Below are 141,321 nucleotides of genomic sequence, written 5' to 3'. Positions count from 1 at the left end.
TTAAAGAAAGAGTAAGCTTAAAAAAAAAAGAATGACAAATAGAAGAGTTAAGAGATGCTATGTGAGTTTATAAGAGAGGAAGCTGATCTAGGCTGAGGGTTTGGATGGTACATGTGACCAGGAGGGCAGGATTAGTGGTTTCTGAGGCAGAGATGGATTTGGAGCCCCTCTGATGCACGCAAGCAACCTTTAAGATGCACATATGGAAAAATAGGACTAATATTTATTTCAGTGGGAGGTTCTTTGCTGAGCATTCAGAGTGAGTTCTAGACCTCATTTTCCTTTTAGGGAATGAGAGAGGAACAGTTACTAATCTTAGTATGAGCTTTTTCTACTATTTCAATGTCTTTGATATCTAATCAGTAATTTATAAACTCCATAAATCTCCCTAAATGGTTTCTAGTTAATAGACATCTGATTAATCATGTTAACCTTAAAAATTATACTTTGGAAAGGTTTATACCATCAACATTCTTTGTGTTCTGTTGTCCCTGGTGGGGCATATAATTCCTAAAATTATAACTAGTTACTCTGTAGAATCCATAGGATAGACCCAGACTCAAAGGGACAACCTGCCAGGTTTACAAAATTACAGAGCTGTCACTCTATAGGATTGTCCCTCAATCGTTAGTTCTCTGTGCAATAAGTTCTGAGCATGAGTCTCGATCTAATAAATAGCATTAGAAACCAGCAGGTTTTGGGTTAACCATTGACTTTTAACTATTCCAACTAATAACAATATTGTACAGAGTATTCTAAGACTTGGCATACCCTTGACTCCTCCATAGATGAGAGCCAGCTGTGGGCAAAGCCACATGGTTATACTGTGGTATCAAATCCTTTGACCCTCCTTCAGAGCCTTTATTCTACTGACTCCGGAAAAGTGTTACCTCCTAACAGAGCAAACTGCCCTATTAATTGGCGTAAAATAGGGTGATTTTTTTTCTTCTATGCTTTTAAACACACATAAATAGTATTGGCATTTGTTTTAAAAGTGCATGCCTGCTCTCATGCTGTAGCAGAAGGACAACCCCCTCACCCCCTCCATCCTGTGAGTACAACATAATCCTAGTGACAGGTTAAAGTAGTGGCCTCGAGAAACAGTTAAGCCCATGATTATTCCTGAGTTCTCCCATGAGGGAAACTGCCTCATTCATAATATGCAAACAAAATAGTGATTTAAGGGCAAGCCCAAGTTAAGAGAGATTTTAGTGTACATTGTTCCTAAAAGGTTAAATTTAAATTGTCCTTTAGCAGGCTAATGATGTGAATATCCAAGGAAGAGTTGAGTTTAGCATTTCTGAAACTTATTTGATAAGTGATATTGAGGGAACAGAAAATTTGAAAACTCTCCCACTACAAAAACCAGAAATGTTGGCTAAAATACAACTGACATCTTTTAAAGGCAAAGCTAACTACATAAGAAAGAAAAATTCACACGGGCCAAAAATCATGAAGTAAATAAACATGACCTGGTACTGAGACTGCCCCAGTGGGAGTGATGGTGGTGGGGGTGATGGTGGTTGTGGAAGCTGCTGTCCTAGGTAACAAGAGGGTGTGGGTTTTTTTGACCACATAGTTACAGGGTACAATGTCTTGACATTGGGTGGGAAGTTGGGATCAAAAACGGCATAAAATTCCCAGCCACATCCTCAGTGAAATGAAAAGTCTGCTCACTAGCACGTGGGGAAAGCTTATCTGTCTTGGCCTGGTCTGTGTGTTGAAAACAGTAGTCTTCCCTGGGAAATCATAACCACAGGCCTGACCTTTACAAACTGAAGTTTGAATTTACACAAGCTTCATAGTCTCAAAAGGCCCCAAATCAAGAAATTCTCATAAAAAGTGGGTCAGGAGGGTATACTAGCAAAAGTGAGCACAAAACGAAGTACTCTTGAAAACACCTTCAACCTGGCATAAAGATTCCCATAGATGAAGCCCACTTAAGATGCACTCACAATTCAAAATTACAAAATACACAAGAAAACTATTCATCAGACAGCAGGATTAGATTTGCCCTAATCCTTGAGATAATAATATCAGATAAAAACTTCAAACTTTTAAGAATTATTAAAAGGATAGAAGGAATATAAAACACAAAAGGAGAGCATTTTTTCCCCTTAGAATAATGTTTTAGATTCATCCATGCTGCATGTATCAGCAGTTCAATCCTTTTTATTGGTGTGTAGACTTCATTGTGTGAATATACAACACATTGTTTATTTTTCTGTTAATAGACATGCAGAGTATTTCTAGTTCTCGGCTGGTCCATGTTATCTTCTGAGTATGACACATTCCTGAACTACTTTACTAATAATCTGTGGTAGAAATATTGGAATGAATGTTAGAAATATATCCTAAGGATTTTCCAAGATGTGTTCTTATGTCACCAAAAAGCAATGCATTTCACCCTTGCAGGGAGCAGATGCTTGAGAAAACATATACTGGAGCAAGTCTTCCTGGGGGTGAACCATTTGCCAGTGGTGTGAACTTGAGCAAGTTATCTAACTTCTCTGTGCCTCATCTTTACAGTGGGCATAGTAAGGGACTTCCACATCCATTAATGACATTCTAGACAATTCTAACCAACCCTCCTAATGAGGACAGCTAGAAAAGCTACTTTATATATATACATGTATATGTATGTATATATATATATTGATATTTATGTATATAAATGTTAAAATGGTAATATATTATAAATTTTACATACACACACATCTTGCTTAAGAGCATCAGAGTTTATAAGATAATGAAGGATTACCAGGTCAGGGGAGATGGAAAGGTCAGGAATGTGATCCTGGTGTTAGGGTCAGCTTTTCTACTGAGGACACTTGCTATTTCTAGATGTGGGGGTGGTGAGTGTAGTGAAAGGCTGAGTGATGTTTTTGAGAACATTGTGTCATTGAGGAGACAAGGATTGGCTAAGGGTGGGATGGCCTGTGAAACCCCCTGGTTTGGATTAGATCTCTGAAAGGGCTCATGCTAGGAATGAGGAGGAACCAGAAGTAGGCACAACCTTGGTCTATCCAGTTCCTGAAAGCAGGATAAGGTGATCCTGGAAGTAAATGCAGATGCTGGGAGGAAGAAATTGGTAATAACTGGGTTCTTAAGTTGAGTGGTGGATTCTCTTAACATTTTTCACTTTGCTATGAGGTAGGATTTCATGTTTTAAATAAATCCTGGGGCTAATATAGCCCTGTCTTTGTGGATTATTGAATTCAAAGGACCATAATCTAGCAATCAAAAGTAAATATTGGAGAAGGCGGAAGATGGCGGAAGAGTAAGACGCGGAGATCACCTTCCTCCCCACAGATACACCAGAAATACATCTACACGTGGAACAACTCCTACAGAACACCTACTGAAGGCTGGCAGAAGACCTCAGACCTCCCAAAAGGCAAGAAACTCCCCACGTACCTGGGTCGGGCAAAAGAAAAAACAGAGACAAAAGAATAGGGACGGCACCTGCACCAGTGGGAGGGAGCTGTGAAGGAGGAAAAGTTTCCACACACTAGGAAGCCCCTTCGCGGGTGGAGACTGCGGGAGGCGGAGGGGGGAGCTTCGAAGCTGCGGAGGAGTGCACAGCAACGGGTGCGGAGGGCAAAGCGGGGAGATTCCCGCACAGAGGATCGGTGCCGACCGGCACTCACCAGCCCGAGAGGCTTGTCTGCTCACCCGCCGGGGCGGGCGGGGCTGCGAGCTGAGGCCGGAGCGCAAGGAGAGCACTGGGGTTGGCGGCTTGAACATAGCCTGAAGGGGTTAGTGCACCACAGCTAGCCGGGAGGGAGTCCGGGGAAAAGCCTGCACCTGCCGAAGAGGCAGGAGACTTTTCCTTCCCTCTTTGTTTCCTGGGGCGTGAGGAGAGGGGTTTAAGAACGCTGCTTAAAGGAACTCCAGAGACGGGCGCGAGCCGCGGCTAAAAGCGCGAACCCCAGAGACGCGCGCAAGCCGCGGCTGAAAGCGCGGACCCCAGAGACGGGCGCGAGCCGCGGCTGAAAGCGCGGAATCCAGAGACGGGCGCGAGCCGCGGCTGAAAGCGCGGAATCCAGAGACGGGCGCAAGCCGCGGCTAAAAGCGCGGACCCCAGAGGCGGGCGGGAGACGTTAAGGCTGCTGCTGCCGCCACCGAGGGGCCTGTGTGCGAGCACAGGTCACTCTCCACACCCCTCTTCCGCGGAGCCTGTGCAGCCCGCCACTGCCAGGTTCCCGGGATCCAGGGACAACTTCCCCGGGAGAGCGCACAGCGCGCCTCAGGCTGGTGCAAAGTCACGCCGGCCTTTGCCACCGCAGGCCCGCCCCGCACTCTGTGCCCCTCCGTCCCCGCCGGCCTGAGTGCGCCAGAGCCCCCAATCAGCGGCTCTTTTTACCCCATCCTGTCTGGGCAAAAAACAGACGCCCTCCAGCGATCTACACGCAGTGGCAGGGCCAAATCCAAAGCTTAGCCCTGGGAGCTGTGAGAACAAAGAAGAGAAAGGGAAATCTCTTCCAGCAGCCTCAGAAGCAACGGATTAAAGCTCCACAATCAACTTGATATACCCTGCATCTGTGGAATACCTGAATAGACAACCAATCATCCCAAATTAAGGAAGTGGACTTTAGGAGCAAGATCTACGATTTTTTCCCCTTTCCTCTTTTTGTGAATGTGTATGTGTATGCTTCTGTGTGAGATCTTGTCTGTATAGTCTTGCTTCCACCATTTGTCCTAGGGTTCTATCCGTCCGTGTTTTTTTTTTAATTTTTTTTCTTAATAATTAATTTTAATAACGTTATTATACTTTACCTTCATTCTTTCTTTCTTTCTTTCTTTCTTTCTTTCCATCCTTCCTTCCCTCCTTTAGACAACGAATCATCCCAAATTGAGGAGGTGGTCTCTGACAGCAAGATTTAGGATTTTTCCCCATTTACCTCTTTTAGTGAGGGTGTATGTGTATGCTTCTATGTAAGATTTTGTCTGTATAGCTTTGCTTCCAACATTTGTCCTAAGGTTCTTTCCATCCCTTTTTTTTTTTTTCTAAATAAGAATTTTTTAATTCAATAACTTTATTATACTTTATTTTATTTTTACTGTATCTTCTTTCTTTCTGTCTTTTTTCCTTCTTTCCCTCCTTCCTTCCTTCCTCCCTCCCTCCCTCCCTCCTTTCTTTCCTTCTTGCCTTCTTTCCTTCTTTGCTTCTTTCTTTCTTTCTTCCTTCCTTCCTACCCTCCTCTTCTTCTTTCTTTCCTCATACTTCTACTAATTCTGTATACTTTTTCTCCCTTTTATCCTGAGCCGTGTGGATGAAAAGCTTTTGGTGCTCCAGCCAGGAGTCAGGGCTCTGCCTCTGAGTAGGAGAGCCAACTTCAGGACACTGATCAACAAGAGACCTCCCAGCTCCACATAATATCAAACGGCGAAAATCTCCCAGAGACCTCCATCTTAACACCAGCACCCAGCTTCACTCAACGACCAGCAAGCCACAGTGCTGGAAAACCTATGCCAAACAACTAGCAAAACAGGAACACAACCCCACCCATTAGCAGAGAGGCTGCCTAAAATCATAATAAGGCCACAGACACCCCCAAACACACCACCAGACGTGAACCTGCCCACTAGAGAGACAAGATCCAGCCTCATCCACCACAACACAGGCACTAGTCCCCTCCACCAGGAAGCCTACACAACCCACTGAACCAACCTTAGCCACTGGAGACAGACATCAAAAACAGGAGGAACTACGAACCTGCAGCCTGCAAAAAGGAGACCCCAAACACAGTAAGATAAGCAAAATGAGAAGACAGAAAAACACACAGCAGATAAAGGAGCAAGATAAAAATGCACCAGACCTAACAAATGAAGAGGAAATAGGCAGTCTACCTGAAAGAGAATTCAGAATAATGATAGTAAGGTTGATCCGAAATCTTGGAGATAGAATGGACAATAGATTGGACAAAATGCAAGAATCAGTTAACAAGGACCTAGAAGAACTAAAGAGGAAACAAGCAACGATGAACAACACAATAAATGAAATTAAAAGTACTCTAGATGGGATCAATAGCAGAATAACTGAGGCAGAAGAACGGATAAGTGACCTGGAAGATAAAATAGTGGAAATAACTACTGCAGAGCAGAATAAAGAAAAAAGAATGAAAAGAACTGAGGACAGTCTCAGAGACCTCTGGGACAACATTAAACGCACCAACATTCGAATTATAGGGGTTCCAGAAGAAGAAGAGAAAAAGAAAGGGACTGAGAAAATATTTGAAGAGATTATAGTTGAAAACTTCCCTAATATGGGAAAGGAAATAGTTAATCAAGTCCAGGAAGCACAGAGAGTCCCATACAGGATAAATCCAAGGAGAAATACGCCAAGACACATATTAATCAAACTGTCAAAAATTAAATACAAAGAAAGCATATTAAAAGCAGCAAGGGAAAAACAACAAATAACACATAAGGGAATCCCCATAAGGTTAACAGCTGATCTCTCAGCAGAAACCCTACAAGCCAGAAGGGAGTGGCAGGACATACTGAAAGTGATGAAGGAGAAAAACCTGCAGCCAAGACTACTCTACCCAGCAAGGATCTCATTCAGATTTGATGGAGAAATTAAAACCTTTACAGACAAGCAAAAGCTGAGAGAGTTCAGCACCACCAAACCAGCTTTACAACAAATGCTAAAGGATCTTCTCTAGGCAAGAAACACAAGAGAAGGAAAAGACCTATAATAACGAACCCAAAACAATTTAGAAAATGGGAATAGGAACATACATATCGATAATTACCTTAAATGTAAATGGACTAAATGCTCCCACCAAAAGACACAGATTAGCTGAATGGATACAAAAACAAGACCCTTATATATGCTGTCTACAAGAGACCCACTTCAGACCTAGAGACACATACAGACTGAAAGTAAGGGGATGGAAAAAGATATTCCATGCAAATGGAAGCCAAAAGAAAGCTGGAGTAGCAATTCTCATATCAGACAAAATAGACTTTAAAATAAGGACTATTAAAAGAGACAAAGAAGGACACTACATAATGATCAAGGGATCGATCCAAGAAGAAGATATAACAATTGTAAATATTTATGCACCCAACATAGGAGCACCTCAATACATAAGGCAAATACTAACAGCCATAAAAGGGGAAATCGACAGTAACACATTCATAGTAGGGGACTTAAACACCCCACTTTCACCCATGGACAGATCATCCAAAATGAAAATAAATAAGGAAACACAAGCTTTAAATGATACATTAAACAAGATGGAGTTAATTGATATTTATAGGACATTCCATCCAAAAACAACAGAATACACATTTTTCTCAAGTGCTCATGGAACATTCTCCAGGATAGATCATATCTTGGGGCACAAATCAAGCCTTGGTAAATTTAAGAAAATTGAAATTGTATCAAGTATCTTTTCTGACCACAACGCCATGAGACTAGATATCAATTACAGGAAAAGATCTGTAAAAAATACAAACACATGGAGGCTAAACAATACACTACTTAATAATGAAGAGATCACTGAAGAAATCAAAGAGGAAATCAAAAAATACCTAGAAACAAATGACAATGGAGACACAACGACCCAAAACCTGTGGGATGCAGCAAAAGCAGTTCTAAGGGGGAAGTTTATAGCAATACAAGCCCACCTTAAGAAGCAGGAAACATCTCGAATAAACAACCTAACCTTGCACCTCAAGCAATTAGAGAAAGAAGAACAAAAAAACCCCAAAGCTAGCAGAAGGAAAGAAATCATAAAAATCAGATCAGAAATAAATGAAAAAGAAATGAAGGAAACAATAGCAAAGATCAATAAAACTAAAAGCTGGTTCTTTGAGAAGATAAACAAAATAGATAAACCACTAGCCAGACTCATCAAGAAAAAAAGGGAGAAGACTCAAATCAATAGAATTAGAAATGAAAAAGGAGAGGTAACAACTGACACTGCAGAGATAAAAGAGATCATGAGAGATTACTACAAGCAACTCTATGACAATAAAATGGACAATCTGGAAGAAATGGACAAATTCTTAGAAATGCACAACCTGCCAAGACTGAATCAGGAAGAAATAGAAAATATGAACAGACCAATCACAAGCACTGAAATTGAAACTGTGATTAAAAATCTTCCAACAAAGAAAAGCCCAGGACCAGATGGCTTCACAGGCGAATTCTATCAAACATTTAGAGAAGAGCTAACACCTATCCTTCTCAAACTCTTCCAAAATATAGCAGAGGGAGGACCACTCCCAAACTCCTTCTACGAGGCCACCATCACCTTGATACCAAAACCAGACAAGGATGTCACAAAGAAAGAAAACTACAGGCCAATATCACTGATGAACATAGATGCAAAAATCCTCAACAAAATACTAGCAAACAGAATCCAACAGCACATTAAAAGGATCATACACCATGATCAAGTGGGGTTTATTCCAGGAATGCAAGGATTCTTCAATATACGCAAATCTATCAATGTGATAAACCATATTAACAAATTGAAGGAGAAAAACCATATGATCATCTCAATAGATGCAGAGAAAGCTTTTGACAAAATTCAACACCCATTTATGATAAAAACCCTGCAGAAATTAGGCATAGAGGGAACTTTCCTCAACATAATAAAGGCCATATATGACAAGCCCACAGCCAACATCGTCCTCAATGGTGAAAAACTGAAAGCATTTCCACTAAGATCAGGAATAAGACAAGGTTGCCCACTCTCACCACTATTATTCAACATTGTTTTGGAACTTTTAGCCACAGCAATCAGAGAAGAAAAGGAAATAAAAGGAATCCAAATCGGAAAAGAAGAAGTAAAGCTGTCACTGTTTGCAGATGACATGATCCTATACATAGAGAATCCTAAAGATGCTACCAGAAAACTACTAGAGCTAATCAATGAATTTGGTAAAGTGACAGGATACAAAATTAATGCACAGAAATCTCTGGCATTCCTATATACTAATGATGAAAAATCTGAAAGTGAAATCAAGAAAACACTCCCATTTACCATTGCAACAAAAAGAATAAAATATCTAGGAATAAACCTACCTAAGGAGACAAAAGACCTGTATGCAGAAAATTATAAGACACTGATGAAAGAAATTAAAGATGATACAAATAGATGGAGAGATATACCATGTTCTTGGATTGGAAGAATCAACATTGTGAAAATGACTCTACTACCCAAAGCAATCTATAGATTCAATGCAATCCCTATCAAACTACCACTGGCATTTTTCACAGAACTAGAACAAAAAATTTCACAATTTGTATGGAAACACAAAAGACCCCGAATAGCCAAAGCAATCTTGAGAACGAAAGAAGGAACTGGAGGAATCAGGCTCCCTGACTTCAGACTATACTACAAAGCTACAGTCATCAAGACGGTATGGTACTGGCACAAAAACAGAAAGATAGATAAATGGAACAGGATAGAAAGCCCAGAGATAAACCCATGCACATATGGACACCTTATCTTTGATAAAGGTGGCAGTAATGTACAATGGAGAAAGGACAGCCTCTTCAATAAGTGGTGCTGGGAAAACTGGACAGGTACATGTAAAAGTATGAGATTAGATCACTCCCTAACACCATACACAAAAATAAGCTCAAAATGGATTAAAGACCTAAATGTAAGGCCAGAAACTATCAAACTCTTAGAGGAAAACATAGGCAGAACACTCTATGACATAAATCACAGCAAGATCCTTTCTGACCCACCTCCTAGAGTAATGGAAATAAAAACAAAAATAAACAAATGGGACCTAATGAAACTTCAAAGCTTTTGCACAGCAAAGGAAACCATAAACAAGACCAAAAGACAACCCTCAGAATGGGAGAAAATATTTGCAAATGAAGCAAGAGACAAAGGATTAATCTCCAAAATTTACAAGCAGCTCATGCAGCTCAATAACAAGAAAACAAACAACCCAATCCAAAAATGGGCAGAAGACCTAAATAGACATTTCTCCAAAGAAGATATACAGACTGCCAACAAACACATGAAAGAATGCTCAACATCATTAATCATTAGAGAAATGCAAATCAAAACTACAATGAGATATCATCTCACACCAGTCAGAATGGCCATCATCAAAAAATCTAGAAACAATAAATGCTGGAGAGGGTGTGGAGAAAAGGGAACCCTCTTGCACTGCTGGTGGGAATGTGAATTGGTTCAGCCACTATGGAGAACAGTATGGAGGTTCCTTAAAAAACTAAAAATAGAACTACCATATGACCCAGCAATCCCACTACTGGGCATATACCCTGAGAAAACCAAAATTCAAAAAGAGTCATGTACCAAAATGTTCATTGCAGCTCTATTTACAATAGCCCGGAGATGGAAACAACCTAAGTGCCCGTCATCGGATGAATGGATAAAGAATATTCCATATATACAATGGAATATTACTCAGCCATAAAAAGAAACGAAATTGAGCTATTGGTAATGAGGTGGATAGACCTAGAGTCTGTCATACACAGTGAAGTAAGTCAGAAAGAAAAAGACAAATACCGTATGCTAACACATATATATGGAATTTAAGAAAAAAAATGTCATGAAGAACCTAGGGGTAAAGCAGGAATAAAGACGCAGACCTCCAAGAGAACGGACTTGAGGTTATGGGGAGGGGGAAGGGTGAGCTGTGACAGGGCGAGAGAGAGTCATGGACATATACACACTAACAAACGTAGTAAGGTAGATAGCTAGTGGGAAGCAGCCGCATGGCACAGGGATATTGGCTCGGTGCTATGTGACAGCCTGGAGGGGTGGGATAGGGAGGGTGGGAGGGAGGGAGACGCAACAGGGAAGACATATGGGAACATATGTTTATGTATGACTGATTCGCTTTGTTATAAAGCAGAAGCTAACACACCATTGTAAAGCAATTATACCCCAATAAAGATGTTAAAAAAAAAAAAAGTAAATATTGATTTTCTTATATTCCTTTCCTTTTCTGCCTCCTTTAGTCCCCAAAGCGATCAACCCCCTTCCCTGAGCCAGCACTATTCCCTCCTTTTATTCTCTAATCTATTCCTGAAAAATTCTCTCTGGTGTCCCCAGTGTGAACATTCACTGGTCTCTCTTCACCTCCATTTTCCTCTCACCTACTACCTCTCTATTTTTACCCTTTCTGGAGAAAGACCCTTTCTCCACAGATCCTTTCTGATATAGATACCCTATCTTAGTTCCTAAGTTTCCTTCACTGTACAATAAGCCACAGAGCTCCAGAAAAATAGTAAATACAAAAATGACATTGCCAGAATTCTCTTTGATTGGGAGGGGAGATGGGGGAGAGGCCATGAATGCCCATATGTCAAAAGTAACTGTGCCTATTACACTTTCCATCTGCTACTCCCCAAATTCTCTAGTTTATTCCAGGTAGATAAAAGTCCCTGTCAGGGGTCTCTGTCAGGAGAAACTATCAGGCTCAGCAGCTTCTGCCAAAATTCACTATTGTCCTTTCCAGAAACTTTGGAAGCAGAGAATGGGAAAATTCGCTAATGGAGTTTCTAGAAATATATCAGATCTAGTAAATAATACCCCTGCCTCCCCAGAGAATCTCAAGCCCTCTGCTCCAGTCTCTGCTCCTCAAATAAGGAAAGATGATTGATCTGAAAAGCCCCCTCGAGGCGGAGGCCACCACTAGACCCCCCTCTTCTCCAAGGCAGATGGGGACAGTGGCCATGCCCAGCCTTCTAGGTCCAACCACACAGGCCGAGGGTGAGCCCTGCATGGACTCACCCCTGCAGGTTTTTTTCAAATCTCCACTCATCATAGGAAAACCACCTGCACTGGAAGCAAATTAGTGCCCAACCTGCAAGAAGAGCTGTCTTTTGGGGTCCCTGACTGGGATTTGGGTCCTATTTATGACCCCCTGAGGAGACTTCAATAAGAGGGAATATCCCTGCTGTAATTTCCAGTTCCCTAGATGTGCTCAAGGTCTCTGACATGAACCCCATTAGGTGATGATCCTGAAGGCCATTAATATCCATTCTTTATCCTCCTCAGCCTAGGTCTACTTCACCAATAGTGAGAATTCATGAGGCTCTTGCTTCAAGATTAACATCCAGCAAATCGTGACCCCCCTCACCTAATTGCACCAACAAGTCAGTTTGCCAAGCCTCATTCCATCACCCCTGGCAGATGGTCCACCTTGGGAATTCTTTCTGCCACTTACTTCTCATGGGCACATCCTCTCAAAACCATGCATAACATTAATGGCAGCTTTTCTAGCTTTGACTTCATAAATCACCCCTGGTGGAGGATGTTAGATGCTAGCATCTCGTTATTTCTGTGTCTGTGCATCTTTGTATCATTTTGGTGGAATGGTCAAATCACAACTCAAGTTTTTTTATTTGGCCCTTCCTTGGCATGGTATTTCCCACAGATTTCTCAAGTTTCTGGGAGCTATTATTTTGTTTTGGTGGTTCCAAAGTCTGCTTGAAGTCGACTTCCACGGCAGCAGCCAGATCGCCCTGGAATAAATGTGTTCACCACCAGTGGAGCAAGGCAGCATATTTTGTGTGCTCCAAGCAGGATTGACATAGGCCTTCTTTCTCTGTTGAGAAGGGAATACAATTCCTTAAGAATTTAAGTGGCCATTGAAGCTGCCTTAAAACAAATGTCCAGTTTGCAATTTCACAAGAGAAGTTTTCCTTTTAAAGACAATCTCAATTTCATTCATTATATTTGCTTCATAAATCTGATATCCAAATTGGAACTACTTTTCCTTCTTCCTCTCCCAATTACAGTTTCCATTTCAGCAAAGCCTCAACCACGTTGCTCTGGCTTTCTAGAATTATTTTAAGACCACACTCCTCAGTTCCCACTTTATTTCATTGTTCCAAAAGTCTGGCCTTCATACCAAAATGCACTTTTGACTCAGGTGATAATTTAATTCAAAGCACAGTTGGATGTCACATCACAAATCCAAAGACTTGGAGATTCACTCCCAAAGTGTAACCCATCTAAATTTAGTGAGTCTACATGGTTCAGTATTTCCAGCCAACACAGCTAAACCCAGGAACATGAATACTTAATTTTATCTCTGGAAAAGTACTAAGGAGAGTCCAATTCATTATCCAGACTAACAGTGCTCAAAATCTCCAACTCATTTCTTTTATTCTTCTACCATCTCATACGAGGGTGCATGGGCTACCCTTCAACCTCAACCTCTTTCTCACGTTCCATTCTTTTCCCCACAAATGTTCCCCTGGACTCTTTTTGCATAAGCTCTTGATTTTCCCTCCTCCTTCCATGTCTCATTTTTTCCTGATTTCATAAATAAACCTCACCCTTTTCTTCTAAAAATCTTTTAATCTTTTATTTTCCTTTGTTCCCCTGCTCCACTGATTGCTCTGAATTTGTGTAATAAAGTCTAGGGGGTAGAAGAAGGAAAAAAGAATAAATGAGAGACACCTATGCTATTGCCTTCTGGGGGAAATCATCAAATACTCATAGGTTAATATACTATCCCTGTCACATTACAAGGAAATAAGGATAAATTACAGCTGATATAATTTGTTGCCTCTCTGGACCATATTTTTGCCCATCACCTTCCTCCCCGCTCCCATCTTTTTTCTCTCTCTTTGACACCTTGAGCATTCAGCCTAAAACTAGAAAGAAAACAATAGTTCTTCCTTCCCCAACATTTACGTATAGCAAATTTCAAATCTGAGTGAAAGATGTTACAGTGAGTTCCCAAGTTAGTGATATTAATTCCAGTCAGTGTTTTCTGTTTGCCTGGAAGTAAATTAGCCTTGAGGGTGTAGAAAAAGAAAATCTCACACCTGCTGCTCCGGCATAAGAAGAATTTTCCCTCTGTCTTTCCTTCCTTCCATGGCTCCACCATAAGTTCCCAACAAAGTGTGCAATGATCACAGCAAGATCTTTTTTTTTTTTTTTTTTTTTTTTTGCGTTATGCGGGCCTCTCACTGTTGTGGCCTCTCCCGTTGAGGAGCACAGGCTCCAGACGCGCAGGCCCAGCGGCCATGGCTCACAGGCCCAGCCGCTCCGCGGCTTGTGGGATCTTCCCTAACCGGGGCACAAACCCGTGTCCCCTGCATCGGCAGGCGGACTCTCAACCACTGTGCCACCAGGGAAGCCCAGCAAGATCATTTTTGACCCACCTCCTAGACAAATGGAAATAAAAACAAAAATAAAAACAATGGGACCTAATGAAACTTAAAAGCTTTTGCACAGCAAAGGAAACCATAAACAAGATGCAAAAACAACCCTCAGAATGGGAGAAAATATTTGCAAGTGAAGCAACTGACAAAGGATTAATCTCCAAAACATACAAGCAACTCATGCAGCTCAATATCAAAAAAACAAACACCCCAATCCAAAAATGGCAGAAGACCTAAATAGACATTTCTCCAAAGAAGATATACAGATTGCTAACAAACACATGAAAGAATGCTCAACATCATTAATCACTAGAGAAATGCAAATCAAAACTACAATGAAATATCATCTCACACCAGTCAGAATGGCCATCATCAAAATATCTAGAAACAATAAATGCTGGAGGGGGTGTGGAGAAAAGGGAACCCTCTTGCACTGTTGGTAGAAATGTAAATTGATACAGCCACTATGGAGAACAGTATGGAGGTTCCTTAAAAAACTAAAAATAGAACTACCATATGACCCAGCAATCTCACTACTGGGCATATACCCTGAGAAAACCATAAATCAAAAAGAGTCATGTACCAAAATGTTCATTGCAGCTCTATTTACAATAGCCCGGAGATGGAAACAACCTAAGTGCCCATCATCGGATGAATGGATAAAGAAGATGTGGCACATATATACAATGGAATATTACTCAGCCATAAAAAGGAACGAAACTGAGTTATTTGTAGTGAGGTGAATGGACCTAGAGACTGTCCTACAGAGTGAAGTAAGTTAGAAAAACAAATACCGTATGCTAACACATATATATGGAATCTGAAAAGAAAAAGAAAAATAGGAAAATGGTCAGAAGAACCTAGGGGCAAGACGGGAATAAAGATGCAGACCTACTAGAGAATGAACTTGAGGACATGGGGAGGGGGAAGGGTAAGCTGGGACAAAGTGAGAGAGTGGCCTAGACATATATACACTACCAAACATAACATAGATAGCTAATGGGAAGCAGCCATATAGCACAGGGAGATCAGCTTGGTGCTTTGTGACCACTTAGAGGGGTGGGATAGAGAGGGTGGGAGGGAGGGAGATGCAAGAGAGAAGAGATATGGGGACATATGTATATGTATAGCTGATTCACTTTGTTATAAAGCAGAAACTGACACACCATTGTAAAGCAATTATACTCTAATAAAGATGTTAAAAAATTTTTAAAAATAATAAAATAAAATAATTTTTTAAAGAAAGAGTGTGCAATGGCTGATGATGCTTGTGTGTTTGCTTTTCTGTATGGAATTTAATTTTATATGTAAAACTGTCTCCAGAGGGTTATACAAGTCCTCTCAGCATTACACCATTGGCAACCCAAGGAAACAATCTCTTCATCAAAGAAAGCATCATTAATTAGTTCTCTTTAGAAAAATAGCTAATGCCAATAGGAAATTAAACAGAATTTATTGTAAAAGTCTGCAAAAATATGGGCTTATTTTTCAGAAAAACAACTTAGTTTAGGAAAAATTCAATAAAGACTTCTTTTCTTGGTGTAACTCAGTGAACCCAGAAAGATGGGGATTTCTTGTAAAAGTTTCTAAAACATACATTGCTGCATTATTTGAAAAAATGAAAAAACTTAGACTGAAAGATTGAGATGTGTTTCAATTTACAGTAACAGCCATGAAATAGTAATTTGTGAAGCCTTCTCAAATCTGATTACTGAACCAACTCAAGTATTTTCAGAAACAAACTTAAGTATAAGATGCACAGATATATTACATATGTGGCATAACAATTTTAAAATCCTCAAATTTACCTTTGGATTTGAAACTATTATCTTTTTAATGATGAAAAAGTAATCCTTTGAACTTTTCTATTATAAAATCCAATCATACTTTACTCTTACAATTTTCTGGAAGTTTAATACCTATTGTGAATACTGTCTTTGAAATACCATTTGTGAGAACTCTGAGTGTAGCCTGAGAGATTTTAATTAGATGGCTATACAACCTATGGTTCTATAGAAGCAGCCTGTAAGGTGGTATAAACACTATCTTCAGAATCAGAAACTTTAGTGTCTAGCCTGACTCACCCACTACTTGAGTGATACTGTGCCAATCACTTAACATTTCTGGGGGAAATTCCAGACTGTCTGCACAACTTATTATATATATTAACATTATTGTATTATTCCATTGTCTTCATCAATTTAACTTTACTATTCCTGGAAACACTTACACAGGACTTTAAAAGTTACAGATAACTTTTAAATAAGGTATTTCCAGAAGCTTTCTAAAAGGCCCAGCACACTCTTCAACAGAAGGCATCAAATGGTAGTTTATAAGTCTTTTCCGCTTTACTGTGTTCACTGATCCTAAACTATTGTTTCCTGATTCTTACCCAGTCCTAACCAAGCCTGTCCTTACTTGTGAGAAAAACAAAACAAGCAAAAATTTAAAAAACATAAACCTTAAAGGAGACTTGCAAATTTCAATCTATATCACAATTTTGTCTCTCCCTCTCTTAGATGTTTCTGGAGTGTTGAGGTAGTGCTCATCTCTCTGCCTTACCAGAGTGAGCAGTAAACTCAACTTTATCTTAACAACAGGCTGTTTTAGTGATGCTCTGGAGAGGCAGCACAGGACATAGGTCTCAGCATTTTTGACTTATTAAATGATAATTTTGGACTATATCAGAGGTTCTCAATTATGGCTTTATACTAGAATAACTTGACTTAAATATCACAGATACCAGAACACCACCCTAGATAAATTTTCAGAACCTTTGCACAAGGTAGGTTGCATGGGGATGCAGCTTGTGCAGTGGTACAGGGCCTCATACTTAGAAGGGCTGAAAGCTCAGTTTAAATGCTATGCTGTTGCTATTTTGAAATTCTTAATAACTTATGAATAAGGGGCTCCGTATATTATGTAGCTGACCCTGTCTTTGGGAGATAAACATGAGCATTTTAAACCTCTTCAAGCGATTTTAGTATACAACCATGGGTTAAGGAACATAAGACTTAACCATGGGTTAAGGAACATAAGACTAGGACTTATCTTTGGACTAAAAATAATAATAACTGACATTTACTGAGTGATTGTATTGAGTGCTTTGCACATACTATCTCATTAATCTAACAGATTAGATTTGAATTCAAGAAAGTCTTAGTTTAGGGCTTCCCGGGTGGTGCAGTGGTTGAGAGTCCGCCTGCCGATGCGGAGGACACGGGTTCGTGCCCCGGTCCGGGAAGATCACACATGCCACAGAGCGACTGGGCCTGTGAGCCATGGCCTCTGAGCCTGCACGTCCGGAGCCTGTGCTCCGCAACGGTAGAGGCCACAACAGTGAGAGGCCCGCATACCGCAAAAAAAAAAAAAAAAAAAAGTCTTAGTTTATAGCTGTGCTCTCAATCATTGATTATATTGCCTCTATAAGGAATTTAATCATTAAGCAAATATCTGTTAAATCCATCTATATTAGTTTCCTATTGCTGCTGTAACAAATTACTACAAATGTAGGGGCTTAAAACAATGCAATATGTTCTCTTACAGTTCCAGAGATCAGAAGCTCAAGATGGGTCTCAGGGGGCTAAAATCAAGGTGCAGGGCTGTTTCCATCTGGAGGCTCCAGGGGAGAATCAGTTTCCCTGCCTCTTCCAGCTTCAAGAAGTTGCCAGCATTCTTTGGCTTCTGGCCATATCACTCTAATCTCTACTTTTGTCCTCACCTCCCCACCTTCTCCCCTATTGACCTCTCATAAAAACCTTTGTGATTACATGTAGGGCCCACTGGGATGATCTGGGATAGTCTCCTCCATTTTAAGATCCTTAATTTAACCACATCTGTAAAGTCCCTTTGCTGTTCAAGGTAATATATTCACAGGTTCCAGAGAATAGAATGTGGACACCTTGAGGGATGAGGGGGGAAGTTATTGAGCTGACCATAGCATCCTATAGGACACACTCCAAGGTCCAGTTCTGGACACTGGAGATTCAACCGTGAAAAAGAGAGATGAAACTGTGATTTCAGATAGTTTACATTCTAGTAGGGGGGCACCAATACTTTTAAAAAAATGGTAAAAAGTTTAGTTTCAGATTTTCATAAGTGATGTGAAGAAAATAAAGCAGGATAAGGGGCAGGGTTAGGGAAGGAGGATGCAGTAGGGCTGTCAAGGGAGCCCTCTCTGAAAAGATGTCATTTGAACAGTTTTTTGCATAAGGATCCAGCTATAGAAAAATCTAGAAGGTAAGGGTTTCTTGGAGAAGAAAGAGCAATTATAAAGTCTCTGGGGCTAGAATAAGTCTGATATCTTCAAGCAAAAATAAGAGAATTGTTGGAGATGAAGCACAGAGTGTGTGTGGTAGGATGAGCAGATTAGTAACACCTTGAAAGCCACCTGGTAAGAAGTACAGATTTTATTGAAAGTGTGATGGCAAGTCACTGGAGGGTTGAAAGCAGAGGACTAACATGATCTGACTTGTTTTAAAGTTCATCTTGTGATCATCAGTTCAAGTGAATGAGGATGGTGGCTTAGACCACAGTGGTTGAAATAAAAGTGTTGATTAGTGAGGAGAATTGGGATATAATTTAGTATTAAGCCAGTAGGAATTGCTACTGGATTGGATGTGGAGGTCAAAGGGAAAGAGAAGATTTAGTAATATTTCCTAGATTTGGGCCTGAGCATCTGGGTGAATGATACACGAAAGATAAAATTATTGGATTAAGCTATTCTTCTGGACCGATTGTGTCCCCCTAAAACTCATATGTTGAAGCCATAACCCCCAAAGTGTTTGGAGATAAGGCCTGTAATGTGATAAAGTTAAATGAAGTCATAAGCATGGGGCACCAACCTGATAGGTCTGGTTGCCTTTATAAGATGAAGAGATATCAGAACGTGTTCCTCTCTCTCCCTCTCTCTCTCTTTCGTGTGAGGACACACTAAATAGGTGGTCATTTCAAAGCCAGGAAGTGAACTCTCCCCAGGGACCAAAGCAGCTGACACCTTGATCTTGGGATCCCCAACCTCCAGAACTGGGAAAAAAATTAAACTTTGTTGTTTAATCCACTCATCTGTGGTATTTTGTTATAGCAGCCTGAACTAAGAGAGCTTCCAACCATTAACAGTGAAGACAATTCCAGCTTTTGATTCCAGAGTGCTTCCTAATGGCTTGTATGTTAGAGGCACCTCTAAAGATTTGAAATGAATGTCTCTTATGTTCATGACATTGTAGAAATGTTCAGACTCTTATTTCAGTGATTGCTTGTGCATCTGAGGTATAGTCATTTTATAGGACTTCTTGAAGTAGATCAATAGTGAAGCAGTAGCTCATCTTAGGAAAGCTGACACCTAAAAATCTAGAAACACGAACACATTAATGGGAGGTTCTCAGTCAAAATTATTTACTGCTCATTTTCTTAAAGTAGTAGTTCATTGTGGCACATTTGAACAAGGGTTTGGTTTCTAAAATTTCAGACCAAGTTCAGTGTTTCAGAAGTGTAGCCACTGCATAAAAGCAAGATATCCCCAAAGACATATTTTCAAACAGTGCAGCAGAGATGGATGGGGTCTTAGGAATTTGGTCTCTCTTTGCCAAAGAAGTGCCATTTAGAGCCAGTAGATGACTTGTCAATAGATTACAGTTTGAAAAGTAATTGAATTATTTCATGATTTAAAGGAATTTTTGTTCAATTTCAAGTGTGATAATGGTATTATGGCTATATATTTTTTTAAAAAGAGACTTTATCTTTTAGAGATATGCAAAATGATATTATATCTAGAATTTACTTCAACATAACCCCACAGGAAGCTGTGGGGAGAGGATAGAAGAAATAAGCTTGACCATGAGTTGGCAAATGCAAAAGCTGGCTCATGGTTAAATGGAGGGAAGCTCATTTTACTGTTCTTTCTGCTTTGGAATCTGCTTGAAATTTTCCATAATACAGAGTTAAGCAATAGTCATCCTATTGTTAATAGAAGTCTGGAAGAGACTCAGGCCACCAAGTCTCAGCTCAGTGCCCTGTCCTCTATACCCAAACTTTCCCCAAACTTGTATTATTAAAAAATATATATACATGTTAAAAGATCATTTTTATACAGGGGTAAAATGACTCTCACACAGATATAAAAATGAATATACGTTAACAATTTCATTTAACTCATAATCAGTGAGAGAACCAGACAGAAAACATTGACAGACATATTTCTAGATCAGGAGCATGAGATGAATGTGCAAACGGAAGTAATACTGGTGTTTCTACAAGATGGTGAGGGAAGTCTATTGATTTCCTATGGACATGACTGAATTTTCTGTCTATAATCAAGAATTATTTTGCATTTCCTTCAGTTGTTTACAACCTACATGGTTGTAAAATTGTTCAATGATGGTGAGACACTATAATCAGATAACCTGGAAGGTTGTCATCTAAACAATCATAATTTTTTATTGAAGCAATATTTTTTCCGTATATATTTCTATCAAGGAATATATTAGTGATCCATGGAACCCACTTTGGGAAATGACTTTAGAATCAGCTGCCTTTCTGTGAGTATGCCAATCACAGGAAATGAAAAATGGCAGATACAAAATAGATTATGTGCCTCATTAGTTGAACTTGAATTCCGGGTACCACTCTTTTATATTTATCCAAACATTTTGAGAGCTTACATATCCTCTGTGGGCAGGAATTATTTAACGTTATCAAATATTGATTTTTGGAGCAATAGGTAATGACTCCAGACTGGGGGGGAAAAAAAAAAACAACACATTTATTTCTGCTGAGAAATATTGGCCCAAAATAAATAATCTGCCCACATGACCATAGTTTTAAGTGTATCATTTTATATTTCCTGTGTTTTTTGAACTTGGCTATCCTTTGAAAAATTGTTTCCTGCATATTGAAAATGATGCCATCTCCTTTCTGGAAAATGTAGTTGTCTATCAATATTGAAATCTCATTACCAGACACTTTCCTGGTACTGAAAGCTGAAGGGGCAGACTAATTTGTATGCTCCATATCCACATGATTTCTGGAAAATCCTATTAAGATAAAAGGGCTCAGAATTATAGAGCTGGCCTGGTTCCCAATATTCTCTAACTGAACTGAAGAGATGAATGTGGCTACTAAGAGAAGAAAAAGGTAGATGAGGATGTGCTGAGGACTTGTGGAAAAGCATCAGAGGCTAATTTATTATTGTTTTCAGAAGTGATCTAAGAGCTCAAAGGGGACAATTTTTGAAAGCCACTTGATGTGGGGAAGGTTAAGATAGATTTTTCCAATTGTCATTCTGCTGCGAATTCATCATGTTTTTTTCAACAATTCCTATCTTTGTTTTTGTAATTTTCTCCGTGTTAGACAAGGCCTACATACAATAGGCTTTTTAAACACATGTGTATTTAATTTTTAGAAGTTAATTCACAGTGGATAAAGCATGGCTTAGAAAAGAAAAGGGCTACAATGTTTCATTACAACTTTATCTCATTCTAGCATAGAAAGAAGGACAGCCATGAAAAAAATACTCTGATTTGTCTTTTCACTCAAGGTGCTGGGGCTTAACAGAGATGCAAATAATTGAACACCTGAAAAATCATCTGCTTTTATTTTCTGTAATGAGCTGACTGGTAAACTTCACTCAGGTGCTGCACAGAAGTTGAAAAGAGCCTTTGTTTTCCCGATTGTAATGAGGTTATTGGCAGGAGGTAAATTTATAATAACCTACAGAAGCTTGGGAACATTCTGTTGTTGTTTATTATTGAGGAGAGAGCTGGGATAGTAAAGGTCTCATTTAATAGATTGAGAGCCTTTCTTTGAGCCTGACAGATGCTGGATGGGTTCATTAAGAGGCAAGAGACATCACTCAGGCCAAAATCCCATTAGTGCTACCCTGCCTCAGCAGTGAGGGGTAATGTCCATCTGGGGTGCTGGTGTTCACAACCAGAATATATGTATTTTATATATTTTTGTATACAGAGCAGAACTTTTCTTCTGTTGAAATTTCAATAAGCAGAGTGACTGACTTAGTCGTTGATTACATATTTTATCTGGTTGCAATCTAAGAAACTAAGAGGTCCTCCAGTTTGGGGGCATATAGCTTAAAAACAGTATTGATAGTTTATAAAGAAACTGGAGAGGAATTAATCAGTCTACTCTTGTGGCATCAGAAACTACAGTTAGGCACTATGAATATTCTTGTAGTTTCTGTCCTGCCCTCATTGATAGTGTTTGAATAGACTGGGAAATTTCAGTTGATAAGAACCAAAACAGAATTTCCAAATGGAAATTTTTTTTAATGTTCAGTGTCAAAATCACAGAACACACACACCCATGCACACCCCCATATTCATCCCAATAAATTTGTAGGAAGAAAACAAAACAACTGGAAGTAATATTTTAATGAATGCTTCTGGGATTGTACTGAGACTAATCTCAATGAATTCTAACTATCTCTATTCTATAGATTTTTTATTAAGCTACATTTAATTCTTAGTTAATTAAAACTGCAATTTCATCTATCTATATACATAAAAAATTGTATGTACATATGTAACATAGGTATGTATATGTGTATATATAATATGTTATATACCTTATTACCTTATTAAATTCTTTCCTGGGCATTCCAATGAATTGAGGTCTGGGTCAATTAGGAACTGTGTTTGGATGCTAGTGAAAGATGCCCCAAATATAAAGAACTTAAATAAGATAAAGTGTTATACTCCATTATATGAAAGAAGTTGGGAGGCAGGTGGTTTGGAGTTGGTAAGGTGGTTTTGTGAGCCTCAGGACCCAGGCTCTTTGTCTCTTTGTCTCACCATCTTTAGCTCTGACTCCCATCCTTGTCTTATAATTGCTGGAGCTTACTGCATGTCAGGAAGAAAGAGGGAAAAGGTTGGGAAAGGCAAAGAATGGAACTGTCGGCTGAGTCATCCTCCATAGAAGGGTATTTAGAGGGGAGGGCCATGGGGAAGGTGAGAGGTGAAGGGTAAAGTTTTTCTTTTAACACATAAAACATACCGTTTTGGCAGCAGAGGTTACCAACATGAAATTTAACCATTGTTTCTTTTTCCTATGACCTGACAATGTAAAATTTGGTAAGAAAGAGACAAATACTTGAAAGAGTCTTGTGGTACCTGTATGTAATATCAATTTAGAAAATACTACTTGGTAATACAGTAGTATTGAAATTACCAGTGGAAGATGTTGCTGAAGCACTCTCTGTACAGACCAAGGTGGTTGGTAGTTCTGGTTTTGCACTACACATTCAAGAAAGGGGACCTCAGCAGTGCCAAGACCTGGCACTAACCACCAGCGAGCCAGCGTCAGCTCTGGGACACCCTAGGCCAAGCAGCTGGTTATGTGGGTTCATAGCTTCATCCGCCAGCAGCTGGCACCAGTCCTGGGCTCCCCTAGCAACTGCAGCCAGCCACACCAGGACCTGGCCCCCACTAGTGGGCCAGCACCCCTGGGCCCTACCACCCACTCCACTGGCACTGGCACTGCCCACCAGCAGGCCAGGGCCAGCCCAGGACTTTCAAGGCCAAGGCCCTGTCCATTAGTGAGCTGACACCAGCCCCAGGTTCCCCTGGGCCATGCAGCCAGCCACACCAAGACCCAGCCTTGCCCAGCAGTGGTCAGCAGTTTCTGTACAAGACAGGGCTGGCAGTCAACCAGGCCAGGGGCCAGCACCACCAACCAGTGCACCCACAGTATTTGGCCCCATTAAAAGAGAAGGGCCCACTAAGCCAACACAGGGGACACCCCTAGATAACATATCTCTGGTGACCAGAGGGGAGTGTGCTGCTGGGCCCCATATGATGTCTCCTATAAAAAGCTACTTCTCCAAGATTGAGAAAAGTAATCAATCTACCTGATATGTACAATGCCCCCTGCCAGAGAATTAGGCAAAATGAAGTAACAAAAGAATATGTTCCAACGAGAGGAAGATAAAACCATAGAACAAAACAAAGTACCCAAAAAGAGTTCAAGGTAAAGATCATAAAGATGCTCAAAGAACTCAGGGGAAGAATGGATAAATACAGTGAGAAGTTTAACACAGAGACAGAATATATAAATAAGAATCAAACAGAGATGAAGAATACAATAGCTAAAATAAAAAATTCACTAGAAGGAATCAACAGTAGATTAGATGATTCAAAGGAACACATCAGTGAACTGGAAGACAGAATAGTGAAATCACCCAAGCTAAACAGAAAAAAAGAATTTTAAAAAATGAGGACAGTTTAAGAGACCTCTGGGACAACATCAAGCCTACTAACATTTGCATTATAGAGGTTCCAGAAGGAGAAAAGAGAAAGAAAGGGGCAGAGAACTTATTTGAAGCAATAATAGTTAAAAACTTCCCCAGCCTGGGAAATGAAACAGATATCTAGGTCTAGGAAGCACAGAGAATCCCAAACAAGATGAACTCAAGAGGTCCACATCAAGACACATTACAATTAAAATGGCAAAAATTAAAGCTAAAGAGAGAATATTAAAGGCAGCAAGGGAAAAACAGCTAGTCATGCAAAAGAGAACTCCCATAAAAACATGAGCTGATTTTTCAGCAAGAATTTTGCAGACCAGAAGGAAATGTCATATTTTTTAACTGATGGAAGGAATAATTCTACAACCAAGAATACTCTATTTAGCAAGACTATAACCCAGATTTGAAGGAGAGATAAAGAGTTTTACAGACAAGCAAAAGTTAAAAGAGTTCAGCACCACTAAACCAACTTCAAAAGGAAATGAAAGGAACTTCTCTAAGTGCAGAAGAAAAGACCACAACTAGACGTGTGAAAATTATGAATGAAAACCTCTCACTGGTAGTAATGGTAGTAGATCAACCACTTATAAAGCTAGTAGAAATGTTAAAAGACAAAAGAATTAAAATCTTCTACATCAACCATAAGTAGTTAAGGAATACACAAAACAAAAAGATGTGAAATATGATGTCAAAAATATTAAATGTTGGTGGGGGAGTAAAAATGCATGGCTGTTAGAATGTGTTTGAGCCTAAGAGATCATAAACCTAAATATATATATATATATTGCTACATATAAACCTCATGGAAACCACAAACCAAAATTCTATAATAGGTACAAACACAAAAAAGAGAGGAATTCAAATACAACACTAAAGATAGTCATCAAATGACAAGGGAAAAGAGCAAATGCTGCAGAAAGGAACAAGAAAGGACTGCAAAACACCCTGAAAACAATTGACAAAATGGTAAAAATTACATATCTATCAATAATTACTTTAAATGTTAATGGCCTAAATACTCTCATCAAAAGACATAGAGTGGCTGAATGGATTAAAAAATAAAACTGCCTAAAAGAGAGTCACTTCAGTCTAAAAACATACACAGAGTGAAAGTAAGGAGATGGAAAAAGGTATTACATGCAAATGAAAATGTAAAGAAAAGTGGAGTAGCAATACTTATATCAGACAAAATAGACTTTAAAACAAAGACTGTAACAAGAGACAAAGAAGGACATTACATAATGATAAAGGGATCAATCAAATAAGAAGATATAACCATTTTAAATATATATGTCCCAAACATAGAAGCACATAAATACCTACAGCAAATATTAACAAACGTAAAGGGAGAAACTGATAGTAATACAATCATAGTAGGGGATTTGAACATCCCACTTACAACAATGGGCCAATAATCCAGACAGAAAAATCAATAAGGGAACCCTGGCCTTAAATGAAACATTAGATCAGATAGAATATATTTATAAAATTCCATTCTAAAAAGGCAGAATACACATTCTTTTCAAGCACACAAGAAACATCCTCCAGAATAGATCACATGCTAGGCCACAAAACAAATCTCAATAAATTTAGGAAGATTGAAATCATATCAAGCCTCATTTCTGACCACAGTACTGTGGTACTGTGAGACTACAAATCAACTATAAGAAAAAGTCTGTAAAAAATAAAAACACGTGGAAGCTAAACAGTATGTTACTAAACAACCAGTGGGTCACTGAAGAAATAAGAAAGGAGATCAAAACTGTATCTATTGGCAAATGAAAATGGAAACTACAACAATTCAAAAATCTATGGGACATGGCAAAAACAGTTCTAAGAGGAAAGTTTATAGAGATACAAGCCTACCTCAGGAAACAAGAAAAATCTCAAATAAATAACCTAAAACTATGCCTAAAGTAACTAAAAAAAGACAGACAAACACAAAGTTAGTAGGAGGAAAGAAACAATAAAGATCAAAGCAGCAATTATGAAATAGGCTAAAATATTAGAAAACATCATGAAACTAAGAGCTGGTTCTTTGAAAAGATAAACAAAATTTGTAAACCTTTAGCTAGAATCATCAAGGAAAAAAAAAAAGACAGATGATCCAAATAAATAAAATCAGAAATGAAAAAGGAAAACTCATGAACAACACATAAATTAAAAAATATCATAAAAAATTTCTACAAAAATTATATGCCAATAAAATGGACAATACAGAGGAAATGGATAAATTCCTAGAAACATTCAATTTCCCAAACTGAATTAGGAATAAATACAAAATATGAAGAGGCCAATTACTAGTAATGATACTGAATCAGTAATAAATAACTCTCAACAAACAAAAGTCTAGGACCAGATGGCCTCACAAGTAAATTCTACCAAACATTTACAGGAGAGTTAACACCATTCCTTTTCAAATCTTTCCAAAAAGTTGAAGAGGAAGAAACACTTCCAAATTCATTCTATGAGGCTAGTATCACCCTGATACCAAAATCAGACAAAGATATCACACAAAAAAGAAAATTATAGGGTGATATCACTGATAAAAATAGATGCATAAAACCTTAAAATACTAGTAAACAGAATTCAACAACACATTAAAAGGATCATACACCATGGACTTATCCCAGGGATGCAAGGTGGATGGTTCAATATCTAAAAACCAATCAACATGATACAACACATTAACAAATTGAAGAATAAAAATCATATGATCGTCTCAATAAATGTGGGGAAAAAAATGACAAAATCCAACCTCCATTTATGATAAAAACTCTCAGCAAACTGGGTATAGAAGGAATATAACTTAACATAATAAAAGTTGTATATGAAAAGCTCACATCTAACATCATACTCAACTGTAGCTTTTCCTCTAAGATCAGGAAAAAAGCAAGCATGTCTACTCTCACCACTTTTTTATTCAGCATGGTATTGGAAGTCCTAGCCTCAATCAGATGAGAAAAAGAAATAGAAGAAATCCGAATTGGAGAGGAAGTCATGTTTGCAGATGACATGATGCTATACATAGAAAATCCTAAAGATGCCATCAGCAAAATACTAAAGCTCATCAGTGAATTGGTAAAGTTGCACAATAAAAATTAATATAGATAAATCTATTGCTGTACAGTAAAAGTGAACTATCAGTAAGAGAAATTAAGAAAATAATCCCATTTACAACCACATCAAAAAAAGAATAAAATACATATGAATAAATCTAACTAAGGGGGTAAAAAACCTGTACTCAGAAAACTATAAAACACTGATGAAAGAAATTGAAGACGATACAAACAGATGGAACAATATCCTGTTTTCATAGATTGGAAGAATTAATATTGCTAAAATGACCATACTACCCAAGGCAATTTACAGATTCAATGAAGTTCCTATCAAAATACCACTGGCATTTTTTTCAGAATTAGAACAAATAATTCTAAAATGTGTATGGAAACACAAAAGACTCCTTATAGCCAAAACAATCTTGAGAAAGAAGAACATTCTGAAGGCATCATGCTCCCTGAAATCAAACCATAATACAAAGTTACAGTCATCAAAACAGTATGGTACTGGCATAAAAACAGACCCATAGATCAATGGAATAGAATAGAGAGCCTGAAACGAATCCACACTTATATGGTCAATTATCTACAACAAAAGATGCAAGAATATACAGTGGAGAAAACACAGCCTCTTCAATAAGTGGTGCTTGGAAAACTGGACAGCTACATGTAGAAGAATGAAATTAGAACTCTTAACACCATACTTAAAAGTAAACTCAAAATGGAATAAAGACCTAAATGTAAGGCCAGACACTGTAAAACTCTTAGAGGAAAACATAGGCAGAACACTCTATGCCATAAAGCTGTCTTCCTTTTCTTCTGAGCTGAGTGGCTGGCAGGGTCTTGGTACTCCGGCTGGCTGTCAGGCCTGAGCCTCTGAGATGGGAGGGCTGAGTCCAAGACTTTGGACCACCAGAAACCTACCAGTCCCACGTAATATCAATCGGCGAGAGCTCTCCCAGAGATCTTCGTCTCAACACTAAGACCCAGATCCACCCAATGGCCAGCAAGCTCCAGTGCAAGATGCCCCATGCCAAACAGCTAGCAACACAGGACCACAACCCCACCCATTATCAGAGAGGCTGCCTAAAGTCATACTAAGTTCACAGACGCTCCAAAACACACCACTGGATATGGCTCTGCCCAGCAGAAGGACAAGATACAGCCCCACTCACCAGACCACAGGCACCAGTCCTCTCCACCAGGAAACCTACACAAGCCACTGAATCAACCTCACCTACTAGGGGCACACACACACAAAAAAAACAGGAACTACGAACCTGCAGCCTGTGAAAAGGAGACCCCAAACACAGTAAGTTAAGCAAAATGAGAAAACAGAGAAGTATGCAGCAGATGAAGTAGCAAGGTAAAAACCCACCAGAGCAAAAAAAAAAAAAAAAAAAAAAAAAAAAGAAGAGGAAATAGGCAGTCTACCTGAAAACTAATTCAGAGTAATGATAATAAAGGTGATCAAATTCTCAGAAATAGAATGGAGGAAATACGAGAAACATTTAACAAAGTCCTAGAATTAAAGAGCAAACAAACAGTGATGAACAACACAGTAAATGAAATTAAAAATACTCTAGAAGGAATCAAGAGCAGAATAACTGAGGAAGAAGAACGGATAAGTGACCTGGAAGACAAAATAGTGGAAATATCTGCCAAACAGAAGAATAAAGAAAAAAGAATGAACAGAATTGAGGACAGCCTCAGACACAACTGGGAAAACATTAAATGCACCAACATACGAATTACAGGGGACCCAGAAGAAGAAGAGAAAAAGAAAGTCTCTGAGAAAATATTTGAAGTGATTATAGTTGAAAACTTCACTAACATGGGAAAGGAAATAGTCAACTCTAGGAAGAACAGAGAGGCCCATACAGGATAAATCCAAGGAGAAACATTCCAAGACACATATTAATCAAACTATGAAAAATTAACTACAAAGAACAAATACTAACAGCAACAAGGGAAAGGCAACAAATAACATAAAAGGGAAATGCCATAAGGTTAAGAGCTGATCTTTCAGCAGAAACTCTGCAAGCCAAAGGGGAGTGGCAAGACATAGTTAAAGTTATGAAAGGGAAAAACCACAACCAAGATTACTCTACCCAAAAAGGATCTCATTCAGATTCGATGAAGAAGTTAAAACCTTTACAGACAAGCAAAAGTTAAGAGAATTCAGCACCACCAAACCATCTTTACAGCAAATGCTAAAGGAAATTTTCTAGGCAGAAAACACAAGAGAAGAAAAAGACCTACAATAACAAACCCAAAACAATTAAGAGAATGGTAATAAGAACATACATATTGAAAATTACCTTAAAAGTAAATGGAATAAATTCTCCAGCAAAAAGACATAGACTGGCTGAATGGACATGAAAACAAGACCCATATATATGCTGTCTACAAGAGACCCACTTCAGACCTAGGGACACATACAGACTGAAAGTGAGGGGATGGAAAAATATATTCCACGAAAATTGAAATCAAAAGAAAACTGGAGTAGCAATACACATATCAGATAAAATGGACTTTAAAATAAAGACTATTACAAGAGACAAAGAAGGACACTACAAAATGATCAAGGGATCAATCCAAGAAGAAAACGGAACAACTGTAAATATTTATGCACCCAACGTAGGAGCATCTCAATACATAAGGCAAATGCTAACAGCCATAAAAGCGGAAACTGACAGTAACACAATCATAGTAGGGGACTTTAACACCGCACTTTCACCAATGGACAGATCATCCAAAATGAAAATAAATAAGGAAACACAAGTTTTAAAAGACTCATTAGACTAGATATACTTATTTAATATTTATAGGACATTCCATCCAAAAAACAACAGAATACACTTTCTTCTCAAGTGCTCATGGAACATTCTCCAGGGTAGATCATATCTTGCATCACAAGTCAAGCCTCAGTAAATTTAAGAAAATTGAAATCATATCAAGTATCTTTTCCAACTACAATGCTATTAGACTAGATATCAATTACAGGAAAAAAACTGTAAGAAATACAAACACATGGAGGCTAAACAAAATGCTACTAAAAACCAAGAGATCACTGTACAAATCCAAAAATACCTAGAGACACATGACAATGAAAACACAACAGCCCAAAACCAATGGGATGCAGCAAAAGAAGTTCTAAGAGGGAAGTTTATAGCAATACAATCCTACCTCCAGAAACAAGAAATATCTCAAATAAACAACCTAACCTTACACCTAAAGCAATTACAGAAAGAAGAACAAAAAAACCCCAAAGTTAGCAGAAGGAAAGAAATAATAAAGATCAGATCAGAAATAAATGAAAAAGAAATAAAGGAAAAAATAGCAAAGATCAATAAAACTAAAAGCTGGTTCTTTGAGGAGATAAACAAAATTGATAAACAATTAGCCAGACTCATCAAGAAAAAGAGGGAGAAGACTCAAATCAACTGAATTAGAGATGAAAAAGGAGAAGTAACAACTGACACTGCAGAAATTCAAAGGATCATGAGAGACTACTACAAGCAACTATATGCCAGTAAAATGGACAACCTGGAAGAAATAGACAAATTCTTAGAAAAGTACAAACTTCCAAGACTGAACTAGGAAGAAAAAGAAAAAATGAACAGACAAATCACAAGCACTGAAATTGAAACTGTAATTAAAAATCTTCCAACAAACAAAAGCTCAGGACCAGATGGCTTCACAGATGATTTCTACCAAATATTTAGAGAAGAGCTAATATGTACCCTTCTCAACCTCTTCCAAAATATAGCAGAGGGAGGAACACTCCTAAATTCATTCTATGAGGCCATGATCACCCTGATACCAAAACCAGACAAAGATGTCACAACAAACAAAACTACAGACCAATATCACTGATGAACATACATGCAAAAATCCTCAACAAAATACTAGCAAACAGAATCCAACAGCACATTAAAAGGATCATACACCATGATGAAGTGGAGTTTATCCCAGGAATGCAAGGATTCTTCAATATATGCAAATCAATCAATGTGATACCCCATATTAACAAACTGAAGGGTAAAAACCATATAATAATCTCAATAGATGCAGAAAAAAACTTTTGACAAAATTCAACACCCGTTTATGAAAAAACTCTCCAGAAAGTGGGCATAGAGGAAACCTACCTCAACATAATAAAGGCCATAGATGACAAACTGACAGCCAACATCGTTCTCAATGGTGAAAAACTGAAACCATTTCCTCTAAGATCAAGAACAAGTCAAGGTTGCCCACTCTTAATGCTTTTATTCAACCTAGTTTTGGAAGTTTTACTCACAGCAATCAGAGAACAAAAAGAAATAAAAGGAATCCAAATAGGAAAAGAAGAAGTAAAACTGTCACTGTTTGCAGATGACATGATACTATACATAGATAATCCTAAAGATGCCACCAGAAAACTACGAAAGCTAATCAATGAATTTGGTAAAGTAGCAGGATACAAAATTAATGCACAGAAATGTTTTGCATTCCTATACACTAATGACTAAAAATCTGAAAGAGAAATAAAGGAAACAATCCAATTCACCATTGCAACAAAAAGAATAAAATACCTAGGAATAAACCTACCTAAGGAGAAAAAAGACCTGTATGCAGAAAACTGTAAGACACTGAAGAAAGAAATTAAAGATGATACAAACAGATGGAGAGATATACCATGTTCTTGGATTGGACAAATCAACATTTTGAAAATGATTATACTATGCAAAGCAATCTGCAGATTCAATGCAATCCCTATCAAGCTCCCAATGGCATTTTTCACAGAACTAGAACAAAAATTTTACAATTTTTATGGAAACACAAAAGACTCCGAGTACCCAAAGCAAACTTGAGAAATAAAAACGGCGATGGAGGAATCAGGCTCCCTGACTTCAGACTATACTACAAAGCTACAGTAATCAAGATAGTATGGTATTAGTACAAAAACAGAAATTTAGATCAATCGAAAGGATAGAAAGCCCAGAGATAAACCCACACATATATGGTCACCTTATCTTTGACAAAGGAGGCAAGAATATACAATGGAGAAAAGACAGCCTCTTCAATAAGTGGTGCTGGGAACACTGGACAGCTGAATGCAAAAGAATGAAGTTAGAACACTTAACACCATACACAAAAATAAGCTCAAAATGGATTAAAGACCTAAATGTAAGGCCAGAAACTATCAAACTCTTAGAGGAAAACATAGGCAGAACACTCTATGACATAAATCACAGCAAGATCCTTTTTGACCCACCTTTTAGAGAAATGGAAATAAAAACAAAAATAAACAAATGGGACCTAATGAAACTTCAAACCTTTTGCACAGCAAAGGAAACCATAAACAAGACCAAAAGACAACCCTCAGAATGGGAGAAAATATTTGCAAATGAAGCAAGTGACAAAGGATTAATCTCCAAAATTTACAAGCAGCACATGCAGCTCAATATTAAAAAAACAAGCAACCCAATCCATAAATGGGCAGAAGACCTAAATAGACATTTCTCCAAAGAAGATATACAGATTGCCAACAAACACATGAAAGGATGCCCAACATAACTAATCATTAGAGAAATACAAATCAAAACTACAGTGTGGTATCACCTCACACCAGTCAGGATGGCCATCATCAAAAAATCTACAAACAGTAAATGCTGGAGAGGGTATGGAGAAAAGGGAACACTCTTGCACTGTTGGTGGGAATGTAAATTGATACAACCATCATGTAGAACAATATGGAGTTTCCTTAAGCAACTAAAAATAGAACTACCATATGACCCAGCAATCCCACTACTGGTCATATACCATGAAGAAACCATAATTCAAAATGAGACATGTACCACAATATTTATTGCAGCACTATGTACAATAGCCAGGACTTGGAAGTATCCAAAGTGTCCATCAACAGGTGAATGGATAAAGATGTGGCACATATATACAATGGAATATTACTCAGCCATAAAAAGAAATGAAATTGGCCTATTTGTTTTGAGGTGAGTAGACCTAGAGTGTCATACAGAATGAATTAAGTCAGAAAGAGAAAAATAAATACCGTATGCTAACACATATATATGGAATCTAAAAATTAAAAAAAATGGTTCCGATGAACCTAGGGTCAAGATAGGAATACGATGCAGAGATAAAGAGAATGGACTTGAGTACACAGGGATGTGAAAGGATAAGCTGGGATGAAGTGAAAGTGTAGCATTTACATATACACACTACCATATGTAAAATAGATAGCTAGTGGGAAGCAGCTGCATAGCACAAGGAGATCAGCTTGGTGGTTTGTGACCACCTAGAGGGGTAGGATAGGGAGGGTGTGAGGCAGGTGCAAGAGAGAGGGGATATGGAGATATATGTATACATATAACTGATTCACTTTGTTATACAGCAGAAACTGGCACAGCAGTGTACAGCAATTATACTCCAATAAAGGTGTTTTTTTTAAAAAAGAAAATATAGCAATGAACAACAAGAACAACAAAAAGTTTGAGTCTCTGTCTTATACCATATATAAAAAAAAGGAGCCCAGCGACTTCCCTGGTGGTACAGTGGTAAAGAATCTGCCTTCCAATGCAGGGGACATGGATTTGATCCCTGGCCAGGGAACCAAGATCCTACAACCTGCAGGGCAACTAAGTCCATATGCTACAACTACTGAGCTCACATGCCTCAACGAGAGAGCCTGTGTGCCACAAAACTTCAGAGCCCACACACTCTGGATCCCGTGTGCCATAACTATAGAGCCCCCATACCCTGGAGACTGTGTGCCACAACTAGAAAGAGAAAACCTGCATGACACAACTAGAGAGAAGCCCATGTGCTGCAATGAAAGATTACACATTCCTCAGTGAAGATACTGCATGCTGCAACTAAGACCCAAGGCAGCCAAAAATAATAATAATAATAAAATAAAACAATGAACTCAAACTGGATTGAAGACTTAAATGTAAGCTTAAAACCATTAAACTCCTAGAAGGATACATGGGAAGTAAGCTCTCTGACATAAGTCTTAGCAATTTTTTTGGTTATGTCTCCTCAGGCAAGAAAAACAAAAGAAAAATAAACAGATGGGACCACATCGAACTAAAAAGCTTTTGCGCAGTGAAGGAAACCATCGACAAAACAAAATGGCAACCTACTGAATGGGATAAAATATTTACAAATCACATATCTAATAAGGCTTTGATATCCTTATACAAAAATATACAAGGAAATCATATAACTCAGTATCAAAAAAAATCTGATTGAAAAATAGGCAGAGGACCTGGATGGACATTTTTCCAAAGAGGACATGCAGACGGCCAACAGGTACATGAAAAGATGCTCAACGTCACTAATCATGGGGAAATGCAAATCAAAATCACAATGAGATACCACCTCACACCTGTCAGAATACCTATTATCAAAAAGACAGCAAGTAACAAGTGTTGGTGAGGATATGGAGAAAAGGGAATACTTGTGCACTGTTGGTAGGAATGCAAATTGCTACAGCCACTATAGAAAACAATATGGCGGTTCTTCAAAAAATTAAAAATAGAACAACCAGAAGGTCCAGCAATTCCACAGCTAGGTATTTATCCAAAGAGAATGAAAATGCTAATTCAAAAAGATAGTGCACCTCTATGTTCATTGCAGCATGACTTACAATAGCCAAGGTACGGAAGCAACCTAAGTGCCCATCAATGGATGGATAAGGAAGGAAGATGTGGTGTGTGTGTGTGTACAAACACACCAAGGAATACTATTCAGTCATTAAAAAATGAATGGAATCTTGCCTTTGGGACAACATAAATAGACCTAGAAGGTATTATGCTAAGTGAAATAAGTCAGACAGAAAGACAACTACTACATGATTTCACTTATTTGTGGAATCTAAAAAAACAAACACATATACCAACAGAAGAAAACAGAGACAGACTCATAGATATAGAAAAACTGGTGGTGCTAAAGGTAATGGGGGTAGGGAAATGGACAAAATAAGTAAAGGATTTTAAAAGGTACAAACTTTCAGCCATACAATAAATAAGTCATGGAAATGTAATGTACACCATAGGGAATACAATCAATAATATTGTAATAACTGTATTGTGACAGATGGTTACTGGACTTATTATGGAGATCATTTCATAATGTACATAAATGTGGAACCACTATGTTATACACCTGAAACCAATTTTGTATGTCAACTATACTTCAATTTAAATAAATAAATAAATAACTGTCAGTGATGTTAAAAAGAAAAATATATTGAATCACTATCTTGTACACCTGAAATATAATTGTAGGTCCATTAAAAAAAAAAAAAAAGAGTTGAAGTCTGTGTCTCCTTTCCTTTGAATTTGAGATGGCTTTGACCAAAAGCAGAAGAAGTGGTGCTATGTGACGTCTGAGTCTGGGTTGTAAAGAGCCATGTAGCTTATGCATTGTTTGTTAGAACATTCACTCTTTGAGTGCTAAACCATCATGTACAAAGTTCAATCACCTGAGCTACCTTGCTGTGAAGAAATCCTAGTGACATGAAGAAGCTTAATGTTATAGGTTGTCTGATTGATTGTCTCAGCTGACTCTAGCCTTTAAGACATCCCAGCCAAGGTGCCAGATATGTGAGTGATTGGCCCCTCGATGATTCTAGCCCCCATATATTCATGTCATATCATCTGAGGTAACACATCATGGAAGAGCATAAAGCCATCCCTGTTTGCCTTGTCCGGATTCCTGATGTACAGAATCTATGAGCATATCAAAACAGATCTTGCTTTGTGTCACTAAATTTGGGATGATGAAGGACTGGGTCATAACTTGGATATCTCAGCCACTCCTTTTTACTCTTTTCCCTGTCATGCTGTCCTGTTGAAAGGATTTATTGAGCATCATATTCTTATCTAGGTCTTGCTCTGAGATGGCTTACTTCATTCAGTTGTGTTAACAAGGAGTGTGAGGGATGTGCCCTAGATTTGATCCTTGCACAGAACTGAGTTTGAAATGACCTTTATCACCCAAACATCTTTTAAATTTTTATTGACAGGGTTTGGGAAGAAGTAGCATCTGCAAGCCTTTCAAATCTCCACATTTCTGGACTCTCTTTTTGGGAATCTTTTTTTCCCTGTGCATAAATCAGTCAAGTCTTTGTGAGCTTGTTTTTCTTGTAGTAATGCACCCAACACAGCTAAATAGTAGCCAACACATGCTATATATTTGCTTTCCAACTCTTTCCCTTAGGGGTTCATTAAGTAGGTGATCTGCCTTCCAAGTTATTGCTAGTGATATGAATAATAATGGTTTTGCCACTGCATGACATGAAATTTAATCCTTCTTAACTTTAATAGTTTTCCTACTACTCACCCCCTAACCAAATACCCAACATTTTTTTCTTTTTTGTTACTCTTTCTCCAATACTATTTTTAAGTCAGTCAGGGTGTACTGCAGTAGTAAAAAACTTCAAACTGTCAGTCTCTTAAAACAACAAAAGTTTATTCTTGCTCACACTCTGTAACCATTTTGTACTGGCTAGAGGCTATGCTCCATGATGCCCACATTTGGGAACTCAGGCTGCTGGTACAGCCACTATTTGGAAAATTGATGCCGAAAGCTCAGCTACTCTGTACACCAGTGCCAAATTGAATCTTGGAAACAGAGTTTTGGGTAAAGAAGAAAAGGAAAACTTTGTCACTTTCCCAGGCAAAGGGGGACACAGTGACCTCCTGCCTCAAAAAACTATGTGTCCCCACTTGGAGAGGATAGTGAGAAGTTCTATAGTAATGGTTCAAAGAGGGTGTGATCCACTCATGGACATTCTGCTGATGGGTTGATGGTGAGGTAAGTAGGAGTCAGCATCATCAACCTTCAGGTTCCAACTGGTCTGGGGACTACTTGCTTGTGGGCAGCATACCATTGTTAATCGTTAACTTTTCCCACCTGGAGGGGGTTTCAGTATCTGTAAAACAGCTCAAAGATATTGTTGTGTATATCCTTTGATGGGAAACAAGGACCTTGCCCCAAGGCTGCACTATTGTTTCTCTTGACTGTCTGTTTCTCCCCTATCTTGCATCCCCTCCCTTCCCTAATTAACAACTGCTTGAATTTGCCCCTTGGAACTCAGGGAAGGTCACGGAGGCTGAATGAAGGCTATTTCCAGTAATCAAAGAAAGGGGGGACACAGAAAACCTTTGTGCCCAGGAGCTCCACAGGGCCCTGTCCGGTATTAATACTGTTAGTTATCATGGCAGAGGAAACAACAGGCCCAGAGGGTTTCAGTTCCTATTAAATTCTCTGTCCCAGAATTGACACACTACACTTCCACCCATGATTCTTTGGCCAACAGGTTTTATGACCCAGCCATACCACATGTAAATCAGGACATGCAATACTAGGATGAGCCTGGAAGACAAGAGATCTATTTGCTGAAGAGCAATAATGAGTAACACAGTGCACAAGGCATCGGCATCTTCATAAAATAGTAAGGAATAAACAGACCAAAGTTGAATGAGAGCAAGAGCCCAGAGAGGTAAGCAGACCCACTTTTCCTCCAAGGGCATGTGCTGAACCCTTGAATTGGATTTCTATTTTAATTGCTTCATGGACCTTGGGGAACAGAAGACAAACCATATCACTTTCAAGGTGGATACTCAAAAAGATGTTAACCAGTGTAGTGGAGAAGCACAAGAAAACTCTTTGCACATCATCTCCATCTTCAGACCACTGCCAGGGACTGTTACAAAGTCCTGCCTTTTTGCACAGAATGAAAGAGGGAAACTTTCCAGAAGCTTGCAACAGTTGTGCATGCTTTCATTGCAGCTCAAAGCCAGGACCTCAAAGGGCAACACATTTAGTGGATGAACCAGAAAAAAAAAATTCACCTGGCTAGAGGCAACTTGCCCATTTAGAACTTGACTCTAATTAGAATGAGAGGGATAAAAGAGGAACAAAAGTAAGAGAATGAGGGGGATGAAGAAGAGGAAAGGGAAGAAAAAGAAGAAAAAGAAGAGAAAGAAAATGAAGTTAAAGATGAAGTCAAAGAGAAGGAAGGGGAGAGGGAGAAAGAAAAGGAGGAAAGAAGGAAGAGAAAGAAAATGGTAAATGGGAACTATCTAACCACTTGCCCTCAATCAGGCAGCTTTGAGACTGACATTGGCATTTTGTGTGTGGGAAAAATGTCAAGAACTTAGTAAAAATGTACCTTATATATGTATAACCACAAAAGATGTATCCAAAGTATATAAAGAAATTCTCTGTCAACAATAAATCTAATATAAAAATTCACCAAAGACGTGAGCAAGCATTTCACAAGTTGGGAAACATAAAAAGCCAATAAACAAACATAAAAGGATTATCAAATTCATTAATAATCAGGAAAATGTAAAGTAAAACTGTAGGCAGTTAGGGTAGGAGGGTCCCCAAAGGAAAAGACCACATTTGGCTTCTCTTTTTCTGGCATAAAAGAAGCCATTTTGGCCTGAGCCATTTTAGTGATCTAAGCATGGCTGCAATGCTTGCCCTTGAAAAGGTCTCGGTAATTAATGATCTCAAGGGAACAAAGGAATGCAGGAACAGAGAAAAGACAGTCAAACAATAGTGCAGTGATAAAGCAGAGTCCTAGTTCCTCCTCAAGGGATATATGTAATAAAGTATCTTTGAATTCTGTAGGAACTAAGCCCCCCTCCCCCCAGGTGGAGGATGGAATGATTAAGTTGACCCTCCTAACTTCAATCAACTAAAACTTGGACTCTGTCGACCTTTGCCCTAATTCTATGCTGAATTCTCTGCTCCAGCTCCTTCATGAATATACATTTACCCTTTGCTTAAAACTTCCCCAATTTTTGGGAGATTGGGATTGACATATATACACCAATATGTATAACATGGATAACTAAGAAGAACCTGCTGTATAAAAAAATAAAATAAAATTCCAAAAAAAAACTTCCCCAATTTTGCTGTTAGGGGAGACACTGCTTTGGGAAAGACCCCCTTACTTTCCACAAGTAATAATAAATCTTCCCTTACTTTCTGCAAGTAATAATAAATCCTTCCTTCTCCAGATCGTTGGCTTGATTTTGTCTATTTTATCAACACCCACCAAAAGGCAAACACAGTTTCCGGCTAACAAACTCACAATGAAATATTTTTTACCCTTATAAGAGGCATTATTCTGCTGAACATTTTATTGGGATGTTAAGAAGCGTTGACACGAATAAAGAAAGTCCAGTGTAAAAAAAAAAAAAGCAAAAAACCCCTCTATCTTTTAGCTCAAATCCAGCAGCAGAGGCCATCTCCTGGCCATTTACCATCCTGATTCCCAAACTGGGTGGTCGGCAGCAATGGGCAAGTGCAACCTTTAGCAGCTTGAACAAGCTTCTCACTTCACAGAGGCCTAGAGCGGAGTTTTACAGAATGTATTGTCTCTGAAAAAATGTGAGATATTTAAACAACGTAATTATCACAAATTAACAGAAGCAGTTCTAAACTCCACCCACTTCTTTTAGTTCTCTCCACCAAGAGATTCATGAAATGATTTGGGGACTATATTTAGTTTATCTGCAAAGATGGTTTGTACACCAAATCAGCTGCCGCTGCAATAGTACAGATGAGAGTGGAATTTTTTCTTTTTCTTTTAATTCGAGCTTCTTAAAATAAATCCTCCTTTACTCTCAATCGAGCCAGAGCAGTGGTTCTCAAACCATACTGTACATCAGAGTCACCTGGAAAGCTTGTTACAGCACAAAAGGCTGTAGAGTTTCTGATTCAGCAGGACAGGGGTGGGGCCTGAGAACTTGCATTTCTAACAAAAGTTTCCAGGTGAGGCTGACATCGCTGGTCTAGGGCCACCCTTTGGGAACCACTGGCCCTTATCTCCTTTAGTTTCTCAAGCACTTGACCTGTTTAGGGTTCATTCTAGAATGATAAATTGCCTCTGCATCAAAATTACTTTAATTGCAAGGTGTTAAAAGTTTTAATATGTCAAAGTTGCAAATAAATGAATATGTATATGTAAATAAAAGGTCTTGCTTTAATATGCAACTTTTGAATCAGTTCTCGCAGCAGGTAAGATCTCAGATCAATTTTCATAATGATTTTGTTAACTGTGCGATGGAGTTACTTCTTTTAGAACTCCCCTAACATATTAACAGAATTTCACATTCCAATAGTATTTTTAGGGTCAATTTAGTTATCACTACACTGAAGCAAAAAGTAAGCATTTGTGAACTTTAGGAATAAACCTATCTATAATTCAAAGTTAATCCTAACAGCTCTTTGATTAAATTAAAGGGTAGGGGAGTGAGATTGTTAGGGGAGTGAGATTGTAAGGGAAGGCAGCCAACACAGGGTGGCTTAGCAACCTACTAACACTTGCGGGCAACTGAAGCCTGCACTGTAGAACACACACCTATGAGTTAACCCCCAGAGGAGTGAGGGATTTGGTATTTATATACCAGTTCCACTAAGCCCTCGGTGGAGGATTATTCCGGGGGCATTGATTCCATAACACTTTAGCATGCCACGTGGATGGAAAAGCAGGCTCCAAATTTAAAAGAGCATTCTCAGAGAGGTGTAGGCAGTTGGAATTCAGCTGCTGGACAGCACGTGAGCAGTTTTAAGTGGGGGCTCCCAGATTGAAAACCAGGTCTAACTGATGTCAAAGCCATTGCTTTCTGAGTCATTTCTTACTAATAGGAATCTGCCCCAGGTGTTCGTTCCATGACTGAGTGAAATTTGGATTGAGATCACATGATCTTTTGGACTGGCACTTGCTTGCATCCTCTCCAGAGCAAGAAAAAGTTCTAAGAATTAACTGTAAATTTGGCCTTAATGTTCCTTGTTAAAGCCAAATGTTTATAATCGGCTGAGTTTCATATTGTGTAGAACACCCTGCATTTACTGGATGTGTAAGGGAACCACGGACTGAAACCTCCTGCTTTGGCCAGGCATGATGATAAATGGCTTGCATGAGCTGTCTCAACAGGAGGTCCTGATAAGGAACACAATGCTGTTGCCGAACACTAACCAGGAGAATTCGAGAGGGGCCAAAAAGAAGGAGGAGACTCCAGCCCATAATATGTTCTGCCACACTCCCAAAAACCTTGCACTGGAATCTATCTTGGCTGAGAGGTGCGAGCCAAGAAGGCAAGAGGAGAGTTAAGAAGGATGCTGAGTCAGACCAAATATGGGTACAAGCAAGATGACTGGCCAGAGACTATCTGGAAAGCTAATGAGATTATCATCATCATAAAACGAGACTGAGAGTCACGTGGCAGAGCAGTTCTCCTGGGTTCCCCTTACCCTGCTGCTTTCCCCCTGGGCGTCCTTTCTCAATAAAGTCTTTGGCTTTGTCAGTACGTGTGTCTCCTCAGACAATTCATTTCCAAGTGTTAGACAAGGGTCTACTCTCAGGCCCTGGAAGGGGTCCACCTTCCAGTAACACATGCCCCATTCATTTCATAAGCTCTTTTTCATATATGTGCATGATGCTAACATGGAATGAAAATGAATGGGCAGCCTATTCCAGTACCAGTTAGGCAGCAAAGGCACATGCCCCGGGGAAGAAGCAGCCTTAGGCAGAACTGAGTTAAGAGCGGCTTTAGGCAAGTACTTCTCTAGGTTTTTAATTTTTACTCATTCTTCTGCCTTTTTTTGTTTGTTTGTTTTTTCTTCTGCCTTTTTAATGTGACAAACACCTAATCCCCTCCTGTTGCCTCCCCAACCCAACTTCTTGTGGCTTAGGTGTACTACCTGTTCTTTGGCAGACAGCTGCAAATAAAATTTCAAAGTCTAAGCATATGTTTGCTCTCTTAATGTACACAACAGAAAACTAAATCTGAACTTTGGAAAAAGTCTATTAATAATTGACAAATAACAGAATTGTCAGGATGTAGAAAGCAACACAGGGAAAAAAAAGAAAAATATCCCAGGGTTTGCAACAGGAAAATGTTCACCCGGCTTGTTTGCATCAGTGATTATGAACAACATGCTAAATCCATACTTCCAAAGTCTATATATGACTATTATAAATCTGGGGCAAATGATCAGGAAACCTTGGCTGATAATATTGCAGCATTTTCCAGGTAAGAATTTTTTTAAATCATATTTAAAAATTACACAGAGACATTCTATCAAAACAAGATCTTTCAGCTTTAATGTTGATGGTGTGGAATTATTTGTCTAGATATTATGCTTAGTAGAGAGGCGAAATTCATAGCGCTGTGAGAAATGTTGGGCTTTAAACTTGTTTGAACATATTCCAAGCCTGGGAATCTTGAAAAAAGCTAACCCTAACTTTCCTCACTTGGAATTATGTGGATACATACATTTTTATACACTTAACTGTGTATAAAAATGGTGACAAATTCTGATGACTCCATTTCCTTTTTCTCTGAGTATGACAGTGATGGTCTATTTTATGGTGTAGGAAACTATTAATATTAAACATAAGATAACCATCTTATCTGGTCAAACCAGATCGGATGGTTGCCTCAGATGTTCCCATCCTGCTGGCTTTCCACTATCATTCATTTTGATTACCATTGTCTAAATTTTCACCTTAGATTCCAGTTTGTCCATATAGCATTACTCTTTCAACTTTGCTGTTTCATCTCTCCTTCAAAGTGCTTCATCTCTCTTCCCAAATTAGTTTTCCCTTGACTTTCATATTTCAAAGCCCAAGATGGTAGATATCATGGTTTATGTTTTCTATTTGTAATAAAAACAAGAAACAAAATAACTTTAAAGGAGGAAAACCCCTTTTTCTCTCAGCAATTAGGAAATGGTTTATTTGCTGGAGCAGGGGAGGCGAGCCCTCCATATACTATAGTCTTTGGGGCTCATTCATCTTATATAATAGCTTTTAGTGAAGCCAGCAAATGTCGCGGGCACTCATGGAGGATGAAAAATTAAAGAAAACAGGCAAAAAGTATCCAGGGGAAAGAATCTGCCTGCCTTCCTCATTTCTTCTTTAGCCTAGAGCAAAATCACTCAAAATCATTTTTCTATGTGTAAGTTAGGAGAAATGAAATCATTCTAACCAAGGTGGTTCCTGGCAAGCAGCACCGATTCATCTGCAAATCCATGCAGGAGCCTGAGAGTGGGGTGAAAGGGGGTGGGGGGCTTCCCAAAGCTCCTTCAAGCCTTGGCTTTGTCTCAGATCTTTTCTGGGACGCTGGGAGAGCTATGGGAAGGGAAAAGCTGGCAAAGAGTGGAGCGGCTTAAAATTCTGCATGATTTTTTCCAACTGTTATGTAATATTTTGGGGTCCCTTCAACATTTTCTGCTCTTAGAAGATGCCCCTTCTTGGGCCCATCTCAACTCATCACCAGGTGATGTGGTTTGCCTATTAGTAGTCTCCTGAAAGCAACACTTGAACACAAATAGGTAACTTTGTTTTTTTTTGTTTTTTTGCGGTACACGGGCCTCTCACTGTTGTGGCCTCTCCCATTGTGGAGCACAGGCTCTGGACGCGCAGGCCCAGTGGCCATGGCTCACACGCCCAGCCGCTGCGCGGCATGTGGGACCTTCCCGGACCTGGGCACGAACCAGTGTCCCCTGCATCGGCAGGCGGACTCTCAACCACTGTGCCACCAGGGAAGCCCACAAATAGGTAATTTTAACCAAGGAAATTTCAGGGCCTTGACAGGATGATGGAGTTGGTGTCCCTCAGCATTCCTTGGGGCACAATGCTCAGGTGACCACCTACTCCACTTATACACAGCCTTCCTCACCCCTTACCACCCTTCACCCCATGCTAGTTGAATAATTACCTCACACATTAAGACTCTCAATGGGCTCAATTCAGTATTACATGCTGAGGATAGAGCAGTAAGCCAGATGAAGAAAATTCTTGTCCACAGGAGCTTACATTCCAGTGGATGCACATTGACCTTGGGCCTCCATAGTGCTGGTGGGTTGAATTGATGCAAACTGGACCCAAAACAATTGGCCCACTGGAGGCCTTTAAGAGGAAGCAAAGGGGTGTAGCAAAGCAGACAGAACACCTCTTCAACCCTAGAAATTCTAGAAACCCGGTGAGACACAGAAGACTGTGGTGACTTCCAAGATGTGGACTGGAAAAGTACCTCACAACTTCTGTGAATTACCTGGTTCTGCAGTGAGTATTCTCAGCTTACTCAGCCTAAGTACTGAGTAATTTAGGGTCAAGACACAGATAATGAGAATGAGGTTTCAATGCCACCTTTTCCACGAACCTTGATCATTCAATTTTGTTCAGCTTTAAAGAAGGGAAAAATGTATTAATCAACTTTCTCTGGAGGAGAGAGGATTATTATCAACCACCTGAGGAGTTTTTATTGCAGCACACATTGCCTATCTAACATCCCAGTTCCTCCTCTGCTGTGTAACTTGCTGGGTGGCCTTTCAGTCCTCACCCTGTGTCATCAAGCTGATCATGTGGAACTAAAAATAGATGTTCTGCAGAGGTGGTGGTGGCTTTGGCTTGATGGGATGAAGGCAATCAGTCAGAAACGTCTCATTTGATTCAAATGAAGATGGCAAAATAAACAAACTCCAGATAACCCCTTGTGACACAATGACAGAGTATTTTAAAGACAGTTATGACATTTATACCCCTCCCCATGCCACAAGTGTAGCAAATGGTCATTCACAATGACACCTTTTATCTCTGTACCAGCCCTGACAACCACGATTTGGAGTTCTGGGGACACAGGCCACTTATGTGACCAAATGGTTGCTTGGAGGTATTTCTGGCTAAGACTTGGGGCTCTAATCCTACTGTGTCCACTCCCCACATAAAAAAGGACAAATAAAGTCAAATAGATAGAACCAGCCAGAAGAACAGTTTCCTATCGCAATTATAACAGGAACAGAGAAAAATGTCAGCTTGCTAGGTTTCATGGGGCCCGACCTGATTGGAGTTAATTTTCAAAAGAACAGTACTTTGTTTCTCTTACACATTAACTCAGGGTATCTTTCTAAACCGTGATCTGCACATATTTTGCGGCTTCTTGTGAAATTATCACTGATGGAATATAATTCTCTGATTTGGGTATTTAGAAGTCCTGTAATATTAGAAAAGGAAGCTCTCCTCGTCCCTCGCAGATCACTTAGCGACCCGGAAAATTGTGTGGTTTTCTTTCAAATAACTGATGGTAAAAGTGAAATCATTCCCTCTCTTTAATATTTGAGAAGCAATCTACACTTACCAGTGGCACTGGCAGTGTTCTTCTCATAGGTGTAAATGTCACAGGATCATTCAGCTCATTTGCACAACAGGTAAGTAAGCTGCTTTTTCTCTTGCATTATGAAAAGCAGCTAATTGTCTCTTGTTTTTTGAAGACACACACACACACACACACACACACACACACACACATACCATTTCAGGAGATTCACAGGCCTTCTGAAACTTAACTACACACGGAGCCTTTCCAAAAATGGCTTGACTATTTAAATATGTTTACCATACTGTGTTTTCTTCAGACTTAAATTCCTGCCCTCCTTCTTCCTTTACCAGGGTGCCTCAGAGGTTGATAATAATTCAGTTAAATAATCTTAAAGATCTCTCGATATTACAAATGAATGGTAAAAGTATGGTTACAAATACTGTGGTGTATTTTATATACATATATACACACATTCTGTAGGTTTATACATATATTTCATGTGTTTTTAATGCTTAGAATAACTAATTTCGAGAAATTAAGATGCAGTATGATCATCTTACTGGACTTATTCAGTGTGTTGAGTTGGTGGGATTCAATAACAGCACAGGACTTCAAAGCTGGGTGATGAGCAGGTGTCTTCTTTCATCAGTGTACCTCCTCTTGAGGACTGTGTGTATCACCTGATTTATGATAAATTAAAATCAAGGTCCCTGTTGGATGTGAAAATGTTGCAGGAAGGGGGACCCCTTCCAGGGCCCGAGAGTGGGCTCTTGTCTAACACTTGGAAAAGAATTGTCTGAGGAGACAATCATGCTAACAAAGCAAGAGACTTTATTGGGAAGGGGCGCCCGGACGGAGAGTAGCAGGGTAAAGGAAACCAGGAGGACTTTTCTGCCACGTGGCTCGCAGTCTTGGGTTTTACGGTGATGGAATTAGTTTCCGCGTTGTCTCTGGCCAATCATTCTGACTCAGGGTCCTTCCTGGTGGCGCACGCATCACTCAGCCAAGATGGATTCCAGTGAGGAGGATTCTGTGAAGTTGGTAGGACAGATCACTGGAGTCTCCTCTCCTTTCGACTTTTCCTGAATTCTTCCGGTTGATGGTGGCTTGTTAGTTTCGCGTTCCTTACCAGGACCTCCTGTTTAATAAAACTCATGCAAGTGTTTACTATTGGGCCTGGCCAGGGCAGGCTGTTTCAGTCAGTGGTTTCCCTAACAAAATGGATCCCAACTTTTGCCCCACTTATTTTAACTCAGGAAACCTATGAAAGAGGTTTATTATTCAATTGGCGCGATTATTTTGTCAATCTTCATAACTTTTTCCAAAGTGGAGGTCCTATAAGAGCAGAGTCCAAGGTTATAGTCAGCTACTGTTTTATGTAAGACTGTGGGAAAAAAATCTCTTAAATTGGGGGATGGGATTGGGTGGGGCTTGGAGAGCTATTGGAATTACCTGACAAGGTTAGTTGTAATCGCTCTTTGGAAGATTTCAAAATATGGAGGACTTTCTAGAGAACATACATTTCCCAATCCATTGATCTCATCTAATTTGGCCTAGGAATTGCATTTTGTGCATTGGTTGACGGGTGTCTGTAATGCCATCCTCAAGGCAGGAAATAACGTGTGTGGGAAGTAAGAACAGTTATTTAAGTGACTGCGCCACCTAGTGGACAAGCCTAAAGCTACTGCCTGGAGATGGAAGTAGCTTGCCTTAAAAGGGGGAACCTTGCCTTAAAAAGGGGAACTGGATATTTGAAAATGTTCTTTCTGCCACACACACACACACACACACACACACACACACACACGGCTGATGCCCCGCAGCTCTGTGTGTATGCTTCATAAAAGCTTTCATTGTTTCCTCAGCTCTATGTAAATATTAATGCCTTCCAAGGCCAGCGTGCCAACGGCTGCTATTAAATCTTTTTCTCTCATTCTAATAATACACTTAGAGATGATTGGTAGTAAAAAAACTCTCTTCAAGGCTTCTGCCTCTCCCCCATCAGAATGGAGATCAAAGAATTACGCTGTGAGGGTCAGTCGAGAAGAACAGACTTCCAGCAGCAGAGCATGTGGTGTGACAGAAAATCATGACAATTATGATGTTCAAAGGAATTGCAGAGAAATCACAGTTAAACTTCTTTATTATGCTTGCAAGGGCTGGATGTTTTTACTTTATTATGTGAGGAAGGGTTATATTACAGACCCTTAGCTATTCCTCAAGGCAACACGAAGACAGAACTTCTTCTTCTGCTACAGGAAGTAGGCTTCAGTTAAGACTTGGGAGGTTTGATTTATTTTGGTGACTCCCTTACTAAATCACACTTCACTGTATTGATAAAAAATCTTGATCTATCTAGAAGCAGAGTTAAATCTAGGTCCTGAAAGGTAAGTGCTAGTTAGGTACGTATGTGTGTGTACTCACATGTTTATTGCCTTAGTGCTCATTAGGAATGGGGCTGTATTTTTTTCAGTTTTAATCAGTTACTAATGAGGAGAAAATAATCCTGAACAAATAAGAGATACAAATTTTGCTGAGAGAAAAGAGAACTAGTTTTCCTGTAAAATTTACTAGTTTGATTCTTGGTTTGTTAGTAACTTTCATTGCTACACAAAAGTATTACAGAAAAAGTAATTTAAGATAATGTTCAGGGGTCAAAAATTCAAGCCAAAAACTCATCTTTGCCAAATAACATTGTTCATGAAAATGCTCAATTAAACTAAAATAAAAACTTCCCTTATCATCATATTTCAATGGATACTGAATTCAGATCAAGGATTCTGAAGAAACCACATCAAATTTTAAAAGTAGTTCCCTGAAGCTACTGTCTGTAAGAAAAAATACTGCTGAAGTAGACATAGGATATCTTCTTAAACTCTAATCTAACCTCCATGCCATTCTATACCATCTTGAAAATGGCTTGGAAGAAGTGAAATGAAAGCTATATTCACACAAAAACCTTTAAGTGAATGTTTATAGTGGCATTATTTATAATCACCCCAAGTTGAAAGATTCTGAATGTCTCTTATCTTGAGAATGGATAAACAAACTGTGCTACCTTCTTACAGTGGAATACTAGTCATCAACCAAAGAGAACAATTATTGATGCATGCAGCAATATGGGTGAATCTCAGAAGCATTAGGCTAAGTGAAAGAAGCCAGACTCAAAAGTCTACATACTAGAGCTGACCTTTGAAAGTGGGTTTGAACTGAGCAGGTGCACATATACAGAGATTTTTTTCACTGAATCGGTGCTACACGATCCATCTTTGCTTGAATCCGTGAATGTGAAACTGGAGATCGGGAGGGTCCAACTGTAAAGTTTTTTCACTGTGCAAAGGGCTGACCCCCTCCACCCACCCCGCCCCCCACCTTGTTCAAGGGTCGACTATATATGATTCCATTTGTATGATATTCTTGCAAAGTAAAACTATAGGGATAAAAAAAGAAAAAGATCAGTGGTTGTTAGGGGATTGGATGGGGGAGAGTTCCACTACAAAAGGAAATGGGGCAAATATTCAGGATGACTGAACTGTTCTAGATCTTGATTGTCTGGTTACACAACTTCATGCGTTTCTCAAAGGGCAAAAAACCATACACTCAAATGGTTTAATTCTATAAAATGTCAATTATATCTACTAAGAATAATGGCTTGAGAAGTTTATTATTCATCTTATTGTTAACTCTCCATCTTAACAACTATTAAGATTTACCGCATTTCCTTGAGCTTTGTAAAGGACTTTGCTTGCTGGGAAAAATAGAAGAATGTTTTCTCTTTCTAACTCAAATGTAATGTCAAAGCTTTGGTTATGCTTTTGAAATTCTAAAAACTTTTTTTCTTTTTCAAACATTCTAGGTGGAAACTTTATCCACGAATGCTCCGGAACGTTGCTGAAATAGACCTGTCGACTTCTGTTTTAGGGCAGAGAGTCAGCATGCCAATCTGCGTTGGGGCTACTGCCATGCAGCGCATGGCTCACGTGGATGGGGAGCTTGCAACTGTGCGAGGTAGGAACAAGGTTCTCACTCAAAGGGACAGAAATGGGCTAATATTTAGTGACTCCCTTCTCTGTATGCATCAAGCAAACACTTCCCTGGATGTCTTTATACTCACAAAAGTTAAGCTCATTGACTGGCATCAAAATGCCTGTTCTTGCATGTCCTGCTCTTCTACCTTCTAGCTGTACGACTCTAGCAAGATACTCAGTTTTATCAGCTGTAAAATGGAGATAAAAATAGTACCTACCTCCTTGGGTTACTGTGAGGATTAACTGAGTTCACATATATAAAGTATCTAAAACAGTGCCTGGCACAGAGTAGTGGCTCAATGACTTTTAGTCGTATTATGAGTATCAATATCAATATCTCAAAATATCGAGGTCTGAGAAACGGACTCACCCGTGGTCACACAGCTAGGCAGTACAGAGATGGGCTCAACTTCATGGCTACCTAATTTCAAAGCCCTTGCTGCTTCCCCCAAACCACATGATTCTCACCATCAAAGAGCAAATGCAGTGACTTGGTTGTGTTTTCTGCCATGGTTTTGGACCATGATTCATTTACTGATAGGTTATATTCCCAGTAGAGCATTTCCAACTGCCTTAGGAGGGAATGATGAGAAATTCAAATATGATATGCAGAAATTCCTAATTAGGGCTAATTTATTAACTTCCCAGTCCCCTAGCAACTATGAATGTTTGAAAGGATATGTGCAGTGATAAATCTCCCCACATTCTGCTTCAGAAACACATATAAAAGTTGGTAATGAAGTCTATCTGATTTTTTTTTTTTGATGCTGAGCAAGGCAGGAAATTCAGGACCAAAGAGCAGGAACTAAATACTATTTTAAAACATTTTCATTTTAAGAATTAAGGATCTTGTGGATTCGCTTCCCTCCTTGAAATGTCTTTCACAAAATACTGCCTGGACTGTCAGCATGACACAGTGAGGTTGTGCTAGAGAGACTTAGGTTAGAGTCTGGAGTCCCTTTAATTGTAGGACCACACACAGATAAGTGTGGCCACAGCCATTTGTCTACAGTAATCCTGAAATATTGAGAAGGAGAGGGAAAAAAGGGAAATGTATCGGTCTATTTAAAGTTAGGATAAGAGAGGACTTTCCAAGAATGTTATAGACAGCAACCAGTGAAACAAAAGCAAACAAATCAGCACACACACAAAAATGGAAATTTCCACACTCTCAAATATCTATAAAAGTTTAAAATAAATGACCAACTAAAAAGAATTGAAAAATGAGACTGCAAACAGTTAATGTCCTTCCTGTGTAAAGAGCTCTTTTATTTGAATAATAAAATAACATATAACCCAAAAATGGAGTAAAAGATGCAATTGAAAAAAGGCAAATAAGACATTCACAAATGGAGGCATAACAATAACAAATAAATGTATGAAAAGCATTCAATTTTTATCCCATCCATAATTATGAAATATAAAATTATGATAATTTTATTTTCTGAATATCAGAATATTATTTTAAGATTACATAGGGTGATTAGGTTATATGCATGTTGAAAATGTGCATTTTCAAATACTGGTAGGAAGAGTGAAAAATAGAATAATCTTTTTAGAAAATAATTTGACGCTATGTATCAAAGCTTTGAAAATATGAATTCCAAGTGATGTTATGAATTCTCTTCTAGGAATGCCAAGGAAATAATTATGATTTTGAGGAATGACATCTTTGCAGGGATTTTCATGCCTGTTATTTTTAATAAGAAAAAAGTCAGGAAAACACTCGAATGTCCCATATTTGGAGATTGGTTGCAAAAAATAGGATGCATAAATATGGGCTAAACACTTAAAAATCATATTATAGAAAGAGTTGAGTGGCATGGAAATATGTTACAATATAATAATTTTTAAAAAGCAGTTACAAACAATAATAAGGTCATATAATATATTTATTTTTGAAGACCAAGAACGTAGACCACATTTTACAAATTTTTATTTATGAGTGATGGGACTATTCCTGACTCTATAGTCTTCTTATTTTGGTCCACGTGTATACAGTTTTCTTTGAATTATTTTGCAAGAAGAGACCAATAAAAGCTAAATTTAAAAGAAGAGAGAAAACTGGAGAAGGAACCATGGAATGGAAGCAAACGAAAGGAAGTGAAGAAGGCAATAAGCAAAGCTCACTTGGTAAAATGCCCTGGAGCCTGTAAAGTATTTTTACATATATCATTTTATTTGCTATTTGACAGGTGTCACTGTCCCCATTTTATGGGCAAAGAGCTAATTCCATAGAAAGCAGGTTTTCATAGTTAGTAATTGATAGGACTTACTCTCCAAATCACCTCTGATGGCTCCTTACTTTTGCTGGGGGTGGGGTGGAAAGAAAAATGAGAAGAAAGCTTACTTAGAAACTATAATTTGACAGCCTAGGCAGTACTGTTTTATCTAACATTATTTCCTTCTAGCACTAACCATGAAACATTATTAAATGCCTATTGGAGTCTTATCCCTTTAGATTTATTTATTTATAAAATGATTACCATGTTCCAGGTACTTTTCTAAGCACATTACAAGTATTAAAACATCACATCCGGGCTTCCCTGGTGGCGCAGTGGTTGAGGGTCCGCCTGCCGATGCAGGGGACACGGGTTCGTGCCCCAGTCCGGGAAGATCCCACATGCCGCGGAGCGGCTGGGCCTGTGAGCCATGGCTGCTGAGCCTGCGCGTCCGGAGCCTGTGCTCCGCAACGGGAGAGGCCACAGAAGTGAGAGGCCCACGTACCCCCCAAAAAAACCAAAAACAAAACATCACATCCCCTGAACAGCCTGAAGAAGTAGGTACTATTATTAAGCCCATTTTATATAGGAGAAACAGAGGCACACGGCAGATGCCCAGGGTCACACAGTTCATAAATGATAGAGATGGGATTCAGACCTAGGCAGTCTGGCTCCAGAGTCTGGGCTCTTAACCACCTTGTGCTGCTTTTAATTTCCAGAAAATCCCATAAGTATCATGAAGGGAAGCCCATGTATCTGTAAATCACATTCCCTAAAAGTAATTAATTTGTCACTTAAGGTGCACGCAGAGCAGACCCCGCCGGGGGAGTGCAGGAGACTGAAATACTTGATAGACATTAGCATAAGGTAGAACAGGCAGAACAAAGAGGATGTGGTGACACTGAGGACGCAGAGGAACTGGCAATGAAAGGTTATACACACCAGGTTGGAGAAGCCAAGATCCTGAACACATTCCTGTCAGGGCAGTGACATGACTGTTTATATTCCAGATTTGTGGTAGAATCATCCCTCAAGGATTTCAACATTCTTAAGGTTTTCTTCGACCTTCCAATTACTGTCTGTGGATTGATGGTCTTTTTAATATTAAGATTAATCCCCCAAACAGGTGCTGATCAGCTCATAACAAAGAGTATTCCTTGGCTGATACATTTTGATGGCAGGATGGATAGGTTACTTGGAAGGAAAGAAAGTGTGCCTGGAACAGATGCTATTGGTGCCCAGGATATATTCCCTTATTACTTTGCATTTTTATCAGAACCTGCAGCTTTTTGCCTAACATTTTCTCTGGCAGCAGGAGCTGATGAATGGGGGTGGTGGTTGGAAGTGGGTGAGTGGAAGGGCATCCCTCTGGCTGGTGGATAAATACCTCAGCTCTCTTTGATCAGGATAACTGAAGCATCTTCTAATCCCATCACCCAGCGTTTCCCTAATAAGACTGAGCCCCAGTTGCCTTCAGAAGTTACCTGCCCATTAGCACACCCTTAACTGGCTGCCTCCCATCCCTCTTTCACTTTCCTACTCCGTCAGCTCACCTTGCCATCATTCCCAAATACAAGACTCAGGCTCATAGCATTGTCTCATTGTCAGTTTCTGGAAGAATGCAAACCAAGACAATGACTAACTGAATATTTGTACAGCCACAGGCAAATTTAAGGAAGAGTGGAGGAACATACGTATTTGGTAGACACTGCTTTCTTTTCTGAAAACTCAGAAAATCAACATGGAATTATGCAGCTGATATTTGATTTCCTCTATCATTTCCAAATATGGAAACTCTCTCAAGCTAGCCTGATCCTTGGGGAAACTGTGAGATCTATGCATGGATGTTGCTGTGGAGGATTTTTTTTTCCCACCCTCCTAATTATCTGGCCCCTAATCAAGTTTTCTTTTTTCCAGGGTCTTTGTCCTTAGCTAGAAGGAGAAACTGGGGCCAAGTTCAGAGGATAGGGGTTAGTTAGAAGCCGTCTCTGGAGAAAGTGTTCCTGTTAGCCTGATCAGTAAGAGTAGGTGAAATCAAATCCCCAGGGAATGGTCTGGCCTGAATAATTAGAATGAGCATCTAGAAAGTTCTGGAAGTCGCTGTGGTACCATGGTCTTGCCTTCGCAGCTGGTTCTCCAGACTTCTTCACAGAGACTTGCTTCAGGGGTCATTTGGCCTTTCTCCTCACCACTGTAGGACATGTCCGCATTTTGAACTAAGCCCAAGAGCAGAGCTTTCTTCTTTACATGACTGTGTGGTTGTAGAGTGACCAATGGAGCTACTCTTTCTTCATTTTCTAAATGGCAACGAGTATAGGGTTGCCAAATAAAATACAGGGAACTAGTTATAGTTGCATTTCAGATAAAAACCAAATCATTTGTAACTGGTATCCTATGTTTATTTGCTACAGCCGGCAACCCTAGTTAAATGAGAGATCTTACCTCTAGAGGCTCTTGTGAGGGTCACATGAGATAAATACTAGGAAAAGCTTCCCAAAATGGGGCTCAATTTTTATTTGCCCCTGAAATTCCAAGTCCCTAAAATATTTCTCTCCCATACATTAAAAACTCACTTTCAGAAAAGTATACTCCATTTATAATATCTTAGTGGGAGTAAAAAATTGCTCTTTTTACTTTGTTAAAGATGTTTTTGTTTTAAGCTTTATGCAGGAACCTCAAAAAATGACTTTAAGGGCCAGGCTGGTAATGTAAATGTCCAAGGAGGGATGAAGTTAAGAAAACAATAATGCAAGCTCAGTGGTGGAGAGGGTACCAAACCTAGATTGCAGGTTCCATCGAAGGAGGGCAGCCACATCTTGGCACTAGCTAACTGATGCCCCATGGGAGTGAGGATGTGGGGTGGTTGCCAATCTTCAAAAATTTAAGAGAAGCCAGAAATCTTGATTTTTATGTACAATGTCCTGGTTTTTAAATGTTGGCAAATAAATCAAAATTCTTTAAAACACTGTTTGGAGCAACAATGTGTGGGCCAAGGCAAATACTTTTGTGGGCTACAACTGTCCACTGGGCTGTCCAGCTGGGGCATCTGATTTATGTGGAAATTCACCACTAACTAGTTTCACTCTCTAGGATTATGTTTCCTCACTGATAAAGTGAGCTGCTTACATGTGATCAGTGGTTCACTTCTGGTGTCGCAAGGAGGCTGGAGTTGTTTCCAATGATCTCAAGGAAGTTAAGTGTGTCACTGAGCACACAGCTACTTGTGTTGCTTGTTGGGACTGAAAAGAACAGTGCTTTAAAGAAAAAGTTCTGCTGCTAAGACAAAAACAAAAAAGAATACTCAAAAACATAAAACTCCCAACAGGAGTAGATGATCTTTACAATCTTTTTCAGCATAAAAATAACTGGTTTTGTGCCCATTTAAGATGATATCAAACACAAAAAAAGAGACCAAAGTCAAGACCTGCCCCTCCTGACATTGCTGAAATCCCCCCTCTCTCCTTTACTTTCCACTCTATGCCAGCCCTGAAGGATATAGACTGTGGAGTGAGCATCCGCTTACATTGGATTTTCATTTCTCAAAACTGCATTCTTGGGATAGAAGAGAACGATCAGATAATTACTGATCTCTAGATCTTGCTGAAAACAAATAGGTGTTTAATAAATGCTTACATAAATTTTAAAAGTGATACTTCAAAGTCTTGTGGAAAATGATGATAACGACCATTTATTTAACAATTAATGTGTGCCAGGCAATTTGAATTTATTAACTCATCTATCCCTGACCACTGTCTTAAAATGTGTGAGCCCAAAGCCCTGAGGATCTTCCTCTGACTCCTGTGCATGTGGAAACTGAGGCTTGGAGAGATTAAATACCTTGCTCAAGGTTATTAATCACTTACACAATGCTGTCTATAATACCCTGGTCAGTTGCTGATATTTCCAAATGTCATTAACTGCAGCAAGACCCCTAAGGCAAGCTGTATGCTATAGTCTTGTAATATTTACTGTAAGTGTTCTATGTTTTTACAGTTTTATCCTTTTAGTTTTGAGAGTATGGAATAAGCCACAGAATATGAAACTTATTAGGAAATAAGAGGCTTGTGCAAAATTCAGGAGCATAAATAAAGGGGCTTGAAGTTTAAACAAATGAAAATTAAAACTCTTTTAAGATGGAAGGAAAATAACCAGAAAACACTCAGTGGAGAGCAGTTTGCTATGCATTGTTTTATGAATAAGAGATTTATTGCAGTGGATGATTTAGTCAACATTTTAATAATTGACCATTATTATAATATTTAAGCAGTCAGATAAATGCCTCTACTTATAATGGCATATCGTTTGAAACTCTACTAGATTGGTTTTTGATTTTTTAAGTTTTATCCTTCACGTAAGCCTCAGGGATGAATACAGAATCATTTCTCCAAAATATTTAACATATTGAAGAAAATAGCAATAATAAACATAAATGCTAGTAGCACATAAGGGAGGTGGTCTCATTAGGTTAAATTTCCATCTTGCAAAATAAGTAGAACATTTCTGATTTCTCAAAGAACCAATTAACTAAATGCTTACTATAGCATTGAGGCTTTTAGGACATTATGGTGAAAATCTCTCTGGTTTTATGCACAGTAGCTGTAATAAAATTTTATTTTGTACTCCATGGAGGTATGCATTAGCTCTTTTGCTCCATTTAATCATGGGAAATCAAAAAGAAAGAGAAAAAAGGAGATTAAATATTTACTTATCCTTTTGCTTCTGACTTGTTATGTGGACAAATGCCACATGAGGGAGTGCTGGGACCTCAAATAGAGAAAAATTAAAACCCACTTAATGCATTCCAGGAATGCTTGGCATATTAGTAAATTCTTATTAAACTGTCAGAAAAAAAAAAAAGATTTAAAAAAGAAATTCCTGCCCCTGGATGCAATTAGAGGCTACCACACAGAATTTGATGGGTCATAAAACCATTAAGTCTAAATACTTTCTTTTTGAGCCTAAAAGACCAGAACATTCCAAAGTGAAGTTTTGGGACTCAGCTATGACTTGGCCACCTATTAAGGTGCAGGTGGAACAGATTGCAGAGTAACACAAAGACCCCAAAGAACTGAATTAGGGTGTAGGTGAGAGCTTTAGCTGTTGAATTTTCTGGATTTTCCGAGATTAAGTGATCAACCTTAACACTGAGTGAAAGACCATTCGGCAGGAAAAATTGTCATTTCCTTTACTCCAGACCCAAACGATGTATTTTTGAAAGCTTTATTGATATATTTATGTGTTGTACTAGGTGATCAAGTAGATATACATTTCAGCATACCTACAAGGAAAATATCACCATTATTCTTAATTTTATCTAAATCCAGGAAAAGCACCAGATTTGCTTTAAATGAAATTTTACTCTTTCTGAGGTGAGTGCCTTTTATGCACCAGGTGCTTGGACTTTTCATCCTTATTATTAATCCTCGCAATAGACCTGTGAGGTCATTATTATTTATCATTCTCCTCAGTTGACAGTGGAGGAGAAGGACACCTTTGACCAATGTCTAGTGTTGGTGAGTGGTTAAGATGAGGTTTGTTGATCTGTTTCACTCTAGAGTTTAACCCAGTTATTTGTCTTCATCCATTATTTTATCACTTTTACCGAGAAGAAACAAAAGTAGGGAGGAATAAAGGAGAAAGGATAGTTCACTAAAACTTTGTCCAAATTACATTAGTTAAACATTTGGAAGGGGATATCTCTTTGCATCATTGTAGTAAAAAAAATCAATTCATACCTTTTCTTGCTTTTATTTTCAAACTCTTTTATCTCAGTTTTGTGTTCTGGACCTTCTTTTTCAATAATCAAAAGTCAGTAGGGGCTTCCCTGGTGGCGCAGTGGTTGAGTCCGCCTGCCGATTGCAGGGGACACGGGTTCGTGCCCCGGTCCGGGAGGATCCCACATGCTGTGGAGTGGCTGGGCCCGTGAGCCATGGCCGCTGAGCCTGCGCGTCCGGAGCCTGTGCCCCTCGACGGGAGAGGCCACAACAGTGAGAGGCCCGCGTACCGCAAAAAGAAAAAAAAAAAGTCAGTGGACATGCTCTTTCTGTACATACACTCACACATGTTACATCTACATACACATGCATATATATTAATGATTATGGACATCTTATATATGCATATATATATAAATGTATAATTCATATATAAAATTTTTCAAAAAGTGATAGATTCAGTGTTGAAATCACTTTGCAATGAGACAAACTTCATTAATCCAAAACAGCTATTAAAAAATTAGACTCCAGCTATCTTAAAGACCAACATCAAATGAAATAATTTCTAGTATTTTATACCAGAATTTCAGCTATTGATCAGCTTTCTCAAGAGCATGAGAGTGCTTCTTCTCAAATCATTAGTGTGCCTGATGACCTTAAAGATGTGACAGTGAGAAGTCAGAGGTTGACATATATATTCCAATACTGAGGTTGTTAAATTGAGAGAGGTTGATTGAAGTCACCACGTGCAAACCTGATACTCCTTGAAACCATCGTTAAAAGGCATCTCACTGTGGTGTCATCTCCATGCCATCAGCCAGTTATGACAGGACCTGACGACTCAATAAAATGACAGAATAATAACCTGGGAATCGGTATAGTAAAGCTAATGTTTTTGTCTATTGCAGAATTCTGCCCCAGAGATAAAGTAGGAGCAAGGAAGGGAGGGCTAAGATGTCATTGGACTAACTGTTCCTTGAAAATATTTCCATACAATGAAAAAGAGTTCTTGAGGTGTAGTGACATTATGACTGCTCAAGGTTACTGTCCCAAATTCAGACAATGAACCATCATGAAAACACTGGTTTCTTGGCCTTTTGGGGCAGTATTTAAATCGGCTAAATTTTCTAAACCGTACATGAATATTTGTTTGACCACTTCTAAGTATTTCACTCATGATTATAGTAGAAGTTTTGTTCTTCCCTTAGATGACTGACTTCAGAACATTCTTCTTCTGGGTCATCTCAATGATAACTTTAGACATTAAGACAATAACGTTAATTGTGTCTTTAACAAACCTGTGTAATAATAGTTCCTGTGCAAAGAAAGGCTGACCCACTCACTGGCTGGTAGGGTAAACTGGTAGGATGAGAACACTTCAGTGTGTCAGACCCTGAGTTTAGAACCACACAACTGCTTGGTACTTTGTCATTGCATATTTTCCCCATTACATAATGACTTCCTGTGCAGAGGACAAAATGCGTTTTCTCAGCAAAATTTTCAGCACAGCTGTTTTGGTGACTAAGTTTTGCAGGAGCTTTTTAATCAAATGTACCTAAAAAAAGCCCCTTTGGGCCTTTTATTATATTATCCCCTTTCCTTTAAATACATAATTTTGGAAGCTTAACTCACTTTTCCCATATAGGAAAGTTATTTTCAAGGAAATAATTTGTACCCAAAGTAGCACATTGCTTAGTTGCTCTGCTCTAATCTGGATATATGACTTATCCCACATGAATTAATGTTCCAAATATCAGACATTGACTCCCATTGATAACTAATAGTTTACATTTTCTCTGTTGTTGTTTTTCTTTTTTTTTTTTTTGTGGTAGTGAATAAACATCGTTCTCAAATGTATTATAATTCTCTCCCTTGTCAAGCCTAGCATGATGAACTTTAGTTTTATTTGATGATTCAGCAGCTTATTTATATATGTAAGGTTGTTGGTGCTGACATTAAACATTTGGAAGCTATTTTATATTGGTAAATTGTGCCTTCTTAACTTTGAGAAACATCTTCTTCTTTTTCCTCTTCTTCTGTCATTTTATTTTTATTCTGTTGCTTAATTTTGCCTTGAATTTGAAATCTAGGAAGCTAGGAAAATCTTGGATAAGCAAGGTTATAAAGTATGTCTGATAATGGTTAAGTGTGCTGAGAGGTTGTTACTGTAATGCAATTTAGTTCCTTGACTTTAAATCTAGCAAAAGATGAATGCATAAGAAAATGTTGCAAAGGCACCTGCGCCCCTCTCCAGAGGGACAACAATGGAGAAGAAAGATTCAGCAGTATGTGGCTGGCAACTGACAAGACAGGAGCCAGCTGCTACCCCTCCCAACCCCCCCACCCCCGTAACACCACTGGTCAGTTTCTCCCTCCTGTTTCCTATAAGGTCCTGTCATTACTCAGGCCATCAGATATATCCAATTAACTTGCATGAGTCCTTGTGAAAGAAGATATCTACTTCATTCTTCTTAAAGTATAGTCCATGAAACAAGCATCAGCATCACTCGGGAGCTTGTTAGAAATATAGAATCTAAGTCCTATCCCAGACCTATTGAGTCAGAATCTGAATTTTATCAACATCCCCATGTGATTCCTGTGCATGTCGAAGCTTGAGAAGCACTGGACAAAGACTTGGAATGAAAGTTTCTGGTGGTTCCCAGCCAAAGGCATAACTTAAATCCTCGAAGATGAAACAGTTTTGGGTGTAGCATGAATATCATTTCCATCCGAAGATCCTCTAAGACCTTCTGAGAGCCAGCTGATTTCGTGATGACTGCCTGCAATGAGCAGGAACTGCGAAGCAGACTCTAAGATACACAAGAGAGACGTGTACAAAGCAGTTTTCAATTAAAGAATTGGGACAGGCAGACTTAGCATCCCTAAAATTTAAGGCCACGATAGGTTTCCTGTCTTCTCTACTTCACATCCAGATTACCTGGATTAGAAATAAATGTTGTCATTAGGCTTGATGTAAAATGAAACCTTGGCAAAATTTAGAAGTACAATTGCATTCCGTAGCCACAGGGAGGATTTTGCCAGCTCGTGCTGCTTTGCAAAGCTATTTACCTGTTCTAGCCCAGCCAAATCGCTAAACGTCGGAGTTTAGCATTTGCATCAACCCCAGGGGTGGCTGAATTCATATCTAATATGAAGTGATGTAAACCTTGGTAGTTGATTACAGGTTTCATAGTGTAGGAAACTGAGTTATTTCTATTGAATGGTGGTCTGGGGAGGAAGAATTAACTTGATTTTATGCCAGATTATTGCAAACCCTGAAGCATTTCCCCAGCCTAGGGCATGTGATTTAATTCTAATAAGAAACTTCATTTGGATAGGTCTGAGGATAACTTTTATTCTGTTAAACACATTGCACCAACATTTTCCACTAGCCCATAGCCCACTTTGGGGTTGGGGGAGGGGTTATAGCTGATAATAAACAATGATGCTAATCTCATTATTTCCATATCATTATATTTGCAGTTGTATTGCAAATAAAAGAGGAGAGAAACCAAAAAGTGTAGGGAGAATTTGGAACCATTGCTTCTAGGTATTACTGCTAGATGGCTGGACTTAGCAAAAGCTGGCAGCCGCATAGATTTACCACACAGTTCTCTCCATGAAAGTCTGTAGGCAAATAAAGGGTAGGCATGAGGAGTGGGGAAATGCATGTTTTTGTTACACCTCTTAGATTATTTGCTTTTGTTTTGTCCCTGACTTTCCAAAAAGATGTACACCCTCGGAATGTATTAATGGAAATGATCAGCCCTAGCCCAGAATTCCTTGGCCTGGAGAAATTTCCTCTCTCCCTTAAGTGCTTTCTTGCTTCAGGTAGTGAGAATTTGCCCATATATTTGCAAGGATAAATGAGTGTCTTACGCATCAAAACCATTGCAGAGGAAAGCTGTGTGTTGAGAAGATTGTGAATAATGAGGAGAAATCCAGGTCCTCGGCAAAATTCGGAAAATTTAAAAAGCTATCTAGAACTTCTTTTCCCAAATAGTATTAGACATTCTCTCACTTAACCCTTTACAATTGTTTAGCTTTAGAGTTTACCAGAAAACATCCACAAACATTGTCTCAGTGGACCATCTGACAACACTATGAAGTGGGCAGGGCAGCAGCTGTGGTTAGACAAACTTTGCAGATGAAATGTGCCTCAGTTGGCAAAGCTGGGACTGTAGCCCAGGCCTTCTGACTCTCAATCCATTGGATCTTGTCTTTCTGAGAGATAGATGTTATCACGTAGGTCATTTATAGGGTTTTATCTTTGATGTTTCAAGGTCCCAAACCTTACTAGTGTCTCATTTAGTGGTGTGTGTGTGTGTGTGTGAGTGATATGCATTTTTTAATAGCAATGGCATAATGTATTCCTATTGCCTCTAAATAAAGAAGAAAAAGAAATGTCAAATATAAACAAAGTCTGAATATATCTAGAGCATTTAAAGTTTAGGTGTCTATCCTTGAAGATATATCTTAGGGATGATGAAACAAAGAGCTTGTGGAAGTAAGGAAATAGTCATATGGGATCAATGTTTACTTAATGGTGTAGCCTCCTGGGTACGTTGTTTCTAGGATACCCTCACTATTATGAAAGCCAAGATTTTTAGACTTGGATAAATACTGGGGATCCTCATCATGGGCAAGAGCCAGGCCTTGCCTTTACAATAATATCACCTCAGAGATGATCTCCATTTTGCCAGGTGTTGGGAAAAGGCGACATGCTTTGGAGTTTTCTGTTGCTGCACCACATTTTGGGAATGGAGGTCTATGAAAGTTGACCCTGCCCTTTGTAAAATGAAATCTGACAGTTGCTACTTTTGAGAGCAGATGAGAGTTTCTTTGTGGAAAATGAATAGGGAGAGAAAATGGACTTCAACCATTTTGAGCTTTTGACGCTAGACTAGGATAACTCGAATTAGAATTTCTCAACAAAAATCTGACTATGCTAGGTGGTTTACAAAATTCAAAAGCTTATAATTTTTGCTCCCCAAAGAATAATATGAGCTGGAAGGACACATGTTTATCTCTGAGGCCAAGGTGATATTTGAAATATTTAGCAACCTGTAGAGCAAAGACTTTGACCAATTGCAAGAGATGCTCAGATGTTTTTCTCTAGTGCTCTAATGGTGGTCTGGATGTACCCAGCTCTGCCACGCACCAGCCTTTAAATTGCTGGATTGTGTGGGTGTGTGGAGTTTGGGGAATCCAGAGACTCCTTAGTGAGAGAAAAGAGAGATGTCACATTGAAGGGACTCAGGAAGAGGGGTCATTTACTTTGGAGCCATGGTTATTTACAAACAAGAATGGAAGTATTTCAATATTTCAACAAGCTGAATTGTCATGCTGGTATGTACCAATGGAATCTTAGATCTGTCCTTAGTGGAGGTAGGAAAATTTTTGACTGTCTCTGTGAGTGGTCCTTGCAAATCCCAGGCTCCCTTATCTCCTTCTAACATAAAACTGTGTTGAAAACAGTGGATGTAATTCATCAATGTTTTTTCTTTTTTTAAACATGTTTAATGGAGTATAGTTGCTTTACAATGTTGTATTAGTTTCTGCTGTATAACAAAGTGAATCAGCTATATGTATACATATATCCCCATATCCCCTCCCTCTTGCGTCTCCCTCCCACCCTCCCTATCCCACCCCTCTAGGTGGTCACAAAGCACCGAGCTGATGTCTCTGTGCTATGCAGCTTCTTCCCACTAGCTATCTGTTTTACATTTGGTAGTGTATATATGTCCATGTCACTCTCTCACTCGTCCCAGCTTACCTTTGCCCCTCCCTGTGTCCTCAAGTCCATTCTCTACGTCTGCATCTTTATTCCTATCCTGCCCCTAGGTTCTTCAGAACCTTTATTTTTTTAGATTCCATATATATGTGTTAGCATATGGTATTTGTTTTTCTGACTTCACTGTCTATGACAGACTCTAGGTCCATCTACCTCGCTACAAATAACTCAATTTCATTTCTTTTTATGGCTGAGTAATATTCCATTGTATATATGTGCCACATCTTCTTTAATCATTCATCTGTTGATGGACACTTAGGTTGCTTCCATGTCCTGGTTATTGTAAATAGTGCTGCAATGAACACTGGGATACATGACTCTTTGAATTATGGTTTTCTCAGGGTATATGCCCAGTAGTGGGATTGCTGGGTCATATAGTAGTTCTATTTTTAGGTTTTTAAGGAACCTCCATACTGTTCTCCATAGTGGCTGTATCAATTTACATTCCCACCAACAGTGCAAGAGTGTTCCCTTTTCTCCACACCCTCTCCAGCATTTATTGTTTCTAGATTTTTTGATGATGGACATTCTGACCAGTGTGAGGTAATACCTCATTGTAGTTTTGATTTGAATTTCTCTAATGATTAGTGATGTTGAACATCCTTTCATGTGTTTGTTGGCAAACTGTATATCTTCTTTGGAGAAATGTCTATTTAGGTCTTCTGCCCATTTTTGGATTGGGTTGTTTGTTTTTTTGATATTGAGCTGCATGAGCTGCTTATAAATTTTGGAGATTAATCCTTTGTCAGTGCTACATTTGCAAATATTTTCTCCCATTCTGAGGGCTGTCTTGTTTATGGTTTCCTTTGCTGTGCAAAAGCTTTTAAGTTTCATTAGGTCCCTTTTGTTTATTTTTGTTTTTATTTCTATTTCTCTTGGAGGTGGGTCAAAAAGGATCTTGCTGTGATTTATGTCATAGAGTGTTCTGCCTGTGTTTTCCTCTAAGAGTTTTACAGTGTCTGACCTTACATTTAGGTCTGTAATCCATTTTGAGTTTATTTTTGTGTATGGTGTTAGGAAGTATTCTAATTTCATTCTTTTACATGTAGCTGTCCAGTTTTCCCAGCACCACTTACTGAAGAGGCTGTCTTTTCTCCATTGTATAGTCTTGCCTCCTTTGTCAAAGATAAGGTAACCATATGTGAATGGGTTTATCTCTGAGCTTTCTTTTATTTTTCGGTATGCGGGCCTCTCACTGTTGTGGTCTCTCCCGTTGCGGAGCACAGGATCCAGAGGTGCAGGCTCAGCGGCCATGGCTCTCAGGCCCAGCCTCTCTGTGGCATGTGGGATCTTCCCGGACTGGGGCACGAACCCGTGTCCCCTGCATCGGCAGGTGGACTCTCAACAACTGCACCACCAGGGAAGCCCTATCTCTGAGCTTTCTATCCTGTTCCATTGACCTATATTTCTGTTTTTGTGCCAGTACCATAATGTCTTGATTACTGTAGCTTTGTAGTATAGTCTGAAGTCAAGGGAGCCTGATTCCTCCGCTCTGTTTTTCTTTCTCAGGATTGCTTTGGCTATTCAGAGTAATGTTTTTCTTTATCACAGCAAATAATCACAAGCTAATGGGGATCATAGCACATTGGTAATATATGTTCCAAGAAACATGGAGCTGTCTCAGTTTTGCTCCTGTTCTCTCTTGGGGGTAGCATCTTAGCCTCAACTCATAATATGTCAGCACAGTCTCTGATATTCCCCCTGCATCCAGGAGACTGTCTTGGAGTAAACCTATTAATTTACCAAGTATTTACTGAATGCCTATACCTGGAAACAATGGTAACTTAGAATTTGGGGGGACCCTGATTCAAAATTTCAGTCCTGTATGATTTAATCTTGGAAAATGAACCTCAAGCACCAATAGCATCAGGAACCATTAGTATCAAAGCCAGAAGACTCAGGAACCAGATGGCACAGACTGGCCTTACCTTACTCCAGACATGCTTACCCAAGGGAAATGGGCAAAATACTTGTTAAGGCTGAAGCCTCCTGCTAATTTGATAGTTTAAGTAAAGTAAATATTATTGGTGTATTGGTTTGTAGCGTTTTAACAATCTGTGTGGAATGTCTGTAGATATTTCTTATGAATTCAAGGAGATCTGTTTGAGGATTTTTGATCCTTATTAGCAGAGCTGCTGTTGCCTGCATGATGCTTTTTCATAAACTACAAAAAGGTGCTTTATCATGTGCTAGTCCTCTTAGCTGGACCACTTTGTGCAGCCACAGTCTGCACCTGGAAACCAATGGCAGGCCTTACCCACTGGTTTCCAAATTCCCATGCTTTCACAGAACTCTGGCCATGGTATTGTCCCTCAGGCATATGGAAAACTGTGGGTGTCCCTTGGGTGTCATGGCCCTGAAGGATTGGAGGAGTACATTTATCCATATTTGATACCAGGGGAGTCTTCTGAGCATCTGGGAATTCTAGGAAAATCATTGCCTTGCAGGAGTGGTCAGACATGCTGGATTCTTGTTTCACTCAGTTGCCCATCTCTCTGTGACCTTACTTAGGCCACATCCTCTTCAGGACACATTTTCTTTGTGGTAAATTGATGGTTAGGAGATTCTGATCCCAGCAATCATTGTCCTCTAGTGTTTGTTCCAAACAGCACTGGATGACCTAGAGTTATTTTCCATATTTACAACTCAATGAAAATAACACTATGGTTCAGGATGTTCATACATATCACTACTTATTATTACTTACTTAAAATGTGGTATTTTTGGACAATATTTTGCAAATCATGAGTCCTTATGAGAGAAATTCTCAAAGGAACACTTGGGGGAAACAGATTAGTGACCCATAGATAATATAATCTCCAGCTTAAGTCTTCTTTATTTGACCTGTGACCTGAAAAATAGGGATGAAAAACACCTTCAATGACATAGGAAAAGTAACATTTATCAAAAACAAAATCCACTTTGTTACCAGGTGAACTTAGAGTTTTACTATCAAATGACAATGCTATTTAAATGTCAAAGTGTGGTCCAGGGACTGGCAGCATCAGTACCGCCTGGAAGCTGGTTAGAAAGGCAAATTCTTGGGCTCCATCTCAGACCGACTGAATCTGAAACTCTAGGGGTGTTTTTCACAACCTGTGTTTTCACAAATACTCCAGGGGATTTGGTTGCCTGCTAAAGTTCAAGAAGCATGAAAGCATTTTAACCTCTCAGAGTAGCTTTATAAACAGCATGTCGTCTAATTCTTATCATCACCCTGTAAGTGTCACTTGGATGACTTTTACTCACAACTGATATATGGCAGGGACACAGGTAAGTCGAATGACCCAGGGTCACACAGTCAGTTTTATATATTTATTATTTATCTCTTGGTATGTTTGGCATTTGGCATACAAACATTTTATCAGTTTCTCCTGCACTAAAGCTGACCCCAATTTGACTACCTATTTTTGGAAAAAAGCCTATCACCCATGTTCTTTCAAGTTCTCTAAGACAATAAGTTACATGATTTTATCTAATTTTTCATTTATTTGCTCATTTTTTGATATCTTGTTTAAAAGATTGTGAGGTAACTGATGTCTGTTTGAAATGTCTAACATATGAATTGTATAAAATTTTAAAAGACAACATAAATGGTAGATGCACCTTTAACAAAAGCTTAAAAGATAACATTTAAAAAGTTAAAAAGGAAGAAAAATTAAACTTCCCCACCTATAATTAACAATTAGTTTGTTTAGGTTCATACACCAATAATCACATTTGTACAAATCATGTTATATATGTTATTTTGGAGGATTTTTGCTTTCTTTTTCTTTCTTTCTTTCTTCTTCTTCTTTTTTTGGGGGCGGGCTGTGCCATGTGGATCTTAGTTCCCCGACCAAGGATTGAACCTGGGCCCCAGCAGTGAGAGCGCAGAGTACTAACCACTGGACTGCCAGGGAATTCCCTGCTTTCTTAATATACCTTGAAAAACTGTCTATGTCTGTCAGTGTCATTCTTTTGTAACTGTCATAGTCAGAAAAAGAAGAGGGGTGGAATGAAAGGGGGATTGTGCGTGCGCGCACGAGAGAGAGAGAGAGAGACAGAGAGAGAGAGACAGAGAGAGAGATTTAAGGAATTGGCTCATACAATTGTATAGACTGGTAAGTCCAAAATCTATGGCTGGCATGTTAGAGACCCCAGGAATAGCTGAGCTGGTGTTGAATCTGGAGGCAGTCTGCTGACAGTATTCCCTCTTCCTCAAGAACAATCAGTCTTTTTCTTAAGGCCTTCAACTTATTAGATGAGGCCCATTCACATTATGGAGAGTAATCTGCTTTACTTAAAGTCCACTGATTTAAATGCTAACCTCCTTTAAAAAAATATCTTCACAGCAACATCCTGGACATATTTGAGCAAATATCTGGGCACAATTGCTTAGCCAAGCTGACACATAAAATTAACCATCACAAAAATATTACTTTCCATGGGTGTGTATATTTCATTTTATTTATGAACTATAGGTTATCTAATCCCCTAAAGTTGGAGATTCAAGTTGCTTCCAATTTTTTTATCCAAATACATAGCACATCTTTGGCTATTTGAGTCATTTTTGTCTTCAAGATCGGTTCACAGAGTGAGGAAAAGAATGCATATTTCTTACTTTTAAAGACTTAACTTCTTATTTCCAAATTGCCCTTGTAGATGGCTTTACCCCTGGAACCATAACTTGAAGACTTTGGAGTAGGGAAAATGCCAGACTGACCTTGATCTTCTCCTTTCTTCCCAAGCTTGCAGGTCACTGGGAACGGGCATGTTGTTGAGCTCCTGGGCCACCTCCTCAATTGAAGAAGTGGCAGAAGCTGGTCCTGAGGCACTTCGCTGGCTGCAGCTGTACATCTACAAGGACCGTGAGGTTACCAAGCAGCTGGTGCGGCGGGCTGAGTGGATGGGCTACAAGGCCATATTTGTGACAGTGGACACACCTTACTTGGGCAACCGCTTCGATGATGTGCGTAACAGGTTCAAACTGCCACCCCAACTCAGGTAATAATGGGTCTCTGATCACTGGGTCCCTGAGCTGGTTTTCTAATTCTCTTTGCTCTTGTCATGATCCAACTCTAAAGACTTTCTCCAGTTTCTACGTGGGTGCCCTGGGGAATTAGATCTTCACAAAATGTTGGTGCCAAAGTATGGTTGACTGGGATTTGTCTAGGGATGATAAGGTCTGGATTCTAGAGATGGTGCCATTGTCCAATATCCACATAATCCTCAGCAAATCACACCCCTTATATGGGTGTCACGTACTTGAGCTATAAAAACAGAGATAGGAATTGCCGTATACTTGTAAAAGTCAAAAAAAAATTATGTCTCAGAGTGCATTAAGGGCTTTGAGTAAGATGAATTTCCATATAGACAGAAGATATTTAATTTAAACTAAACAACAGCTTGTTATTGTGATCCTAATACCCTATTTCTTTGTCTGCTGAAATAAAAAAGCACCCTTTTAATTTTATTTTTATTGTATTTGGAACAACTCTGGCAAGGAAGATTGAAGAAAGCTAAAAGAATGGAGACAAAAGAAGCCACACATTTGCTCCTTCATCTACTACTTCTTCTTTCAGCAATATTCCTCTTTTGTTGTGGTTCACCCATGGATCAAGATTCATTAACTTATTCACTGGTTCATTCATTCTTTGATCCATTTACTCATTCATTCATCTTAGCAAAAACAATGTATCTAGTAATCTAAAATTAAACTGTGAGCCCATCCATCAGCAGGGAATTGTTGTCCTTTTCCCTGTAAAAGATTAGAATCATCTTGAGTTAAAACTAGAAACTCAATGGAGTTTATTGAGAAAGACCCCCAACCTCCTTAAGCTACAGATCTCCCCTCCCCTTCGTTTTTACCTTCCCTCAGTTCCCACCAAAATCTGCCCTTATGTTTTTCATAGGGCTAAAACTCTTTGACCAGGAACTCAAATCTTAGTTTTAATGGAGGACATTTTGATGATGGGATTTCAAAGCATCCATCAGAGTACAGGAAATGAGGGATGCCTTCTTTGGAATCCTAGACCTCACTTCAAACGGACTGTTGCTTATTTTGTCTACATATAAAGTTAATCCTTTTAAAAGATCCAAAATCTAAAAGATTCAAAATCAAATCAGCATTCCACATAAGGACAATGATTGTTGGAAGCCAGGAATTCCATATGTATTAGAGAATGGGATGTCTCTCATGCATCACATAAGTCCATAGCCTTATGTAAGTGTCACATAACTGTCATATAGCTCTGCTGTATGTAAACTTATTTAAGTATAAGCTACTGTGCATAAAATCTTGCTGTTAAACCATAAGTAAATGAGCTGTGTGATGTTATCTCCGTGACACTTCTAGGTAGGTTTAAGATATTATTTCTGTATGGGATACTGTCAATGGCCCAATGACAAAGTGCTCCCCCGACAGCTGTCAATCACCCCGCTCCATGCATCCCAGACACTGAATTGCACAAACATCCTGTCTTTCTAAGAGAACAAAAACAAAAACAAACGTCCCTGACATATTCCTACTTCTTGCCAAATTCGTCAGAAAGTAGATGGTTTCAAATTTCCTTAATATGAAACCTGTATTCACATTATTTCTCTATTTTGGTTGCTTTCATTTTTAGATTTTCTAAAATAATTAGTTTCCCAGTATTTAGGCTTCTGACAGGAAGTGTCCCTCATTGTTTTGCTTTGGCCGTTTAAAAAGGAATTTACTATTCCTTTTCCTCCTCCTCTTACCACTTCTACTAGCAAGAACAACAATAATAAATAATACAGTAGGTTTTCTTTAAGCTTAGGAAACAGTTTCTTGCTCAGGATAACAAGTGGTTCAGAGCGGTATCTACTTAGATGGGGGATGACATGTGTTAATTCTGGCCGGTATCTCTTGCTCCTGGGTGCCAGGGCCATTTAGCCAGGAATGGGAAGGCTGCTTTGCTTTTTCCCCCTTTTTGCTCCCAGGCTCCTGCCCAGATGACGTGAGGGACTGGGAGACAAAGGCCCTTTTCAGCTGTCAATGTGCACAGGAGTGGCCACGGCTCCCCAGCTTGTCACATCTCCCGTCTGAAGATGATCAAATAATGAGCCACACATCCAGGCTACGGGGAACACAGGAAACACCCCTTGCTGGTGCCCTGGCCCCCAGTGCATACACTGGCCCTGTTTGTCCCTGTGGGCTTCAGGGGGGCAGCACCCTGGGGCCCACATTCAGCAGTGAAGGCAGAGCACATGATGGGAGGCCCAGGCTTCCGCTGGAGGCCACATGCTACCAAAAAGCTCATCTGTTACAGCCTGATATGAAATCAGGTTTCTTTCCTCAACTGACCTGACTCACAGAAGGTGAAGCCGGGCTGTTCAGAATGAGGTTTGGCAGGCAAGGGAGGCAGGAAATCCAGAGGAGAATGAGTCTGTAAAGCGGCGGCTCCTTCCAACCCTCACGGCTTCCTCTGCCTGGAGGGGAGGGGGCGGGACCTGACTCCTGGCGTCTGGGACCAGCCAGAGTTCAGGAGTTTGGTAATCTCTGCTTGGTCCATATGCAAAACACACATATGTGTGCAGTATAAGTGGCCCAGAGGTCCCCGAAACTCGGGGAGTAAAGCGAATTCTCATCTGCTCTCGGCAGAGGAGAGGATTGAAGCCAATTCACCAGACTGGTTCCTGAGGCTCTGAGGCAGGGACCTTCTTCCATCTCCATGCCCCACAGAGGTGGCTCATTTATCCCGGGTTAAGATTTGGCTCTTCAGTGCAGCATCAAGGCAGTTAAAAGAAAAGAAATTCCCAATCATCGACTAAGATCAAGGTAAATCATAACACCTACACTTTTGATGATTTGCCCAGGGACATGCTTCCTTATGCCCTGAAATGATGTATTCATCACAACAGCCAGAGCACAGCCCACAAAAAGAGATCAGAATGCACTGTCTTCCCCGGTCTCTCTGGATAAAAGTGGCCAGTGAGTGTCCCCCTTGCTTCTCTGATCTCATTGCCCAGCTCCCTCAACTTCATTCACTCTTCCTAGAACCTCTGGCTTTCCTACTGTTCTTTCAACATGCCAAAGACACCTGCCCCTTAGAGCCTCAGAATTGACTCTTCCCTCTGCCTGTAAAGTTCTTTCCCCAAATCAATGCATAACTAACTTCACTTCCTTTACATTTTGACATCAGAGGTGACTCTACATGTCTTTATGTTGGGAAACAAAAATAAAAACTAAACAGTAGAGATCAGAATAGAGACACAATATGTGTGGGGATCCTGGGTTGTGGAGGTGGAGGGGAGAAAAGGATTTGAAGGAGGACTTTGTACATGACCCAACAGCCTCTGAATTATTTGGTTAGGAAAATGTTCACAGTATAATTCACATAATATTAAGCAGAATAATGACCTCCCAAAGATGTCCATGTTTTGATCCCTAGAACCTGTGAATATGTTATTAATATTTTACATGGCAAAATGGACTTTGCAGATGTGATTAAGTCAAGGACCTCAAGATGGGATAATTATTCTGGATTATCACAGTAATGGAAAGCATTCTTATAAGAGCAAAGCAGGAGGGTCAAAGTCAGAGAAGGAGATGCAATGAGAGAAGCAGAGATATGAGTGATAGCATCGGGAATCAGGGACTGTAGGTGGTTTCTAGAAGCTAGACAAGGAAAGGAAATGGATTCTCCCCTACAGCTTCTGGAAGGAAAACAGCCCTAACGACACCTTGAGTTTAGTCCAATGAGATACATTTTGGACTTCTGACCTCCAGAACTGTAATATGATAAATTTGTGTCACTTTAAAGCCTCTAGGTGTGTGTGTGTTATAGCAGCAACAGGACACAACTACAAAAGCACAGATCTGCCAATTTCCTCTATATCTTCTCATTGAGACCATGTTTACCATATTTAAACTTTCAAGTTAAGCATCTACCAGATTGCATTCCTCTTATTCTGCTCTTTTTTTTCCTTTCTTTTGTATAGCACTTATATTCTAACATGCTCCATAAATTACTTATTATGTTCCTTGTTTAGTTTCTGTCTCCCTTGCTTAGAATATCAACCCTAGGTGGCCAGGCATTTTTGACCATTTTACTAAAACACTGGCACATAGTAGGTGCTAAATAAGTAAGGTTGAATCAGTCAATAAAAATGTGCTAAATCATAAGAGATTTACCCAATAAAGCAAGAAGTTGAACAAGGGTTTGGGCTCATACTTAAAATCCTTGACCTGAACCTTTCTTCCAACTGCCCAGCCACATTGAAGAAGAAATTAGCAGGGCTATGCAATCAATAGAGATGTTTTCCTAACCACAGAATTAAACGCTAGTATTCCATGCACCAATTTCTATAATGTATTATGAATGTCTCTCTCTCATATTGTGTTGATACCGTGTGTTATACCGTTTGTTATTTTATAGTTTGTTTCCCACAGTGGAGACATATGGCTTTATCTTTATATCTTTAATGTCACATTATCAATACTTACAATGCAAAATATTGTATATTTCTCAGTAATAGTCATCTTTATCAACGTTACAACTGGTTATTTAATAAAGTTAACTTTCTTTAGTAGTTGTTACCTTTTTATAATACTAACTTACTAAAAACTAAGATCATTTTTATATTAGATTAAAAAGCATATTTGGGGGCCATTCAAGGCACAATGAGTCTCTTACAAAGAAGAAATACTATCCCTTGCCTTTGGGTCATTAAACAGATTGGGATTTGGAGAATTAAGTCCCAAGTAATCATGTTATTATTTTGATGTTGCCCTTTTCCTTCCTTATGAAATGGAGTACTTTGGTTATCAGAAGCCGCTTTAAGTGTTTTTCTGTGTATATGTCATAATTCTAATAAAAATAGCATTCATGGAGGTTTCCTTCAGAGCCATGGGTAAAACACTCCATCGTGGGTCTCTGTCAAGATATCTGAAAACTTTTTCTTGGCTTCTGGCTTTGAACAACGTTTTAGAGTAACAACAAGGCTTCATTGTGCCCTGAAATTTCTGTAAGGCAACATTCATTCAAGTGTTGATCTGCATTTCACCATCCAAGAATAACAACAGTTATTTATATAATTTTATCCATGTTTCTGTTTTTTCCTATCCATTTCACCCTTTCACCCCACCCCTGCTGAAACACTGCAGCTTGTTTGGGATGGGAGTGGGGTGCTATGCAGAGAATATACACATACAGATATTATTCTTATTTTTCCCCTGGTTTTGCTATAGGATAGACAGACTGGACCTTTTTCTTATTAACAATATTATTTAGGAGTTTGGCATTTAATATCACTTAATATCATTTCTAAGTAATGGAATAGCTCTCCATAGTAAGGGTATGTTTATTGATCAGAAGGTTAGCTTAATTAAAGTTAGGATGACCACAGAAGACCAAAGTCTTTGATAAAATGTACAACCATAAGTGGGTTGATTAAAAAAAAACCAAGTATTTCAGCTAAAATCCAAACCAAAACTCAGCAAATAGATGGATACCAGTATGACTCTCATGGAGTTGGAATTTTCTGTGATATTTAATGGCCACCTGAGTCAATGAAATTATTAGACTAACTATTCAATCCTTATTGAGAAAACTTTGCCAGTGGTTGAAAAGAGTTACTTGGGATATGAATGTTCATGTCCTTATGTTAATAGATGCCACCCAAGCTACACAACCAGCTATTTTAGCTGAAAGCACACTAAAAGCATTAAACCTAATTTTGTATTGAAGTCTTATGATTCACTCTCTCTTTTTTTTTTTTTTTTTGGCTGCACAGTGCAGCATGCGGGATCTTAATTTCCCAACCAGGGATTGAACCCATGCCCCCTGCAGTGGAAGCATGGAGTCTTAACCACGGGACCTCCAGGGAAGTCCTGAAGTCTTATGATTCTCTTAAAAAATTTAAAAATAGTGTGCCTATGTGCTTCTAAGTTTATATAAAAATTGCTATAGCCTTGGCTCCAAGATCCTTTCTGTGTTCAGTGGCAGAGCCAGTGGAAGGGAATAAAAACCTATGACTAAGCGAGAGATACAGTTGTACTTTTATGCAAAGAAGACATTTGCTAGCATGGTAATTTATAATGTGCAGAACAACAAGGTGAGTCCAGATCATTGTCATCATTCAAAATCAGCTTTTTAGAGAAATGAAGTAGGTAATTGGATTTGGGTCTGTAAGGCAGGTAAGTCACATGGATGGTGCCATTGTGTATCCAGATGACCATCAATCCAGTTAGTGGTCAGAGGTGCAGGCAGGAAAGACTTTATCCCTAGCTTGGAGAACTGCCAAAATCTAGTCAAGATATCAGTATATTAGACTAAGAGAAAAGACTTCAGGTATAGAGTAAGCCAGTAGCAGAGTCTTACAGGTGAATTAGAAAAATACTGTTCTAAGCTGGGTTAACAAAATTAGACATAGGAGAAGGCAGCAACTCAATGGGGTGTGTCTCAGTTTGGGTTCCTTTAGGAGCAGAGTGAGAGGCACTGTTTTAAGTACAAGTAGTTCTTTTGGAAGATGAAAGGAATAAGGAAGAGGTGCAAGGGAGGGGAGGTAGTGAACAATGGGCATGTTTTCAAGACAGCTACAGCTATGGGCAACTAAAATTTAACCCTGCTGGGAAACTCTGGGAGATCTTGTAGAATACTTCTCAGAGTTAGTCTGCCTATGTGTGAAGAAGCTGGGGTATTTATATACCAACACCCTTGACAAGTTGAGTCCTCTGCGTAGATGGTGACTCAGGCTCCAAGAGCAAGAAAAAGTCATATGTATTAGTCAGGTTCTCCAGAGAAACAGAACCAATAGGATACCCATATCTATATATTAGTATCTATATCTATAGAAAGATTTAGTATGAGGGATTGGCTCACACAATTATGGAGGCTAAGAAATCCCACAATCTACTCTCTACACGCTGGAGGCCCAGGAAAGTCAGAGTAGTTCAAGTCCAAATCCGAAAGCCTGAGAACTAGGGGAGCCAATGGTATAAGTCCCAGTCTGAGTGTGAAGGCCCAAGAACTGGGGGCCCATAGTGTAAGTCCTGGTCAAGCCAGAAGGTTTGACAACCAATAGCTCCAATGTGCAAGAGCAGGAGATGATGGACGTCCCAGCTCAAACTGAGAGAATGAATTTGTCCTCCCTCCACCTTTTTGTTCTATTTGGGGCCTCAACAGATTGTAAGATGCCCACCCACATCTTTCCTCAGTCTACTGATTTAAATGCTAATCTCACAGACACACCCAGAAATAATGTTCTACCCAGTTACCTAGGCATCCCTTAGCCCAGTCAAGCTGACAAAACTAACCATCACATCACAGGCAAAGTAAGGAAGGTCTTGATAATTGGAAAACTCATGTCTTGTTCAGGATTTTCTGGAAGATTTGGGAGTCTGAGTCAGCAGGGAGAGAGCCTCAGAGAAAACAACTAAATGGCGGAGGGAAAAGCAAGAGCTGACAACTCATTTGCTGGGAAACACTTCCCAATTCTCCCTATGCCCACCACCACCACCACCACGCTAATAGTAGGACAGGGAAAAGAGTCTACAGCAACAACAGATAGAAGTTGTTAACACATGTTACTGCAGTTCCAGTCTCCTCTAGAATTTTCCACAAGGACTTTGAAAGATTTCTGAAGTCAAATGCAATTGCCAGAATGCAATTGAGATCTGAGTGAAGAAAATGTAATTAGGAGTCAAGAGACCCAGTTTGGAACTCAAATGCTGCCTTAGCTAGTTTTATACTTGGGGGCATCTCATTCTGCAGCTCTGGTTTTATTTTCTACATAAAATAGGAATTATAGAGTATCAATTTTATTTTCCAGAAGCTTTTAAAATTGTGGCTATATGAATGCCCTTTGTAAATTGTGATGCACCAAGCAAGTGTTCATCTTTATGCTTAGTATGCATTGCTGGCTGAAAATAGCATCAAATTTATTGTTTATATTCATAAAGTGGCTTAAAAATGTAGAGATATTTAAACTTGGCCAAACATTTCTCCTTTAAACTGATTTATTTATGTAAAAAACCTAAGATGTAAAATAAACTGTAAGTGACCAATTAAGTCCACTCGATTGTCACATTTAGCCTGGAATCATCCACCAAAACATGGAAAATGTAAATGCAATCAATCTGTAGATGGTTGAAGAGTGAACAGCCCATTGATTTGAAAAGGGAACCCTGTTTTTTTTTTCATTGAATGAGTCATTGTAACGATATCTTTAACTTTGGGAAATATCTCATTTTATGCAATTCTTTATTTCAGAATGAAAAATTTTGAAACCAATGATTTAGCATTTTCTCCCAAGGAAAATTTTGGAGACAACAGTGGACTTGCTGCATATGTGGCTAAAGCAATAGACCCATCTATCAGCTGGGAGGATATTAAATGGCTGAGAAGACTGACATCCCTGCCCATTGTTGCAAAAGGCATTTTGAGAGGTTTGTTTATTTCTCTACTTGAGTTCACCATGATTTTATGATTCTTTATGGGTATGATCATAATACTTTTTCAGGGAAAATAATCAGGAAAAATGAGTATGGAAATAGAGACATCTTATCTCTCAATTCTCCCTTTTGGTGTTAGTGAGTAAATATTTCCTTCTTCTTAGGTAGTATTCTGAAGGAGAACAGGATTCTCATGAATTAAGAAGTTATCTTTTCTAAAGAATTGGGATGACATTGCCTTATTTCGGAACTGTCATCAAATCACAGAGCTTGGCAAAATCTAGGTAGAAGGTCTTGAGTTCATTGCTTTGGTTGAAAGCTGCCAACAGCTGCTCTAAGACAACAAAAAGCCCCAAGGATGATATTATGACAGCCAGACCTTTTTAAAGAACATTTTCTAGTTTTGTCCTGTTCCCTCCCAGTACCAATGACTAGAACTGACTTTCTGAGTGTGGTGAATCCCACATCACCTCCCTTTAAAGAAAGACTGACAAGAACATTAAAATCCTCAAATATCAAGCCATAGGTATTAAGGAACTTGACCACTTCCCCAGTATCCACATGTATGCAAATCCCGCAGGGAGGTACCAATGACTATAATAATTTGGAGTGTAAATGTGTTCACCCACAAAAATGTTTTCTTGCCTTTGAAAACATTCCTTAAGTACTGTTATATGAATAACTGCCCCAAACATATTATTTTAAATGGAAATGTTTAAGTTAGTGTCTCTGGGTTGAGAGATTCTATTAACTTATCTCAGGGTTAACAACGACATAGAATCAAAACTTTTTCATAGGCTTTACTTGAATATGTATGAGTCCCATAGCCCCTATTTATAAAACTCTAGGCATGTCCTCGACTTTATTTAATATTCTGTACACAAAAATAAGCTAATACAAGTAAAAGAATGGACCTAATGAAGCTTTTAAGTAGTGGAGATATGTTTAAATCCAGATCTGTCTTAATCTGTGATTTTAAAACAAAATTGTCGCATTATTTCCTGTTGACCATTGTCTTAGTTCAAAATTTCTGTGGATTATACTTCATTGAGCATACCCTGATATTACAGACACCTTTAAACAACAGTTTCACTGACCTTGCTTGCATCCATATTGTAGTCCATGATTGTTAGTGCTACTTCCTGTAGCTATATTCAACTGTAGATACTAAAGTATTAACCTGAAGATCTGCCCCATTCTTCATTCATCCATTCAATTATTCACTCACTTATTCATTTCATAAACATTTATCATGCTTACTGTGTGCTAAAATAAAATAATTTGAGGTCCTTGGCCTAAAGGACACCCCATTCTTGTGAGAGACAGACATAAAAGCAAGAATTTGGGTGCAATAAGATGTTAACAGGTGCTGAGATTGAAATCTATGCAGCATAAGGGTGAGGGTGAAAATAGGGTTTAGACAATTATAAAAATGAGTTAGGGAAGGTTTCATTACAGAATGAAAGCTGATCCTTGAGTTTTGCCATGATATCAGGTCAAAAGACTCTTTTTCAGACTTCAATCGTGACAAAACACAGCAGTCACAAGTTAACAATGTTAAAACATATAAGCCATATTAGAGAATGTAGACTTTAAGATTGTTGAGGACCACTAAGAATACTGATCAGGGAAGCCGCCTCATCAGATTAGCATCTTAGAAAAATCATGCTTTGTGTCATGGACCTTCTCAATGGAGGTGGCAAAACTGTGGTCAAGGAGGCTATTTAGGAAACTGCTGTTGCCCAGACAAGAGATGATTGTGGCTGACCTCCAGTAATGGCAGTGAGGAATCTGAGAGAGTGTAGTTATTTTACAAAATTAGTTCTGTTTCAAGTATTTAATTCACTCTCATCACAGAAGCTGGCTTAAAAACACCAAGGTCATTTAATTTTTTTAACCAACTTTTCAATTTTGGATTCCCAGTATATATAATTTTCTACAACTTTGTCCTCTAGGATATGACATAAATCTATTGAAGTAGACTTTACTATCATGTGTTATGTTAAAAAAATACTTTGGGGCTTCCCTGGTGGCGCAGTGGTTGAGAGTCCGCCTGCCGATGCAGGGGACACGGGTTTGTGCCCCAGTCCGGGAAGATCCCACATGCCGCAGAGCGGCTGGGCCCGTGAGCCATGGCCGCTGAGCCTGCGCGTCTGGAGCCTGTGCTCCGCAATGGGAGAGGCAACAACAGTGAGAGGCCCGCGTACCGCAAAAATAATAATAATAATAAAAAATAAATACTTTGGCTTCTAGAACTTCATTCTGTGGTCATTTTTACCAAGGACCACCACCACCACCATCACCTCTCTTTTTTCTTCTTATCCATATGTATTATTTACTTGCTTGTCATATTTTCATTATGTTTTGCACCCAGTACACAGTCCAAATGTTTGTTAAGTAAAACCCTCAGTGAAAACTACATGAATGTCTGTAATTAGAGAGAGCACAAAAGCAAGAGAAGGAGAGATAGGGCATTTGGCATTTGAAAGGAAATAACTTATCTATACATGTACAGTTTACATTGTCTAGTTTCTCTGTAACAATTCATTTCATTTATTTAACAAACAAAGATCATCACTATGACAACAGCTACATCAGGTGGTACACATGCTCAATCTGGGTGGAGGGGAGACAGGTGTGGCAAGGCCAGTTGTGGGAAATCCAGGTGTCAATATTTCACAGATCTTCATCCAGAAGTCACATGGACTGACTGAGAGTCATCTATCCTCTTTCATTTCCATTTTCCCAGAAAGACACAGATTATATTTGTAGGAACACGAAATCATGGGCAACTGAGAAGATCTCCGTGAAACATCCCCCCTTACCACCATTTTAAGAATTGCATTCTAATGAATGCAAATTGGACTGCAAGATGTAATCTCTTGCTGTGGTTAAACTCTGCCTTTGGAAAACTAACACAGACTCCAAACATGTACTTGAAGCAGGATTAGGTCTTTGCCAGAACTCACGCTAACAAATGGCATTTGAGCAGACATAGGCTTTTTAGAGTTGTGGGTTTTTTAATTAAAAAAAAATTAAACTAGGCTGTCTCACTTCTGTAGTGGATTTTGGTCTCTCAGAAACTTCTCTAACTCATTATTTTCCTATCTACAGTTTTTAAAGACATTTTCAAAGAATATTCAGTGTTCCTGGATTGTGTTAAAAGCTGCTGCCATGGAGCTAGGATTTAGTTACTAAACTCCTGTTGAGATAGCACAGAGTCCTGAGTTAGAAACTCCAAGGGCTTGAGGGTAAATCTTGAGTACTTACATTTCACTTTGGTATTTTAGATTAAGTATGGAAATAATGTGTTAATAAGATAGGAAATAGTGCTGTTCACTATTGACTATTGTGTTTGTCGATCAATTAGTGTATTAACTGGCAAATCAACAAATGTGGAATGTCATACCAGTAAACTCTAGGGATTAATGAAAATATCAAAGATTCATCAACATTTTGCTAAAGCCATTTTGACTCTCTCATTAAGGAAACATTTTTTCTCTCTGGGTTAAAATAAAATGTAAAACTATGGACAAGATTTCATAAGCAAGTAGTGAAAGGGGCTCGTATCTGGTCCTAAATGATTACTTTCTTTTTTCTCTAGATACTCATGATCCTATCTTCTGAGCAAATCACTCTGTCATTTCTCCCTACATTCCCAGCACTGCCTGGAAGGACACAGAAAACCACTTGAAATGATAGAAAACAACAAACTATGACTTAAGTAGCACTTACTTCAAAATGAAAGGCTCATAATAACCATAATCCTCACTAGGATGAAAATTTTTTGTTATAAACAAAACTCAAACAAACTTGCCAAAAGTATCCAGCAAATGAATCTTCTTCTACATACTCATCTTCTTAGTTAACACTCCCTGCACCATCAGATGAAAATAATAATAATAATAGTGCATATTCATCTGAGTGCTCAACATGTGTCAGGCACTTTCGAAGTATTCATTCAACTCCTTTAATCCACAAACCAATCTTATGTGCATCTTTATATCCATTTTGTAATTTAGTACACTGATGCACAAGAAAAAGTTAAATAACTTGCCACTTACACGGCAAGCAAGTAGCAGATACAGGATTCAAATATAAGTGGTCTTATTACAAAGCCTAAAGTGTAATCTCTTTTTCATACTGTGTAGGATCAGTTTATTGACAGTATTCAATATCTCAAAACACAGGTTATAGCTACATGGTGGCAGGTATCTGCATATACATAGGAGGATTTCGTACATCTTCAATCACGGGGTTCATATATAGTTCATATATTTTGATTTTTTAACTTTTGATTTTATGTTTGGTATCACATACACAACTAGATAACCAGGGCAATTCCAAATACATTTTACATTGTTCATTAAGGTTACTTATGGTTATATCTAGACTTTTAGAAAAATACCACACTACATCTATTTATCAGAGTAGTAAACTCATGCAAACATTAAAGCTGAGCTAGCCAATATGGCAGCCACTAGCCAAATGTGGCCATTCAAATTAATTAAAATTAAATAAAGGTAAAATTCCAGTTTCTCACTTACACTGCCACACTCCCATTACTCTATGGCTACATGTGCTATTTTATGGAATCACACAGATCTGGAACATTTCTATCATCACAGCAAAGTTCTATTGGACTGCACTGTATTAAGGCTGTGTCTTTAGAGAACCATTTTCCAAACATGTTTTAAATGATGGTATATTGGGCTTTTGGTTCAAAAAACTCTTACCAAAACTAAGACCCCACTGAAATTAAAGTATAGAAGTCCAAAAATACATAACACTTGTGACAACAAAGCAAAGGAAAATAAGAGGCACAAACAGCAGAGAAACCTCAAGAAATTTATGAAAGAAACAAAATGTAAGAGGTCATGTTGACAGGAGAAAAATGAAAAGAAACTGCCTCTGCAGGTAGTCTTTATAGGAACTCTGACAGCAGGAGCAAGTCATATAATGGGATGCCTCAGGGGGCTCTGAGTGTCTAGTGTGACAGAGATGGGGTATGAAAAGTGGAAACTGAAAAGCAAGGGGATTAATTGGAGTTCTGTTTGTGAAGCTCACGTACCAGCCAATAATTCTGTCCCCCTAGTGCAATAATAGGCAACTTGGCATAGTAGCTTGCTCCTTTTTAATGAACTAAATGGGTGCTGGGACAACCTATGGGTGGATGACCTTCACAACATGCCATGATACTGTCCTTATTCTGACACTGAAGTTCACAGTCCAGTAGCCCCTCAGTTGACTTTCCTTGTCTTGTCCCACATGGAGTTCCAAGAATTTCTTCTCCAGGCAAAGACTTGGCAGGAATAAAATTGATTTGCAAAACAGCTCCAGAAGACTATATTAGCTCCCTAGTCTTTCTTCTTTGTATAGAAGTGAAAAATTTAACATCACAAGGCATTTCAGAATGCCTTGAGTTAATATACAATATTTGTTTTTCTCTTTCTGACTTACTTCACTCAGTATGACAGTCTCTAGGTCCATCCATGTCTCTACAAATGATCCAATTTCATTCCTTTTTATGGCTGAGTAATATTCCATTGTATATATGTACCACATCTTCTTTATCTACTTGTCTGTCAATGGGCATTTAGGTTGCTTCCATAACCTGGCTATTGTAAATAGTGCTGCAATGAGAATTGGGATGCATGTGGCCTTTTGAATTATGGTTTTCTCTAGGTATATGCTCAGTAGTGGGATTGTTGGGTCATATGGTAATTCTATTTTTAGTTTTTTAAGGAAGCTCCATACTCTTCTCCATAGTGGCTGTATCAATTTACATTCCCACCAACAGTGCAAGAGGGTTCCCTTTTCTCCACACCCTCTCCAGCATTTGTTGTTTGTAGATTTTCTGATGATGCCCATTCTAACTGGTGTGAGGTGATACCACATTGTAGTTTTGATTTGCATTTCTCTAATAATTAGTGATGTTGAGCACTTTTTAATGTGCTTCTTGGCCCTCTGTAGGTCTTCTTTGGAGAAATGTCTATTTAGGTCTTCTGCCCATTTTTGGATTGGGTTGTTTGTGTTTTTTTAATATTGAGCTGCATGAAATGCTTGTATATTTTGGAGATTAATCTTTGTCTGTTAATTCATTTGCAAATAGTTTCTCCCAATCTGAGGGTTGTCTTTTCGTCTTGTTTATAGTTTCCTTTGCTGTGCAAAAACTTTTAGGTACCATTAGGTTCCATTTATTTTTTCTCTGTTTTTATTTCCATTACTTTAGGAGGTGGGTCAAAAAATATCTTGCTGTGATTTATGTCAAAGAGTGTTTTTCCTGTGTTTTTCTCTAAGAGTTTTATAGCATCTGGACTTATATTTAGGTCTTTAATCAATTTTGAGTTTATTTTTGTGTATGGTGTTAGGGAATGTCCTAAGTTCATTCTTTTACATGTAGCTGTCCAGTTTTCCCAGCACCACTTATTAAAGAGACTGTCTTTTCTCCATTGTATATCCTTGCCTCCTTTGTCATAGATTAGTTGACCATAGGTGTGTGGGTTTATCTCTGGGCTTTCCATCCTGTTCCACTGATCTATATTTCAGTTTTTGTTCCAGTACCATACTGTCTTGATGACTGTAGCTTTGTAACTTAGTTTGGACTCAGGGAGTCTGATTCCTCCACCTCTGTTTTTTCCCCTCAGAAAATATTGCTTTGACTATTGCTTTGACTATTCGGGGTCTTTTGTGTCTCCATACAAATTTTAAGAGTTTTTGTTCTAATTCTGTAAAAAATGTCATTGGTAATTTGAAAGGGATTTCACTGAATCTGTAGATTACTTTGGGTAGTATAGTCATTTTCACAATATTGATTCTTCCAATCCAAGAACATGGTATATCTCCCAATCTGTTTTTTGTTTGTTTTGTTGTTTGTTTTGGGTTTTTTTAACATCTTTATTGGAGTATCATTGCTTTACAATGGTGTGTTAGTTTCTGCTTTATAACAAACTGAATCAGCTATACATTAACATATATCCCCATATCTCTTCCCTCTTACATCTCCCTCCCACCCTCCCTATCCCACCTCTCTAAGGGGACACAAAGCACCAAACTGATGTCCCTGTGCTATGCAGCTGCTTCCCACTAGCTATTTATTTTATATTTGGTAGTGTGTATATGTCCATGCCACTCTCTCACTTAGTCCCAGCTTACCCTTACCCCTCCCCGTGTCCTCAAGTCCATTCTCTACATCTGAGTCTTTATTCTTGTCCTGCCCCTAGGTACATCAGGAACAATTTTTTTTTTAGATTCCATATATATGTGTTAGCATATGGTATTTGTTTTTCTCTTTCTGACTTACTTCACTCAGTATGACAGAACCTAGGTCCATCCACCTCACTACAAATAACTCATTTTCATTTCCTTTTATGGCCGAGTAATATTCCATTGTATATATGTGCCATATCTTCTTTATCAATTCATCTGTCGATGGACACTGAGGTTGCTTCCACGTCCCAGCTATTGTAAATAGTGCTTCAATGAACACTGGGATACATGACTCTTTTTGACTTATGGTTTTCTCGGGGTATATGCCCAATAGTGGGATGCTGGGTTGTATGGTAGTTCTATTTTTAGTTTTTTAAGGAACCTCCATACTGTTCTCCTTAGTGGATGTACCAATTTACATTCCCATCAACAGAGCAAGAGGGTTTCCTTTTCTCCACACCTCTCCAGCATTTATTGTTTGTAGATTTTTTGATGATGGCCATTCTGACCAGTGTAAGATGATACCTCATTGTAGTTTTGACTTGCATTTCTCTAATGATTAGTGATGTTGAGCATCCTTTCATGTGCTTGTTGGCAAACTGTATATCTTCTTTGGAGAAATGTCTATTTAGGTCTTCTGCCCATTTTTGTATTATGTTGTTTGTTTTTTTGATATTGAGCTGCATGAACTGTTTGTATATTTTGGAGATTAATCCTTTGTCAGTCACTTCATTTGCAAATATTTTCTCCCATTCTGAGTTTTGTCTTTTCATCATGTTTATGGTTTCCTTTGCTGTGCAAAAGCTTTTAAGTTTCATTAGGTCCTATTTGGGTTCTTTTTGTTTTTACTTCCATAACCTAGGATGTGGGTCAAAAAGGAAATTGCTGTGATGTAAGTCATACAGTGTTCTGCCTATGTTTTCCTCTAAGAGTTTTATAGTGTCTGGTTTTACATTTAGGTCTCTAATGCATTTTGAGTTTATTTTTGTGTTCCGTGTTATGGAGTGTTCTAATTTCATTCTTTTACATGTAGCTGTCCAGTTGTCCCAGAACCACTTATTGAAGTGGCTGTCTTTTCTCCACTGTATATTCTTGCCTCCTTTATCAAAGATAAGGTGACCATATGTGTGTGGGTTTACCACTGGGCTTTATATTCTGTTCTACTGATCTATAGTTCTGTTTTTGTGCCAATACCATACTGTCTTGATTACTGTAGCTTTGTAGTATAGTCTGAAGTCTGGGAGCCTGATTCCTCCAGCTCCGTTTTTCTTTCTCAAGATTTCTTTGCCTATTTGGGGTCTTTTGGGTTTCCATAAAAATTGTGAAATTTTTTGTTCTTGTTCTGTGAAAAATGCCATTCATAGTTTGATAGGGATTTCATTGAATCTGTAGATTGCTTTGGGTTGTATAGTATTTTCACAATACTGATTCTTCAAATCCAAGAACATGGTATATCACTCCATCTTTTTGTGTCACCTTAATTTCTGTCATCAGTGTCTTACAGTTTTCTGCATACAGGTCTTTTGTCTCCTTAGGTAGGTTTATTCCTAGGTATTTTATTATTTTTGCTGTAATGATGAAATGGATTGTTTCCTTAATTTCTCTTTCTGATCTTTTGTTGTTAGTGTATAGGAATGCAAGAGACTTCTCTGCATTAATATTGTATCCTGAAACTTTACCAAATTCATTGATTAGCTCTAGTAGTTTTCTGGTGGCATCTTTAGGATAATCTATGCATAGCGTCATGTCATCTGCAAACAGTGACAGTTTTACTTTTTCTTTTCTGATTTGGATTACTTTTATTTCTTTTTCTTTTCTCATTGCCATGACTAGGACTTCCAGAACTATGTTGAATAATGGTGGTGAGAATGGACAACCTTGTCTTCTTTCTGATCTTAGAGGAAATGCTTTTAGTTTTTCACCATTGAGAATGATGTTTGCTGTGGGTTTGCCATATATGGCCTTTATTATGTTGAGGTAGGTTCCTTCTATGCACACTTTCTGGAGAGTTTTTATCATAAATTGGTGTTGAATTTTGTCAGAAGCTTTTCTGCATCTATTGAGATGATCATATGGTTTTTATTCTTCAATTTGTTAATATGGTGTATCACATTGTTTTATTTGCATATATTGAAGAATCCTTGCACCCCTGTGATAAATCCCACTTGATCATGATGTATGATTCTTTTAATGTATTGTTGGATTCTGTATGCTATTATTTTGTTGAGGATCTTTGCATCTATATTCATCAGTGATATTACTCTGTAATTTTCTTTTCTTGTATTATCTTTGTCTGGTTTTTGTGTCAGGGTGATGGTGGCCTCGTAGAATGAATTTGGGAGGGGTCCTCCCCCCACAATTTTTTGGAAGAATTTGAGAAGGATGGGTGTTAGCTCTTCTCTAAATTTTGAAAAAATTCACCTGTGAAGCCATCTGGTCCTTGACTTTTGTTTGTTGGAAGATTTTTAATTACAGTTTCAATTTCATTACTTGTGATTGGTCTGTTCATATTTTCTATTTCTTCAATGTTCAGTCTTGGAAGGTTATATTTTTCTAAGAATTTTTCCATTTCTTCCAGGTTGTCCATTTTATTGGCATAGAGTTGCTTGCAGTAGTCTCTTAGGATGCTTTGCCAGTTGTAACTTCTTTTTCTAATTTATTGATTTGAGTCCTCTCCCTCTTTTTCTTGCTGAGTCTTGTTAAAGGTTTATCAATTTTGTTTAACTTCTCAAAGAACCAGCTTTTAGTTTTATTGATCTTTGCTATTATTTTCTTTGTTTCTATTTCATTTTTTTCTGCTCTGATCTTTGTGATTTCTTTCCTTGTACTAACTTTGGGTTTTGCTTGTTCTTCTTTCTCTAGTTCCTTTAGCTGTAAAGTTTTTTTGTTTATTTGAGATATTTCTTGTTTCTTGAGGTAGGAATGTATTGCTATAAACTTCCCTCTTGGAACTGCTTTTGCTGCATCCCATAGGTTTGAATCATCTTGTTTTCATTATCATTTGTCTCTAGGTACTTTTTTATTTCCTCTTTGATTTCTTCAGTGATCTATTGGTTATTTTGTAATGTATTGTTTAACCTCCATGTGTTTGTGTGTTTTACGTTTTTTCACCTGTAATTTATTTCTAATCTTATAGCATTGTTGTTGGAAGAGATGCTTGATATGATTTCAATTTTCTTAAATTTACCAAGCCTTGATTTTTGACCAAGATGTGATCTATCCTGGCGAATGTTCCACATGCATTTGAGAAGAAAGTGTATTCTGCAATTTTCAGATGGTACGTCCTATAAATATCAATTAAATCTATCTGGTCTACTGTGTCATGTAAAGCTGTGTTTCCTTATTAATTTTCTGTCTGGAAGATCTCTCCATTGGTGTAAGTGAGGTGCTAACGTCTCCCACTATTATTGTGTTATTGCTGATTTCCTCTTTTATATTTGTTAGCAGTCGCCATATGTAGTGTGGTGCTCCTATGTTGGGTGCATCTATATTTATAATTGTTATATGTTCTTCTTGGATTGATCCCTTGATCATTATGGAGTGCCCTTCCTTGTGTTTTGTATCATTCTTTATTTTAAGGTCTATTTTATATGATATGAGTATTGCTACTCCAACTTTCTTTTGATTTCCATTTACATGGAATATCTTTTTCCATTCTCTCACCTTCAGTCTGTATGTGTCCCTAGGTCTGAACTGGGTCTCTTGTAGACAGCATATATATGGGTCTTGCTTTTGTATCCATTCAGCAAGCCTGTGTCTTTTGGTTGGAGCATTTAATCCATTCACTTTTAAGCAATTATCGATATGTATGTCCCTATTACCATTTTCTTTATTGTTTTGGGATTGTTTTTGTAGGTCCCTTTCTTCTCTTGTGTTTCCCACTTAGAGAAGTTCCTTTAGCCTTTGTTGTAGAGCTGGTTTTGTGGTGCTGAATTCTTTTAGCTTTTGCTTGTCTGTAAAGCTTTTCATTTTTCTGTTGAACCGGAATAAGATCCTTGCTGGGTAGAATAATCTGGGTTGTAGGTTCTTCCCTTACATCACTTTAAATATATCATGCCACTTCCTTCTGGCTTGTAGAGTTTCTGCTGAGAAATCAGCTGTTAACCTTATGGGAGTTCCCTTGTATTTTTGTTTATTTATTTTTACATCTTGATTGGAGTATAATTGCTTTACAATGGTGTGTTAGTTTCTGCTTTATAACAAAGTGAATCAGTTATACATATACATATGTTCCCATATCTCTTCCCTCTTGCGTCTCCCTCCCTCCCACCCTACCTATCCTACCCCTCCAGGCAGTCACAAAGCTGATCTCCCTGTGCTATGCGGCTCCTTACCACTAGCTATCTATAGTGTGTTGGGTAGTGTATATGTGTCCATGCCACTCTCTCACTTTGTCACAGCTCACCCTTTGCCCTCCCAATATCCTCAAGTCCATTTTCTAGTAGGTCTTTGTCTTTATTCCTGTCTTACCTCAAGGTTCTTCATGACATTTTTTTTTCCCTTAAATTGCATATATATGTGTTAGCATACGGCATTTCACTTTCTCTTTCTGACTTACTTCACTCTATATGAAAGACTCTAGGTCCATCCACCTCATTACAAACAGCTCAATTTCGTTTCTTTTTATGGCTGAGTAATATTACATTGTATATATGTGCCACATCTTCTTTATCCATTTATCCAATGATGGACACTTAGGCTGTTTCTATCCCCAGGCTACTGTAAATAGAGCTGCATTGAATATTTTGGTACATGACTGTTTTTGAATTATGGTTTTCTCAGGGTATATGCCCAGTACTGGGATTGCTGGGTCATATGGTAGTTCTATTTGTAGTTTTTTAAGGAACCTCCATACTGTTCTCCACAGTGGCTGTACCAACGCATATTCACACCAGCAGTGCAAGAGTGTTCCCTTTTCTCCACACCTGCCCAGCATTTATTGTTCCTAGATGTTTTGATGATGGCCATTCTGACTGGTGTGAGATGACATCTCATTGTGGTTTGATTTGCATTTCTCTAATGATTAATGATGTTAAGCATTCTTTCATGTGTTTGTTAGCAGTCTGTATATCTTCTTTGGAGAAATGTCTATTTAGGTCTTCTGCCCATTTTTGGCTTGGGTTTTTTGTTTTTTTGTTATTGAGCTGCATGAGCTGCTTGTAAATTTTGGAGATTAATCCTTTGTCAGTTGCTTCATTTGCAAATATTTTCTCCCATTCTGAGGGTTGTCTTTTGGTCTTGTTTATGGCTTCCTTTGCTGTGCAAAAGGTTTGAAGTTTCATTAGTTCCCAATTGTTTATTTTTGTTTTCATTTCCATTTCTCTCGGGGGTGGGTCAAAAAGGATCTTGCTGTGATTTATGTCATAGAGTGTTCTGCCTATGTTTTCCTCTAAGAGTTTGATAGTTTCTGGCCTTACATTTAGGTCTTTAATCCATTTTGAGGTTATTTTTGTGTATGGTGTTAGGGAGTGATCTCATCTCATACTGTAAAATGTAGCAGTCCAGTTTTCCCAGCACCAGTTATTGAAGAGGCTGTCCTTTCTCCACTGTACACTCCTGCCTCCTTTATCAAAGATAAGGTGACCATATGTGTGTGGGCTTATCTCTGGGCTTTCTCTCCAGTTCCATTGATCTATCTTTCTGTTTTTGTGCCAGTAGCACACTGTCTTGATTACTGTAACTTTGTAGTATAATCTGAAGTCAGGAAGCCTGATTCTTCCAGCTCTGTTTTTCGTTCCCAAGGTTGCTTTGGCTATTCGGGGTCTTTTGTGTTTCCCTACAAATTGTGAAATTTTTGTTCTAGTTCTATGAAAAATGCCAGTGGTAGTTTGATAGGGATTTCATTGAATCTGTAGATTGCTTTGGATAGTAGGGTCATTTTTGCAGTGCTGTTTCTTCCAATCCAAGAACATGTTATATATCTCCATCTATTTGTATCATCTTTACTGTTTTCATCAGTGTCTTATAATTTTCTGCATACAGGTCTTTTGTCTCCTTAGGTAGGTTTATTCCTAGATATTTTATTCTTTTTGTTGCAATGGTAAATGGGAGTGTTTCCTTGATTTCACTTTCAGATTTTTCATCATAATGCATAGGAATGCCAGACGTTTCTGTGCATTAATTTTGTATCCTGCTACTTTACTTAATTTATTGATTAGCTCTAGTAGTTTTCTGGTAGCATCTTTAGGATTCTCTATGTATAGTATCATGTCATCTGCAAACAGTGATAGCTTTACTTCTTCTTTTCTGATTTGGATTCCTGTTATTTCCTTTTCTTCTCTGATTGCTGTGGCTAAAACTTCCAAAGCTATGTTGAATAAGAGTGGTGACAATGGGCAACCTTGTCTTGTTCCTGATCTTAGTGGAAATGCTTTCAGTTTTTCACCATTGAGGATGATGTTGGCTTTCAGTTTGTCATATACGGTCTTTATTATGTTGAGGAAAGTTCCCTCTGTGCCTACTTTCTGCAGGGTTTTTCTCGTAAATGGGTGTTGAATTTTGTCAAAAGCTTTCTCTGCATCTATTGAGATGATCATATGGTTCTTCTCCTTCAGTTTGTTAATATGGTGTATCACGTTGATTGATTTACGTATATTGAAGAATCCTTGCATTCCTGGAATAAACCCCACTTGATCATGGTGTATGATCCGTTTAATGTGCTGTTGGATTCTGTTTGCTAGTATTTTGTTGAAGATTTTTGCAACTATGTTCATCAGTGATATTGGCCTACAGTTTTTTTTCTTTGTGACATCCTTGTCTGGTGTTGGTATCAGGGTGATGGTGGCCTCATAGAATGAGTTTGGGAGTGTTCCTCCCTCTGCTATATTTTGGAAGAATTTGAGGATAGGTGTTAGCTCTTTTCTAAATGTTTGATAGAATTCGCCTAGGAAGCCATCTGGTTCTGGGCTTTGTATGTTGGAAGATAGTTAATCACAGTTTCAATTTCAGTGCTTGTGATTGGTCTGTTCATATTTTCTATTTCTTCCTGATTCAGTCTTAGAAAGTTGTACATTTCTAAGAATTTGTCCATTTCTTCCAGATTGTCCATTTTATTGGCATAAAGTTACTTGTAGTAGTCTCTCATGATCCTTTGTATTTCTGCAGTATCAGTTTTTACCTCCCCTTTTTCATTTCTAATTCTATTGATTTGAGTCTTCTCCCTTTTTTTCTTGAAGAATCTGGCTAATGGTTTATCAATTTTGTTTATCTTCTCAAAGAACCAGCTTTTAATTTTATTGATCTTTGCTATCATTTCCTTCATTTCTTTTTCATTTATTTCTGATCTGATTTTTATGATTTCTTTCCTTCTGCTAACTTTGTTTTTTTGTTGTTGTTGTTGTTGTTCTTTCTCTAATTGCTTTAGGTGCAAGGTTAGGTTGTTTATTCAAGATGTTTCCTGTTTCTTAAGGTAGGATTGTACTGCTATAAACTTCCCTCTTAGAACTGCTTTTGCTGCATCCCATAGATTTTTGGTCATTTTGTCTCCATTGTCATTTGTTTCTAGGTATTTTTTAATTTCCTCTTTGATTTCTTCAGTTATCACTTCGTCATTAAGTAGTGTATTGTTTAGCCTCCATGTGTTTGTATTTTTTGCAGATCTTTTCCTGTAATTGATATCTAGTCTCAAAGTGTTGTGGTCAGAAAAGATACTTGATACAATTTCCATTTTCTTAAATTTACCAAGACTTGATTTGTGACCCAAGATATGATCTATCCTGGAGAATGTTCCATGAGCACTTGAGAGAAATGTGTATTCTGTTGTTTTTGGATGGAATGTCCTATAAATATCAATTAAGTCCATCTTTTTTAATGTATCATTTAAAGCTTGTGTTTCTTTATTTCTTTTCATTTTGGTTGATTTGTCCAATGGTGAAAGTGAGGTGATAAAGTCCCCTACTATGAATGTGTTACTGTCAATTTCCCCTTTTATTGCTGTTAGTATTTGCCTTATGTATTGACGTGCTCCTATATTGGGTGCATAAACATTTACAAATGTTATATCTTCTTCTTGGATCGATCCCTTGATCATTATGTAGTGTCCTTCTTTGTCACTTCTAATAGTCTTTATTTTAAAGTATATTTTGTCTGATATGAGAATTGCTACTCCAGCTTTCTTTTGGTTTCCATTTGCATGGAATATCTTTTTCCATCCCCTTCCTTTCAGTCTGTATGTGTCTCTAGGTCTGAAGTGGGTCTCTTGTAGACAGCATATATATGGGTCTTGTTTTTGTTTCCATGAAGCCAGTCTGTGTCTTTCGGTGGGAGCATTTAATCCATTTACATTTAAGGTAATTATCAATATGTATGTTCCTATTCCCATTTTCCTAATTGTATTGGGTTTGTTATTTTAGGTCTTTTCCTTCTCTTGTGTTTCTTGCCTAGAGAATTTCCTTTATCATTTGTTGTAAAGCTGGTTTGGTGGTGCTGAACTCTCTCAGCTTTTGTTGTCTGTAAATGTTTCAATTTCTCCATCAAATCTGAATGAGATCCTTGCTGGGTAGAGTAATCTTGGTTGTAGGTTTTTCTCCTTCATACTTTAAATATGTCCTGCCAGTCCCTTCTGGCTTGTAGGGTTTCTGCTGAAAGATCAGCTGTTAACCTTATGGGGATTCCCTTGTGTGTTATTTGTTGTTTTTCCCTTGCTGCTTTCAATATGTTTTCTTAGTATTTAATTTTTTACAGTTTGATTAATATGTGTCTTGGTGTATTTCTCCTTGGATTTATCCTGTATGGGACTCTGTGTGCTTCCTGAACTTGATTAACTATTTCCTTTCCCATATTAGGGAAGTTTTCAACTATAATATCTTCAAATATTTTCTCAGTCCCTTTCTTTTTCTCTTCTTCTTCTGGAACCCCTATAATTCGAATGTTGGTGCATTTAATGTTGTCCCAGAGGTTTCTGAGACTGTCCTCAGATCTTTTCATTCTTTTTTCTTTATTCTGCTCTGCCGTAGTTATTTCCACTATTTTATCTTCCAGGTCACTTATCCGTTCTTCTGCTTCAGTTTTTCTGCTATTGATCCCATCTAGAGTATTTTTCATCTCACTTATTGTGTTGTTCATCATTGCTTGTTTCATCTTTTGTTCTTCTAGTTCCTTGTTAAATGTTTCTTGCATTTTGTCTATTCTATTTCCAAGATTTTGGATCATCTTTACTATCATTATTCTGAATTCTTTTTCAGATAGACTGCCTATTTTCTCTTCATTTCTTAAGGCTGGTAGGTTTTTATCTTGCTCCTTCATCTGCTGTGTGTTTTTCTGTCTTCTCATTTTGCTTATCTAACTGTGTTTTGGGTCTCCATTTTGCAGGCTACAGGTCCATAGTTAGCGTTGTTTTTGGTGTCTCTCTCCATTGGCTAAAGTTGGATCAGTGTGTTGTGTAGGCTTCCTGGTGGGGGGAACTAGTGCCTGTATTCTGGTGGATGAGGCTAGATCTTGTCTTTCTGGTGGGCAGTTCAACGTCCAGTGGTGTGTTTTGGGGTGTCTGTGGGCTTATTAGGATTTTAGGCAGCCTCTCTGCTAATAGGTGGGGTTGTGTTCCTGTCTTGCTAGTTGTTTGCCATAGGGTATCCAGCACTGTAGCTTGCTGGTCGTGGAGTGAAGCTGGGAGCTGGTGTTGAGATGGAGATCTCTGGGAGATTTTCACCATTTGATATTATGTGGACCTGGTAGGTCTCTTGTGGACCAGTTCCTGAAGTTGGCTCTCCCACCTCAGAGGTACAGCACTGACTCCTGGTTGCAGCACCAAGAGACTTTCATCCACATGGCTCAGAAGAAAAGGAAGAAAAAGTAGAAAGAAAGAAAGAAAGAAAAGAGGGAGGGAGGGAGGGAGGGAGGAAGATGGGAAGGAAGAAAGGTAGGAAGAAAGAGATAAAATAATATAAAATAAAGTAAGATAAAATAAAATAATTAAAATAAAGAGTAATTATTCCGAAAAAACTTTTAAAAAACCCCAAAAAACCAAACAAAAAAAAAAACGGACGGATAGAACCCTAAGACAAATGGTGGAAGCAAAGCTATACAGACAAAATCTCACACAGAAGCCTACACATGCAGACTCACAAAAAGACGAAAAGGGGAAAAAATAATAAATCTTGCTCTCAAAGTCCACCTCTTCAATTTGGGATGATTCACTGTCTATTCATGTATTCCACAGATGCAGGATACATCAAGTTGATTGTGGAGCTTTAATCCACTGCTTCTGGGGCTGCTGGGAGAGATTTCCCTTTCTCTTCTTTGTTCTCACTGTTCCCAGGGCTCAGTTTTGGATTTGGCCCCGCCTCTGCATGTAGGTCGCCGGAGGGTGTCTGTTCTTCGCTCAGAGAGGACGGGGTTAGAAGAGCAGCTGCTTCGGGAACTCTGGTTCACTCAGGCCAGGGGGATTGAGTGGTACGGAGTGCTTGGCGAACCTGCGGTGACAGAAGCCGGCGGGACATTGCACCAGCCTGAGGCGTGCCGTGCATTCTCCCGTGGAAGTTGTCCCTGGATCCCGGGACCCTGGCAGTGGTGGGCTGCACAGGCTCCTTAGAAGCGGGGTGTGGATAGTGACCTGTGCTCGCACACTGGCTTCTTGGTGGCGGCGGCAGCACCCTTAGCATCTCATATGCCTGTCTCTGGGGTCCGCGCTGTTAGCCGTGGCTCGCACCCGTCTCTGGAGCTCCTTTAAGCAGCACTCTTAATCCCCTCTCCTTGCGCACGAGGAAACAAAGAGGGAAGAAAAAGTCTCTTGCCTCTTCAGCAGGTCAGAACTTTTCCCCGGACTCCCTCCCGGCTACCCATGGTGCACTAATCCCCTGCAGGCTGTGTTCACGCTGCCAACCCCAGTACTCTCCCTGCGCTCCGACCGAAGCCAGAGCCTCAGCACCCAGCCCCGCCCACCCCCGGCGGGTGAGACAACAAGCCTCTCGGGCTGGTGAGTGCCGGTCGGCACCGATCCTCTGTGCGGGAATCTCTCCGCTTTGTCCTCTGCAGTCCTGTTGCTGTGCTCTCCTCCACAGCTCCGAAGCTTTCCCCCTCCACCACCTGCAGTCTCTGCCCGCGAAGGTGCTTCCTAGTGTGTGGAAACCTCTCCTCCTTTACGGCTCCCTCCCACTGGTGCAGGTCCCGTCCCTATCCTTTTGTCTCTGTTTATTCTTTTTTCTTTTGCCCTACCCAGGTACGTGGGGACTTTCTTGCCTTTTGGGAGGTCTGAGGTCTTCTGCCAGCATTCAGTAGGTGTTCTGTAGGAGTTGTTCCACAAGTAGATGTATTTCTGGTGTATCTGTGGGGAGGAAGGTGATCTCTGCGTCTTACTCTTCCGCCATCATCCTGTTCAGCCTCTTCCCTTGTATTTTGTTTGTCATTTTTCACTTGTTGCTTTTAATAATTTTTCTTTGTCTTTAATTTTTGTCAATTTGATTACTTTGTGTCTTGGTGTGTTTCTCCTTGGGTTTACCCTGCCTGGGACTCTCTACACCTCCTGGACTTGGGTGACTATTTCCTTTCCCATGTTATGGAAGTTGTCAACTATAATCTCTTCAAATATTTTCTTGGGTCCTTTCTCTCTCTCTTCTGCTTCTGGGACCCCACATTAGTGAATGTTGGTTCGTTTAATGCTGTCCCAGAGGTCTCTTAGGCTGTCTTCATTTCTTTTCATTCTTTTTTCTTTATTCTGTTCTATGGCAGTGAATTCCACCATTCTGTCTTCCAGGCCACTTATCCGTTCTTCTACTTCAGTTATTCTGCTATTGATTCCTTCTAGTGTATTTTTCATTTCAGTTATTGTATTGTTCATCTCTGTTTGTTTGTTCTTTAATTCTTCTAGGTCTTTGTTAAACATTTCTGGCATCTTCTGAATCTTTGCCTCCATTCTTTTTCCAAGGTTTTGGATCACCTTCATTATCATTATTCTCAATTCTTTTCTTGAAGGTTGCCTATCTCCACTTCATTTAGTTGTTTTTCTGGAGTTTTATCTTGTTCCCTCATGTGGTACATAGTCCTCTGCCTTTTCATTTTGTCTATCTTTCTGTGAATATGGTTTTTGTTCCACAGGCTGCAAGATTGTAGTTCTTCTTGCTTCTGCTGTCTGATCTCTAGTGGATGAGGCTATCTAAGTGGCTTATGCCAGCTTCCTGATGGAAGGGACTGTTGGTGGGTTCAGCTGGGCATTGCTCTTGTGTGCAGAGCTCAATACAATTTTAATCTGCTGGTCTGCTGATGGGTGGGGCTGAGTTCCCCCCTGTTGGTTGTTCAGTCTGAGATGACTCAGCACTGGAGCCTACAGACCCTTTGGTGGGGCTAATGGTGGACTCTGGGAGGGCTCACACCAAGGAGTGCTTCCTAGTACTTCTGCTGCCAGTGTCCATGTCCCTGTGGTGAGCCACAGCCGCCCTCTGCCTCTGCAGAAGACCCTCCAACACAAGCAGGTAGGTCTGATTCAGTCTCCTATGGGGTCAGTGTTCCTTCCCCCTGTGTCCTGATGTGCACTCTACTTTGTGTGTGCCCTCCATGTATGGAGTCTCTGTTTCCCCCAGACCTGTCAAAGTCCTGCCATCTAATCCTAGTTAACTTCAAAGCCTGTTTCTCTGGGAATTCCTCCTCCCATGGTTGGGAAGCCTGACGTGGGGCTCAGAACCTTCACTCCTGTGGGTGGACTTCTATGGTATAATTGTTTTTCTGTTTGTGAGTCAACCACCCAGAAGTTATGGGATTTGATTTTATTGTGATTGCACCCTTCCTACCATCTTGTTGTGGCTTCTCCTTTGTCCTTGTATGTGGAATATTTTTTTGGTGAGTTCCAGTGTCTTCCTGTCGATGATTGTTCAGCAGTTAGTTGTGATTCTGGTCCTCTCGCAAGGGGGAGTGAATGCACATCCTTCTACTCTGCTATCTTGGACCAATCTAGAACATGTGAATTTTTAAGGACACAAATATTCAGTCTATACCACATGGGTTTAACATTTCCATGTACCTATAATTTTAGAAGAAAAATATTTCTAGCATTATTTTGAAAAACGGGAACATTTAAAAAGCAGTATTCCATGAAACACAGTTTGGAAGATGGTGATTTAGCATAAAACTTTCAAACAACCAGAATTATGAATTCTCCTGTGACTCTTTTTTTATTATTCTTGTCAGGTCTGCCTTTGACCTCCATTGCTGAATTTATGAATATATACAATGTTCTGTATCTATCTGCTTAAGTTTCCAAAATCTGATTTCACTACAACCTTGGACTATCTTTGAGTGTTAAATTGGAGAACCAGTGTTATTTTTGTAATTCTGTTAGAAAATGTTTTTTATTGGGAGAATATTGAAAATAATAGTTAAAATATAAAGTATAAAAAAAGTTGGAAACTGATTTAAGAAAATGTTAATCTATTATTTAAAACTATATTTTCAGAAACCAATATATTTTGAAGCATGATTAGAGGTGTAGCATATAATTTTAATATTACATTTTTGTATATTTCAATGGGAAAAATACATTTAATTATAGAACACTATTACTTAAAATAATTATTAAAGTTATATCTTTATATTAAGGAATGTTTTGGAAATAGACTTGTTCATCACCTGTTGTACTGAAAGTGCTTGCTACTTGTATGTTCTTTTATGTTATTAAATTGTAGAGGAATATTTATATTAAATGCTAAATAATATTATCTTGTTAATAACAAAATTACTTAGCAAGAGTATTTACTTTTCAGGATAAATACATTTTTAACTGCATGTCAATTTTCTATCTATTGATAATTCTATTTTATCATTAAATTGTTCTAAGTGTTAACCTTTTTTGGCCAAAGAAGCCATCACTATAATTCCAGATTTAACCCTTGAGTGTATTTCTGTGTTAAAATTTCCAAGTAAGATACGTATGTATGAGGTCAGGCTCCCTTTGACTGGGATGCTTTGGCCTCAGAACTCAAGCCTTTACTAAGTTGCCTTTTCCATACAATGGTTGTCTTGCTCTTTCTAGGTGATGATGCCAGGGAGGCAGTTAAACATGGTTTGGACGGGATCTTGGTGTCAAATCATGGGGGTCGACAGCTCGACGGGGTGCCAGCCACTGTGAGTTTTGGCAAATGCCTCAACTGGTATTCCCATTTCTATCCCACTTTTGGCTATCTCTATGACTGCCTTTCCTTGTGTATATATTTTTGTGTGAACACTCAAGGTAAAATATGTATGAATATAGGTAAGAGCTCAGATTTTAAGTTTAGTGGCAAGTAACTACCTAAATTAGATCACTATTCAGTCTATTTATTTGTAAACTTATAAAAGTCTGTGTTAAATACCCAGCCATTAGTAGGCAGGAATTATTCCTGTTTTCATAAATACACCAATAAGTATATTATAAATTGGAGTATGAAAGAAAATATTATGCCATGAGTTTTCTGGAGGTGGGAGTTGAAGAACTGCAGAGTGAGGGCAGGTGGGGAAAGGAGGTAGAAATCCTGTGGTCCAGGTGAGGAGATGTCTGCTGCAAACAAGCTACTCTGTTGGAGCTGTGAACTACCTTGACTGCATATTGGAATCACCTGGGAAACTGTAAAGAATCCTAATTCCCAGGCTGCACCCTAGATCCATCCATCAGAATCTTGCAGGACCAGGGGAGGCAGAGGCACTAGTATTTTTGACAGCTACCCAGGAGATCCAATGTGAATCTATGTTTTGTATACACTGTACACACTGTGCTAGGCAAATAAGAGTCCAGAATCCAGATATAAAAGTAAACTAAGCTGGTTGGAATGATTTGGGATGGAGTTAAAACTGTAAAGGAGAGCAATTAGCTCCAAAGAGGCCAAGAGCCAAGGAGTCCAACCAGGGGTTGATTTTAAGATCAAGAATTGGTGGGCCCAGAAGTGGATCAAAAGTCATGGAGGCAGACACATATCTAGGGGTGGATTTCATGGATCCGTGATCTAGAATGGAGGCCAGGAGCTGTAGGTGGAGTGGGGTGGGGTCCCCTAACAGGCTGTCCACTTGTGGGAACATGACCAAGATTCTTTTAGATGAGGCAATGGGACTGCAGTTGCCTTTCACCTCTGCTCTGTTCTCATGTGGACCCCTGTTTTTACGAGTGTGAGTCTAAAAGTGGAATGGGAAAGAGTGAGATGTGTTTGGGGAATACCAAGGAATCCATTTTGTTTGTACTACCTGGTGGGAGTCGGGAGTCCTGGGAAATACACCTGCTAGGAGAGGTCTGGGAGGAGGTCCTTTAATATTATGTCATTGAATATGCAATAGCAAAGCCCTGAGTTAGCAGCGAGTATCACAAATTGGACTGTGGCATTACAGGGGGCAGGAAGATCAATGAGGTGGCCCACATAATTATGAGAGCCAAGGAAAGAGAGAAGGGCCTGACCTGCTATGGGGCAGAAGGACTCAATAGTCCCTCCGAATTTCAGTTTTTTCATCTTTTAAAGTTTAAAAATCAATTAGATTACTTCTTTGGTGCCTTTAAACTTTAGTGTTCTATAATCTCAATTATCTATCATAGGCAAAGTAAGCTAGCATCATGTAACAAAACTTAAATAAATATGTATCTACAAAATAATGTGGATGGACTTCCTAGGCCATCATTTCTGAGCTGGATCATCATATGCATTTCCCCCTTTTGTCAGAACCATTTAGTCATAGTTAATAGTGGATGGCTTTAATTGGGATGAATATTTGAATTTATTCAAATAATTTAGTAAAGTAGTAGTGGATTACTGTTGCATTAAACTAGCAGGCTGATTTAGCTAAAGCCACGGATGCTGTGTAGGTTAGGGCAGATTGAATGATGACAGGGAGCTATTGGGTATACGCATTTGCACTCAGACTTTTTCGTGAAGCACTAATGGGCTAATGATAGGAATGAATCAAGTCTTTGCACGCAGTCAATAATTAAAATCATAAAATTGGAAGTTGTCAGCTCTTTCCAATTCAGCATTACTTATAAAGACCCATCTTTTTAGGTGATATTAAACATTGCCTGCAGTGGAGGGTGAAGAGCTCCTTTGGGCAGGGAGAAGATGGTCACAGTTCAAGGCTTTTCCGCTGATTTATGACTCTCTTTTGTATGAAGATGTAGACTTAGTGTGCAGGCCAAATTCAGTTTGTTTTCTAAAAATAAAATTTAAATCTACTGAAATCAAATCTAACTAGATTTTAAGGGAAAAATATCTAAATGGTGTGATTTATTTCCTTCTGGCTGAGGGAATATGGAAACTTATCTAAAAGAGTTTTTTGAGTTGTGGTCTCAGAGACTATTTTAAGAAAAACAATTACCCTCCCCTTTGCATGATGTGTGCATGGGAGGAGATGCTTGCTTGAGTTTTGCCTCCTACTTTAGAGCAAATTTAAGGTGCATGACAATGAGAGGAATGTGAAACAGTATTGATTTTATAGTGAAGGTGCTTTTCTCTCAGTATGGTGGTTTTGAGGTGTGTGGCAAAAGGCTTGGAGGATGCTGTGGTGTAGAACTTTTCAGTAGATACACAGAAGGACTTGCTCTCCTGCACATTCTGTGACATCATAATTCAGAGCCAAAGAGGCAACATGATTTCACTGGCAGAGCATTGAAATGAACCCAGAGTTTTGGTTCAAGTCCTTGTCTTGCCTCCTCTGAGGGGTGAGAGCTGAGTGAGCAAGTTGCTCAAAATTTTCAGCCTGAGCCTCTTCATAACGTTGTGTTGGTTGCAAAAATAGAACATCTGGATTATATGATTTCTACATTTCTATAAATCACAGAGTTTCTTTGTATGGAGAAATACTTATCACTAAGAGTCCTAGAACAGGAGTTTGACTTAAGTCCATCTTAATGCAACGCTACCAAGAACCACTGCCAGACCCCTGCTACAGCAAAGAGTTTAAAAATAAGTTCATGTTAAGATCCTTACCCTGAAGGTAATAATGTGGCCAAGACTTGTCTTGGAGTAATTAGCGAATGATATGGCAGAATCAAATCAATTTCCAAAATCCACAGTACTGGAACATCTCAAACTGGGGTCTAAAGACAGATTCTCTGGAGTCTTTGAACCCTAGGAGAATTCTTTTTTCATTTTTGTTTTGATGCTAACTGGACCCAAAATACCTTAAACTTAAAAATATGACATTCTTTTCTAGTGAAAATTCTCAACTGTAAAACCTTTTCAGAAAATAAACTTTGGGTTGTTAAATCAGTGTTTCTAAAGTTGAGTCCTTGGGCATATTCTATGAGATCTTTCATTTTTCCTTCTGAAAGGGATTCATGAAATTCTACCTTTGAGAGACACTTGATATATCAGTTAGCTTTTGCTGTGTAACAAACCACTCTGAAATTTACTGGCTAAAATCCAACAGCCATTTATTCATGTCACAACTTTGTGTGTTGGCAATTTGAGCTGATATCCACTGGGAGGTTTTTCTGGTCCTGGCTGGGCTCACTCATATGCGTATGTGGTCCATTGCTGGGTCTACTAGGGCAGACTAGTGTAGGATGACATCAGCAGGGATGACTGCATCGTCTCACATCTAGCACATTAGGCGGCCTGGTTTCCTAGAGAGCAAGTGGAAATATGCAAAGCCTCTTGAGCTCTAGGCTTAGAACAGGCACACCGTCACTTCTCTCTTGTTCTATTGGTGAAAGCAAGTCACAAGGCTAGTTTAGATTCAAGGGGTGAGGAAATAGACTCTTCTGGCCCCATTTCTCCCGCATGATGGGAGGAGCGGAAATGTCACGTTGCAAGGAAATGGAGATAGGGAAGGAAATAGTTGCAGTCATTTTTACAGTTGCAAACAATCGCCAGACCTATATACACCAGTGATTTTCTAAACGTGCTTAGTAGAACTCACACCCCCACCCCCAGCCAGGCCTGCCTGGTGAAGCGTGATGGGTAGAGAGTCAGAGGAGGACTTGTGGGCAATGGCCTGGGATCTGTCTCCTTCACTGTTAACTAAAGCACCTCTGGCTTTTCTGCTTTTGTTTGTGCTCAACTGCTTTGGTTTGGAAATCAAGAGTATAGGACTGGATGCTATAAGAAGGTAGAAAGATGGAAGCCCCCTGTGAGTGGAAGTTTTGTGCGACAGGGGGGCCTGGAAGTGTGTACCTTGAGCAGGAACAGGAAAGAGGGGGGCTCTTTGGGAGTCAGATCCCTGTGGGATTCATTTTGGATTCCTTAAACTGCCTGGCATAATGCCTGGAATCTGCCAGGTAATCAATAAAGTGTTTGATAAATCAATGAATGAGATATATGTATATATATAGCTGATTCACTTCATTATAAAGCAGAAAATAATACACCATTGTAAAGCAATTATACTCCAATAAAGATGTTAAAAAAAAATCAATGAATGGATGGATGAGTGAGTAGTAGTACATTGGAATCTTACCGTATTTTCCTGTAGATTAACTCTGCTGGAGATAAGCCTGAAATTAGTTGTCTAAAGAACCTTTAAGGAAAGAAAAGCTGAAATGAATTGTCTCTTAGATGTGTAGCAAGCTGAAAAAAAGGGAAACAGAACAGTCATAAAATAGTGGATTTTTCTACTACATTTACTTATTTAATCTGCTCTGATCAGAATTATTCTGCATAATATATACACAGTAAAACTGCAGCTCCAGAAAGAAGAAAGGGAGGATAGAAATGCTCAGCTATGGATAGAACATCCTTGTCCAAGGACACAGGAAACACCAATCTGGACTTCATTTTATAACCCAGGATTCACATTTTAAGTATCCTTATTAGTTTATTTTTTAGGCTAGTTTGGGCATTGGAAATATCCTAAACAGACTTGATTTGCGTGACTGTGAAAATGTGTATTGAACCCAAGCTAGCTAATATTTTTCTTTGGTTTTGGTTTCAAATGGGGAAATATGCTTAATTATAGCTTGCATCATCACTTGGAAATTGTAGCATTTATATGTTGATGTAACTTGCCTGACTGTAAAAAGAGGACTATGTATAGGTAAAGGGACGTATGTAAATGGATCCAAAGCATGTTTGGCCAGGCAGAAAAACCAAAAGGAAAAGGGGAAAATCACACTACCTGCCAAACGTTTTAGGGGCCCTGCTCCAACTGTTGCCTTCACTTCCTCCAAATCTGTAGTCAGGTTTAGTCTTCAACCTTTTACACAAAACTCTCTTTAAGTTGAGCCTCTAAAATTTTAGGGGAGAAGTGGGAAAGCTTTTGAGTGATTTCAGCACAATTATTTCTAGAAAAACTGCACTTGAATGTATGGACTTAATTTTATATTTAAATACTTGGGGATGAAAGTGGATAATTTCTACAGATTTTGATCTACAGGTCACCTTGAGGATTGTTTCCACCCTCAAGTGCAAAGATTCACATCAAAGTAGCCAATTGTATCAGTTACTAGCTATTAAAAATGTTGGCTATTAGCCAACGTTATGAGCTAGAAAACAAAAGATTAAAAACTCAGTGATTTAAATCAACAGAGTCTTTATTCCCATGAATCTTTGTGTCAACTGGGGGTCTGCCGATCTAGATTTGGTACTGGTTAGATGGCTGTGCTCCAAGTTTCAGGTCCAGCTGGGCTTGGATGGGGCAGCTCTGCTTGCTGAATATTTTCTCTGGGTCTAGCTAAAGGGAAAGCACTGCCTGGGGGATTCTCCTCCCATGCAAGGTGCAGGAGAAAATTGAAATGCACGAGGTCTCTTAAGGCCTATGCCCAGAAACGGCACTCTGCCACCTCTGCTCAAGTGGCATTGGCCAAAGTAGGTTGTAAGGCCAAGGCCACTGTCGAGTAGTGGCAAGTGCACTCTGTTTCTTTTAGTAGGAAACACTGCCAAGTGGTCTTGGAAAAAGTGGGTTCAGAGTGGTGTGAAGAATTAAGAACAATAGTGCAATCTACCAGATCGACCTCAATGAGGATCTTATATTCTCTAGTGCTGATATAAGCCTATCATCAATTACCAATCAAGATGAGGATCTTCAAGGTTCATGTGGTCATTTTCCTTAAAGGCAAGAAAAATGTTATCAGGGAGAATTCTCTAATGTACAGCTGGATGTTTGCTATATTATTATATATATTTGCTACATTATTGTACATATTCCCGTATTTTGGATGGGAAAATCAGAGACTAAGATTTTCTGTGACTGGTGGTGTTTGCATTTTTATATACCATTTCTTCTACCACAACCTGAGTATGAATTTTAACAACTCATTTTTCAATGAGTAAATAATGTTCAGAATAGTTTATATGAGCAAGATAATTCATTTATATTTATGTGTTTAATGAAAAAACAGCTCTGTGTCTTTTAAGATCATTACGTGCTTTAAATTGTGTTTATATATTTTTTGGATCATGATATTTGAATTTGAATATCAGGAATAGAATAAAACCCTTGGATTTTGATAGAAAAATAAGTCACTCAGTTCCAAATTTAGTTGGTTTTTTGTTACTAGCATTTGCACCTCTTTTATTTTAGGAGGGAATAGCTTTACTGTTGATTCTAAACCTAACCTCTTTCACTCTAAGCCCTGTCAGATGGTTGGTGGCCTGAGGAAGTTGAATTGGAGAACAATCCAGCATGCCTAGTATCACTTTACTGACCTCTTGTCTCCACAGGTTGACGTTCTGCCAGAAATTGTGGAGGCTGTGGAAGGGAAAGTGGAAGTCTTCCTGGATGGGGGTGTACGGAAGGGGACCGACATTCTGAAAGCTCTGGCCCTGGGAGCCAAGGCTGTGTTTGTGGGGAGACCGATCATTTGGGGCCTGGCTTTGCAGGTAATGAGAGGACAAAGCAATAAATATATAAAACAGGATGACTCAACTGTGAAATAAATCTGTGAAACCATTCAGACTGACTTACTCAAAAGATCTGTGTCTTCTATTTGCTTAGGGAGAGAAAGGCGTTCAGGATGTCCTTGAGATACTGAAGGAAGAATTCTGGTTGGCCATGGCTCTGAGTGGTAAGACTTGGTACTCTCATTTACAACTTCTTTTCTTCTGGGTGTCTTTAGGCCAGGCTCCTTGGTGGAGAGAAGTGAATTTGAAGGGGAAGAGGATGGAATCATTTGGAGTGTAATTCAATTTAACGTTGGCTGCATACTCACAGCTGTAGTGCAGAGTGCTCTCTGGACGGAGGAACTCCACAGTGTGTGCTGTCTGGAGTGGTCACTTAGCCTTTGACAGTCTTCTCAGGGATATTTTGGTGAGTCTTATTAGTACCTTAATGGTGAACACTACATTGAACACTTCCTCCTCTCTTAACACATGAATGAGAAATCTAACTGGCTAGTCAACAGCTCCATCTGGATGTCTAAGGGGCATCTCAAAGTCTACCTGTCTAAAACTAAACTGCCAACTTTCCCCTTTAAACCTGCTCTACCTTCCAACTCTCCAGTCTCAGTTCATGTTAATACTATTATCTCAGTTGCTCAGATCAAAAATCTTAAGTCACTCTTGACTCCTTTTGTCTCTCATACCCTCACATCCACAGAGGTGCTTTCTGTAAAAGAGACCTACTCACCACCTCCTCTGCCACCAGCCTGTCTGGAGCCTTCATGATCTTTCTTCATCTTGGATATTGTGATGGTCTTTCTGTGTATCCTTCCCATCGTTGTCTCTCTTTCCTAGGGAATTTCGGATCAGCCTGTCTATTGTTTCTTCCATCCCTGTCCCAGTCTATTCTGATCACAGCATCAGGACTATCCTTTTAAACATGAACTCAGGTCATATCACTCTTCTGATCAGAACCCTCCAATGGCTCTCAATTTATTCAGAGTAAATGCTGAAGTCTTTACGATGGTCTACGAGGTCTTATGTGGTTGACCTCTGTCACCTCTCTGACTTCAGCTCCTCCCACTCTCACTCTTGCTTATTCCACCCAGGCCACATTTGCCTCCTTGATTATCCTTGACCATGTCAGACATATTTCAGCCTTAGGGCTTTGGCCTTGGCCGCACCTCCTACCTGGACGCTCATTCCCCAGATATCTACGTGGCTAACTCTCCCATGTCCTTCAAGTCTCACTTACATCCTACTTTCTCACAGTGTCCCATCCAGACCACCGTATTTAAAATGGCAATTTGTCCTCCACCCACTCAACTTCCAGTTTTTTTCCCTGTTACTATTTCATTATTTTTCCATAACACCTAACACCTTCTATAGATAATCTATCACATAATTAATTTTTTAATTACATGCATTATGTATTTTCTGTTTCCTCTCTGGAAGTAAGAACCCTGAGGCAGGGATCTTTGTTATCTTTACTGCAGTATCCCCAGTGTCTAGAGCCGTGCATAGCACGTAAATAATAAGTATTTGCTGAAGGAACGAACAAGTAAATAATCACCATTATTCCTAGTGACTGAATTTGACTCAGAATGGACCTCTAGATGCAAAGAATCACCATGAGTCAATTATCACCTCCCCCACTTCTGAAAGTAATGAGGGCTTCCTTTTCTGTGGTTCGTGTCACTCAGATTGTCCCCACAGATAGAATTCTGGAGATCAGTGGTCTACACTCTCCTGAGCTGAGGCTGTGTGGACACAGCATCAGTGAGAAGAACGCCATTCTCTGAATCCTCACTCTGCATTTTAATTTGCTACAGACATATCCTAAAAGAGAGCTTTCAGCCACTGACTCTCTATTAAATGTGGCAGAAAAGAATATACTCTTTGTGTTAATAAAAATATGTGCCAGTCATTTTGTGTTAAGGACTGTTTAGGTAATAAAAATGGTCTCATGCCACATAAGATTTGGCAAGCTTACCTTGAATCATAAACCTTACATTTGTCAAGTTTTACATTCCTTGGGAAAACGATTACCTGCCTGATTATTATTGCATTCATTTCATATTAAATGTATGCATTATTTTTTCAGGGTGCCAGAATGTGAAAGTCATCGACAAGACATTGGTGAGGAAAAATCTTTTGGCCGTTTCCAAGATCTGACAGTGCACAATATTTTCCCATCTGTATTATTTTTTTTTTGGCGTGTATTACTTGACAAAGAGACACTGTGCAGAGGGTGACCACAGTCTGTAATTCCCCACTTCGATACAAAGGGTGTCGTTCTTCTCCAACAAAATAGCAATCCCTTGCTATTTTAAGTTCATTGCTTTTGACTTTTCAATGAGTGTCCTAGGAACCTTTTAGAAAGAAATGGACTAGCATCCTGGAAATATATTAACTGTTAAAAAGAAAACATTGAAAATGGATTTAGACAACGTCATCCCCTGGCAGCCTCACGTGCTACAAAACAAAAGATATCCTGGGGTGAAATTGGACGTAGCTAGTGCAGAGGTAAAAAGATAATGATCTCCCTGTTTATTAACCTGCATTGTGTGTGGATATCCCTAAAACTGTGTTCTTAAAATCTAAGCGCAGGTTCAGAAGGCTGGATGTGCCTGGAGAAACAGGAGATTTGAATTCACAACACTAAGGAGATAGCACTTGAGAGAATTAGGATAAGTTGGTGGTAATTTGTGTTTTTTCTAGATACTTTTTAACACCCTGGGCTATTCTACTTCTTTGAATGTAGATTTCCGTTCACAGCTTTAGTATCAGAATATATCTGAGTATTTTATGATATAGATTGCTTCTTATTCAGAGAGAAATAAAGCATTTTTTGAAAAGAAGATATCGGGTCAATTTGTAACTGTGGAATTCAACTATTTTAATCTCTGAGCCCGAACTACCTCTCTGTTCCCTGTGCATACCCATTCATTCTCTTATACCTCCTAGTTCCTCTTCTTTACTCGTTTGCTTCTTTCCACTCATAGTCACGTACCGGGCCAGCTACATGCTTTGTGAGGGCCATGTCAAGTGAAGATGTGGGCCCCCTGTTCAAAAAAGCAGGAAAAAGGCCTTTTCCTTTCTTTCAAGGTTTTTCTCTTAACCTATCAAGGTCCCTTTTCTTTGCTATTTAATGTCATGTTTCCTTGGGCACGGGGATCCTCACCGGTGCCTGAATACCATCCTGTGATCTGTCCCAACTCCTGCTGGGGGTGGATGGCGGCACTGCCACTGGGCCGGTGGTTCAGCCAGCAGCCAAGGACTCGTTCAGGAAATGTGGGGAGGTGGTGGCAGGGTGGTAGGGTGGAGGGGGTGCGGGGTGGGGATAATGTGTGATTCTAGACTCCCAGGCCCCAGCACGTGTTCCATGGTCCCATCATCCTTTATTATAAAACACAAACTTAAAGATAAGATTATTAAGAATTTCAAGCCAACAACAGAACACTAAACTTACGCTTGAGGCCCCCTTTGGAGCCTGGAGTCCTGTGTGACTGTATTGGCGAACTGTCCAGGAAGCCCTTGTCACGTGACTTTTACATTTATTCCCCAACCAGGTATTTGACAGATTATAGGTAAACTTGGTAATCAAGGTGAGTCTGAAATTGTCTTTTCACCATCTCTCTGGTTGTTCATTTAGTGTGAAGTACTGAATGAAACAATTGAGAGAATCACTACCTTGAAATATGACCATGATATTATGTCTTCTTGTTTTATTATACTGTTTGATCATTCTCAGATCTCTCTCTTTGTCTCTCTCTCTCTGTGTCTGTCTCTTTCTCCTTTCTTCCCTCCTTCTCTCTTTTCCTTTAAATGCTAAGATATTTGTAAATACTATGATGGACACAAACATATATCTTTCTTTTTGAACTTATATCTAGGTCTGATAAAGAAGAATCATTTAGCAACTTCCCTGGTGGTCCAGTGGTTAAGATTCCATGCTTTCACTGCAGGGGCCACGGGTTCGATCCCTGGTTGGGGAACTAAGATTCCACATGCTGCATGGCACGGTCAAAAATATAAAAAATAAAATACAATAAAAAATTTAAAAATAAATTTTAAAAAAAGTTAAAAAAAGAATCATTTTATCTGATAAAAAGAAATTAAATTTTTCTCCAAATACTAAGAAAGAATATGACTGTCATATCACGTAATTGTTTTGTGCTTTTCCAATTAATATTGATCAGTTAATAGGTCTATAATAAGCACTTCTTTGATCCCACCAACTGATTCAGAAGTGCCTTTGCTGTTTGCAAAGAATGTCCACTTTGGCTACATTATAGTTTGTGGCTGCTAAAAACTTGATAGCTTTCTCAGCAAATGGAGATCTTCACAATGGCATTTTAAGTGAGTCTTATGAGAACGATGATGAATGATCTTTTTTTTCCCTAAATTTATTTATTTATGGCTGTATTGGGTCTTTGTTTCTGTGCGAGGGCTTTCTCTAGTTGTGGCAAGCGGGGGCCACTCTTCATCGCGGTGCGCGGGTCTCTCACTATCGCGGCCTCTCTTGTTGGGGAGCACAGGCTCCAGACGCGCAGGCTCAGTAATTGTGGCTCACACGCCCAATTGCTCTGTGGCATGTGTGATCTTCCCAGACCAGGGCTCAAACCCGTGTCCCCTGCATTGGCAGGTGTATTCTCAACCACTGTGCCCCCAGGGAAGCCCCTGAATGGTCTTAATTTGTGAATTTCTAAACACTTTTATGACCCCCCAGATCCACACTACCTCCTTCAACGTAGATATCCATTTTTTCTTCAGAGTCATAATACAACTAAATGCTTCATGATGAGTGTTGTTTCCATAATCAGGAAGACATAAAGCTGTTTTTACATTGTTTTGAGAGTGTCTCCAGTCCAGTTGTAACAACGTTAAAACCAAATCTGTCTGATGTCTGAGACAAAAAGGGGGGCGTGTTTGTTGCACATCCCTTGCTGGGTATTTTCTCACTTGAACTTGAAAGAAGTTCTTTGAGGAAGACAACTGATTTTTCTGTTCCTGAATTTCTTAAAATATGTTGAGGGAGGGGATAATAGAGAACAGATAGTTTAATATAGGCCAAGTCTGCTTTTCTTGTGTGTTTAATGTATATGGTGCCCTAAAGAAGTGCTTCTCAAGCTGGAGAGTGTATTATAATCACCTGGAGGGCTTGCTAAAACAGATTGCTGGGGCCACACTCATAGATTCTGATTCAGCAGGTCTGGGGTGTGGCCTGGGAATCTTCATTTCTAACATGCTCCCAGGTGAGGCTGATACCACTCTTGTAGACACACACTTTGAGAACCACCGGTCTCGTCTAGAGCAAGAAGCATCAATTCCTATTTGCCAAGCAGATCATGTAATGAGCCAGCTGTTGCATATGGATGACACCCCACCTAAAAAGGCCACCTTTTCTTCAGCCAATTGATTCTTCTTGTTGAAATTTATTTCTTATAGAGGCACAAAGTACTTACAGTGATGTGTGTTAAGTGCTCAAATTTGTCAGAGGTTTAAACACTTTACACATACACTCACGTGACCATCAGCACCCAGATCAAGATTTGGAGCTTCTCCATCATCCCCAAATGACCACCTCTACCAGAAATAAACTTACGTTAACTTCCATCCCCATTGGTTAGTTCTGGCTGTTCTTGAACTTCATATGTGGGATCATACAGTACGTACTACTGTTTTTGTTTTGTATGTGAAGTCCATTCATGTTGTTGAGTATATCAGTAATTAGTTCTGTTTATTCAATGCATGAACATGCCACAATTTATTGATTCATTCTCCTATTGTTACATGTTTGGGTTGTTTTTTCTGCTGGAAGCTGATTCCCACTGATTTTAGCGAAAATGCAAGTTCAGTGTTATTTTCTGAATTTTCAAGAAAAGCTAGACATCAACATTGTTATGTGAAGATTTTAAGGCTGGCAAATATTTAACAATCGAAACATGGAGCGGGTCATATTAAACATGGGCATGGCCCATGTCTGGTGCATGAGGCACGAGTTCTCAACTCTTGTAACATCTTGGCCTCACAGATCTTTCCCTCATGGCTAAAATCACTCTTATGCCCCTACACAGAATCATGACTGAGATATGTAGCAGTAATGGGTGCCTGCTAACAGAATTAATCAGACTCTCTTTTGTTTAAGCTTGCTTATATTCTGCTATGTGGAAGAACGTGGGTGTGAAATAAACTTCCTTGTCTCCACCAGGCTTGGGGAGCCCAGAATCCCAGGCCTGTAGGAATAAATCAAGTAGTATGGATGCTTCTTATCCTGCAGTTTGCAAACTGCATCTATGTCATTGCTGTGTTAGTCATTCGTTTATCTTGCCAAAACATTAACATTTGTGAAACAGCTTTAGAGGGCTGTGGTGGATTAGTATAGCATGAAAGGAAGTGGTGGCTTGTTCTCAAATAAGGAGAAAAGATCTTTCATAGTAAGATCCATAATTTATTTATTGTCTGATGAACTGTACTGCATGTCCATTGCATAGCAACAAAATAAAGTTTGTCTGTTTAGGAAAGACTGAAGTTTTCTTATAACATAAAGATAGAGGATGCTTTCTGAACTTGTATTTTCTTCAATGTGTGCTCTGTCACATGCCAGTTATAGAAGAACATCAGGTTGAGAGTTTATTTTAGGTAATACAAATGTTAACACAAATGACAGAAGGGTATTATTATATGTTTGTGTGATGGGAAATCTTACCTATTTAAAAAGATGTAATTTCCTGTCCTTATCCAAATCTAACTTGAGCCCTTATCCAAATCTAACTTGAGCAATCAGTATCTTATTTCCTCACTAATAGTTGTTTGGGGGAAATAAGAAAGCTTATTTTTATCCAGTTATCTGTTTGTTTTTCTACTGATATTTTCCTGAATATCATTTTAGATAATGAGCATAGGTTCAACTGAAAATTTTCCAGGATCTTCTGAAAACCAAGAATTGTGTTATCCTGAATAATGTCAATACAAGGGCTGGAATTCAAGTGAGCAATAAATTTGATTTTCTTTGTTCATTTGATTCAGCCTCATTGGGGAAAAGACTCTGGCTCAGTTTCCTACCTGTGTCCTCTGGTTAGATCATCTATCTTTAAAGCTGATTTGTTTTCCATTATAGTCAAACTCCTGAGTCTAACAGTATGGGGATCTTCTTATTGATGGACTAGTTTATAGCAATATGCTTTTCATTATATATTAAAGCTTCACTAAATGAAGTTGAAAGCCAACCCACCCCAAAGCACTGGGTTAGGATCCTGAAGATCTGAGTAACTAGCTATGTGAAACATTATTTAACCTTAGCACCCTCAGATTCTCAGCCGTGAAATGAGAACACAGCATGGTGAAATATGTGAGAATGTATCGTGAATTATAAGTTGAGATTCAAAGTCTTATTCATAATAATTATTATCAGGAGAGATAAGTTCAAATACGTATTTTGTTTTTATATTACTTATTTCAAAACTTTGACTTTTTGTGAAAATGTTACGTATTTCAAGCAATTCAACAGAGTAAAAAAAAATCACATATTTTACCACATAGAGATAATTATTATTTATATTAGATGAATACCATTTCAGACATTGCTATATATATATATATATATTAAATAGCAGCTGGATACATAGATAGAAATGGCTTTGCTGAAATAAAACTACACAATAAATGTTACATTTAAGTAAAATATTCAATTTAGTGTTACTTGAATTTAGTAGAAGGGAAAGAGAAATTGAAGGAATTCTTAAAATTAAGGTAAATGATCGTCCAAAAAGAAATATAGCATATAAATTTTTGTTCATTGTATTTTGAAAATTATTTAAAACTTAAGAGGTTGAAGTAATTTGTTATTTCTGGCATATACATATTTCAATTTCAGACAGTATCAATTAACTCATCACTGTAAAAAATGAAGAAATTAGCCCTTACACCTAGTCTCTTTTCTTTTTTCTCCCTTTCTCTCCCAATTTTCTTAATATTTGTCTACTATCAAAGTATAAAGCATCCTCCTCTGTAACAATAATTTCCAAAATTGTTTACTATTAATTTTCATTGAAATAGGTTTAGTACTTACAATAGTCTTCAGAGCTTCTCTATTCCTTGGTTCTTAACTTTGATTTCATTGGTAAATTATATTTTCAAAATTAACTGTATTCCTTGAGTTTCTGCATGTTTGAAAATTGGCCTGATGTGTTTATATTTGAATGGTAGCTGAGATGAGTATAATACTTTGGGGTCACACTTGCCTTTGTCAGACATTTTGCATTGCCATCTGGCATCTGGCAAAATCCAGACTGGCGTGCTTCCCTCCTCTTGCTAACACCACCCACCAAAAAAACAAAAACAAATACAAAAACCTGATGCCTGAAAAATGATTTCTTTATCTCTGAATTTCAACACCTTCAGCTGAGGTAATGCTACATGCCCCATGACTCACAATTTAAAAACAAGACTATGCTTAGCACATTGCTTTAATTTTAATTTAAATATGAAAAAAGTCCCAACTTAATTAGTATATGTCTCATATGAATTATTATATATTATTAACATTGTCCTCTATTTTCTATGTTAGCCTTACTAACAATGTTATAACAATAGTAACATCAGTGGTTATTATAAATTTTGGTACATTAGTTCTGTTAAAACAAACATTTAAAGATTCTTATTATCTAGACCAGCACTACTCCATGAATGTTTTGTGATGATGAAAATATTGTATTTCTGTGCCATCTGATATAGTAGCCACTACTTACATATGGCTATTGGGCACTTGAAATGTGCCCAGTATTGAATGCTTAACTTCATTTAATTCTAATTATTCTAAATTTAAGTAGTTGCATGTGGCCACTTGGTATAGTCCTGGGTAACCCAGATGTAGACATGCAGAACAATCTTAGGCCGAGAAGAAACTTTATTTAATAGACTCAAGACCAACCTTGCTACATGGTTACCCTGGGCAAGTGACATAAAGTCTTTTCAATGTAGTCCAATTTAAAGAATAAAATGTTATAGCAGCTCTTATCTGTATTGTAGGCACTTCAATTGCAGTAATAAATGTAATAATGTCTACAATTATTTGGAAGAAAATACTATATTGATCTAAAGCAGCTTTGGTTTTTGTTTGTGTTTCTTGTTAATCTTTTCATTTATGATTTACTGGGAAGATCCCAGAAATTTTGTCTGAAGTCTTGAGTTCATGGCTCAGACTAGACATGGACTGAACACAACATCGTGAGAAAATAATCTTGAACATAAATTTTCATCCTTTAGGTGGAATAGTCATAACACTATTTAGTAGTATGTACTAATGAGTAGTGATGCTCTTTTAAACTAAGAAATGATGTATGCGTAAGCTATTATATAAATACTTGTAATAAAAATATTTGGCATGTAGTGTAATGACTGACATCTTGGAAATCTGAAAATAATGAGAAAAGTTTGTTAGACAGAGTGAAATAATGTCCTTTTGAGTAGATAAAATCCTGTATCCTAAATAGCCAACTGGCACCAATAAGGAGCCTTTCTCTAAGGAACTTTGGCATTTCTTTGATCCAGGAGCACAGATTTCATTACCAAATGAACACGTAGCATTGCCCAAGTCAAGAACACACTTTTGGTTGAGATTTTCCTTTATTGTTGATATCATGTTATCTGGTTTTAATATTAATGAACACACCTCTCAGATTTTTAAAAAGTTTCTGAATAATAGTAGACAATAGTTTTGCCCTAGTCAAGAATATATTTTTAGTTTGAATATTAGTTGTTATAACCATGCTATCCAGTTGAATTTTTTTTTTTTTCAGTATGCGGGCCTCTCACTGTTGTGGCCTCTCCCGCTGCGGAGCACAGGCTCCGGATGCGCAGGCTCAGCGGCCATGGCTCACGGGCCCAGCCGCTCTGCTGCATGTGGAATCTTCCCGGACCGGGGCATGACCCCGTGTCCCCTGCATCAGCAGGTGGACTCTCAACCACTGCCCCACCAGGGAAGCCCCTAGTTGAAATATTAATGAGCAATATAACTCCAAATTTTTGGAGAATTTATGAATAACAGTAATTTAATATAATATGTGTTATGACATGAACATTTCTGTCTTAAGTAGTGATTTTTAAAAAAGAATCCACTAAAAAGTAGTCAGAAAGAAACTCTGTTAAACAATTCTTCAATAAACTAACTGAATAAAGTTAAAATTCACTGTTTCCAACACTCCCAATCATATAGCTACGAAAAAAAATGCAACAATAAAACAAGCCAACAAAAATATTTGAAGATTGAGATTTTAGTAAACTGTTAATCTACCCAAAAAAAGAAAAAATAATAATTTATGCAACTGTTAGATATTCATGATTATGGCATGGCAGTGTATATGAAAGGCAGAATCCATAAATTTGAAAATGCAATTATTGGATCAACTGGTGGTTTTGTCTACACAACTGCATAAACAATTTGCCTACTTTCCACTAACTTGACCAGATGCTTTGTTGTCATGTAAACACAATCTAAATGAAATCCACATATTTCCCCCCAAACCTTATTTTAGCTAAATGCTTCTTGGCTAATCTTATTCCAGGTCTGCTAACAATTTATCCAGATGATTTGATTGCCTTTCAACTCTTTTGCCATTTCTTGCTCATCCTTTATTGGGCAGGCAAATGATGGAGAAAATGATGCAAGGGCAAGCAAATAAACATAGAAAGAAAGGTCTTTGGAAAGCAAGACACTCCCCACAGTTGTTGGATCTTTCTCAGGAAGGGGGTGGTTAAGAGGGCACAGGAGGTTAATGCCCAAATTGCCTCTCCATCTGAGATGCCTCCTCCCAGGAGTTCAAGAAAGAAAAGCTCTTCCCACTCTACTAAATACCCTCTCTGCTAACACTTGTACTTCCAAAGTTCTTCAAAGGCTTCAGGTAAGTTAAAAAATAGTTAATTTGAAAAGATGTATGATAACTTAATTAAAAATTTTCAACTGTAATAACTTTTATAAAATTTTCCATTTTTGTTGCTTATCCAAAACTTCCTGATGATGAAGGTTCATGTGGTCCTCCAAATTTTTTACCTTTCCCAATAGAAGGAAATGAGAGATGATAGATAAGACTCACATCTTCCAAGAATCCATCTTTTCCTATCCATTTCAGTTTATTTCATGGACTGCTGACCTTTTGGAGTTTTTGACACTCATTCAGAAACAAAACATAAATTAGGTATTCTAAGCATTCCAATCCGGTGTAAAAGCCAAGGTGATTTCCTAGTCTAGATTCATTTATAGTTTTGCTTCCACCAAACGAAGGGTTAAGAATGAAACTGAGAAATATCAGACCCTGTTGGAAAATGCTCATAATCAGCCCTTGTCTGCACTACTGAAGCAGCTCAGTAATGAATGAAAATTTGTCATGGATATTATAGAAAATTTTAAGAATGAACTCTAACATTCTATGCTTGACATCAAAATATAGCAAATACTTAAAGTATTCCATTAAAAAAATTTAAATCACAATATCTGATGGAATATTCTAAGAACAATGATTTTTTTAAATTTTTATTTATTTTTAACATCTTTATTGGAATATTATTGCTTTACAATGGTGTGTTACTTTCTGCTTTATAACAAAGTGAATCAGCTATACATATACATATATCCCCATATCTCTTCCCTCTTGTTTTTCCCTCCCACCCTCCCTATCCCACCTCTCTTGGTGGTCACAAAGCACTGAGCTGATCTCCCTGTGCTATGTGGCTGCTTCCCACTAGCTATCTATTTTTCATTTGGTAGTACATATAAGTCCATTCCACTCTCTCACTTTGTCCCAGCTTACCCTTCCCCCTCCCTGTGTCCTCAAGTCCATTCTCTACGTCTGCATCTTTATTCTTGTTCTACCCCTATGTAGTTCAGAATTATTATTATTATTATTATTTTTAGACTCCAATATATGTGTTAGCATATGGTATTGTTTTTTCTCTTTCTGACTTACTTCACTCTGTATGACAGTCTCTAGGTCCATCCACCTCACTACAAATAACTCAATTTCATTTCCTTTTATGGCTGAGTAATATTCCATTGTATATATGTGCCACATCTTCTTTATCCATTCATCTGTCGATGGACACTTAGGTTGTGTCCACATCCTGGCTATTGTAAATAGAGCTGCAATGAACATTGTGATACATGACTCTTTTTGAATTATGGTTTTCTCAGGGTATATGCCCAGTAGTGGGATTGCTGGGTCATATGGTAATTCTATTTGCAGTTTTTTAAGGAATCTCCATACTGTTCTCCATAGTGGCTGTATCAATTTACATTCCCACCAACAGTGCAAGAGGGTTTCCTTTTCTCCACATCCTCTCCAGCATTTATTGTTTGTAGATTTTTTGATGATGGACATTCTGACCAGTGCGAGGTGATACCTCATTGTAGCTTTGATTTGCAGTTCTTTAATGATTAATGATGTTGAGCATCCTTTCATGTGTTTGTTGGCAATCTGTATATCTTCTTTGGAGAAATGTTTATTTAGGTCTTCTGCCCATTTTTGGATTGGGTTGTTTGTTTTTTTGATATTGAGCTGCATGAGCTTCTTGTAAATTTTGGAGGTTAATCCTTTGTCAGTTGCTTCATTTGCAAATATTTTCTCCCATTCTGAGGGTTGTCTTGTTTATGGTTTCCTTTGCTGTGCAACAGCTTTTAAGTATCATTAGTTCTCTTTTGTTTGTTTTTGTTTTTATTTCTATTTCTCTTGAAGGTGGGTCAAAAAGGATTTTGCTGTGATGTATGTCATAGAGTGTTCTGCCTATGTTTTCCTCTAAGAGTTTTATAGGGTCTGGCCTTACATTTAGGTCTTTAATCCATTTTGAGTTTATTTTTGTGTATGGTATTAGGGAGTGTTCTAACTTCATTCTTTTACATGGAGCTGTCCAGTATTCCCAGCACCACTTATTGAAGAGGCTGTCTTTTCTCCATTGTATATTATTGCCTCCTTTATCAAAGATAAGGTGACCATATATGTGTGGGTTTATCTCTGGGCTTCCCATTGTGTTCCATTGATCTATATTTCTGTTTTTGTGCCAGTACCATACTGTTTTGATTACTGTAGCTTTGTAGTATAGTCTGAAGTCCAGGAGCCTGATTCCTCCAGCTCCATTTTTCTTTCTCAAGATTGCTTTGAAAATTTGGGGTCTTTTGAGAACACTGATTTTATACATGAGCATTTTATGATCATAAATTGCTATTGTGAAATGGTTTGATTTTCAAAACAGAAATGAAAAGGGGAATTATTAAAATATTAAGAAGTATAATTTTCTCACGGATAGATTTTGTCATGTAAAAATTTCTTTTTTGTGAGTTACAAAGTTCATTTTAATATAATTAATTATAGAAACTATAAAATAGGCCTTGGTTATCAATATTTTTTAATTTTTATTTTATATTGGAGTATAGTTGCATAACAATTTTAGGTTCATTTCAGGTGTACAGCAAAGTGATTTGGTTATAAATATACATGTATTTATTCTTTTTTCAATTCTTTTTCTATTTAGATTATTACAGAATATTGAGCAGAGTTCCCTGTACTATACAGTAGGTCATTATTGGTTGTCTATTTTAAATATAGCTGAGGAGGAACCACGATGGTGGAGTAGAAGGACGTGCTCTCACTCCCTCTTGTGAGAACACCAGAATCACAACTAGCTGCTGGACAATCATCAACAGAAAGACACTGGAAACCACCAAATAAGATACCCCACATCCAAACAGAAAGGAGAAGCCACAATGAGATGGTAGGAGGGGCACAATCACAGTCAAATCAAATCCCATAACTGGTGGGTGTGTGACTCACAGACTGGCAAACACATATACCACAGAAGTCCACCCACTGGAGTGAAGGTTCTGAGCCCAACATCAGGCTTCCCAACTTGGGGGTCTGGAAATGGGAGGAGGAATTCCTAGAGAATCAGACTTTGAAGCCTAGTGGGAATTGACTGCAGGACTTCAACAAGACTGGGGGAAACAGAGACTCCAATCTTGGAGGACACACACAAAGTAGTGTGCATATCGGGAGCCAGGGGAAGGAGCACTGACCCCAGGGGAGACTGAACCAGACCTACCTACTGGTGTTGGAGGGTCTCCTGAAGAGGCGGGGCTGGGGGCCTATGGGCTCACTGTGGGGACAAGGACACTGGCAGCAGAAGTTCTGGGGAGTACTCCTTAGCATGAGCCCTCCCAGAGTCCTTCATTACCCCAAACAAAGGGCCCAGGTAGGCTCCAGTGTTGGGTTGCCTCAGGCTAAACAACCAACAGGGAGGGAACCCAGCCCCACCCATCAACAGTCAAGTGGAATAAAGTTTAACTGAGCTCTGCCCACCAGAGCAACAGTCAGCTCTACCCACCACCAGTCCCTCCCATCAAGCCTCTTAGATAGTCTCATCCACCAGAGGGCAGACAGCAGAAGAAAGAAGAACTACAATCCTGCAGCCTGTGGAGAAAAAACCACATTCACAGAAAGATAGACAAGATGAAAAGACAGAGGGCTATATACCAGATGAAGGAAAAAGATAAAACCCCAGAAAAACAGCTAAATGAAGAGAGATAGGCAACCTTCCAGAAAAGAATTCAAAATAATGATAGTGAAGATGATTCAGGACCTCGGAAAAAGAATGGAGGCAAAGATCGAAAAGATGCAAGAAATGTTCAACAAAGACCTAGAAGAATTAAAGAACAAAAAAACAGAGATGAACAATACAATAACTGAAATGAAAAATACACTAGAAGGAATCAATAGCAGAATAACTGAGGCAGAAGATTGGATAAGTGACCTGGAAGACATGACGGTGGAATTCACTGCTGTGGAACAGAATAAAGAAAAAGAATGAAAAGAAATGAAGACAGCCTAAGAGACCTCTGGGACAACATTAAACACAACAACATTCACACTATAGGGGTCCCAGAAGGAGAAGAGAGAGAGAAAGGACCTGAGAAAATATTTGAAGAGATTATAGTCAAAAACACCCCTAACATGGGAAAGGAAATAGCCACAGAAGTCCTGGAAGCTCAGCGAGTCCCATACAGGATAAACCCAAGCAAAAACACAATGAGACACATAGTAATCAAATTGGCAAAAATTAAAGACAAAGAAAAATTATTGAAAGCAGCAAGGGAAAAATGACAACATACAAGGGAACTCCCATAAGGTTAAGAGCTGATTTCTCAGCATAAACTCTACAAGCCAGAAGGGAGTGGCATGATATACTTAAAGTTATGATAGGGAAGAACCTACAAACAAGATTACTCTGTACGGCAAGGATCTCATTCAGATTTGATGGGGAAATCAAAAGCTTTACAGACAAGCAAAACCTAAGAGAATTCAGAACCACCAAACCAGGTCTACAACAAATGCTAAAGGAACTTCTCTAAGTGGGAAACACAAGAGAAGAAAAGGACCTACAAAAACAAACCCAAAACAATTAAGAAAATGGTCATAGGAACATACATATCGATAATTACCTTAAACGTGAATGGATTAACTGCTCCAAGCAAAAGATACAGACTGGCTGAATGGGTACAAAAGCAAGACCCATATATATGCTGTCTACAAGAGACCCACGTCAGACCTAAGGACACATACAGACTGAAAGTGAGGGGATGGAAAAAGATATTCCATGCAAATGGAAATCAAAAGAAAGCTGGAGTAGCAATACTGATATCAGATAAAACAGACTTTAAAATAAAGAATGTTACAAGAGACAAGGAAGGACACTACATAATGATCAAGGGATCAATCCAATAAGAAGATATAATAATTATAAATATATATGCATGCAACATAGGAGCACCTCAATACACAAGGCAACTGCTAACAGCTGTAAAAAAGGAAATCGACAGTAACACAATAATAGTGGGGGACTTTAACACCTCACTTACACCAATGAACATATCATCCAAAATGACAATTAATAAACAGAAGCTTTAAACGATGCAATAGATGAGATAGATTTAATTGATACTTACAGGACATTCCATTCAAAAACAGCAGTTTACACTTTCTTCTCAAGTGCGCATGGAACACTCTCCAGGATAGATCACATCTTGGTTCACAAATCTACCCTCAGTAAATGTAAGAAAATTGAAATCATATCAAGCATCTTTTCTGACCACAACACTATGAGATAGAAATGAATTACAGGGAAATAAAGTAAAAAACACAAACACATGGAGGCTAAACAATACGTTACTAAATAACCAAGAGATCACTGAAGAAATCAAAGAGTAAATCAAAAAGTACCTAGAGACAAATGACAATGAAAACACGATGATCCAAAACCTATGGGATGCAGCAAAAGCAGTTCTAAGAGGGAAGTTGATAGCTCTACAAGCCTACCTCAAGAAACAAGAAAAATCTCAAGTAAACAATCTATCCTTACACCTAAAGGAACTAGAGAAAGAAGAACAAACAAAACCCAAAGTTAGCAGAAGGAAAGAAATCACAAAGATCAGAGCAGAAATAAATGAAATAGAAACAAAGAAAACAATAGCAAAGATCAATAAAACTAAAAGCTGGTTCTTTGAGAAGATAAACAAAATTGATAAACCATTAGCCAGACTCATCAAGAAAAAGAGGGAGAGGACTCAAGTCAATAAAATTAGAAATGGAAAAGGAGAAGTTACAACAGATGCTGCAGAAATGCTTTAATACAAAGCATCCTAAGAGACTACTACAAGCAACTCTATGCAAATAAAATGGACAACCTGGAAGAAATGGACAAATTCTTAGAAAAGTATAACCTTCCAAGACTGAACCAGGAAGAAACAGAAAATATGTACAGACAAATCACAAGTAATGAAATTGAAACTGTGATTAAAACTCTTCCAACAAACAGAAGTCCAGGACCAGATGGCTTCACAGGTGAATTCTATCAAACATTTAGAGAAGAGTTAACACCCATCCTTCTCAAACTCTTCCAAAAAATTGTGGAGGAAGGAACACTCCCAAACTGATTCTATGAGGTCACCATCACTCTGATACCAAAACCAAAGATACTGCAAAAAAAAGAAAATTACAGACCGATATCACTGATGAGTATAGATGCAAAAATCCTCAACAAAATACTAGCAAATAGAATCCAACAACACATTAAAAGAATCATACACCACAATCAAGTGGGATTTATCCCAGGGATGCAAGGATTCTTCAATATATGCAAATCAATCAACGTGATACACCATATTAACAAAGTGAAGAATAAAAAGCATATGATCATCTCAATAGATGCAGAAAATCTTTTGACAAAATTCAACACCCATTTATGATAAAAAACTCTCCAGAAAGTGAGCACAGAGGGAACGTACCTCAACATAGGCCATATATGACAAACCCACAGCAAACCTCATTCTCAATGGTGAAAAACTGAAAGCATTTCCTCTAAGATCAGGAACGAGACAAGGATGTCCACTCTCACCACTATTATTCAACATAGTTTTGAAAGCCCTAGCCATGGCAATCAGAGAAAATAAGAAATAACAGGAACACTAATTGGAAAAGAAGAAGTAAAACTGTCACTGCTTGCTGATGACATGATGCTATAAATAGAAAATCCTAAAAATGCCACCTGAAAACTGTTAGAACTAATCAATGAATTTGGTAAAGTTGGAGGATACAATATTAATGCACAGAAATCTCTCACATTCCTATACACTAATGATGAAAAATCTGAAAGTATGGAAACACTCCCATTTACCATTGCAACAAAAAGAATAAAAAACCTAGGAATAAACCTACCTAGGGAGACAAAAGACCTGTATGCAGAAAATTATAAGACACTGATGAAAGAAATTAAAGATGATACCAACAGATGGAGAGATATACCATGTTCTTGGAGTGGAAGAATCAATATTGTGAAAATGACTATACTACCAAAAGCAATCTACAGATTCAATGCAATCCCTATCAAATAACCAATGGCAATTTTTATGGAACTAGAACAAATCATCTTAAAACTTGTATGGAAACACAAAAGACCCCAAATAGTCAAAGTAGTCTTGAGGAAAACAAACGGAGCTGGAGGAATCAGACTCCCTGAGTTCAGACTATACTACAAAGCTACAGTAATCAAGACAATATGGTACTGGCACAAAAAACAGAAACATAGATCAATGGAACAAGATAGAAAGCCCAGAGATAAACCCATGCACCTATGGTCAACTAATCTATGACAAAGGAGGCAAGGATATAAATTGGAGAAAAGACAGTCTCTTTAATAAGTGGTGCTGGGAAACCTGGACAGCTACATGTAAAGGAATGGAATTAGAGCACTCCCTAACACTATATACAAAAATAACTCAAAATGGATTAGAGACCTAAATGTAAGACCGGACACTATAAAACTCTTAGAGGAAAACATAGCAAGAACATTCTCTGACATAAATCACAGCAAGATATTTTTTGATCCACCTCCTAGAGTAATGGAAACAAAACCAAAAATAAACAAATGGGACCTAATGAAAGATAAAAGCTTTTGCACAGCAAAGGAAACCATAAACAAGACGAAAAGACAACCCTCAGAATGGGAGAAAATATTTGCAAACAAATCAATGAACAAAGGATTAATCTCCAAAATATATAAACAGCTCATGCAGCTCAATATTAAAGAAACAAACAACCAAATCCAAAAATGGGCATAAGACCTAAATAGACATTTCTCCAAAGAAGACATACAGATGGCCAAGAAGCCCATGAAAAGCTGCTCAACATCACTAATTATTAGAGAAATGCAAATCAAAACTACAGTGAGGTATCACCTCACACCAGTTAGAATGGGCATCATCAGAAAATCCACAAACAACAAATGCTGGAGAGGGTGTGGAGAAAAAGGAACCCTCTTGCACTGTTGGTGGGAATGTAAATTGATACAGCTACTATGGAGAACAGTATGGAGGTTCCTTGAAAAACTAAAAATAGAATTACCATATGATCCAGCAATCCCACTGTTGGGCATATACGCAGAGAAAACCATAATTCAAAAAGACACATGCACCCCAATGTTCATTGCAGCACTATTGATAATAGCCAGGTCATGGAAGCAACCTAAATGCCCATCGACAGACAAATGGATAAAGAAGAAGTGGTACATATATACAATGGAATATTACTCAGCCATAAAAAGGAACGAAATTGAGTCATTTGTTGAGATGTGGATGGATCTGGAGATTGTCATACAGAGTGAAGTAAGTCAGAAAGAGAAAAATGAATATCGTATATTAATACATGTATGTGGAACCTAGAAAAATGGTACAGATGAAACGGTTTGCAGGGCAGAAACTGAGACACAGATGTAGAGAACAAACGTATGGACCCCAAGGGGGAAAAATTGCAGTGGTGTGGGGATGGTGGTGTGCTGAATTGCGCAATTGGGATTGACACATATACACTGATGTGTATAAAATTGATGACTAATAAGAACCTGCAGTATAAACAAACAAACAAAAAAACAGCTAATACTAAACTTTCTTTGGGTTATTTGTATGGAAATATGTTAATATAAGTGTTTCAGAGATTACATGGAATTTCTAAAAAATAAATAAATAAAAAGATCCTAAAATAAATAAATAAATAAATATAGCTGTGTTTACATGTCAATCCCAAACTCCCAGTCTATCCCTCCCCCCACCCTTTCCCCTTGTAACCATAAGTTTGTTCTCTAAGAATGTGAGTCTGTTTTTGTTTTGTAAGTTCATTTGTATCATTTTTTTTTAGAGTCAGCATATAAGTGATATCATATGATATTTGTCTTTGTCTGACTTATTCACTTAGTCTGATAATCTACAGGTCCATCCATGTTGCTGCAAATGGCATTATTTCATTCCTTTTAATGGCTGAGTAATATTCCATGGTATATATGTACCACATCTTCTTTATCCATTCATCTGTTGATGGACATTTAGGTTGCTCCCATGTCTTTGCTATTTGTAAACAGCACTGTTTCTTTGATTACGTTTCTGTAGCAAATAACTACCAAGTTGAGTAAGAGAAATTGTTGAAATGTCACCAAGTCATAGAATTTTAGAGTTGCTTGGAATATGTTAGACCATGTGGCCAAATACTACTCACATGTGTACTATGGGCAAGCCCTATGATGCACTCCCTGCATAATCAGTCTTGGCCACACAAATTTGGTGTTGTGGGTATGCCACATCTCAATTACACAATAGTCCATCCCTAAAAAGGGTAATTAATATTTCTTTAGTTCTTCTGAGAAAATTAATTTTTGCTTAAGCATCCTAAACAATGTCCCATTAAGATTTTATAGCTCATGACGTTTCGTTGGAAAGAAAAAACACAATTTGAATTAGGTCAAGCAATAGGAGGGTTTTTTAAGTATCTCACTAAATCACAGGAAGCATTGAACCGCCAAGCCTCAGGAAGAATATGAATGCAGTTGGGACTTAAGAAACTTGGTTCCAGGGATTTAAAAGTTCCAAGGACTTGTTTTGCTTTTTTCTCCCTTTGGTTCTCCCAGAATGTTGGCTTCACTACTTTCTCACTGCAGATGGGCAACTTCATCTTGGTAGGTCACATGGCTACCAGCAGCCCCTTGGATTCACATCCCCTGGCTCTGCCACCAAGAATTCATGTTCTAGTTCCAGTTCAAGATTATCGGAAAGCAGAATGCTAACTTGTGCACCCCTTGATCAATTGAACACAGTCAGGGAGAAAAGGTACAATATGAATATGGGGATGCTGTGAATCCTAAATATGGTAGTGTGGAAAAGAGGTAAGGGAAAGAGTGCTGCTGCTTCCAGAGTAAGAAATTTTGAGGAATTTTGGTGGCCAACAAAACAATAGGTGTTCCTTGTAGAAACAACAAATGCATTTGTTGTTGTTGTTACTATAAGTATACCCCGTACATTTGGGACATACTTATCCTAAAAAAAATGTGTTCTTTATCTGATATTCAAATTTAACTTGGCATTCTATATATTTTTTGTATGTGTGTGTGCTATTTTGTGGGCCTCCTTACAAATTAACTAATGTTTTCTGGAGATATTTTTACTAAAAAAGAAACTTTGGAAACGTATGAGTTCTTTGACCTTAATCTTATAACACCTGAAGGGTATAGCATCACTTGGCAACTGGGAAATTTGAAACTGCCCAGGGAATTGCCTGGAATCCCACTGTGCGTAGTGTCTTACTTTCTTTGCTTGACCACACGTCAGTGATCCAGAAACATACTGTCAGTTTCAGACCACAGAATGTTTGATGGAAGTTTAACATGTTATTCCAAGGCTAGTGTGTTCATTCTTGCAAATTTAACTTCTTGATTGCTTTATTATTGAAGTGCATAAATTAATCATAGTAATTTAAAGTTGTCCTGTGGTTTGATAAGACACATCTGCTTATTAATGTATCTCAAATCTTATATTAAAGAAATCTACTTACCTTTATTAAATCAGGTATTTTCCATAAATACTTCGGGTATGTCTACAATTAATATAATATGGAACTAAAGTTCTATGGAATGCAATGTAAGAAATGCTAAAAATCCAACTTATTCATCTTTAGTTTCGGAAACAGACCAAGAAGGTTATGACTTACCCAAGTCCAGTCAACTAATAGTGGCAGAACTGGAGATAATTGATAAAGTTTTAATAACAAAATAAATCAAAATTAAATGGTAAGAAATTAAAAAAAAACTTGTTTAATACAAATTCTTGTCAGAACACTCCTCATCCATTTAAATAGCATCTGTAGACTTCAGGTAATTATTACTTCAAAAAATTATGAACTTTGAAGTGGTGCAATTTTATTTTCCACATTGCAATACTGATGGAACTTTATGAAGCAAAAGAGGTACAGTGGTTCATCACGATCACCAAAGAGTAAAAGGAATTCACCACAGAGGAGCTGGAAATAAGTGGGCATCACGAAGCCCTTAAGCCAAAACCAATGTGTTGGAGTTGCTATTCCTCCAAAGTGCTCTTCTCTAACATCTGTGGACACTGAGCCCATGGAAATAGTCTGATGCCCCTTTGTAAATTAATTATCTGTATCCTACTATTAGGAGCTGAGGGTACTTCAGTGTAGAGAACCAACAGTAGGTTATCCAGTATCCACCAAGTAATCTCTCAGAAACAAGAGAAATCAGCAATCTAATCTTATTTTTCTTGGGATAGTACTTGTCCTACATACAGACAGGTGCACAGTTGTTTAAGGGATATGCTTTAGAAATCATTAAAACCATCAACGGAAAGAAAGAAGGAAGATGACATCTCCCAAAGCAACTTCAATAGGATGTAGGTTGAGTAAGGTATACCGATGATAATTTGGAATAGCAGCCAAATAAAGTGACATTAAATCTCCTAATAGGAAAATAAATCATTATCCAGAGAACAAAAGTGGAAACTGAAGCTAAAAGTAGAGAGAAGCAACCAGAAGTCTCCATGTATAGGGTGATTATATGCTCCTGTTTGCCCACAGCAGTCCCGGTTTTATATTCATTCTCCCAGTGTAAATGCCCCATTTACTCCCAAATTCTCCCAATTTGGAATATAAATTACATGGGTCTCTCTGATGGAACAATATGGACTGATGAAGGCACTTTGATGTGCCTTGACTAACCTGAAGTTGTCTTGTACTGTTGAAAATTCTAAGTATGTACTTAAACAGATGAGGTATTGGTGGGAAAAATGCAGTGTTCCTGGAGAGGCCAGGGGGAAGAAAGGAAAGCTAGAACTCAGGAAGTGGCCTTTAACAGGTAAATAGTCCTTTAAAACCATAGAAAAATACTCAAGCAAATATCTCTGGTTGCTTGTGCTCAAGATCAAAATATAGAGTCACTTGTACACAAGATTTTACAGGCTATTGTTGAATAAGGGTATTCTCTTCTGTGATAAGAGTAACAAGTTTCTAATTGGAATTCTTTCTGACATTGCAATCCAATATGCTTTGAAAAAGAGTTTCATAGAGAGGGATCAACATCTAATTGTCCCTTCTGCTACTTCCAGATCAGAATGCTCAGTACTGGGAAAGGATGAGAGGGAGAAGAAATGCTTTCTTGCCTGCTCTAACTCATCTGGCCTCCCAAATGTCTCTGCGCATGTATGACAATCCATCGTTCCTGTCTACTGTCTAGTTTTTCCTGCAGAAGGTCATTGCCTTTGATTCTCTCCAATAACTCTTCATCAGGTCTTATTCTGCTGAGGGCTGAAGCCAGGGAGAATACAGTTGTGCACTTGCCTCTGGCTCCCATTCTAGTCCTGGCAAGGCTGGACTCCAGGATGAAGATGGAGATGGGAATCCAGCCATGAATATCTGTTCCAGTCAGATTTCTCACCAGGTGGGGATCTGGTCCTTATTGGAACACGTGAGTTCCTGCTCTTCTATCTTCCATCTCTATGGTTTTGTGGTTTAGACAATTATTTCCACTGTCAAGAATGTCATCTTATCCTAGATGGCTGAACCTGGAAACCTACAGAAAAGTGATGGTAGGAGATTTTGATCTGCAATTGTTATTTAACATTCAGAAATACAGTACATTCCCAAGTAGATTCTTCCAAGTATGGCTCTTAGAGTAATACTTCTTAAAAATGATCCTCATGTCCTAGAATTACTCAGCTAACTCATACACGTAGGGAACATTTCTACAGAGACAAGGACAGACCAAATGTTGGGTTTTTAATAAAACACTCTGGTAAGCAAAATCAAAAAATAATATTGAACATCAACATCATTTATCCTGTACCCATAAAAACATGTTTTACTTATGTTTATTAGCCATTGGGGGTTGATTCATCAATTGGCTCTTTGCTATTGCACAGTCTCTCGTTCCCATTTACAACTCTCTTTCTACTTAGGTTTTTTTTGAGTGAGAGGCCCTGGAAAATTAAAAAAAAAAGTCCAGATTCTAAAGGGCTGATTTATGGGAAATCTGGATTACAAGAAGATTAGCTCCATTCTGGGCTGTATGACAGGCACAGGTTTTATATTTTTATGTCTCAACATCAAGCACCTATTTGAAGTTGTCTTATTCAAAAGTGTTTTCCAACATCTCTCTCCAACACCTGCCCAGGTGACTAACAAAGCAACAGAAACAGATCAAAGCTGTGATTATTTTCCCTGTTCATCACACAATAAATGCCTCAGCTACCTGTCTGGTGTTTAATATAAAAAGAAAACTTGCAACCATCATAACCATTGATATATGCCACCAATATTTTGAGCTACTAACACATTTGCCTGTTATGTCAAGGCATCTGAAAGTTTAAAACTTGGCAAAGTAGTGTTTTTCTTTTTCTTCTTCTATAATCCCAGGGTAAATATTAAGCAGACAGCATTTATGCTTTCAGCATTAAAGAAAAAAGAAAAAAAGACTGAATTTGAAAAGCCTACTAGTACACTTTGGGGATTTTGGAAAGTGTCCTTTGGCTGGAAGCTGAGTGGAGAAGCTGCCATTCTGTAGATGGGACAAGAGGGAAGCCGCATGGCCTCATTCATAACTTCACAGCTACTGCAAATATCAGCTGATGAATATTTATGTTATCCCTGGCTTAGACCCGAAAGACAAACAGGGGAAAAAAAATGAAAGTTAGGAAAAGGTCGTCTGAACTCTGTGGGATTTTTTACCAGCACTTTCCATGCACGAGCAGTAGCCCTGAATAAAGTCATTCTGTTCAGGGGCCCGGCACAGGAAGAGTCTGTTCATTAGCACCCCGCACTTTGTTTGAACCTTGTACATTCATAGGCTCCTGAAAGGAAAACGCTTTTCCTTAAATCAAACACACAGGATATAGAGCTACCTTATTTTTCTTTATATTTATTTATTTATTTTGGTAAATTATTGCAAATTGCTCCTCATCATATAGTAACTTCAACGGTTCAAAGAAAGAGCAGGTCAGAGACCAAGAGCTTTTAAACACAAAAAAAGACAGTGCCAGGCCAGGTTAATATTTTATTGAGTTATGGTTTCAGAAGAATATCTGTAAGTATACATAAATGATAGAATTACATAACTCTACTAATATCCTAGTAGAGAAAATTATTTTTTTACAATGTGCTAGAGGTTTTAGTTTTATTTCAGAAAAAATGCCCCTTGAGCCCCACTAAATAATAAATAATCAAATTAATCACTTGGAGTTGATTATTTAAATTGTGTCTCTCTCCTTTTAACTGTTTCTTTGCCCATCAGAGCCACCTTTACCCTCTGCTGCCATTTCTGCCATCTTTACCACTTTCAAGTTGACCACAGTTGTGGAAACAAGAAAAGGAAACTCACCAAGATGATATAAGATTTCCACCTGCTCATAATTCTATTATCAATTTTTTTTTTTTTTTTTTTTTTTTTTTTTGCAGTACGCGGGCCTCTCACTGTTGTGGCCTCTCCCTTTGCGGAGCACAGGCTCCGGATGCACAGGCTCAGCGGCCATGGCTCACGGGCCCAGCTGCTCCGCGGCATGTGGGATCTTCCCGGACCGGGGCACGAACCCGTGTCCCCTGCATCAGTAGGCGGACTCTTAACCACTGCACCACCAGGGAAGCACGCTATAATCAATTTTAATTAAGGAGAAGAAGCTCAAAAATTTGGCTGAAGTCAAATTTGTGACCGCCTTGTGGATTTCAACAACAGATACATCCTGTGATTTTCTCACACTCACAGAAAGGCAGGTGACTTCAGTGGGGATGTACAGAAGTGCTTCACTGAGATGAGGATGGGGTACAAATGATTTATGAAGGAAGTGCTTCTAGGAGACATGGGGAAGTGACAGAGGAAAGACAAGATACAGAAGGGAAGATGCCAAGTAAGGGAAATTTTAGCCTCAGCTGGATCTTGCAAGGAGCTCTGGAACATAATTGTACCTGAATGTTTGTCCCAACTTGAGACAAGGGAATTGGGCTTTCATACTCCTGCATTAGTCAGAAAATTAACTAAGGACTGCCTGCTAGTGATGACAGGGTGTTTTGGGTGACCAACCATTTCAGCTTGCCTGGGACTGTCCTGCTTTTAGCACTGAAAATCCCACATCTTGGGAAACACTTCAGTATCCAGCAAACTGGGCTGGTTGGACACCCTTGGAAGATGCAAATTCCCAGGTACTTCTGGCTCTCAGGGCAGCAAAGTGGCTCCAATAGTCCAAGGTCAGCCTTCTGAAGGAAGTCACAGGTGCAGGCTGTAGGAATCAAGGCCCACCAAAGCTTGTGGTTGGGCACATAGACAGGGCATAGGGAATTCAAGGGCCTCTGGATGGAGCTCAGCTGTGTCCCCTATAGCAGCCACTTCCTATAACCAGTTCTCTAAGGAATAACTAGGTGTTGGTAGAGATTATTTTAGATGTGAGATTGAGGACTAGAATTTCAATTAAGGTATTTATTTCATCCTCCACATAAAGCTCTTAGTTGTAGCGAGACTTCAGGGTTATGGCATGTAGGTTCAGCACTAGTGAAGACTTACAATCAGATTTTATGAAGAGAGGACTAACACTTGAATGAAATCAGGTACCAAATCATGTGTTAGACATTAACAGAGGGAATTTGAACAAAATATCTGCAGATACCATGTGGGTAGGGGACAATAAGCAACTACCCTTTGTCAGTTTCCTTCAACATTGGCAACAATCAATTGCTTCCAATGATGCTGTGACATCTAATTCTGAAAGTGCATCGCATGTAGGAAGTGAAGACAGAGACTGAATATTCTCCAGCACTGCCCAAGATTGATGGAATCCTGTATTTCTTTTGATTTAACTTCTAAGAGTTAATAATGACTGCCCCAAAGTAAGAGTAAATAATCTGCAAAATTCACTTTTTTCCTCTCTTGGGTTAAAAAATAAAAGTGAGAATTGTTCTTCTTGTGTTCCTCTCTTGGTTTATAAAAATAAAAAAGGGTGAGTGAGAAGTTGGTCGATTTACCAAGCATATCTTGGGCAGGTGTGTGCTTTTAACTCCATATGTTGTCGGTGACAATGGCCTCAAATTTCACACTTGGTTCTTTGCTTTTCTCCACTTTTCAAGACCCTTATAAAACAGTCCCACCCAGAGGATTTATTATAGGAGTGCTTCCTTCTGCCTGCAGCAATACCGTATCCACATGAAAGCATGCCTTAGTCCACCTTGTATCACTGCTTAGGAGAAACAGGGATTCAAAGAAATATTTTCCAGCTAAATAGCTGAAAAAGTATGTCGCAGACTATTATAGGGGTATGTGAAGAAGAGAAATCTATCCGCCATTGCGCAGTTCATTGAGAAAATCATCGAGGTGCTGGCTTCTTGGTTATTCTTAAACTCTTTCTAAATTGATATGTAAACACTACTGTATAAAATAGGTAACCATCAAGGACCTACTGTGTAGCACAGGGAACTCTGCTCAATATTCTGTAATAACCTAAATGGGAAAATAATTTGAAAAAGAACAGATACATGTATATGTATAACTGAATCACTTTTGCTGTATACCTGAAACTAACACAACATTGTTAATCAACTATGCTCCTATATATATATATATATATATATATATATATATATATATAAAGTCAGCCAGGTTGCTGTTTGGTCTTAAGTTTCAACTATCATGGGCCCCTTCAAAATTATTACCTTTTGCTAAGTTACCACCACAATTAAACATCAGAATGCTCTTTGGATAATGGGGATAGAATGAGACCTAAAATAAAGAAGAGGGAAAAATCCAGGAAAACTAAGGGCGTGCTATTTCTGGATTATTTATTATGAATATTTTGGGAGGGTAAAGACTGATGGTTGAGTATGGACAAATTCACTAAAACTGAGAACAATAAAACTATGAACAAGCTTTTTAAGCTATAGAGAAGTGAATTTATGGCATGCTAAAAGAATGTTTATTGAAACTCTATACTAAAAAATGGTACAGATCAAAAATATGGCTAGGTTTGTGACATGTTAGCCTTCATTTTACTATTGGTTTTGAGGTTTGAGGGAAAGCTTACCTAAGCATTTAAGCTACTGGTTAAGTAATTTTATGTGCATTTTCAGACTTATATATGACCGATGTGAACTCAAGTGCATAATACAAATGAGGATTTTCAGTCATGACATATTGTGGGCACCAGATAAAGATTTGTTGGATTGAATGAACATTTTCTCTATGAATGATAAGCTTCTATACAAAGAAATAGTAAAAGTAAATGTGCAAGATATTTGTGTTGCAGGAAATGCATAAAAATTAAGAGATTACTACTTATTTCTAAAATGAAATCTATCAGAAATCAGTCTGGTCACAGTCTACCTCCAAGTGCACAGAGTTTCAGAACTAGAAAGGGTTAGGCTTGACTAATACACTTTGCTTTTTTATGCAACTGAGAATGTTCTATGAGAATTTGGTCATCTAGCATAAGCCACCCTAATGCCAAAATGTTTTCCCCAACTAAAGACAAATTAATGATATTATTTGGGGATGGAATTTTCTCTAGATTAGATTTGCTCCCTCTGTTTACACTTAGCATCAATTGGGTTACTTCAATTAGATATCTACAAATCAATTAAGGAGAAGTTGGTGGTTTTTTTTTACAGTTTTATTGAGTCTTTATATTTTCTAAGCATATTTTTTCATGTGGTAAAACTTTAATTACATGATTATATAAGGTTATAGACTTGTAAGCCTTTAGAGCTTTGCGGTGATTGTCTCCTCTTACTGCTTATATTCCCCAATCCACCTGGTTAATAGTCATCAAATAGGTTAATGTTCCTGACCTCATAATTTTTTTCATTACTAACTACGCCTCCCTGGTTTGGACCCCTGCTTTGAGGCATTTGCCTTCCTCCCCTGAACTCCTCAGATTACATGACAACTCTGATCCTACTGTGCCATCATTTCTGACAATGCATCTACATTCTCCCAAAGATGGTGACCTGTCTTAGGACAGGTCCTTTGTCTTTCTGTTGGCTACCATATCCCAAGTTTGTTTCTGGCACCTACAAGAAATAATTATCAGACCTATGAGAAATAATTGTTAAATAAATAAATTTTGTATAGCCCCAAAATCATGTTAGTGGAAGAAACATCGAAAGAGCAGTGATCAAACCACTGATGAAATGAATATTAGTTTGGCAAAATGGCCTTCGATGCTGTGAGAGTTTTAGTGTTTTTTCTCCCTCCTCCCCTTCCTCCTTTGGTTGACCCTTACTTTTGGCAGCATAAATCCAACACAATAAATGTTCTGCCTATAGATGGTTACCTTTGAACTCTTCTCTTTGGGGCTGAGAAGTCACCTGGGTTGTAAGAACAAAAGTATGACTCCAGGAAGGCTGATAAGATATAATCTGGAGCTTGAAAAGAAAGGGACAGCTTTCAGAACTATGTAGTGATTTCTTTGTATAATGTAAGCTACCAGAAAGAATTTCTGAAGGAAAAACATTCAGGTTAAAAGTGTAGTCAAAGATTGCATTAAATGCCAGTATAATCCACTCTCTATAATACATTTAGATCATTAAAAGTAGATGATGTAACTGTTCATGTTACACTAAAAACTTACTAATTCATATTCTATTATTTTTAAATGTAGGGTATTTTAGACAGGAGCCAGGATTAGTTTTTGTTTAGCAAGTGCTTTCTTTTAAGAATAAATTAATGAGTTTAAACAAATAGTGTATGAGAGTAGAAAATACTTTTAATTCCATTTTTTTTTCAATATAAGTAACATATTAGACTAAGGTTAATTATTTTTTACATTTTTATTAAGGTATCATTTACATACAGTAAAACCCACTCTTTCTATTTTACAGTTCTGAGAGTTTTGACAAATAAGTATGTAATCACCAGCTCAATCAAGATATAAAATAGTTTCATCGCCCCCCAAATTCCTCTATGCCCTTCATAGTCACTCTCTCTTCCTATCCCAGCAACCACAGATATATTTTCTGGCCATAGAGTTTTCACTATTCCAGAATGCCACTAAATGAAGTAATGCAGTAGGTAGTCCTTTGAGACTGGCTTATTTCACTTACATAATGCATTTGAGATTCATACGTGTTATTAGGTAAATCAGTAGTTCCTTCATTGTTTTTCTCCCCCAGTGCTATGCCGTGTTGTGAATAATTATGTAAGATTTTTCTTCTAGTATATATATATATATATATATATATATATATATTTTTTTTTTTTTTTTTTTTTTTTTTTTTTTTTTGCAATACGCGGGCCTCTCACTGTTGTGGCCTCTCCCGTTGCGGAGCACAGGCTCCGGATGCAGGCTCAGCGTCCATGGCTCACGGGCCCAGCCGCTCCGCGGCATGTGGGATCTTCCCGGACCAGGGCACGAACTCATGTGCCCTGCATCGGCAGGCGGACTCTCAACCACTGCACCACCAGGGAAGCCCTCTTCTAGTATTTTTTTTTTTAAATTTATGTCTAGTATAAAGTACAATACTCAGTTCTAAGGCAGGGATTCTTTTTTTTTTTTTTTTTTTTTTTTTTTTTGCGGTACGCGGGCCTTTCACTGTTGTAGCCTTTCCTGCTGCGGAGCACAGGCTCCGGACGCGCAGGCCCAGCGGCCATGGCTCACGGGCCCAGCCACTACGTGGCATGTGGGATCCTCCCGGACCGGGGCACGAACCCGTGTCCGCTGCATCGACAAGCAGACTCTCAACCACTGCGCCACCAGGGAAGCCCCTCTTCTAGTATTTTTAAAAGACTTAATTTTTAGAGAACTTTTAGGTTCATACCAAAGTTAATAGGAAGGCACAGAGGTATCCCATATACCCCATGCCCAACACATGCATAGCCTCCCCAACTATCAACATCCCCGCTAGAGTGGTTCATTTGTTATAACTGATGAACCTACACTGACACATCATAATCATCCAAAGTCCATAGTTTACATTATGGTTCACCCTTGGTGTTGTATAGTCTGTGGGCTTTGACAAATGTATAATGACATGTATCCATCACTATGGTACCATACAGAGTATTTTTACTGCCCTAAAAATCCTTTCTGCTCACCTATTCATCCTCCCCACCTAATCCCTTGGCAACCACTGATCTTTTACTGTCGACATAGTTTTTCCTTTTCCATAATGCCATATAGTTGGAATAACACAGTTTGTAGCCTTTTCAGATTGGCTCCTTTCACCTAGTAATGTGCATTAAAGTTCTTCCATGTGTTTTGATGGCTTACTTGCTCATTTCTTTTTAGTACTAAGTAAAATCCAATTGTCTGGATGTACCACAGTTTATTTATTCATTCACCTTCTGAATGACATTTTGGTTGATTTCAAGTTTTGGCAATTAAGAATAAAGCTGCTATAAACTTCCATGTACAAGGTTTTGAGTGGACATAAGTTTTATCAACTTCTTTGGGTTAATACCGACGAACATGATGGCTGTATCATATGGTAAGAATGTTTATTTTCTTTTGTAAAAATCTGTTAAGATATCTTCCAAAATGGCGGTACCATTTTTCTTTCCCATCATCAATGAACGAGAGTTCCTGTTGCTTCACATCTTTGCCAGCATATGGTGTCATCCGGGTTTCAGATTTTGGCATTCTATTAGGTATGTAGTGGTACCTTGTTGTTTTAATTTGCTTTTCTGTGGTGACATATGGTGTGGACCATCTTTTTGTATGCCTTTTGCCATATGTCTTCTTCTTTGGTGAGGCATCTGTTAAGGTATTTGGCCCACTTTTTAATATAGTTGTTCATGTTCTTATTTATTTATTTGGTTGTTAAATTTCTTAGAGCTGAATTCGAAGACTCTATATATTTTGGATAAGAATTCTTTATCAGATGTGTCTTTTGCAAATATGTTTTCCCAATCCATAACTTGTCTTCTCATTTTCTGGACATTGTCTTTTGGAAGTCAGATGTTTTTAATTTTAAGGAAGCCTAACTTAGTAATCACTTCTTCCATGGATTGTGCCTTTGATATTTTATCTAAAAAGTCATCACCACTCCCAAAGTCATTTAGATTTTTCTCCTATATTATTTTTTTCAGAATTTCATAGCTCTGCTTTTTATACTTATGTCTGTGGTTCATTTTGAGTTAATTTTTGTAAAGGGTGTAAGAGTTGTTTCTAGATTTTTTTTTTTATTTTAATAGCAAAGTTCAGTCTTGCTTTGCACCTTTGTCAAAGATCAGTCAACTATATTTGTGAGTCTATTTTTGGGCTTTCTATTTTGTTCCATTGATCTATTTCTCTGTTCTTTCACCAACACCATGCTGTCTTGATTATTGTTACTTTATAGTAATTTTGAAGTCTCGTAGTGTCAGTCCTCCAACTTTGTTCTCCTTCAATATCGTGTTGGCTATTCTGAGTCTTTTGCCTCTCCATATAGACTTTAGAATCAGTTTGTCAATATCTATAAAGTCAACTTGTTGGCATTTGGATTTCAATTGAATTAAATCTGTAGGTCAAGTTTGGAAGAACAGACATTGTGACAATACTGAGTCTTCCTACCCATGAACATGGAATGTCTCCCCATTTATTCAGTTCTACTTTGATTTTGTTCATCAGAGTTTTATAATTTTCTTCATGTAGACTTGTACATATTTTGTTATATTTTTACCTAAGTATTTCATTTCTGAGGTGCTAATGTAAATGGCATTGTGCTTTTAATTTCAAATTCTACTTCTGATGGTATGTAGAAAAGCAGTTGACTTTTGTATATTAACCTTGTATCCTTCAGTCTTGCCATATTTGCTTACTAGTTCCAGAAGTTTTTTATTGATTCTTTAAGATTTTCTACATAGATGATCATTTCATCTACAATGTTTTATTTCTTTTTTCCCAATCTGTATTTTTTTTTGTTTCCTTTTCTTATATTATTATGTTAGTTAGAACTCACAGTATGATGTTGAAAATGAGTGGTGAGAGGGGACATCCTTAACTTGTTCTGGCCATAGTGGAAAAGCTTTCTGCTTTATCACCATCAAGTGTGATGTTAGCTGTAGGTTTTTGTAGATATTCTTTATCAAGCTGAGGAAGTTCCCCTCTATTCCTAGTTTACTGAGAGTTTTTTTTTTTTATCATAAAAGAGTGTTGGATTCTGTAAATGTTTTTCCTATATCTATTGATATGATGGTGTAGCTTTTCTTTTTTAGTTTGTTGATGTGATGTATTACACTAGCTGATTATCAAATGTTTAACTGGTCTTTCATACCTGGGATAAATTCTGGGTATGAAAGTTTAGTCTAACATTTGAAAATGTTTTATTCAGACTTATAATCCATATTCAGTTAATTTTTATATAAGGTGATAGGTATGGGTTGAGGTTGCACATGTTTTGTATAATTGTTTCAGCACAATTTGTTGAAAAGACTATCATTTCTCCATTGAATTGTCTTTGTACCTTTGTAGAAAAATAATAGACTCAATGTGTGAGTTTACTTCTGGATTCTTCATTCTATTCCTTTGAGTTATATATGTATTCATTTGCCAATACTACACCAAGCTAATTATTTTTTAAAACTTGAAGATGTGAAAATGATTTTTCTTATAAACAGAAAACCTGAGAGTCTTTTACACCCTTGGTGAATTCAACTAAACTTTCTGAAGTCAGTTTCTGTACATATGGAATGAGGATTTGCATTAGTGGATTAGCAGAAATCCAAAGTCCTTTTTCTTCTTTCCCTTCTCTTCCCTTACTTTTCCTCCTTTCTTTTCTTCTTCTTTCCCCTTTCCCCTTCCTCTCTAGCCTTCTCATTCTTTCTCACCCCCTTTCTGTGCCCGTATCTTCTTGTCTTCTTTTTCTCTCTCCTATGTTCTTTCCCTATCTGGTCAGTAGATGGTGCTGTGCTGCAACACATGTATTTGCTGATTTCCTAAAACTTGTAAATATTGTATGATGTCATCTGTTAATTCTACGCCTTCACTTTGAGAATTGATTGCTAAATTGTTAATGGAACAATGATGTTCACACTCCTCCGCCTTTGAGAAATGAAACCCCGGGCATGGATCAGATCATTTAAACTGGTCACTGGAAAAGTTGTCAGGAGATAAAAGCTTTTAATTAAGAAGAATATTTTTTAAAAAGCAGTAGTGGGTAGTGGCCATGAAAACCCACAATATGGCTCAGACTTGTGTGACATTTGAGTTGGTGTTTGTTTATCCAAGAGCAAAAATATGGATGGCCACTAAGAACATAGGATAGGAAGCCCCTTTGCTCAAAATAAAATCCCAAGGTTAATTTGTTTGTGAATCACAGAGCCAGCTGGCTGCCTTGGCCCAGCTATGACTTTTGTGGTGACAGCTGTTTCTACCAAGATTTGATGGGTGGGGGCAAGGGCAGAGCTGGTGGTTGCAAGATGGGATGGAAGTGGGAGATGGATTGAAAGAATGGACTATGGTTACTTTAGAAAGGAAATCCATGGGTTTCAGATATTCTTGATTGAACTCATATTGCCTCTAGCTGTACATAAGAAGAGGTGGGGGTGGATGGTCAGTTGTTACTTCAGGTTCCCTTAGGTTATGATTTAATGGTAGGTGTTTAATTTTCCAAAAGTTTAGCTAACTGTGAAGGTTTCCAGAAAAGGCACTGTATTTGCTTGCAAATAACCCAGCTTGTACTTCTCTGGCCCCACAACCCTGAGGGGCTATGGACTCTTGCGTGTTTCCTAAAGCCTGCTTTTCCAAAGGCCAAATAAAAGGCCCTTTTTGGGTCTGATGGCATCTTCCTGGAGTTTCCACGTATAAACTGTAATAGCTTACACTTTAGAGTACTTTATGGTTTCACAAAGCAATTTTACTCACATATGTAATTATCCCTTTTCTTAGAAAATAGAGGTTCGGATTAAGGCATTGGAGGTCCAAGCCAGAGAGATTGGTGAGGAAGAAATGTATTGGTTAATAATGACCTCTAACCTCATTTAGATCTCCATTTGGGTGTTTCAGCTTAACAGAGCCAAAACTGAGCTTCTGATATCCATCCCCCATCTGCTTAATTTCCTGCCTTCTCTGTCTTGGTGAAATCACAAAGTCATCATTTCCGTTCTCAGCTTCAAACTTTGGAGTCGCTCTTGACTCCCTCTTTCTTACCCTATACCTGATCTACAAGCAAAACCTGTTGACTCTACCTTTAAAGTATGTTCAGAATCTGCCTTCATCTCACCACCTCCCTTACTACATACACCCTGGCCTGACCCACCATCATCTCTTGTGTGAATTAGGACATCAGTTTTCTAACAGGTTTCCCTGTTTCAACTCTTGTCCCTACTTCAGTGTAATCTCAGCACAGTAGCCATAGTGGGGCTATTAAAAGGCAAGTCAGACCTTTGCCTAGAGCTCCCTCACCCATGGAGGAGGAGACCTTTTCCCAGACCCCATCACCCATCATCCATGCATGGCTCCCATCACCCATAGAGGAGGGGTGAACACCTTACAGTGACCTGAAAAGTGATGTGGCCCTTTCTAACCTCTGGGACCCTGGTTTGTGTCACTTATCCTCTCACTCACCCATTGCCTCCTGCCTATTTCTCAAACCTGATAGGAATGCTCCTGCCTTGGGGTCTGTTCACTTCTTCTTTTCCTGAAAACTCCTTGCCCAGATACCATACTTAATCTCTTGTCCTTCAGATCTTTACTCAGTGTCACCTTCTCACTGTGGTCTTCCCTGGTAACACTATTTAAAATTGAACTCCTCTATAATCAAGTCCTATTCCTTTCCTGGTTTAATTTTTTTCAACACTTATTAGAAACATATTACAATCTGTATTTACATATCATGCTTATCATCACCCCCTAATTTCCTAGAATAAAAACTGTATGAGGGCAGGGATCCTTATCTGTTCTCTTCCCTACAGTAACCCCAAAGCCTAGACTAGTGTTGACACATAGGGGACCCTCAATAACTGTGACTGAAGGAATGAATGCATGAATGATGTTCTCCAACTCACTTCCATGGTCTAAGGTCCTGGCAGAACCACCAAAAGAAAGTACTACAGCTCAACTAGTTTCCTGGGATTGGAAGATTTCCTGGTTAGAAGGACTGGAACATGGAAATCAATGCCCCATAATCACCTTGTGAAAAATACAGTTTCATGGTCTTACTCCTGGTTACTCGGATTCAATAGGTCTAGAATACATACTTTTATGCGTTCCCCAAGTGATTTTAATTCTTAAACAGATTTGGAAACTCACTGTCCTAGAGAACAGTTTCCCATTAATTCAACAAATATTAATTGAGCATATTCTATATCCCAGAAATTATACCAGGGAGTGGCCCCAGGCTGACATCTGGTAGGAGAGATGGGTGTTTAAAATGATACTTGGAGTGTAATTAATGCTTTCCTGAGGCATTTATTAATTTCAGGGGTTACAGAAGACAAAAGGACACATGGGGAGTGGCCAGGGAAGAATTACCAGAGGAAATGACTCCTGGTGAAGAGAAGGGGTAAAGGTAGGTGAAGGACAAGGACGCTGTGGACAGGAATACAGCTTGGCCTCTGAGTTCAAGGCAATTGATAGGTTTCTGATACCTGTTTAGATTATATCAGAGTCCAGAGCTGCACCGTACCTAGCAAAGGGGGCAGTTATGCGGCTTTCCATTTTTCCAAGAAGTACCTACATTTCTTTTTATAGTCCTCTCTTCCAGGTATCTAGGATTCTAATTGTCTCTGAGATCATAAAAAATATATTTCTGGCTTGCTTATCTAGTTTTCTTTTTCAAAGGGTATAATAATGTCCTTCTTAATATGGAGTAACTGATGATTTTTGACGTACTCTTTTCTGGAATGTTTGCACTGAGACA

At 38.6% G+C, this 141,321-nt stretch overlaps 1 protein-coding gene across 1 annotated transcript; it reads left to right on the top strand.

The window, feature by feature from the left end:
• Window positions 1-42,373: 42,373 nt before the first annotated feature.
• Window positions 42,374-106,813, top strand: HAO1 (hydroxyacid oxidase 1). The gene is made up of 8 exons (XM_060124321.1): window positions 42,374-42,510; window positions 49,436-49,587; window positions 68,068-68,323; window positions 76,555-76,730; window positions 97,903-97,994; window positions 104,483-104,641; window positions 104,757-104,826; window positions 106,743-106,813. The coding sequence occupies exons 1-8, from the start codon at window positions 42,374-42,376 to the stop codon at window positions 106,811-106,813; spliced, it is 1,113 nt and encodes a 370-aa protein (XP_059980304.1).
• Window positions 106,814-141,321: the final 34,508 nt, after the last annotated feature.

The sequence above is a fragment of the Lagenorhynchus albirostris genome, chromosome 15, assembly GCF_949774975.1.
Source record: "Lagenorhynchus albirostris chromosome 15, mLagAlb1.1, whole genome shotgun sequence".
NCBI classification, from domain to species: Eukaryota; Metazoa; Chordata; class Mammalia; order Artiodactyla; family Delphinidae; genus Lagenorhynchus; species Lagenorhynchus albirostris.
The sequence above is the reverse complement of the archived record's forward strand: the minus strand, read 5'-3'. Positions and strand labels throughout refer to the sequence as shown.

Excerpts from the sequence above, each read along its gene's own strand:
- HAO1 (XM_060124321.1), top strand. The coding sequence starts at position 42,374 with ATGTTCACCCGGCTTGTTTGCATCAGTGATTATGAACAACATGCTAAA. Across the intron at positions 49,588-68,067 it reads GGAGCTTGCAACTGTGCGAG|CTTGCAGGTCACTGGGAACG; the intron begins GTAGGAACAAGG and ends TTTCTTCCCAAG. Across the intron at positions 104,642-104,756 it reads TTTGGGGCCTGGCTTTGCAG|GGAGAGAAAGGCGTTCAGGA; the intron begins GTAATGAGAGGA and ends CTATTTGCTTAG.